Source organism: Gobius niger (genome assembly GCF_951799975.1).
Source record: "Gobius niger genome assembly, chromosome: 7".
NCBI lineage: Eukaryota > Metazoa > Chordata > Actinopteri > Gobiiformes > Gobiidae > Gobius > Gobius niger.
In genome coordinates this window covers 21534746-21678924 of record NC_136858.1, presented here as the reverse complement: position 1 = coordinate 21678924, position 144179 = coordinate 21534746, and the positions used below count along the sequence as shown (strand labels likewise).

The 144179-nt window shown below is 41.9% G+C and overlaps 1 protein-coding gene across 1 annotated transcript; it reads left to right on the top strand.

The window, feature by feature from the left end:
* Positions 1 to 75892: 75892 nt before the first annotated feature.
* Positions 75893 to 135613, top strand: meis1b (Meis homeobox 1 b). Its single transcript, XM_079559581.1, has 12 exons — positions 75893 to 76680; positions 77846 to 78066; positions 78791 to 78932; positions 79257 to 79307; positions 79609 to 79659; positions 80560 to 80703; positions 88611 to 88722; positions 107121 to 107266; positions 123125 to 123201; positions 133569 to 133627; positions 134879 to 134968; positions 135516 to 135613. Exons 1-12 carry the CDS (start codon positions 76669 to 76671, stop codon positions 135572 to 135574), a joined length of 1164 nt encoding a protein of 387 aa, XP_079415707.1. The 5' UTR covers positions 75893 to 76668; the 3' UTR covers positions 135575 to 135613.
* The last annotated feature ends 8566 nt before the right edge of the window (positions 135614 to 144179 follow it).

The window sequence follows — 144179 nt, the reverse complement described above, 5'->3', positions numbered from 1 at the left end:
TCCTTATAAGACAAAGATAAGATAAAAAATAGGGCAACTGTATGTTGAATACAGTAAATTGTATTATTTGAAGGGAAAGCAACAAAAACCTTTTGTGTCCTGGTTTTTCTATAATTTTTCCCCCATTCATTCATTATAAGTAGTGGTAATAAGCCTGTTTTATGTTCTTGTTTTTGGTTAAAGAATGGCATTTAAAGTAGGGCTGAAAGATATATCGTCATTGTATTGATATCGAGATATGAACTTTCAAAACATTAAAATGTAGAATTTTAACATACAAGTTTACCCAATAAATACATTAAAATACAAGCATTTTTTAATGACAGATATTTTCATCTTTCATCAAAAGTACCTCATAAATGTACAAACAAACATTTGCTTTTGCTGTGAGCGGCTCAGCTCTCCTAAGACATAACCTTACCTGGAGTAGGTACGTCTCCAGCTCGTCTCCATGGAGATGTGGATGACAGTCAGCAGAATTTGAGATTTAAGTGGCTTAGTTCTCATCTGCAACAATAGCATTTTCTGCGTTGAGCTGGTCACTGGGAGCATGTTTTGTACCGATGGCAAAAGTATAGTCCAAAATGTTACGCAGTGTGCCTTTAAAGGCGGGGGGAGTTACTCATCTTTGAGTAACTCCTGTTCCCAAAAAGCTTCTCCTGAATTCCAAGGAATCCAGGAAATGCTTTCACTACTCTCGATCCCTTGCTAAGCTTAATCTTCTTTTTTTCTCTTTATTGAAGCAGCTGCACAGCAAAGGGGAGCAGGAAGAGGGGGAGTGGCTAATTTTAGCTGGCTTGGAGGATCAGGAAGTAAAACTACTGGATAGTTTGTGTTAGATGTTTTTTTAATTTTTTTTTATCAATATTGTATTTTCTAACCCACAAAGTGTAAGATAGTGATAGAGATGCCTTTAACGTTATTTCCAAATAAAATGAAAAAGGGTAGTACCCTGTTTAAAGGCACACTGTAACATTGTGGATTGTTGCCAGCAATACAAAACACTTCCAATGACCAGCTAGACAGAGAAAATGCCATTTTTACAGTCAAGGAATAGATTTGAATGAAACCCTTACCTATTTAAATCTCATATTTGGCTGCGTTTGGTCAACATCTCCATGGAGACGAGCTGGAGACGTCCTGCACCCATTAGATTTACAGTCAGGTCTTAGAAGAGATGAGCCACTCACAACAAACAAATAAAGACACCTGTTTTTAATTTATTTAACAGATGCTTGTATTTTATTCTATATATTAGGTGAAATGTTATGCAGTGTGGCTTTAAGTACGTTTATAAATGCTGCAGATACTTTTCCAGAACAGCAGTGTAGTGGTTACTTCCATGTTTTTCTTCTTTTTTTTACTTTAAATATATAAATATCCACACACAATGTTATCTTGCTGCTTTTGAAGGAATACACTTGTTTTAGAAAAGTATTTTAATTTCCTGTATGGCGCTGCAACAGTGTTTAGACTTGTCAGTTCTATGACAAGTCTTAATGGGAGAATAAAACGCCTCCAGCAGTTTGAACATAGCAGTGTTTGTTTTCTGGGGAGTTGTGTGTGTGAACTTGCAGGTCTAAGGCACTGAGTGCGGAGATGCTTTGATGAAAGTAGGAAAGGTACGTTGGAGAAAGATTGTTCTGCCACAAAAGAGGCCAAGAGACGAACGGAGAGGAAGAGGACGTGTTGCTGGAATTTATCGGTTAAATATCTCTGGGACTTTCCTGTGTCGGTCTCCTCCGAGTGTTAACATCAAACTTGTCTAAGCTTTAAAGTTTTTAAGAGGCCGCGCAGGAACTGATATCAGAAAGTAGCGCTGACAGAAATGCCCTCGAACAAAACATCGCTCAACTCAGTCCCAGCAACACACTGTTTATTTTACTGTGTTTCTCTCTGAAGAATGAAGAAAACAAAAGACAAAACATAATTTACTGTGTGCATTTCTTTTCATGCAAGTAATATATTAGTATAGATTTGACAGATTTACCTGTACAAAGATTTACTTTCTATATTTGAGTGATTTTTTTTTTTTAAATAAATCAAAAAGGTGAGCAAACCAGAGTAAAACACTAAAACATACCAACTTTTGTTTGTCGACTGTAAGTCAGCTTTCACACTGATGAACTAAACTTTCTTTTATAATTTCCAGGATGAATAGTAATAATCTAAAAACAAAGTAAATATCTTAATCATTGACTAAATGCCATGTGTTTTTTGGCTGGAGGTGAATACATCTAAAATGGTTGACTGTTGGGTCAAATGTTGTGGGGAGGGTTGGGTCACACAGAAGACATTCATGTCCCAAGCATTTCATCCTTGACACCTGATGAGCATGTTTTTGTGGATCTTCTGTTTTGTTTGCATACCTACCCAGACAAGGAAGACCTTGTACTGAACTTCTCATGCCAGGTTCCCCTTTATCTGTTGGAGGTACAAACAGGTCTGCTCCATCAGTTATGTTTGCTGTAGATAGTAGATCTTAGTGGTTATTAAGTTCAGAAATAAGAGTGCAGTAATGACTAACACTATGGTTTACTGTTTTTGTTTAAAATAAATACTTTTTTTTTTCTATGTGAAGGACCTGTCATGGTTCATGTTTCAATAATCAAACTTTCACCAAATAAACAATACATATTCTATAAGATATCATCCCGTCATAGAGAAATGTTGGTGTCTTCCCTTTAGAATAGTGGCCCAACGATACACTTGGACCAGGGAGGGTTGGGTATTGGATATTAACGCCTCATGAGTAAGAGGTATTTGTTCAGGAGATTGTGCACACATCTTGGCAAAATATTGAAAGACTTGGCAGTAAAGCTAAGAAGTGTCTTACGTAACCCAACCCACCCCACTCTTATCTACCTGGAGCCAAGATTTACAGATTGTGATGGTCCCAAACCTGGATAAATGCTTTTTTTTTCCATTTCACTTAAACATGCGGCGGGTAATGCCAAATACTAATATAATTACTATATTACTTCATGATCATGATTTACTATTGTAGACCTGCATGGACAATTGAAAAGGGAACAAGCCATTTTACTTACTGACATGTATTAGATCCTATTTTGTGTGCTTCATCCTGAGCTGAGTCAGTAGTGACTGTTCAGCATTGATTATTTATTACATATACTGCATCAAATTGAACTCTGTTGATCTCTTGTTAAAATTTCAGTTGTGGTTGTTTTGTTGCACACTGAGGTCACCTGAACTCTTGACCGTGCATTTACACTCCCATTACCCTCTCCTTCATCCCATCTCCCGATCTACTAATATCTCACCATCTATGAGCCAGAACCTGTGGATAACACTAGGCTCGTGCTCATAATGGAATGAACAGGGCTGTGGACTTACTGCCGTTTGGCCGCAGGCACTAATCAATTTCCCCCAGTGAGGAGGGGGGCGCCGTGGAGCTCGCTGTTGGCTTGGTTTGTTGAGAGGAAGCCGAGCAGAGACCTTTTGGTTTGGGCTAATGTCAGGCGCCCCATCAGATAAACAGTGATTTGATCTGAGTGCTGCAGGGAATAGACAGCTCCCACTGTACTTTGAGGAATGTTTTCTGTGTGTGTCTGAAATATCCACTTGTGTCAGTGCATGAGATTGCTTGTACTTATCAATCCATTGTTTGGAATGAACATCTCTACAAGTTATGTACGGGAGCAAGGCCAAAGATCTCAATCTGGTTACATTATTTTCTTGAAACTTGATGAGAGACGTAGTCTAAATAAGTGGTAAATGAACTTTTATCCCAAGCCTTTTTGAAGACACGAAGAGTGACCTAATAGCCGAGAATAAATAACCAGTGTTTAAAAACAGAACATTGAGAAACTTTTTTGTCTTTGGCACTCACTTTTTCTGATTATAGCTATTACTCCATCCCTGTACAGTATATGATCCCGATCACTGTTGACATCATTTAATTGCTTCTTAGTTTGTCTGGCGCAGACTAATCATTTGTGCTTTGACTTCACAATGCGGAGGTTGTGGGTTAGATCCCATGCTACTGCCAATGAACTCCTCTGACCAAAGAATATACTTTTTTTTTTTGCCATATCATCAGATCGTCTGTCTTATAGGCCCGTAGATGCTTTTGGTCCCTGCCACCCACTAACTCAGAAAAACAAGAATTGCAATAAATAGTTGGCAATGATTTTTTTATATTCTTGATATGATGATGAGCTTTTCACCGTCTTACAATGTTCTTCCCTCATTAAAAAAAGTGTTGTGTTTTCCTTGATAGTTCAAAGCAACACACTGCAGACCGTTCTGATAGCACTGATGTACGAAAGTAGCTACATCCGCATTTCTGGGGGAAAAAATAGGAGTTTGTGATGACGGGGAGCGAGGGGAATGGGGTCTTTAGATCAATATAGCATTATCCAACCAACAGGATGTTAGACAGTGATCGATATGTGTTTGAAATGATCACCAAATCCTTGTAAAAAGCTCAATGTGCTTGCTTTAAGAGAATGTTCTAATTGCGTGTGGTCTTCAGTTGCTGTAGCATTTTCACTTGAGTTGAGTTTGGTTTGTGCTTTGATAACCTCCCTCCTGTGACTTCTCAAAGGAAAGGTTGATGAGAGGCTATATTAAGGCTGTTAAACACTTGAGGAGGGCCAGGGGCTTCTGGGAACATAAAGACAAGAACCGTTATTGGAAATGTAATTTTTGTTTGTCTGCAATTACCTACCTGCTCATTTGTTTTACTGATGCCGTTGTTAGAGGGAGATGCGAGATACTGGATTCTCCCAAGGATTGCTCTTCGGAGAGGCCCAGGTTTATTACAAATAGGAAAGCTTTCATTGCAGATTGGCCTGGCCCCGCAGTGACTTGTCTTGGGCTCACAAGGGGAAGCGTTATATAGGAGGGTTCACACACAAAGCGGACCCCCTATGAAATCTTCACACCAGTGGATTAAAGGAGACACATGATGAAAAAATCCATTTCGCGTAATGCTTTTCCATATATCTTGCAGAATTTTGCTGAAAATACAGAGAGGCGCACATAAATAGGCGACATTCACTAACTAAGTTTTAGACCAATAAAACATTTTCTAATTCTGACTTCTGAGGTACAGTAGACCATACAGTTATTACAATTTTTATGATGATTTCGTGTGCTACAGACATCACTCTTGCTCACATTGCCATAACATTTCTTCTCATTGTGATTGTGGCTGTTGTGTTTTGCATCTATACCTGCTGCAACTTACTTGATTTATTCAAATTCATTTTAATGATTAAGCACTCTTGTACAATTTTCTATTCATTTTTAACATTCTCATGCACATAACGCCCCTTTGTTCTCTATTTTCCAAACAGCTCAGCAGGCTGCGACTCATTAACTACTAACACCTAATTATTACCAAATATTTCTTTAAGAGCGTATGACCCCTGACCTCTGGCCTTATAAAGCGAAGGCCTGCAGAGATGTTCACACGGAACTGCCCGTTATCAGACAATGGTACAGGCTGCAGTGTAAGAACATTAGAGACGGGGTTCGCGGGGGAGTGGGTAATTTGATTGGAGCAAAATTAGGGACTCCTGCGCTGAGGCATTATGGGAGAGTTCCTGGTGGGTCATTTTAGCTGCACTTCCTCCATATTTCTCAGCTTGATTAAAAATTGATCGGCGACGGCAATGTGAATATATTATTGGGGCCATTATTCACCCCTGACAGATAATTGGATGGTACACACAACTCTATTTTCTTTCAGGGCAATGGCATCGCTGTGTGTCTGCAGCACGGGGGTGTGGGTGTTTGTGTGTGTACAGAAACCGAAGGGAAAAGATGGGGAGGGGGGGCCTTGGCAGATAGATGTTTAAGACTTATTTTATTGTATGTCAGTAAATCAGACGCTCCTCTCGTCTTCCCATTCATCCCTCCCTCTCATTCCCCCCTCCGCTGTCACTGCCAATGGCCCGACATGATGGATGTGTTATTGAAACATCATGCAAAGCGTATAATCATTTTTCTGGTAATCATTCATAACCTATTCTCATAAAAGTTTGGAATATTGCCATGAAATACAATGTTCGATAAAACCAACATGGATTTGGATTTGCCTTTGGTTTGCAGCTCCGTCTCAAATGCACTTATTACTGGAGATTGAATTTTTCTTTAAAAACCACTGATGCTGTGGAGAATGTGTGTATAAAAGCCAGCCTGATAGCAGTTTGCCGTAGCATCGCTGCGGGCATAGATAGATATTGGAATGGTGGCTAATGCTATTTGTTATTTGCCCAAGGCTTGGCTTGCTACCATTTTCACGCCTTCTTAATGTCTTAAAGTGCATGAAGAAAGAGATGGCTTGCACAACATGCTATGGGGCCGCGCACACAATAGTTATTCTGCAAATTCTGGGGGGATAACTTCAGGCACCATTTACTATTTTTAGGTGGTTACAAATGACTTTATTCAAGATATATTGAAGAAGTTTTCTCAAAATCCTGCTCAAACACTTTATCGTATGTATTAACCAAGATCATCTTGGGCTGGATTAGAATTCAATTTCTCTCTCAACTTTTTATTAATGTTTTTATTTGTATATATATTTTTTTTTAGCTGTTATGGTTGTCAGTATTTTTGAGTGTTGGAACTGGACAGGCCAAATTATCTAGCTTATTATAAATAGAAATGACATCAGCAGTACACTTTCTATTGTCCGCCTTTCTCGTCCTTTTTCTGCATCGTCTCATAACTCCTAGTGCATCAATCCGCAGCCTTCCTCCTCATTTCCCCCCTCCCTCTCCCTCTTTGGGGGCCAAAACACTGTTTCCCCCTCACAAAGAAGCCTTCTCCTGAGTAGAAATTACCGGCAGAGATTAATAACGACATTAGGCAGTAATGATGCTGTGCCGAATGAAATATTTATTAAAGATCCCTCTGCTAGCAATTAGCATGGCATGTAATCGTTCAACACAAGAAATCAAGATGATTGTGCTGCAGTCCCCCAGTCCCCTTATCACCCCCCTCCCCCAAATACATTTACTGCTGAAAACAACTCCCCTCACCAAATCTCCATCTTCCATTTGCATCCTCCTGACATCGTCTCGCCTCGACAACAGCAGCTTTGGGGAAATGTGCATGTTTTTGTGTGTGCGGGGGGGATGCAAAGTGTCCAATCTTAATTACAGGCATACCCCCTTGTCTTAAGCTGGGGGAGAATGCACTGCGCTGGCAATTACGCTGTCGCTGAACGGCTCAAGAGGAGGGAGTCCTGGACCGGAGGCACGTCAGAGAGACTACAGATTTCGTTCCAAGTTGCTGCCAAGTTTTTTCTGGGAGAGTTGAAAAGTATTATTCGATGCCTGTCTCGCAACTTGCTGTCCATTCACTTTCTGTGCCTAAAGGGGACAGGTTTTTGCAACTTGGGTAAAACTTCTTTCTACTTTAAGATATGAAAAACTTTATGAAATGCACAACTAGGTGTCATTAGTGGCCAATACATAAGACTGGCTGTCATGCTTTTAGCAACTTCTTCCAAGTTTACTTACAAGACGTAGAAACTTTTTACTGTATGCCATATTCCTCTGTTTCTTGTCTTGTTTTCGCGTAGTATTGAATGTGTGCTGAGCTGACTTACATTTACAAATTTTACTATTTTGATTCATATATAATCATAAATTGCAGTACGGCTGTCGCTAATGTGGGTTAAACATTCACCTTACTGTGTAGAGTATGGTGGATACACTAGGCGACGATTTCGCCCCCAACCACTTTGAAGGACAGAACACCCTTCACTTCGAGACGCGTTGTTTGTATCCACACAAGCATGACCTCATTTTAAATCTAGCCACCTGAGCGGGACGATCGAGTGAAGAGGCGTAAAGAGGAGAAGAAGGGTGGTGGTGGTGGTGGTGAGGGGGGAAGGTTGTTGTTACAGCGAGGGGCGCGGGGTCAGATAATCAGAAGCGTCCATTTATTGGCGACATCATCAAACCTCAAGGAGCTCATCAATGCGTCCAGCCAGGCGTGCATCTCCCTCTGTAATCAACCGCTGGTGTTTAGCCATGCCGATGCCATCCACAAAGTGACAGGAATGAGTGAAGGCAAAGACAACACGCGGAGGGGCCAAGGGTGCAGTGTCCACTCCTTTACAAAGGGATAGTGGGGATGGACCGATCAATTTGCAATATGGAGTGTGGCAGCCCTGGCAACAAAGGCAGGACATGAAAGCGAGCACATTAAGCACTGCTCTTGTATGAACTCGGATAATCAATAAACTTGAGGGGCAGAGGGGGAGATGAGTGAGCGCAGAGTGAAGTGCGATGATTGAGACGGGCATCAGAGAACAATGGATGTTTAAGATAACAAGCCCCGGCCGCTAATGACGGACTTCTTTGTTTGACAAACTTTGCCTCACTTCTTCACATAGTTAATTAGATAGTTATCTTTAGCCCTTTGATAGATAAGATGAGTTGTTAATTAATCTTTGAATCTAATTAACTGTTGTGCTATTTAAAGATCTGGACGTGTTATTGTACTTTTGCCTGTCAGAAGAGTTGGAGGATGTAGCTTCTGTGGCCTCAAACAGTTTAATAAGTTGTGTCACCTTAGTGCAGCGAAATTATTGTTGTTAATTAACCAGGCTAATTGACTGTGCTCCACATGTCGCCGCGGTCCATCCTGTATTATTTCAAATTTTACTTATACTATATACAGTCGTGCTCAAAGTTTTACATACCCTGGCAGAATGTTATCATTGGCTATCACAGAAATAAAGTGCACCATACCTACTGTGAAGATATGGTGCAAGGTGTGCACTGTGAAATATGGAGGTAGTTCGCTGATGCCACTGGCTCCAGCAGAATAAAGTGAAGGTCCCTTTAGTGGTCTCAGTCTTCTGACCTCAATATCATTGAACCACTGTGGGGAGATGCCAACAAAAGACTCCGAGCTGTCATTGATGTTAAAGGAGGCAATACACAGTCTTAAAAACTGGGGTATGTAAACTTTTGATAGGGTCATGTTAGTACTTTCAATTTTTATTATGATTAAAAAATAGCAAACTCAGTTGTCTCACCATAAAAGGCTTCACACACACACAAAAAATCTTTTTGTGTTATCTTTCATATTCTGTCAGGGTATGTAAACCTTTGAGTGTATATATATATATATATATTACCCCAACAGTATGCAGCCCTACTGCACCCTTCAACAAGCAGTTATTGTCCGTGTTTTCTTTTTCTTACACCTGGCCTCTTGAACACACGATGGTATGGCAGAAGTCTTTAGATGCCCTCAACAGACTTTTCCCAAAAGCTTCAACAGGGACAGACCGTTCCATCTACGCACATATCCCCCCTTGCACACAGGCACACCGTTTCTCCCCACTGGGACTGAGCACCTTCATTTGCATTACGATGGCAGGCAGATTAAGTACATTCCAGTGCACACCAAAGCCAGCCACTCAGGATGCCGCGCACTGACACACAGCTGTCTTTGGGCCAATAAGGCAGTCCTAATGAAAAACAGTAGTACCAATCCCATTAGTTGCCCTGGCGTCTGCTGTCCCCTCCTACTTGAGAGGACAAAAGAGCGCAACACGAAAAGGATCAAAATGCTGGACAGCGACAGAGAAGAGCTATAAGTTTGTGGTTTGTGTTGGAGAAGTGTGTGGGGTAACTCTGACTGGCAGTTACAGAGACTAAGCTCATTTTGATATCTCACCTCCAACTGAGAAAATGCCATTGACAAATAAAAGGATTTACCACTTTTGGATATCCTTTCCACATTTTCGAAAAGATGCACTTAAAGCAGTACTAAGTAACTCATGCCCCTAGAGGCCATAAGTGCCACTGCAGGTGTCGTAGCATGTTGCGTTATTTTACTCATTAATTGTCCGTGAGAGTAAATACGCTGACAGAAAATACAAAGGGAGAGAGGGTTATTGTATATCCAATTATACAATGGAGATCATTTTTTCACTCAAACTTGGCTGTTTAAGTGGCGCTATCCCGCGGTTAGCTATGCCCGTTAGCCTGTTAGCTTCTTCTTCGTGATTCCATTGCACCTCCGGGTCGGAGCAGGGAAAGCTGCAAGTGTGGTTTCCTGGCCAGAGACACCAGGGGGAGATGAAAGACCCCCCAATCATCCTATCAACACTTGTAATACCCCCAGAGGTACTACGAAAAATAATTTATTAGGGTAAACAAGTTACTTACTGCTTTAAAACAGTTGGGCCCATGGTGCCGACGGAGCATTAGCTTCAGCTTTTTTAGACTAAACGCTGCTAGCACAAGAATCACATTTACTGCAGGACATGCTAGGAGATCTAAACTACTGAATCAGCAGATTTTATAAATATATAACCCATATTTTGACATTTACAGTGGACATTTTATGACATTTTATGCAACCATCAAAAGTGCAATTTCGAATGGATTGTGATTAACAGCCTAGGTCGTGCCTAGCATATAATGGCCTATCCAAAATAATGTAGCTTTGATCAAGGCCTCCAGTTTACACTATGGAGGTCATATCAAGACAGGTGCTCAATAGCTAGTGCAAGCTAAGAAACTTAAGTGTGTTATTTTATGGGCTTGTTGCACCTAATTTAAATTTTGAAATGAATGCTGCGTTAGTAAATGTCTCAGCTGTTAATCCACTTTTGCACGTGCTACTCGTTTTGCAGGTGGGTAAACTCTTGGTTAATAATCCCCTATGTCTAGTATTCATTCACAGGAAGATTCCATTTTGGGTTGCCAATCACAACTATGCATGTTGGCAACCAGAAGTCACCTGAAACCGCGTCCTAACCACCCTGCAAATCTGCGTTCACCCAAACTTGCAACAGTTCTAGCCCACAACAACTCGGATGTTTTGGGATGCATATAGCATCATTAAATAAAAGGGAAATGACAAATAATCACTCTTCATGCATCCCTTTGTGCTGCCTTCCGCCTCAAAATGTTCCTCAGGGTCTATTTGGTTCTGAAAGCAATGCGGGGCCCATTAATAATAAAGGCCTCAGAAATGGTCTCCACATTAAAAACTTCTACATTTAGATTTAGATCCTCCCTCTCCGCCGTTTGTAGCCTCAGGTAAAGAGCCTTGGGTTTGAAAAATTAAACAGTCTGTAAAACCTTTCCTTCAAATTAAAAAGTCATTAACATGCCTATCTTAAATGCCGACCTCTCTCAAAATACTGTTTGGATGCTGCAGTCTTCCCAGTCGTCTTGGCTAATGTTAGCGAAGGTAAAGGCTGGATAAAATATGATGATCTCTCTTTTGCATTAGCACAATTAGACCGACTGGGCCTGAATAATGAAGCCCATAGAAGCTCGTAGTGGATGTTGAATATTTCATCTTTTATTCAGGCTTCTCTGAGTGCCTCTGTAGTGGATACACAGCGTACACAGCAGGGCTCTGTAATGCAGGTAGTTGGGAGGCTTTTAGGGTGGTAGTTAGGTAAAAGCTATAGGCCCTACCTAACCTCGTTCTAAACCTGAATAATGGATTTCTTACCTGCATCCATGTTTTTACCGGGATATGAAGCTTCTCTTCAACCCCAAGTGTTTCATCACATGCCAAGTTCCTTAGATCCAAGATTCACCATAGCAAATCTGCAAATCTGCCAATCTGCGCCACTTGCCTGTCCAAACGCCACCAAGCGCTCACTCACACATTACATTCATACATGGATGAAGTGTCTTGCCCAAGGACACAACTAACCCATAGCCGGGATTCCCAGCTATGGGTTAGTTTCGGGACGAGCCACTGTCGTCCCGAAACTAACCCTCTCGCAGAATTTGTTGAGCAGTTCATTAATTTCCCATGTTTTAAAGCAGAAAGTTCATTGAGGGAGCAAAACAGATTTCCCCCAATTCAACTAGAAAATAGAATTGGACATAAATAAAGGGAATTAAACAAGGTGATGTGTTTTGGGAAGAGACCAAATGAACAAGATGTGGTGCAGTGGGATAGCAGTAATTAGCACATGGTGGGTGCCCTGTAAAATTGAATTTAATGACAACACAGCAGTCTTAGTGAGTGAGAACTAATCCGGGACTCGAGAGCATTATGGTTAATGGGCCTGAAAGAAAATGATGGCCTTTCAAAAGCAAAACCAATTAACACGGAGTGGAGATGTCTAGTGCTGAGCTCTCCAAATCTCATAAGAACTTCTGCCCTCATATTATATAACTGGATTTCTGTTCATTTTGAATAATGGAGTAGGTAGGCAAGCATGACATAATATAGCTATCATAACTCAGAGTCCAACCAAAGGTAAATGAGAATGTTTCGCAGAGCAGTGGCACACCATAATGTTTTACTGCCATCGCTGCCGATGAGTGCTGCTTTACTGATGAAGGATTCAAATGTTTCCCCAAAAATCAGCACTTTCTAATGGGAAAACTACACGTTTATTTCTAGGAGTGAGGCATGAACATTTCTTAACCTTTATTGCCTATTCGAATGAGTGCTCCTTCATGTGATTCAGATCATATACAAGATACATACGCAGAGATATTGACTGCAGATTTTTGTTCCATAGCAATATAAATACATTCATCGTAATAGTAATAATAAACAGTAATGCCCATAAGTATAGCAAACCACCTTTAAATTTGAGCTTTCTCCTGAGTTTCTGAGTTTGTGTGGAAGAAATGAGACTTCTTGTGAGTTTGTGCGATATGGCGGCTCAACTCGGTCATATATCAACATAATTAAAGGGAGGTGTAATGACGCAAGGCCTCTGCAGCATGATTTCTGTCTGATCGCCATGCTGCTTCATTAAGACCACTCAAGCTAACGAGCTGTGCCTGTAATAAAGTCCTCCTCCCGGTCTGCTGCGGCGCTGAAGGAGTGAGACCCAGAGAGGCATGAGCCAAGTCCCACACAGAAGTCAAAACTGAAAAGCAAACTGCACTGTACACATTTTTTTTAAGAATGTAATCACACGTTGTTTACTTCAGTGGTAACGTTTCTCAGTCCTCTACACTCTCATCTCCCATTGACGATGAAATACTCCTGATGAGTGCATATACTGGGTTTGAACATTGCCAGAGTTGAGGCCTGTCTCGCATCCTCATGAAGACTGTTCGAGATTTTAGCTGCATGAAGCTGAAACACAGCCTCACCATGTTATTAGTCCTGACTCTGGGAACCACCAGGAGACCCCTCCCTGAAGTTCTCAGGGCCCGAGATGGTTCGTACGCCTGTATCATGTCAGAGAAAAGACTTGTACACAAGCAGAGCTGTTTTAAATTCTATTCTGTGTGCGGCAGCAAGCCAGTGCACCGGAGCACTGGACTAATATGGTCGTATTTCCTGGTTCTTGTCAGGATTCGAGCAGCAGCATTCTGGATGTACCGCAGCTGTTTAACAGTGAGCAGGCCGTTGCAGTCGTCTAACCTGCTGGAAACAAATGCATGAAAAAGTCTCTCTAATTCAGGTTTTGACACTATTTCTCTGATCTTTGCAATGTTTTTCAGATGGTAAAAAGCTGCTGATATTATTGCTGTGATGTGGTTGTTTAAAGCTGCCTTAAGCGATGTCTTTTTGAAATGTTTTCATCAGTAGGTGGAGTAGTGAACCCTGCTCTGCTCCCTCCCCTCACCTGTCTTTCCCCCATCGCCCACGCCCCTCACTCCCCTCCACACTGTTGCTTGGATACTTAATTCGCCTGAATTTTACATTGTCACATTTACTGCCCTGTTTTATTGTCTTAATGTTCGGTGCAGCCTTGTGAGGCAACTCCTGTTGTGATATTGGGCTATACAATGGTGGTGTGTTGGGAGGTGTGCTGTGAGGGTAGGGCATGGATCTATGTTCTACTGTTTGCGAGTGTGGCGCACATGGTAGCGCATCTAGTGGCGCTTATTGGTAATGCATCGGTGCCGGACCGGCAAAACGGGATCGCTTAAAGCAGTTTTAAGTTCGGGTCTGAGTCCATGATTACCCCTAGATTTCTAACCTGATTTTTTGGTTTTAGAGAGAGAGACTCAAGGTGACTGATGACACTTTCTCTGCTTGGTAAATGTCTTGAATGAATACAGTCTAAGATCAAATCAAGAATTCTTAACTAGATTGAACCGTTCAGATTGTTGAGAGAATACTGTGTCTTTCACCTCTTTACTTTTAGACAAGTGTGTGATTTGATGTTGAATCCAAAACATCTTGTATTCCCCAAGACACCACATCTTTTCACACCCTCCTAAGTCCGCACACACGGAGCATTGGAGCTCTAATTTCCTCCCGGGTTATCCGTGTGGTGGGCTGTGATTAGTCACACAATACAACATTAACCTGTAAATTAAAATTCCACTGTGCAATTTGATGGGTGATTTAATTCCAGTGTCTCCCTCCCCTTCGTCCACCCACCAAGCCTTCCTCCTGCCCATTTCTGCTCCTCCAGACACCTACCCCCACACCGGCTCGTCTCCGTCTTTCTCTCTGTTTGCCGTGGGCTAATCCCATTATGAATTCTTTATATAGCCTTTTCCCTTAATGATCAGCGGGGCCTGCTCCAATCCTGATTACTATTGTACACTTAGCACTACATAAAGCAGGGGATTAATATGCCCCGCTAGGATCGTTGCTATGGATCCACTCGTTGCCTTGCGAGAGATGTTGCCACCTCTTCAATTGGCCATAAATCGCACTCCCCAGTGGCTTCCCACGTTACAAGAATAGGGGTGAATCTTCTGTCTCGTGGTGTCTCTGCCTGGCCCTAGTCGAAAGTGATCTACTGTATAATTCATGACCAGGCATTTTTCTTCTTTCTTCTCCGCTGAAATGTTTTCTCTAGTTGTTAAGGACACTGTAGCAACCCTTCTCCCTTGTGCGCTGGACGTCCCGTGTGAAGGTGCAGTTTCATAGCATTACCTATGATGCATTCAAACTTTGTCGCTCAATGGACATGGACAAATTTTGCAGCCCCAAGTCCAAGCCATAATAATGTCTTGACCATTTTTTCACCATGGGATCAGAACGAATTGTTACAATGAAAATAAAGAAGATTTAATGTCAATGTCGCAAACTTCTGAAATAACTTTTTTCTTCTTTCGTTTTGACCTTGTCTTCAAAATGTCTGGCTGCAGTTGAATCCAAGTGTACTCATACTGTACATTAGGTTTTGAGTGATGTCCAAAGCAACAGCTGTGTGCCACCTTCTGCTTTTCTCTGTGCCACTGACACCAGGTCACATGATCAGATCAAATGCATTGACTTAATGAGGTGAAAGAGGAGGAATATAATTATAGGTTGAATTTGCACAAGAGATTTATACTATATTTTTTCATCTCTATTTTATGTGCAATGCAAGTTTAGTTAAACCTGTATGTGTGCTATACTTTTGGTATTCTAAGTATCTGAACAAATTTCCAGTATATACTGCATAACCTTTTTTTTTAACCCCTCACAGCCTTGCATATATGTCAAATCTTACCATGACCTTTTCCTCTGCTGCTTCTATTACACTCACAATAATGTCTTCCAGGTCCAGCACCTGCCCTGGCCCCGTGCCGCCTCCTCTCCAGTCGAGGAAGTGCGAGCCTGGCGTACTTTGGGCACTGACCCAGCCTTTCCGCGTCCAGGGCTGGAGCTCGGAGACAGAGGCCAACAGCTGGCCGTGTGCAGAAGGAGCCTGGAGGCTTCCACAGCAGATGAATCACCATGGATTAATATTTAACTGTGGACTCCTGCTCCCCTCCAGCATCCCTCTCCTCTTCATACCGCGGCTGCTCCACCTCTGTGCACCCCCCTCTGCCGTACTGTAGGTGAGCTCGCACACACGCACTCTGAAATTAAAACACTTTTTCAAGAGAAATACCAACTTGAATGCTAAATCATGTTAATTCGTTGATAACCAATTTAAAATGGAAAATGCAGTGTACATGTTAGAATTATTTTTCAATAGTGGGTCAAATACAGTCGACATTTTTAACCACAAAACAACAGTATTAGGCCCATTTGTCCACTCAAGTTCTGCAACAAATAAAAAGAAACATATTCTTTCTGTCTAATATCCAATATTAAGCTAAAACTCAATCCAAGTAAGTAAAATACTGTATTTATTTTCAATATTACAAGAGTTTAATTAATTTGTAAACTATATTAGAAAATAAAATACTATAGTTTATTATAATTTCAAAGAAGGGTTTTTTGCCAGTCAGCATAATTAAATGAAATTCAATTACGAGAATTTACAAAAATAAAATTGTGGTACGAAAAAATAAAACTAACTTTAAGTTAACTGCAGGCTCCGCCCTGCTCAAAGTGTGTTTACCGATTCTGACAGTTTGAGGGAACTGCATTTCTTTCCAAAAGTGAACGCACTTGAATAAATTAGCATAAAAAACCCACAAATAATTTATTGAATAATGGTGAGTTCAATTATGAGTAAAATAATTGTAATTATTATTTTTCCTGTAATCGAGCTGCCCGAGGTTAAGTTACTAAATCTGCACATGTGAATGGGACTTTCACTCTGAATTTCACAATGTAAAGTCTTCTAACCTTTGAAGAAAAAAATCAAACTTATGATTTATGCAGTGGTGTTGTAATAAAATAAACACCTTTCCCCTATCCCCTTGTCACTTGTCATAAGTGGAAATCTTTAAAAGCTTCAGTCCCACACAGCCACAGTTTTATCTGCAGATTTACGCCATTACTGTGTGAGTATTGATGAGTGTGTGATCCTCAGCAGACTCAGTTTCTGCAGGTGCTATAAAGACAGGTCATGGCTTCTGTAAAAAGCCTTAGTCCCTCTGCTGCTGTAAGCACAGTAGCATTATCCACGGCCTGTAATGTAATTCTCAGATGGGATCATGCCTGCATAGTCTGCTTGCTGGTTCAGATTTTGTGATTAAAGTAGCAGACTGCCTTTCCCAGCGTCTCTTGTTCTCTGTGCCATCATAACCTTCCATTCCCGTTTTCCATTCTTCAGTGCTCACATCTCTCTGGCTCCATGTATAAGAGCATATATGTTGGTAAAGATATACTGCTCCCCTGTGGTTCATTCTCATTCACATGCATGCTCAGTGAGCCTCCACCATTGGGCTGTGCATAAAACTCTGTCTTTATGGCCGAACATAAAAGAAACAAGAGGGAAAGAGAAGAGACAGTGGTCTGTGCTCCTGTAACTATGTTGCTTATTTCTGTAATATGTAGGTCTTGAAATGCATTTTAAAGATTAATTGCAGACAAACTTATTGTGTTTGTCTGGTGATTGAGTGAATCTCTCATACAATAGGTTTTTAGAATAAGAACTGACACATTGTTTGATCATATACACTAAACATGATCCTAAATAAGGTTAGATGACACACAAAACGCTGTAACAGCATACAGCAGGGGTAGGCAACGTCAGGCCCAAGGGACAGATCTTGCCCTCCAGGAAATGTCTTGTGGCTCCTGACAAAATTTTAAGAAACACGATTGTACACAATGAAGAGCTCAATACTTGCTCAAAATGTTGTCATTTTCTTTAAAAATGTTCAAGGGAGAGAAGAAAACAGACTCCTTTATTTGATTAATATGATGTATCGTAGCAATATTTTCAAAGAAATGCTTGAGTTTAGGCCAACACAGCGAGGCTTTACCAGAAAAAATCCTGCCTTCCCCCGGTGACACTTCCAAGCTGGGATAAATGAACTGGGTTCCATCAAGCACAGGCCCTGTTGGAAGATCTCTGCATACTAGAGAGGGAAAAGACTGCATTTCTGATTACATGTTAAACATAGAAGTAGCTAAGTAGCTAACAGTTAGCTAGTTTAAATAGAGAGAGTTACATAGTGAAGCTTTGATCTTTCATGTTGTGGACTGACCTTTGAGGAGCCCAGTCTTTTGTTCCTCTTGTAACGCCGGCCACAAAGACAATTCTGCTCAGACGAAAAAGGCCAATCCAATCGGTGCATGTTGCGATAGTGAATGAAATATATATTTTTTTTTCTGCTTTCTGCCCCCCACTTGTCCCCTTTATGACTTTGGACCACAGCGTTGCATCTCTGAATAAGTAACCAAACAACGGTCCAGTGGAATTGTGGGAATTCATGGGAATCGCCATGGGGACGGGGCTTCGTGAAGGACCACTTCCTGTCTGCCCGATTCAGGGACGCTCAGGGGTGCTGCAGCTTCCCTCCTGAGCCATCCCTCACCGGGCCCCAGCGGAAAATTTGTGTCTTTGTACGGGACAGAACTGAATGCTTTGAGAGGGGCCAGCAAACTTCACACTCCCCATTGTCTCCCACATTGCCTATCCAAATATGAATATGAATATGCATAAGCAACCTTCATTACACAGTCAAATCCCTCCCCCGCCTTCTTTTTCCATCATGTCCTTCCATTTCTTTTTCATTTTCAAGTGAGGCTTTCGGCATACCATAGGTTACTGTGTCACACCCCTAAAGATTATATGATAAAAATAATAATTACTTCTTCTTCTGTGTGATTGTGTGATTAGCAGATGATTATTCCTGGAAATTGAACATGTGAACTTCGGGGTGAGTCCCTGTGGGATCCGGAGAGACACTTACACTTACAGTAACTGCTGGGTTTTTCTTTAGGTCAATGTGATATTATTTCTACTGAACTCCTCTGTGTAGTTAAATAGTAGCAGACGAAATCCCACGCTGTCTGCCATGCCAAGACCCTGCTCTCTTGTCAGTGCAATCGCGAATACATTAATAGGACATGAACGCTCGTACCGGCTGTAAAACCTAACCGCTTCAAACGACTCTTCTTTAATATGCCTGACGTGATTTTGCTGAATAAGAACTGGAGTTAGTTCAATGTGCAGGCCTTTATATTTTGTGAGACCGTTTGTAATAACTGGTCTTTAAGCAAAAGGAATCTTTGAATGTTGAAAGCTACAGAATAATGAATGAAAGATATAATTTAGGAAAGCATTATATAACATTTAGAAATAGAAAAATAACTTTTAGTTATTTTTATTAAAATTCTTCACTATTAATTGAAGATTGTGGCTGAAAGAGAGCAATTGTGAGATAAGGCCAAGTGATCTAACAAGATTGCAAAATAAGTCACAATTAGCAAATCACAATGGCTGCAATTATGGAGGAAGTACAATTACCTTTACAAAAAAGTAAATGTTTGGTAACACATGTGGATTAGCAGTTCATATTTCAGTCTTCCCTCTAATTTTAATTCCCCTGACTCCAGATAAGTATCAAATTGTTTCTACTGCAATGTATATAAACATTAATTACAAAAGCAGAAAAACATATTCATACTTAATGCAGTCCCAATCAAAAGTTTGACTAGTTGAAAGATGGGCAAAAATTCCAAGTAGAACTTTAATATGCAACAAGAAGAAATGGGAGTGAGACAAAAAAAAGATGAATAAACATTTTATTGAAAACAACAATTAAACTGAAATAGGCCGTTTTGCAGCTGATCAAAAGTTTAGGACCACACCTAACAAAAACAAGCAAACAAAACCCCCTCAAAACAGAAACCAGTTTCAAACATGAACTCCGTAATGAGTAGCTTCACCGAAAGAGAGTGATGTTTTTCTCCTGGAAGAAGTGGGGCAACTATAGCGTTGTCCTGTTGAAAAACCCAGTGGTTCCCACACAGACGAGGCCTCAGTCATGAGGGATGCTCACTGCAACATCTGCACAGAGCCAGTGGCCGCTCGATGCCCCTGCACCACCTGAAGCTCCATTGTTCCGTTGAAGGAAAAAGCAGCCCAGATCATTATGGCGCCCCCTCTCTGTGGGGTGTAGAAAACATCTCAGGTGGATCAGCTTGTCATGCCAGTAACGTTGAAAACCATTACATCAGAGAAAACAACTTTCTTTCACCTTTCTAATGTCCCTGTGTTTGGTGCTCTCTTGCAAAGTCCAAATGGGCTGTTCTGTGGCGTTCAGACGAGTCTTTGAGGATGATTTTGAAGTCCTTCAGTAGGATGATTCTGATGGTTATTGTGCTGCAGTCGGCTCCAGTAACAGCCTTAATTTGAGTCCAGGATCGTCCAGTGTCTTGACGGACAGCCAAGCGGATCCTCCGGCTCACTGCTGGTGACATTTTTTGGGTCATCCACTCTTTTTGTTCCATAACCTTCTGGATCCCACCTCAGCAGTGATGGTGCACTACGAGGCCCTGCTTATGCAGCTCATCAACCAAACCACGTTCTAAATGAGAACGTTTTTTTTGCCTTTGCCATCAGGACATCATGAAAGTGTGAATACCTGACAGAAAATTATACAGTATTCACATTGATGCACAGATTTGACCTTTTAAAGACATGTGTTCCTAAACTAAGTTTAATTATTGTTTTCAATACAACGTTTACAATTTTTTTTTTTTGTCTCACTCACATTTCTTCTTGTTGCATATTGAAGTTCTACGTGGAACCTGCAAAATGTGACTTTCTTTTAACTGGTCTTAAACCTTTGATAGGAGCTGTTCATTTCCCTTTTTTCTGTCATTTCCATTCACTAAGACAACAGCCGTTGGGTGTGGCTTGACTTCCCTGTCTGACATTGTACATTTGGGCGTGACGTGATCATTACTAAAGCCCAGAGTCAAGGCCATTTATTCATTCGCCTTTGAGTGTGCCTCGTCTGTCTCTAGAAGAGCTGTCATGCGGAAGATGAATGGGTCCTTGCACTGTCCAATGAGGCGACCCAAGATAAACTACTAAAGACACACCTTTAGCCAGTGAGAAGACCATAATCTGTGCGGGCACTGATTGTGATGTACCTCTACTCGCATATAACTCCTTACAACTCATTTTTCTTTCATTTCTACTTTTTCGTGTCGGGGGATTACACAGGACATTCTCTCAAGTCCCACCTGACACAAAAGTAATCAGACGAGTGGCGAGTGGAGATCTGTGCAGCGCTCATTAAAATGCTCAAGGCTTAGACTCCAGATAATTCAGTGTGTCGGGAGGGCAGGCCCACACCCACGCACTTCTTGTACATGTAGATAATGTAGGTATGAAATGAGAAGTACACCTTGACAGTTTAATGAAATGTAATGCCCTATATTCCTGCACTGAGGTGTCAACTTATCATTACTCCCAATCACTGTGTGCTATTTTCTTAACTATTCAACGATGTTATAGTCTATCTGTGTTCAGTTTATTTTCTAATGAGAGGAAAGCGGTTAAGGGGTTAGCTCATTATTGGTTTAGATATACATTTTTGGGTGAAAGGTCTCACCTTCAATTGAAGTCAACATGGGAACGAAGGCTGAAGTATTAACTCAAATTACAAGTATCACAAGCATTTCAGAACATTGTAGATGTCTAAACTTTGTGATTGAAGGTTTTGAACCAAATAATACCCATAAAGACAGGATATTTTGTTGTTTAGAGCATGCACAGATTTGTTTAACCAGGTAATAATGTATTGTTGCTATGGTAATTCCTTGTCCTTGTGATGCCTCCTGGTCAGGCTATCTTTGTAAATGACAATTGACTTACCTGGTAGGTTAAAGGGATATTTCAGGATTTTTGACATAGAGCCTCATTTCCTAGATATCCAGAGTGTTGTTGACTTCTGGATATATATATATATATATATATATATATATATATATTGTAAAGATGTTACTGGATGTCCCGTGAAGGCAGGCGAGGAGGCATCAAAATAGTGCTCAAAAAATGATTTATTTACAAAAAAAACATGAAAAATAAAGTGAAACAAAAAGCCTAGGACTTAACTTAAAGAACAAAGGAGACAAACACAAAAAAACGGGTGCAGCCTCACGGCAAACTGCTCTCTCCTGGACAATCCACACCTACCAAGTTTAGTAGGAGTGCCCCACCTCACCCACCTGGAAGCAACCACTTCACAGGGAAGGGAGGTGGGCCAAGTGGTCTTTAAACATAACCAAAACAAAACAAAGATAAGCAATAAACAATCACAAATTATACAAACAATAATCAAATCATATTAAAGCAATATACTTGATTACCGGAACCTAAAAACCCATACACAACAAATGAAACATAACATCCCCCCTTTAAATCAATCCCAGTGCTGCAGCCCAGCTACCCCAGGTGTCACCACTAATCCCCAGCTGAGCTGACAGCACCAAACCAATCAGAACGATCAACTAAATTAGACCAAACAATACAAAAAGCAAAATAACAGACCACTCCCACATACAGTGAAAGGAGGGGTGAAAGCCCCCCTTTCACATATATATATATATATATATATATATATATTTATATATATATTGTTTAATTCATGCAGTCCTTATATTTGAAAAGCTTAGTGGTGCTAGACTAGTGCTAGGCTAGCGCATATCTATGGTAACTAGTAGCCTGCATTAAACCGTCTGACCCAAGCACAGTGCATCTGAGGCAAATCACTTACGTATAACACCAGACTCCTGATATAAATGTTTTGACTGAATAATTTTTGAAATATAACCATTTTGCATTTATAATAACTTACATTTGAGCAGCATCAGCTTCCTGGTTGTAAGCTACGCAGCGGCGGGGTGATCTGCTCGGTTACCGGATCTACAGTAGTTTGTTTACCTGCGGCCGGCATTACTACACATGGAATTCACAAAGGAGATTTCTACAAATCAGATATGGCAACGTTTGGAGGGCTACTTTGTAGGCTAAAAGTTACCATAGACATGTGCTAGCCTAGCACTAGCCTAGCACCACTAAACTCTGCACATATAAGGACTACATGAATTTAAAAAAATTATCTCTCTGGATAACCAGGAAATGAGGCCCCATGTCAAAAATCCTGAAATATCCCTTTAAAAGTAAATTAAAGTTCAGAAAGAATACTGTACTGCCTAAATAATTGCAGTCCCGACAATTCATGCAATTAACTACAATGCCCCCATACTTCTAAGACTACCTGTTTAGTCACTATTTCACACTATTTCCCTAATAACACAGTATAATTTGTTGCCTCATTTGTGTACATAAATATATCAGTCTCTCTGAATAAACCAACGGTGTGCAATCATTTATGTAAACAATCTATATTTTTCCCCAGAAGAAGCTCGGTAAATTATTCCTTTCAGTTCATTGGAATATTTAAAAGGAGCTCCCGGCAAGAGCAAGAGGCCATAACTAATTCTTATTTTGAAAAAGAGAAGCCAATTCCCCTCCAAACTTTGGCACGGGTCCGTGCTGTTGCACTATTTTCCATCAAGATTCCGACTTCTGACATGTCTTTCTTGTGGTTTCATTACCCCATCCTTATAATTTCCTCACCCTAAATTGGATTTGTCTTCTTGTTCCTACCAGTCCTTATACTTTTCCATGACCTTTCCAATTGCCAATCTTTCTCTTTTCACTCTTGTACTCTTCAACCACCCTTGCACCTCACGTCCATCCTCCATGAGGTACTGCAGTGGTCTGCTTCAGGCAGAAAAGTAGGCCAGGATTACTCTTGCCGACTTGTCCCCAGTGAAGCGTGTGTGTGTAGTATACTGTATGTGTGTGTGTGGGCACACAGGCTGGCCAGGCAGCAGTGAGGCTTGAGCTTGGCATATGGAGCGTTCGTTTTGGGCCAGCAGGTATTTTTCAGCGTCTGCTCTCCACTCCTTTGTTTAATATTTCTCCTCTTCTCCGCGATCTGGCTGCAGAGAAGGTTAGGGCTGCCAGTGCGGGCCAACAGTGTGTGCAAGGTGCTTAGATGGAGAGCATTTCTGTCAACATCATGTATGCTTATAAGGTCAAGGTGAAGAAATGTAGCACACTTTCAAAACATTAGTAAAAAGTTTGTTTCTTGTTGCCTTGTTTGAAATTTTTCATTTAAAAAACTACGAAATACGAGCAATCGCGATGTCATCATATCCGTTGGCCGTGGTAGGCATTTTACATTTTCATATTTGATAAAAATGTGAAAAAAATCCTATGATTGGCCATGTCCATAAACAGGGCATTGCTTCTCTAGCACTGTAAAAGATCTATCATTTTATAAAACCGAGTTAGAGACCTGTATGCATCAGCTGTTGCCTACCATTCACAAAAACATCCGGCGAAAATTGTGTAAGTAAACAATAACAGCGATCGCTCGTATTGTTTTTGTTTTTGCATAGGTTGTGTATTTGTTTTATTGATTAATCCAAGTGTAAGTACGTGTGGCAGTTATATAGCACTTTTCCACTTTATGCAGATGCATACCATGCACACGGGTCCCTGTGCATCTACAGTATTTGTGGTTTACGTTCACTCTTTGCATTTAAATATGTCCAGCAACAGCTAAGAGAAGAATCATGAGAATATGCATTTTGAAACATGTTTGTTCGAAGTCTAATCTGCAAGGTTAGCAGTATTGCTGAATGCATCCATTCTTATTATTCATTCTTCAATTCTTAATACCACATGTGGAAATACTGACCAAGGAAATAAACGTGTCTTTGACCTGTCCAGTGTTTTTCTGGCCCACTGTAAAACTGTTTTGCCTAAAATGATAACTTTTAGTTAGTGCAGGCATTGTTGGTCTCGTGTGGATATCTGAATGAAGTAGAAAACAGTGGTGCTTCCAGGTGAAAGTGTTTAGCGCGGGATAACGTAGCGGCGCAGGTGAAACTGTTTAAAGGTTGGTAATGTGACCTGTATTGGCCCCCTGCTCATACAGCTGTGCATAATTACAGTGCCCCTCCCTCTCTCACTGTCTGCTGATTGTTTCCCTATGTGTCCAAAGATTAACCAAGAAGAAGATTATGTTTTTCTGTATACTGCTCTGTAGTCCTCTCACTCTGGCAAACTCTGCTATTTGTTGTCTTTTTACCACTGTAATTGTCACTATTTTTAGAGCCAACTTGGCAATGTTTGTGAAATTAGTTCAACTTGTCTACCAGTTGCAGTACACGGCACATAGTGTTGTTCAAAACAGAGAAACCAAGGTTAAGAAGAGGCGGTTTTGTAGCTTTCCACAAGGTAATTGGCCATGATTTTACCCAGAGCCTGAGCTGCTCTAATGGGGGATAAGCTAGCCTTTGACGGGGGAAGGCAAGCGTAGCAGTTCCTAATCAGGAGGCCCATGCGCAAGTGGAGTGGAAAACACCTGTTCTTGTGGTACAGGTGTGCACTCCAGCACATGTCTGCAGTTCTGCTTCAGTCTCTTCCTCTCGCTCCTCATTTACAAGGATGTTTGTTTCATGCTTCAGTCTCATGAGTGGCTGACAGATAGCTTTTCTTTCAAAAGATTCAATTCTTTACTTTAATAAATGAGTCAAAAAGTATTCATTTTGTCTAATTATTTCAAAGCTAATGGCATCATACCACAATAAGGTGTATGGTATTGTCCCTGTACAGTCGGGCTACTGCTGTGCACCCATTTACAGATTTTGAGCTGTGCTCGGTCAGAACTACCCGGGGGAATGGAGTATTGTGCATGAAAACAGAAGCTAACTAATATCCCTATTTTCTGTATATTCTTATATTCTACAGCTAACATTTGTAAGCTAAAGGCATCCAGTAAAAAGTATCCCAAGAGTCTAAACAACTCCAACAAAATCTCTGAAAACCACATGGTGCATATAATCTTATCTTGCTGATGCAGTGTGTCATTTCAGAAAAGGTGATCACCTATCATGTCTGCACCACAGCGCCTCAGCTCTCTCTTCTTTTGTCTTCATCTGAACCAGCAGTATCTTGCTTTTCAGTGGGGGAAGCGGTGCATGGCTAATATGGTTATGCTGTTAGTGATGCATAAAGCTGCGTGTCTGGTTCTTGTCAAGACCTTGCCACCAAAGTCAATTTGACCGTGCCCTGGCAGAATGTCATATTTTTTAATCAGATCAACACGGAAATTACATCGGTGGATAGTATTGATACGAGAGGAAATAATTAAACATAGGGCTCCAGGAATAATTTCTCCCTGCGAGCTTTACTGTAAACCTCCTTTCCGTTCCTCCCGCTGGATAAGATAAAGAGGAAGCAATATGGAGATAAACAGGGAAGATTTCATTTCTGGGCCCTCTGTTCATCCTCCAGCCTTTCACCAGGTTGCCTCCACTTGCTGACTTTGCTTGGCCATTTGTAGCTCATCTACAAGTTCACAAAATATATCATTATTTCTGTGATGGTCAAATGGACCTGAGCAGGCTTCTATAATAATTCCTAGCAACAGGAACATTACCCTCATGAGACCATAAAGTTTGTTACAAAGTTTGCAACAACTGAGTGTATTTAGACTCTGAAATAAAAAATAAAAAAAAGGTTTACCAAGCTCTATGTTGAAATGTATACCTGCCGAGTTTATTTTAGACATCATTGTAAACATGTCTACTTTATTCTGTTTATCCTTTGTACACCTTTCTATGTGTGCCATTTGTTTTGACTACAACTAATCAAATGTTCGCCTACTCAGTGTCACTGTGTAAGTGTATAAGTGCACCAGTAAGACACAATATACCTTGATAAGGCTCTCAAGTAGGACACTCATTTGCTTCTCTCCTGAATGAGTAATCCTGCCGCTCTGTAATTATTCAAGTCCCATTTTGGGTCAATTATGGTCATTAGTGGATTTGTGTTCTAATTTTAAAGAAGTGCCTTGAGATTTAATGAATAAAAGGGGAAGAAAAAACACATGGGAAAGCGTCAGAATGAACAGATCATTTAGTTTGTAGGGTGTAAATTGAAGGAAACAGCTGAGGAGGGAGGAATTATTCTAATGATGTGACACATGCAGATGGGGCAAATTAGATTTACTTCAGGTTCTGAGCAGCACTTTGTGAAACTATTATGTTGTTATGTGGGGTGTTGGGCACAGTTAGTAATAAAGATGAAAGTAATATGAGCTATTCGAGTGAATGTGGCCTCGTTTTTATTTACGATGTAGACCCCAGAAACTTTGAACCAGGTGGTCACCAATGTTAAAGCAATACTAAGTAACTTGTTTACCTGAATAAATCCTTTTCGTTGTCCCTCTGGAGCTAATACAAGTGTTAATGGGATGACTAGAGGGTCTTTCCCCTCCCCCCTAGTGTCTCTGGCCAGAAATCCACAATTGCAACTTGACTGCCACCGGACCGGAGCCACCAATACACACTAATAGAATCACAAAGAAGAACGGACAAAGCTTACTGTGGGCTAGCGCCACTTTAAACAGTATTTACAGCCAAGTTTGAGTGAAAAAAAATATTTCCATTGTGTAATTGGATGTATAATATCCCCCTCTCCCTTTGTCTTTTCTCTCAGCGTAGTATTTACTCTCACAACGGACAATTAATAAGTTAAAAAATCGCAACTTGCTACGACACCTGCAGTTGCACTTATGGCCTCTAGGGGCATGAGTTACTTAGTACTGCTTTAAGATGCTTTACTTAAACTTATTCAAATGGAAACTCTTCTCATTATCTTGGTATGAATGCACTATTGAGAATCAGAGTGCATATAACACAGTAATTATCCCCGTTGCTGATTGCTTGTGGTTTAGCGTTGGCGTCTTTGGCCATCTTGCTTTGGAACAGAATCCTCACTGTCCCACAGAAAGTTAGTTCCTTGACTTGAATAGTGATTGTCCCCTACATCCACAAGCCAACATCACTTTGTTCACTGTAAGTAATTCTTCACATGCTCTCCAACTCTAATTCTAATATGAATATCATCTCTGTTTGATTTTGCTGTAATACGGAGCTCCGCAGGGACAGGATGACAAAGCTTTGTTTGGCTCAGGCTTGTCCCCCCTCAGTAGAGCATCCCAGCGTGAGGAAAAGCTTGTTAAAACCCTAATAGTAGCTATCAAAGGCTATTGATTATCTTTCCCGCCCTGTTTAGGTGACAAAGTGAGCATTAGTTTGGAGCCATACAGAGCTTCTTAAGACGGGGCTTCCTCCGGGGCGGCCCCTGTCCCATGGGCTGTCCACTCACATGCACATCGGCCCAACACACAGTAACACAGTCACACGTGCACTGGCCGTTTTTTTTTCAAAGCTAATGCTGCGCTATCCTTTCACCCTCCTGCCACTGGATAATCCATTTTACAAGCAGGGATCAAACAGCAGGCCCTGGAGTTGTGCGCTGCTGTGGCTACTGTACACACAAACACGGGGCAAAACAACAGTGTAGGCGACTGTATGTGATTTACAAGAGAATGTTCTTGTTTTGAAGAAACGTGTAACTTGGAATTCAAAAAAGAAACTAGTATACCTTTATAACCAGTTTTGCTGTTGGTTGCAAAGGTTAAAAAAAATAGACTAAATATGTCTTAAGAGGGACTAAATCAGATCTAAAACAATCATATTAAATCAACTTGTAAACCAGGTCTGAGCCAAGAAAAGACCATCATAGGCAGAGTCACAGTTGCATTCCCTAAAACCAAGACTTCAAAAACCAAGAAGCTCGTTTTGTTCCGAAACACTCCCCTTCCTCTTACTTATGCACAAATAAAGCACGGTAGGAAAAGCACAAAGGGAGTTATATGGGGAAGTTATACATAAGGCATTATAACAACCAAATTAATGGATGTCTTATAAAATATTAATGAGATTAACCCCCAGATTTAGGTTACATGGAAATTCAGGAACTCCAAAAGGGTGTGTTTGTGTCTCTTTCGCTTGGCTGATCAGCAGTGCACAGCCTACTCTGTACCTGTTTTGAGCACGCACTGGCACTGTAGACTTCTTCAAAATAAGAAATCCTTGCTTTTGTATTGTTGCTATATGGTTTCAGTTCATTTCCCAGGTTTAAGTGTTTTTTACTTGACATAAGAATAGATTGTATACGCTGCCTTAATGTTTGGCTTCTTACTGTATGTGTTTGCGTTAAGCGGGGCTCTATAAAGAACATGAATCACCAGAGTCACTGTAGCGTGCCGCAGCAGACGTATTTAGTGGCTTAGTAAGGGGATATTCAATTTATGCATGATGCAAACCACAGGCCTGTTGTGTGCGTATGGGTGTGTGAGCGCATGGCGAGTGTGGACTGAACCATGAAATGAAAACACCCTATAACCATTTCACTGCATCTCTCAATTAGGACATCATCTATGCAGAGGGGCGCATTCATGAGTGGCTTCTTCTGTATTTACAATTACACACCACAGGGCCGACAAATGGTACAGCGAGTGAGAAAGCGGCTGCCATACATTCGTTAGAAAAGATAGAGCAAAGATTCACAACAACTTGCTGAAACTTGTGATTGATGCACAATATGACAAACAACTGTAACTGCCCAGAGCAAGGGGGCGCTAATGCACCCTTTGTATCCCTCAATCTTAGATTACGTTTCTTGTTTGTATTTTGGGATGCAATGTGCAATACAAAATGCAAAGATGATTTTGCGCCCTGTTCTAGTAGACCGCATACAGTACAGGACAAAAGGGGGATCACATAGGGCATATTTCAGTATGTTAAAATATCAAAATGTTCCTTACATTTGCGGCCGCCCAAAATCGGCAAAGGTAACTTTTGATTCTTCCATGAGTATGTGGAGTTCTGGACGAATTTTCTCCCAAATTATTTTAAGTTTGTAAAACTAAAATCTTTACTGTCCATATAAAAATGAGATCAATCCTGTAGGATTTTCATTTTAATTAAACCAGAAAAAACGTTAATTACTGGGACTTAAACAACTGATACAATATTCATGAAAATCTGTACCAAATGTTATTAACAAACTTCTGCTATCTCGTAAAAAAAAATAAAAATGGAAATGGCCAAAAATGTGTCAACATTTTTCGGGGGAAAGAAAGAGATTAATATTACAATATGAAAACAATGTCTCTGCTTTAACGAGTACCATATCATATATATTTTTAGGAAAGTACATTCCTACCTCATGGTAGAAGTCCTGGGTCACTGGCAAACTCAAGGCTCAGGGTTCATAATGGTTGCAATTTCAAGACACTTGAAGGTGCCACGTTCATTGGTTCAAACTATTCTACACAAGTATAAAAATAATGGAAATGACCAGTCATCATACAGATGAGAAAGAGGGCAGGTTCTGTGTTCCAAAGATGAACGTGCTGTGGACTGAAAAATTAATATCAACCCAAGAACAAATGCAAAAGACCTAGTGAAAATGCTGAACCTGCAGAGTCATTATCCAGAGTGAAGAAAAGTACTGTACTGACTAAGAGGGTACTCTGCCAGGAAGGAAGAACACTATGTGGAAATATTGAAGCAACATCTCCTCAGCCATGAAGTTAAAGCTTGGGTGCAGATGGGTCAATTAAGCTTTTCGGGCGTCAAAAACACGCCTAAAGCCTGTAGTTAGATGCTTGTGCGTACCTGATATTGTAATAATACCAGGAGTAGTTCGAAATCCGTGCAGTAATATCTTCACTTTACTGTGCGGATGCCGAACTACTCCTGGTATTATTACGCCTTACATATATATATATAGTTTCCCCTTTTATCCGCTTAGAAAATCCACATTGTTTAATTTTGTGTATTATACTTTGTAGTGTAACACTTCACGTAACCATATTTAAAAAGGGGAAACGTGGAAGAGCTTGGTAGCTTCTATCTTGACCTGTTTTGGAGCTATAGTGGAGAGGGGTCTGCACTGTGTTTACGTGATTGAAGGCACGGGTGAAAGGTACTAAAGACCTCGTCAAAGCTAAGGTAAGAACATATCTCAGTATGTAAAAACGGTGGCCTATTCCTTTAAGGATAACACAGTCAATGTTTTGAAGTGGCCATCAAAAAGTCCTGATCTCAATCCAATTGAAAATGTATGGGCAGAGCTGAAAAGCCATGTGCACACAAGGTGGCTACAAATGTGGCTCAGTTACACCAGCTCTGTATGAAGGAATGGACCAAAACTCCTGCCAACTATTGTGAGAAGCTTGTGGAAGGAAATCCAACCCGTTTGACCCAAGTGATACAGTTTAAAAGTAAAAGCAAATTCTGGTTTCATGTCAGACAGTGAGGGGAAAAAAATGCATGTGTGTTTTTTATATAGTGTGTGTAAACATATGACACAATTATAAGAGCCTCTTCGCCATTCATGATGGTGCTCGGTCCTAATAACTCTCTAGAACATTGCAATTACAATATTATTGAGATATTTCCTAAAACCTCCATCCTTTTTCAGTGGTTCTTGGATTGGACATCTGCTGAAGAAAATTTGGTTTGCATGATCCGGCAAATCCGGCAATGTCCTAAGTCCTCAGAGCAGCAGGCTGAAAAATGTAATGATAGCTCCACTTTGGGGGAATCATTGTAAGTATTTTAATTGCTGTGGGTTCTCAGGGGCCTAATGCGTGGAAGTGGGGCCCATGTAGTGCTGAGTGATCATAAGATATCAGTTTACTGTGAATGGACGAAAATAGACTGCAAAAAAGGGTTTGGACAGAGTTTGGATGTCTTTCAGATTGTACTGTATTTCTGATGCGGTCATGCCAAACTGTTCACATGTCATCTCTGTGCAGTTCCCAAGCTCAAAGAAGCAATTCTTTAATGAATTTGTGGAATCTAAGGTAATTGTGCTCCCCTGATGAACAATAGAGGCTGTCTCGTAAACTTGTTATGAGTTTGTCATTGTACAGTGATTTTGTCTGGGGAAATTATTCCAACTTTGATCTCTTGAGGAGATAATTGTTCTGGTAAAAAATTATGTATCACAAGAGCTTTGGGGATCATTTTTACAAGTTAAATGCATGCCATTGATATGTGTAGTTGGTGCTACGTCTGCATTGGCGTGTCACACCATATTTCCCTTGATGCTAACAAACTAAAAACAAGAGTATTGCATTTAACTGTTGTTTAAGAAATGAATTATCAAATGACAAACGTCTCACTGGGAATTGACTGTAATTTAAATGTAATGTTCTGTTTTGATTTTTCTCGGACTGAATAATTTGCCTTTTTGTGTGGAGTTGGCATGTTCCCATGTCTGCGTTAAATGCTCTGGTTAGAACAACAAATTCAGCACTTTACATTGTCATTGTAAGTCATGCAGGTGTTGAAGCTGGCTGTGATTTAGGTTGATGGGCAGCTAATAAGGAAATCAATTAGGCTTTGACCCAGAAAGAGAATGATTATATTTCTCTTACATTCTTTTGACTCCTTTTTGTCTTGACCTAGACCCTGCTGTGTCTCTGATTGAAAAATTACTAAAGAAAACCCATAGAGGTTTCTCAGATTAACAAAATGTAGCATGTAGTCCTTAAAATGGTTTCTTAGTTTAGAGAAAAAACAATAATTGAATTTCATATTAAATTGTAGGGTTGGTCCAGTTGTGGTGACACACACGTCCTCTTGTATGAGCCTGACCTCTGGAGGTCAAACATAAAGGCCTTTCTTTTCAGCAGTATTCACTTAGCACCGAGACAGAGACAGCCATATCACCCATGTACCTTTGTCTGTCATATTCACTTTTATTGACTGACCCAGACAGAACAAGACCAGCTTTATGTGTGCAGACACACAAGACTCAGAGGTTTCTACAATGAATGATTAAAGACATGAGGAACATGAGAAAGGCTTGCTATTTTTTTGTGCTACGGTTCAATGAGCCAAAGAGATGGCAACTTCCTATTTAGTGGTGACTTAAGTTTTAAAAAAGTGCTCAAAAGATGTAATTTTCACATGTTAAATTTCAGAGGGATTGTGTTTGTCGTTTAAGATATGATGACAGAGTATTGGAAGTGACATCTCATAGGCAACAAATGTGTAAAAACCTGCGACAGTGAGTGATCTTTGTATAAGTGATAGATTAAATTGCATATCTCATAAACAACACTTCTGTCCCATAGAGCATGTTATCAAAGACACTTCAAATATATTATCACTTTTAAAGTGAATATTCCCTGGGACCCTGTAAGTAAACCTTCCAAATCCCCAGCTCTCATCCCTATTTTCCTCCCAAAAACCAGCATTAGAGGGATTGCTCTGCTATTGTTGCACCTCTTGGGAGCAAATCTATTTCAGCAGAAATGGAAATTGTCAGTGCCCACAAAGCTGCTAACATGCACTCAATGGAGGTGTCAATTCTCGAGGCCTCGCCTTTGTGGACTGTATAATTTAATTGGAGAGGCACGACGGTGTGTTCCCGGTCGGGGTATTCAAATGTTGTATTATGGCCTGTCCCAGCGCTGGCTCCTCTCCTGCTGCACAGAACCAGGATTAAGTTCCCCTTTTCCTTTTTGCTGCCTGGCTCCCTGTGCAGGTGGAGGGAGGACCTGTGCGTCTCTTGGCCCCTCAGAGGGCTCTTTGTTGGGGATGGGGATGCGGCTTAGTGGCCCCTAAAGTCTCAGAGCGGCTGTTATGCACAGGGCCAACCTTCACTGCCATTACCTGAGTCGTCCTGGGGCAGGCGCAGAATTAGTCAAAAGATAATGAAGCTGTCTTTGATTGTGGGATAGAGCGGAGGTGGGGGTTGGAGTCTCCTGTACAGAGGGCCTCCACAGGGCATGAGAAGCATGTCTTTGGAGGAGCGGCTGCTGTCAACGGATGCTCTGTTCCTCCGAGATCCTGGCAGAGTTAAAGGTTGAAAGATGCTCAAGGGCTGGAGAGGACACTGGCCAATACATTCTTGTGTACAGCTGGCGCACGCCTCAGGTTTCAAGGTGCCATTGGACACTCACACAAGCACATGAACACTTTTTATCGGTTTAAAAAAAAAAAAATGTAACATCAATATTTTTTAAAACAATGCGTTTATTTAGCAGCATCTCAATGTACTGCCGGTCCTAAACCTGGACAAATGGGCAGTGTGTCAGTCAAGCAACACCATCTGGCTAAATTATTACCAAATCAGTCTACCCTTCACTGTGTGCAAATCAGTTATCAAAACAATACACACATAATTAAATGATCCTTGTGCTGACTGAACATTCTCTAACCCAGTTTTGAGATTGCGATGTGATTAAATGGTCTTTGCAGTTGACAATACAAGAAATGTTTCTATATGCTTCTATAGCCGCATTTCTAACCCTTGACAAGGCATGTCTCTCTTGAACTTGGCGTGTGTCTGCTGGACTTCAGGGGAGCTGCCATTGCAAAACAAAATGGACAAAGCCTCCTGGCACAGCTCTTGCCTGTTTACCCCAGTTTACCCAGCCCACCCTCCACTCAGCACACTGCTGCCCACTGCTTTATGTCCGATACAACAAAAGAAGCCACACACATCTTTTTCGCTCTTCACACTCTAGGTACCATTTGCACACATGTAATTCTATATATTTAGCAACAAGGTCCAGGCAATTCACACCAATACCTTTTCCGAGTTATTGATCTTTATTTTCATAAGGGGGTCCAAAACGTAACCATTGAAATTATTGACATTCTAGAAAAAATATCTGCAGGTATGAGCGTAACATTTGTAGCTGATCCACAGCGTATTGAGCACCTTTGTACGGGTGCCTAAGCTCCAATGTAAAGAGTGTGGACAGGCTGTGTAAAGTGGCGCTTCTGTGTTCCTCTCTGTGTCAGTCACTCCTCAGTATAAGATGTGACACTGAGCCTGGGCATTTGTCACAACAGTCCTGCGTCACCCACATGCATACCTGTAAGTAACTCACTATGACACTTCTGTCATGGGCTGAGAGTGAAGACAGCTGCTACTTTTCTGCCTTCTTCGTCACAAGGGAATTGGTAAATATAAAAAAAAAGCGGGATGTAATGGGGTTTATTTTTCCTTTTGAGTCATTCCGAAAGCCTGTTTAAGCAACTTTCTATCTTAAAGGCCGTAACCAGCTGTTGACTTTACAGATTATGTTATGGTTATGTTTTTGCTTGGCTTTGTTAACCTGTCAGCCAAAGAAAGCTTAAAGTTATTGTCACCAAAAAGTATTACAAAAAGCAAGTGTTTTGAATAAAATTGTCTATCCACTATGTTGTGGGTGGATCTTAAAATTGTTTTTTCACTTTTCTTCCAAATCAGTACTTTATGAACACAATCCAATCATATTACCAATGATGACGGCAGGGGGAAGTATGTTGGACCAAAAACAGGGCCTCCAACATCCTAATAAGTATGACTTCTGGATCCCTCCCACAATTCCCTGGGCGCTCATTCCACCTCCACAAAAACCCACTGAGTTTAATGACTCCAAGGACTGTGAAACGGGCTCCAACTCTAATCAATGAGTCCCATCTATAGCGAGTGGGATCCAGCCGGTACAGTGACGCTGTTCAAAGACAGTTGTGCTTGGCAACCCCCTGTTCTCCATGGTGATGACTTTTTTCCCCTGTGTCTAAATTGGCAAGAAAGGGTCATTATGCAACATCCAATTCTAATAACTTTGGGAGAAAAAAAAAAAATCTGGCCACAAACTCAAGGCCTTTTTCTTTATTGAAAATACATTGATGAGGCAACTCAGCAAATGTATCCAGCTTTCTTTAACCCGTTTTAACTTCACCATTTGACAATCAGAGTCTGATCAGTTAATACAGCCGGAAATGTTATTTAGACGGACGACACTTTGAGATTCTTCCAAATCTGTAGCCTGGCAAGCCACACTTCACGCTTTTCTCAAAATTTACAAAAAACGTGCAGTCTGATACTCTGCGTTATGACTGACAGACGTATTAACCAATCACAGAAACTCATGGCCTGTCCAACATGGCGATATGCCATCTGCGAAAACATTCAATTTAACAAGAAATATCAAACTGAAGATTGCCATCTTTAGCCAAATCAAGAGGTGAACTGAATGATTTTAATTGCAGGTTAGATAAGATATTGTATAGGGTTTGTTCTGAATAAAACATGATTTCAGAATCTTCCACATTTGAGTGCCACGTTACAAATTTGCATCTATGATTGAAACAATATAAAACATAGCAGGTAATGATTGGCTGTGAGCAGATGCCCAGATGCTCCTGCTTTTGAACAGAAAGCAGGAGAAGCTGGCAGGTGACGGAATCTCTTCTCCAAGGCCAAAAAAGAGTGACTTGGCTTCACACATGATGGCAAAGTTGGCGATAACACACAACTAGATTTTGGCCGTGTTTGGCTTTGTGACTGGAGCAATTGTTAACACCTCTGCACTGTTGTGCACATTTGCCTGTTGGTACATATAAGCGATCGTGATGTCGTCACGTCCGGGGCTGTGGTAGGCAATTTAATGCATAATAGATAATAGTTCTAATAGTTAATAGGCTAATAGTTCTATGACATGCAAAAACAATGTTCACAAACCGGCCATTGCTTCCTTTTTTATGCTGTAACAGATCGGCAGTTTTATAAAACGGCATTAGAGGATGCATCAGCTGTTTACCATTCACCAAAACAGCTGGCAAAAATTGCAGGAAACAAAAACAGCAATCGCTCATTTGTCACAATCTTTTTTATGAATATCCATGTCTAGTGATTGATCAGACTCTGTTTATGAATGGACCCGGACGTCTTTCACGTTTGATTTTACAATTTGACAAAAATAATAAATTGGTATAAATGAAAATATTGGTGTAATGTTTATTTCTTTGTACCCGTGTAGTGAAATTTGTAATTGATTCTTCCGTCAGTGTCACTGGGGCAACCTCCATGCTAATGCTAGTAATGATTAACGCTAATGTATAACACTAATAATAATTTGAGGAAGAAAAAGAGTGATAGAATAGACTGCATGGGTCCGGTCTTGTGTTTCAAAACGCAAACTATAGCGAACCATTTTGCGCTTATTAGGAGCAGACTTTGTGATCTTGCCAGCCCAGACTTAGCGTATTTAAGTGGGAAGTACGTAGGGTGGAGACACTTTTTCCTCCAACCAGACTCCGCGTCCGGGAAGGGGAGGGAGAGGGAGTTTCGCTACAGCCGTCAACGGACCCATGGCTACAATCCAGTGTGGCGTGTTTACATGCATGTCCATGTGCCTTCATTGCACATGCACCGTCTCAACCAAATAAAAATGAATGAAATAAAAACATCAGCAGGTTGGTAGCTTATACTGTTTGTGAGTCCAAACTTGTAAGAGCTTTTTTCACACTTCCGCTCATTGATGAAATGTTTTCTCCTGCTCTTCTATTATTCAGTCCGTTTTCATTGGAGAAGTCTCAGTGGCACCCGGTGAGATTTGCATCCTGATTTATTTGTCATATATCCTTTATATCTCTAAATTCTTTATACCTCTCCAGTGGCCCCATGCATCTTTCATGCCTTCCTCAGCCATGTTTGCCAGCCTAGATCCAAACACATTTTACACGTCACACCGCAGCTGCAGCTCACTTACCCCACCTTGGCTGCGCTGGCTGGATGAAAGATTTATTGTCTAGTGTTGTTAATTTTTCCGCTTCACACCGACGGGTTTTGGGTTTTGGTGTCAGGAGTCACCACTAGAGTGAGTGCTTTCTTTTTGACTTGGCTGATCCTTCTCTCAGCTGGTTTGAACTTGGAAAATGGCAAATATCTTCCTGATCAAAACTAAATTGAGTGGCACAATTAGGTGGAATATACAAAAATCATGAAGAATGTCTGCGTCTAAAACGGAGGTAGCGTATTTTCTCCATGAAATTGCGAAGTTTAGACCCCTGCCAAGGCACTGGTTGGCAGGGGTCTGTCTTTAAAGATAAAACCATAGTGGTCTGTCTATAAAGCCTTGATTAAATAAGTAGAGTTTTAAAAAATTAATTGTGGAGATACCAACAATTCCTGAGCAGCTGAAGCGGCCCCTATAGTGGCATCATCTCCACTCCAGTGAGTTATGGCATGCAAATGCACGGAGCTCTATTCCCAGAGGGGCTTTAAAGCACCTGAACTTAAATTGGGTCTAAACTAATAATAATAAAAAAGCCCCACACCAGGTGCTCCCACATGCTAAAGCAGGAAAAATCTTGTGTGAAACTATGTATCTTATTGGAGCAATTCTTATCCCTCCCTGAAATGTTTGCACAGTGTTGTACTGCTCCAACCTTCCTGTGGATGGGAATACAGCGGGTGGAGGCAGATTGTGATGCTGGAACGCACCGTTGAGCCTGAGCATCTCCATCTGTTCGGGAGAAGTACAGATGAAAGGAGGACTGATGGAGGAACAGAGAGTAAAGGAGGCAGTGAGACGGAGCGCATTTTAGCTGTGTGAATTTCAAAATCTGCTCCCTGCGATCAGACTGGGAAAATAATTTTGTAGTGATAACAAGAGGCTTTTATATCACTTGTTTTATTTAATAGAAAATAGCTTTAATGTTTAGAAAAAGTAAAAGGTAAAACCTTTTGGAACAGACAGTCACCAATGCTATATAATGTGTAAGTGTATGGTACTTGCTTTGCCTTCTGTTGCAGACTTTAGCTGAGTTTAACCCTGGTATTAATCCAGGCCTGGTGCTGCAGCTCTCAGCGGTGTGTAAAGAACTGTCTAAAGCTTTGTGACAGCGTGCTAACATAACTCCACTGAGGTGTCTCCGCCACATCCTCCCTTTGCTCGCCGTCTAATTCACACTTACACGGGTACGCAGCACAGAGACTGAACAGTAAAACATTGTGAAAACATCCTGAGATGACAATGGCGGAGGGTCCAGGCAAAAGGGAGAGTACACGGATCAGTTATCCATGTCCAGACAGCTTGGCAGATTTTTCTTCATCAGGTTGGAGGCAAGGCAGCCGTCTGTCACGAAAGACTGTTCGGAGAGGGACATGTTGTTCAGGCTGGGATGGTTTAGAGGCGCGCTGAAGCAGCTTGACTGGAAAACCGTGTTCGGCTATTTTTAATTCATGGGATACCACCTGGCTAATGGTGTTTTTGAATATAGTGACTTTCTGCAAGCTCAGAGCTGAGCATGTTTCAAATAATCAGGCCAAATGCAATGACATTATTCACGCAGCCTGCATTAGAAGGCTCCGATTATCATATGGGAGATAAGTCATTATCATGCATTCAGTGACTGATATTATCTATTTATAGAAACAGGCACCCTAAATCATGTGGTTCTTTTGGTTTTTGGTAAAGGAGAAAAATATACAAAAAATATAATCAGGAGAAGCCTTTGGTTGCATTCGAGGACTGCGCTGCAAATGATTGTCTTTAATTTTGCTGATCGAGTTAAACGGCTGAAACACTGACATGACGAGTGTGTTCACATTGCCCTGGCTAATGCTGTCCATGATATACACAGGCTGTTTATCTCGTACCACTTTGTTTTGATATACTGTCAGTTCCTACAAATCTGAAAGGATTGACCAAAAGCCAGATTGATAATTGCGTAGAAGTCAGGGTTATGAAAGGATCTCATTTATTAAATCTTACAACAGTTACTTTAGTAATTTACATGTGTATATAATCAATTTCCTTTATCTGTGTGTGCTGGACATGGAAACAGCATGTGATCAATAGACCATAATAAAAAGCATTTATCTGTGCACCAATCTTCCCCGGAAGAGCAGAGGGAGACACAGATGTTGTAAAAGGGACTTTGTGAACCATATGGAGTCTGTAATCTCATCATGTCTTCAGTGCCCTTAAACATATTGTCCATGTCTGAATCCTCCCTCTGTTGACCATAACAATACTGTGATGTCAACATTACTGGAAATGTTAACATAGTAATGATGAACTTACAGTAACCAGCAGGCCACTGATGCTATCCAGCAGAGATTTCCTTAAGTACTGGCGGCCTTAGCACTGAGACCATAAAGGCACATAGACCCACCTCACATGATTACATGAAATATTGATAAGGAGGGGTCTCCTCTCCATCAGCTTTATGAACCAATAAATGGACATAGCCAGTATTGGACAAAATACTGAGGCAAGACTGTGAAGCTATGAAAAAAGGCAACTCACAAACATATCTTTAACATTTAGCTATAAGTGTGCACAGATGGGCCTAGTGTTTAAAGCAGCAGCCCGTATGCTGGACTCACTTTTCTCCACCCCCTTTCTTCCTGTCCAAACAAGACTCAGGTCCAAACGAAAGAGACATTTAGCCAACTTGAAAGCATATATTTGTTTTGACCCAACTTTTATTGCTATAGATCACATGGATATCACATAATGGTGTCTTATCTAAGATTTTGGTCTTGATTTATTCTAGAGAGGGTGTAAAATCAGAGTAATGAAAGATAAAGTTATCTGTTAAAGAGATATGAAGTCTGACAAAGTGATTACCATGGCTGTTAGATATAGTTCTTCAAAAGTACAAGCCGAAAAGGCATTGGTGTCACCAACAAAAGTCAGTTCAACAAGTGTAGGGCTGGGTACCGTTAAACCATACCTGTATGGTATCGGAAAAAAGGTACTACTGGTGTCAAACAAATTAAAGTATTGAAAGCATGCACCAAACAAAATATTGTATCTTCAAAGCGGTGGTTCTCAACTGGTATGGCGTCGGGATCCACAATCACCACAATGAGAAGCCGCGACCCAAATACGACTCAGACTTGTTAAATATGAAGTTAAATATTGTCTTTTCCTCAGAGAAAAATGTGTTGAATAAGCATTAAATAAGCCAAAAAAAGCTGAAGTTATGATCAAAACAACCCAATAGCTGTAATTTTAACAGACTCATGTAGTGATTCTATACTTTTTCTGTACATAATAAAAGACATGTTCTCTTCTGCACACAGTATTGATACAGTGTTTAAAACAGGGATGTGTCTCTTGAACAGTGACAACAAAGAACAGCTTTAGCAGCCTGACTCATTACATACACACATGTTAGAGTGACAGAGCCGGGGTTTTAACAAGCCTTAAGTTGTTGTGGGGAATAACTGTAAGCATTCTTCCATCAGCTGAGCACACTTGTCTGACTGAGCTGCACACATTAATGCATAAAGTACAGCCTCACACTTAACTTTGAATACTTTGATGCTGGTATTTACCAACAAAAACTCACGCACCATGTCAAGTAAGAGGATTATGCTGTCAAATGCCATAACTTTGGGATGGATTTGTTTCGCGCATAAAAGTGACTTGCTGTTTGTTGTGCAGCCAGTGTTTGATTTGCATTTATTTAGATCAAATAAAAAAATCTGGAGAGCAGTGCTTCTCAACTGGTGGGTCGTCACCGTTTTCAGTGGATCGGGTTGTTTTTTCTTTAAATCTTAATTTCAGCTTCAGAGGAAAAGACAATATTTTACAAGTTTAAGTCGTATTTGGGTCGCGGCTTGTCGTCACAGGGTGATTGTGGGTCATGACGCCAAGCCAGTTGAGAACCACTGCTGTAGACTATCTTTGATTCTAATAATATTATATTCTGCCTGTACATTTGCCTTTGTACAGAGGTCTTTTATTTTGCAAAAGTTAGCATTGAGATGTAAACTAGAGTCTAAAGTTCAGATTCCAAATTCACAGGTGGGCAGATGTTTTCACCTTCAGTGGAAGAAGCTGTCCTCGGTGGAGAGGGGAACTGTTCCAGGAAGGCTATGCGCTCTGATCCATTATTCAACAACAGGCGCAATTAGCCGCTGTCAAGCTATTTTTACACGCTCCGATAAAATACATTCAGTGTACAAAGGAGGCGCAACATCTTCGCATACCTCTGCCTCGGTCCCCTGTCTTATTTATTTATTTATCTGGCACAGTAATGCGCCCGAATGGTATTGATGTAGCTTTTATCCCTTCACTTATTCATCAGGGCTTTAAGGAGAGTTTGTTTAGAGCTGTTTAGAAAGGCATCTTTGTCAAAGAGATACAGCTGAGATGTTAAGTTGACTCCTCTCTGAATCTATAAAATGACAAGTGGGCTATATTTCAATGTGTAAATGCATAAGTGTGGCACTTAAAGTCGGCCTGAACTCAGAGACCCGGAGAAGCGTTTTGCATTAGCATTACAATGTCATTATTGACCACAATAAGCGAAGGTAGACATTTACAGACTCACAGTATAGCAGCTCTGAGATGGCCATTTCACAAAGTGTTCAATAACACCTGATGAGAATGGAAGAGAATGGAAAGGGCTCTTGAACAAAACTTTAAAAGTCGTGTCAGTTTCTTTTTACAGTATCTTACATCTCAAACTTTGTCACGGCTGAAAGCCCTGGTGTTTTTTTTCACCTCCTATATCTTATCCAGGCATCCATTATCTTAATCGTCCCTCAATTTCAGAGATAGCTGCAGATTTTGAATCTTTGCTATCTATAATCTTCGTTGTCTGTTATCTTTAATTGCTGATTGCGATACCCTGACTGTTTGAAGTAGACATGTATTGCTAAAGATGTAGGCTTTAGGAAAATATTAGGCTTTATGAAACAAATCCTGGTCGCCTGTCTGACACCGTTTACAGTATAGTACAGCAGCACTGAGATGAACTGCACCACACAAGCAATTATCTCAGTGTTATGATTTTGAATGTTATTGAAATATATATAATTTTTGCATTAGACATAAGATGAATGCCTTTTGATTTCATGGGGCCGGTGCTATGTTCAGTAGTGAACAGGACTAAAGCCTGAGTTCTTGTCCAGCAAATGCATGCGTTTCAAGATGAATAGATAACGCCTGAACTGTGCAATTTTGAAGATCATAAGCTGCTCTCTCTCTGCATAAAACCAAACATGTAACATGATTAGAGCTTGTTAACATGAGCAGCTCTGTAACAAGGCTGTTAGCGCTGCAGCCTGTTGCTTTGACCTTGATGCAGGTGCTACCTTTGCTACACTTGAGGTAATTAGCTGCTCAAATACATATGTAGAGGGGCATATAGTGCTGTTCATTAGGCTCGCACTTATCCAGCCTTTAACCAAATCCAGTTGATCTTTACGAGACCTCCTCCCCTTTCATTCTCTCGCTCCTCTCTTATCTCCAGCGGTGTTGCCCGGACCCCTCATCCTTCTCCCCAGTGCCCCCCAGCAGTGAGCGGGGCGGGTTCGGGGTTGGATGGTCAGGATGGCTGATCAAAGCCAAAGGAATCCCTAGGGAGGGCATTTAGAGAGCATGGGGAATTTAAACAGGGGGCTATGGTAGGATCAGGAGCGGAGGTGAGAGGCGAAGGGGTCATTGTGAACCCTTCTAACCAACGGTAAGGGCTGGCCCAACTTAAATCCAGCTAATGAGCCCGTGGAACTGACCTGAACTGCTTTCAACTGTAAAGACTATGTGATTTGCATGGTGATGGCATGTTCTCCTAAAAACAGTTGATATTTCAAAAAGAGCAATATTAGGAATCTCAGTATTTGTTGAAGCAATGTGGGGAGTAGTGAAGATGATATACGCCTCAGGTACAACAAAGTGGTCTCTACAGGCTGACAGGAAGCTGTAGTGTGGCCTCATGTCTCTTTGAAAGTGCAGAGGAGTGTGTTGGGCCTGTGTCCGTGTGTGTTCTGTCACGTCGCCGACATGACAGGCGCGAATGCTGATTCAGAGTGGCGGCCTGAGCGTCTGAGAGCGCCAGGGAGCCGACCGGGAGCAAATGATATTCATTGGTCTTAAACGCTCGGCTTGGCTGGACGGCCTTGTTGCAACCGCCAGTGTCATGTTACATTATGGCCGGAAGATGACAGGGGACAACAGTGATCCAGAGAGGAGAGGAGGAAGGGGAAACGCAGCCGGGGAGACGAGCTGTGATGTCTTGAAGCGATCAGCAAAGACCCGGTGTAAGTGTCGTTGTTGTTCTTTTTTTTTTTTCTTTTCAGATTGCTGCAGCAGCTTCCATTAATAATTGGCATGTCTGATTCAACTCAAAACCTCTGCTGTGTTTAGACTTGTCTGAAAGCATACATACAGTATATACCACTTCTTCTTCGCCTTGGAATATTCCTCTTATACGCATATACAACAAGAAACCACGATAATCTACTTCAAAGAATCATTTGCTTTCTTACACGTGTGTCAAAGCTTACAAACATCTAAACATCCTTTTTTTCCCGGTAGATTATAAAGTCAATCGTTTCAACTTTTTGTCTTTCATCATTCTGTTTCTTTCAATTAACAATTATTGTTATTTATGTATACTTAGTACCAAGTGTGTCAATAACAGTGGAGGGCATTTTAATAATCAGGCTCTAGTGTGATGACATTTAGGAGACTGTTACACCCTAAGTGCAGAGGGGGGGCTGTACATCCGCTCAGCCACATTCTTAACACACATATCATGTCCTATGGACTGAGCACCATGTGGAAACATTTAGGTTTATTCTATCATTAGATCTTATTGCCTCTGTTGTACAGTATGACAAGTGTCTTGCCTCTGCATTGTTCCATGGTTGGAAGTTATAGTTTGAAGTTTCTGATATAAATCTTCCGCTTAAAACAAAACAACTGGATGAACGTTTAAGTTTGAAGTGCACATTTAAAGAATAAGACTTATTTAACTGACTGGATGACTGAGAGTCTACATTGTTATAAGTGTCTGATACCTTTTATGTCTCTGTCTCAGCCAGCATAGCACACTTACAGATGTGATTTTGAGGTCACTGACATAAATCTATCATGGACAGTGGTCAGAGGTGTCACTGATGGAGCTTCACGGATGAGAGGTGAAACGTCCTACTCTGACTCTGCAGAGTACAGATGATGACTTAAGACCCTTTGTTTATGGTGGACTAGTCCTGTACGAAAAAAAAAAGTGATTTGACACAATTTTTTTCTTAATGCATATAAACGAGATATCAACAATATAAGAAAAAGAAAATATAGCCTTGGCCACAAAAGATAGACAAAATAACAGACTGAAATCACAACAACAGGTTAGAAAAATGCTATAGGATTCTCCCCTTTTATATGCAATGAGGACAATGAGCGCGCCATGTACTGCACTGCCTTTCTCTGTATTTTTGACAAGGCTATTAAAAAAAGCATTGATGCCAGAAAACGGAAATCTTAATTAAACTAAAGGAATGACGGGCGTCTGAAACAAAGGTGTGTTTATGTGTTTGTTTCTCTGAATAATAGATGTTTGATTGTCTGCAGCTGTGTGGCTTCATGAACACTACTCTGTCAGAGCCACCATTGTCAGTCTATAGTCTGTACCGTCATCATTGTTCACTTTGACAAAGCGCCATTATTCCCTGTCACCTTGTGCTGCTGGTCAGATAATAACGATGTTATCACAGGAAGAAACAGACACAGAGAGTCAAAGAGATGTCAAATGCGGTACAGAAATATCATTATGAAGCTGTGTGGTGCTACTGTGGATGAGCAGACTTAATGGATGTGCCGTCACATTCGGTGGCAGCGCAACTCATCTCTGCGCTGTTTGTGCCACTGCCAATGTTGACGGACTCACTTTCAGACAGTCTTGGCTCCGGACCCCACCAGAGCTTTAGCTACAGTCTATTGGAGAGACTTAGACTCTTTGGCTTTCACCTGTGTACTTTTAGATTTAAGCTCATTTAGAAAACATCTCCCGCATCCTATGTCACTTATGTTTCAAAATATAGAACATTTTAAAAATAAATCCCCTAGCTTTTCTTAATAAAACTGCCCTTTAACTGGTGGAAAAGAAGTAGTAGTTACTTGCGACTGCCATTGTCCCTTAAAACTGAGTGTGTGAAAAAACAAACTGTGTGTCATGATTCCTTCGTTGCATCCCTAACAACAACAAATAACAAAACAAACCTGTCATTCTGTCTGGTGGGAGCAGGGATCCAACCTTTTGGCTATTGAGAAAACAACCCCCTTGCATCGCATGCTTTCGTGGCCCTTATCTTTAGTTCACTTTGGATTTTTCTTTACCCCTGAATCTGTTGTGAGGTTGTGGGCTCCATGTTTTTAGCCTGAGCATCTCCCCGTGCTGCAGCTGTGCCAACATCTGCGCCCGTCTGCCCCATTCCCTCCAATAACTCTCCATCCCTCTGATGGCTATGAATAAAGTAAAGAACAATCTGGAGACTTGTTGTACAACCTGCCTTTGGGACTCTTCTCATCTATTATACGTGACCAAGGATGACCCTTCATCTACATATTTAAAATTTACCAATTTAAGAAGGGTGGAACTTACTTTTTCTGTGGAGCTGTTTAATTGGGTTCAAAAGGATAGGATTAAAGTAATTAATATAGCCTTGTTATGTTGTTATTTGCTATAGGTTAAAAACACTGTTAAATATAACCATTTAACACAACATTTAAACAAAAGCTAAACTAGGCCTCAGGTGAGAGGGCTATCCATCTTTTTACCAACATTGGTGCCCTGTATATAAACTGTATGTCAGACAATCTTTACAGTGTTACTCAGATCACTGAATGCTGGCACTAAAGGGTATAGCATCATTCAGCTGGGGTTTATAATCAATAGACATTTTGAATGGAAAACTGCTATGGAGTCATTTATAGATTTATGTTTGTAAATTGCAGAAAAAACCCTACATGATACAGCACCTGGATGGGTTATACGCAGAGAAAATCCCCTCTAGCGCCGTCTTGGCACTGCACATGTTGGCATGTAGGCAGGCCCATGTTAATATGGTGTGAGACTGCTAATGGCTTTATGATTGGATAATTAGAGGAAGGTGGGTAATTAGAAGAGTATGTGCACTTGGCCTCCACATTGGAGAGAGCCTGAACAGGAAAATGCCATGCTGGATGTTGAGAGGTGTTTATGTGTGGTAGCAGCTAAGTGTGTGTTTTTGGATGTCAGTCCCGTCGGCTAATGGCATAAATCCATGCTGTGCCAGTTTAAGATCCCAGACTTTAACACAGGGCATGTGAGTCCAATGCAGTGCAGAGGTGCCTGCTATGGCCCCTGTATTACACTCACAGTATTTTGAGCCTCTTCTGCTTTGGTATAATCCAGCGGTGAAAAATGACTCATAAAGCCAACGACTCCTCCATCCAGCTCGGCATCATTACCGTGGGGTTATAGCCTCAGGCAGCACACAAACCTCTTCTTCAAACTGTACACTCTATCCATAATTTAGGTATATTTCTTCAATCATTTAAGCAAATAGTTGGGGAAATAATGGAATTACCTAATTTTACTCACATAAAGCCCCAGCAGGACAGTTATTTAATAAAACCATGAGCCGCTCTAAAGTTGTTCCCTTCACATAAACTCAAGAGCAGCACATACAGGGTACAGTATACCTTAGATCTAAATTTACAATATGCATATGTAGATTGTTAAATGTAGACTGCATTCTTTGTTGAATATACACATTTGAACAAACCAATTTCTTCTATTGCTGACACAGAAATATGATCAATTAATATTTAGTGTTTAAAGACGTGCGTGATCTGCAGGCCACTATGCTCCTCTTCTCTCTATGCTCATGTTTAAAAGGTACATAAGGCTAAATGTAGCTCTGGCCCTCGGTTGATACCCGATCAGAAAAAAGGCTGAATTAACATTAGTTGCTTACTTACCATACTGGCTGAGTAGTAAATCATTTACTCCCTTTGGAGTGGCTTAGGTTCATGAAACTTTTATCACGGGAAAAGAATCAGAATTCCCGGATGGCATGGGGGTGTCTCATGCATAAATAAAGGCTGCAGCATGCGTTAGCGCTCTAACTGCTCAGGGCTGGGGCTGGGAGCACAGTATCATACAGTCTGTCATATAGAAACCTGGAGTTCTGTCTTTAGAACATGGCCTTAGAGCAGAGGGACTGCAGAGAAGGAGAAATATACAACTATAGCAAACTTCAGGGATTACATACTGTCCACTGTCCTTAGGTTTTCTTTGACAGCAGCACTGTAGGGTCAGCGCATTTGTATGTTGTCCATTCAGCACTTTTTCACACTGAACAACTCTTACAACTCTTGCTTTCTGAAACAATTATCCTTTTTGTACATTTTGAGAGGACATGCATGTATTCCATCTTTTGCAGTCTTTTATGTCTATCCATCAGCTTGGATAGACACATGGATTTCATAGTAATGTGAGGCTTATGGTTAATGTAACAAAGGAGGTGGTCAAATGAAAATACCAAATAGGGCTTTGGTTTCAGCTTGTCTTTACAGATCTATGGCGTGAGTTAACACTATGCTAACAGTCCTGTGTGTGTCAGTGTGGATATAGGAGGACTGAGGATCTAGGGACAGGGTCACTGGAGGAATGGAGAGGTGTGTGGGAGGAGAGAGAGCAGAGGAGATCACAGTCGGGTGGAGAGACGTGAGAACTAATTTGACACATTTGCCCAGAATTCCTGTAGCGTCTGCCACTATCAACACATTTAGCCTCTTTGTCTTGTTATCGAGGGAGATGAGGCCTCAGAGGTCTGGGATGGCTTTAGCGATCAAAGAGCCTGCTTTACTGAGAGAGGCAGCCATCCAAATGCAGGGTATACCGGTCCGTTCAGAGGAGAGGACAGATAGGGCTAAAGCAAAGTGCGACTGACAGTCATTTTCCTGTTGCTGGTGGGGGGTAACACAGGAGTACATCACATTTCAACATATTGGAAGCATATGTGATTTTACATTGTATTGACCTGTGAGAGTTTTCTATACACCTTTGCTTTCTTAACATGCTTTACTGACTGATTTTTGTTTTTTTTAGGTTAGAAGTTTGATCTGTTGACATCAGAACAAAGCAAGTGTTTAGTCATGATTGTTTTCATTCATTTCTTTTTGTTCCCGGCAACTTAGTTATGGTAACCCCCCACCTTTATGCGTACAGTCACACACATGTTGTCTTCAGTAGAACCTCAGGACAGAGGACTCAAAGGAATCCAATATCTTATTTACAACTTCGATGTTTTGTATTTGAATAATAGTATTTCATATAAATGATTACAGCTACACTGGTAGGTCTTTGTGCTCTCTTCTTCTCATCCTTCCTTTAGCCACCTTTGTCTCCTCTAATGAGATATTCACAGGAAGTGTTAATTACTAAACACCAGGCCCACTTGCTTCCAGTGCTGACCTCATTCTGATTTAACTTAATAACAATTTGCTTTGAAAAGTGGGTTATGTGAAAATTAGGTTGTTCTGGTGTTGAGACAAAGAACATGTTCATTGTTCAGGTATTGTGCACTTAGACAGAGTCGTCTCTATTAATGAGAGGTTAATCATGTCACATTTCTGTAAGTCATGTGATGGATGTTTATTTAAGAATCTCAGATTTTTCCTTCTTTATTAATATTGTGCATCATCCTAGTAAAAAAAAGATGGGCAGCTTCAGTGTTTTGTTGTCTTTGTACAGCTCTATAACCACTTGTATCTGAATGAATCCGGGCCTGTGTGCGCTGTAATGCCGGAGACCTTGTGTGTTGGTGCACTTGATGAATGACAGTAATTGTTGGAGCCACTCTGTGTCTGTTCCTTTGTGCCCCTGCCAGCTGGCATCTGGTGCCCGCCGACAATAATATGCTGCCCCCGCAGCACCTTCAACACAATCCCTGCCTTTACACACGCTGCTGCAGTCACGTGACCACCCAGCTGTGTCCACATGTTTCTATACCATGTAAAGAGCACTTTTGGCAGTGATACAAAATTCACTTGCACAGGGAGTTGGAACGATTTGCTTGTAAAGTTGCAATAATTTTGTTTTCATTTTGCTTGACTTTCTGTTAAATGCTTTTTTTTTTTTTTTTTGCATTGTTTGCATCCAGTCCTGTTACGAGCTCAATGTTTGGAAAAAAAAAGTAATAAGATTAAATTTTTTCGGGAAACAGTGTTTGTGATATGAATGTTAGGGATCAAACCAAACCAAACCAAACCAAACCAAACCAAACCAAAGCAGCTTTTTGTGCAACTTTTTATCAAACCATTTCTGGACTTGATTTTGTATAATTTCTTTTTTGTTTTCTTTTTCCCCCCGTTTTTAAATATATATCTTAAACCAATTAGGTGCTCCAAAAAGCGGCATCGCCTTATTATAATATGAACATTTTTAGCATTAACAGATTGTTTTACATTTCTGGTTAATTGTTTTTTGTAAATTAGTATACCAACATATCCTTATGCCTCATCATTTTAAGATAACAAATAAATGACTGACTTTGTTTCTCACATAGTAACAATTAATGAGTAATTATCACTTTTTCTAATCATGATGCCTAATGATAATTCAGCGTATATAATATAATGTTCTTCAGTTAAAACCCGTTAGATCATGCTTGGCACACTTCTGCTCATTGAACTTCTTTACTGCATTCATGGCATTTTTGCTTTTACATGTATTTCAACTTCATATGTCCCTCCTCCCACTCGGTTAACCTCCAGCGCAGCGTTTTCCAAATGATCTCATCAGATTAGGGCCAGATTGCTACCTATTACAGCCCCTCTACTTATTTAGTAATTTAGCTAGGAGGAAAATTGCTGCCGCTTGATGGCTAATTTCAGAGGTGACATTTTGCCACATCGGTTGGCGGTTCTCAGGGCTGTGTTGTTGGACAGACAGGGGGTCCGGTTGTACCAGGGCCATTAGGACTAAATGATCCCCTCGGACTTGATTTACTGACAGCAGTCTTCACTTTGTAACCGTGAGGGACACACTGAGAGGTGAAGTTCTCAATGATACAGCTGTGATAATACCAAAAGAGGACACTTTTTTGAGGTTTACAGTGTACATGGGTTAAACAAGATCAGACCAATAAAAAACGTCAAATACCAATTTATAAATGATTTAACTATTGGCTTCATTTGAGATTTATACACACCAGAAATCTTAATAAATGGTGTTACTCAATCTTAGACTAAATTCTGCTGAAAAAAAGGGTTATTTCTAAGTTCCAGATACTTCTGCTTTTGAACAGAAAGTATGAGTGGAGCAGTGGACAGTGATTCTGAGTTGTTCCGTGGCCTCTGTTCCAAATGGGATCTGAAATGCTGATATGAAAGTGCATCCATAATCCCTGGCGAGTTATGAGCTAACAATGATTATGGCTCTGCGTCTACAGGAAATCCTTTTTAGGCTGTAAAATCTAAAGCCATGACATTATAAATATGCAGCCCATTAAAACAGCCGGCTGGGCTGACAGAGCCAAAAATAACCGTGACACACGGTCCGGGGCAGAAATATGGATTATCGTCTACTGCAATACAATTCTCTTTATATCTTTCATTATGTGAAAAAGTCCCTCTGCACTCATTTATAATGGATGGGAAAACCTTATGCTCAGTGGGCTGTATTCTATCCCAGTGAAGGCCTTATGGCAGTCCGTAGATGGAGCATTATCTGTGTTGTTATTTATTTTTGTGCAATACTGTGTATGATCTTAGTGAGTGTTTTCTTTAGGCAACCCCTAAATATGAATGCCAAAATGATGTGCCAATCACTGACAGAGAAAGACAATGTAACATTAAAGAAAAGCATGGCTCTTATCAATGAGGTATAAATCTTATATCGTAAAATAGTAACGTGTGGAAAGGCATTAAAATAAATGTATTTATAAATACATTTATCACCTTATATGACACAGTATCATCACTCCTTTTGGCCATATTAGTGCGTCTGCAGCATCATCCCAGAGGCCAAACTGCCTGATCAGGAGCATAATGATGACCAATTTGAGGACCCCTCAGGACCCCAGCTGTGTCTGGGGCCAGGTGGATTGGCCCTTGATGAGGTAAACCAAACCTATTTACTTATGCTCTTTTTCTTTCTGTTTGTAGCCGCCGCTCTCAACACAAACACATATGCATAATGGAGAAATAATGGAATCTTCCAATAATTGGTTTGGGCCAGCGAGAGGATGGAGAGTGTGCGTTTTCTAAATGACATGCCCCTGTGGCCTTAACACGATTAGAATTTAAACTATGGGCTCTTCTCGGAGGGTCCAGATGAAATATTGAGATGCCGTGGCTTTTGCTCTTTCTCAGATCCCTGCGACATTCCCTCACAGCGACACTTGTCTGCCAATCAAAGTGACTGACAGCTAACACTGCAAGAACAGAAAGAGGGTTCGCGGGGCCAGTTTGTTTTAGTCACTGCAGTGGCAACAGGCTTGAGTGACACTTTGACACTCGTGAACACAGTGCGGGCTGAATAGGTAAATTGCAGCAGTAAAGAAAAGGCGAAAAGGCGGTTGGCCCTAGAAATGTAGGTCAAAGACACATCCTAAAACATACGATATGTTGTTTCAGCAATACAGAGTTTAATTTTGTTGTCCAAGTATCAGCTGTATGATCACAGTAAGGTGTATATTCACTTAATGACCTTTTATGGCAGGTTGGATCTTTTCAAGTGACTTCTTTGCCTAAATGATACTTACTTACTTGTATTGTGAAACCCTCTGGAAATGACTTGTTTAGATTATTTTTAAGGCATGTTCACACACACACAGTAATGTTTTATTTTTTATTTATTTTTTATACAGTCATACTGCGCAAGATTCAATATGAATAGACTAATACATTGATGGACCCGGATTGTTCACATAATGCATAAATGCTTGTCCATTTATGGGTGTAGTTTAATTTTTTGTAATAATTTTGTGTTATTTGTTTTCCCCCCAATGGACAGGTTTTGAAAATGAACACAGTTTCATTGCTGTATCCATAAGTAAGTCATAAATATACAACGTCCTTGCATTGTTGGCTTAGCTTTAGGTTTCACATCAGAAATTTTGAGATTGGATGTACACTACAGTAAATGAAAGTAAAGGGGTGCGCGGGCTCATGTTGGGGGTAAATGTATTTCTCTCATGCTGTATGGACCAGGGAATGCTGTTTGGCACTGAAGCAAAGGCTCATGATTATTTGAATATTTTCACCCTCATGAATAATACAGAATATTGCTTGCTTTCTGAGGCTATGTGCGAATGACTGTGATAGTGTATTGGCTGTTTGCATGCACACGCACTACCACCCGCAGACGGCATCACGGCCACTCTGCACAATATTTTATCCACAATGTATTTTTTTTTCTTCATATTTAATTATAGACTATAAATTTCAGCCTATTTCCGGTTGATATGGTGAGGTGAGGAGGTGGCCAGTGCGCGTCCCTGGGGTTCACAGCTGCCACTGAGCATATGTTTATTTATGTGATCTCTGGCCCACCAACGATACAGGCTTTTCTATGTTCCCTCCAGACCCAGACCAGTGCCAGGAGAGCAAACACGCTGGCGTGTGTGGCGAGACCGGGACAGTGCCTAAAACAGGGCACCAACACACATTTTTTAGATGGAATTTTTCTTCTTTTCTTAATGTTGCACATTTCGAATTGAATGATTGGAAGTGAAAAATACTCAAGCACAATTTATTCTGCTATTTTAATGGTACAGTGCTGACAGACACTTTAATAATACAAGTGTTGATGGGACGATCTCCCCCTGGTGTCTCTGGCCAGAAAACCACAATTGCAACTTCGCTGCCTCCGGGTCGGAGTCACCAATACACACTAATGGAATCATGAAGAAGAAGCAGGGTAACGGGCAAAACTAACTGTGGACTAGCGGCACTTAAACAGTATTTACAGCCAAGTTTGAGTGAAAATGATCTCCATTGTGTAATTGGATGAACAATATCCCTCTCTCCTTTTGTCTTTTCTGTCAGTGTTGTACTTACTGTCACAGACAATTAATGTGTAAAAAAACGCAACATGCTATGACACCTGCAGTGGCGCTTATGGCCTTTAGGGGCATGAGTTTCTTAGTACTGCTTTAACTGATGAAAATTGCAATGAAAAACTGACAAAAATGCAATGGAAAAAAAAGTAAAGTGATGGCAACAACGAGGAAAAAGGCCTGTAGACTCCAGTCGAGAATCTTTTGGATTTGTGTAAAGCTGAACTGGAGCAAATGTTTGTTTATTTTTGTAGGGATCAGTGCATGTTAATGAACAAGCCACACCGGATTGTAGCCTTAGGCTAATTTCCATCCGTCGTCCCCCATGCGCACTCTCGAACACACTCGCATTCATCCTGGCCTATTGTACATGTTTTTAGTAGTAGGGGAATCTGGAGTACGCAGAGACAGGGAGAGCATGCAAACTCCACACAGAAAGGCCCCGTCCTTGTTGGGCATCAAACCCGGACCTTCTAGCTGTGAAGCACAAGCGCTAACCACTGTGCTACCGTGCCGCTCGGTTAAGGCGGGGGGTAAGAGGTTAAGGGATTTTTAACCTGAAGTAAAACTTCAGTTAGTTTCTTTGGCATGATTTCAATCGGTTCTGAGCAGTAGAATGAAAAATGGACTGAGATATTCTCATCATCAACGTAGCTTCATGTATAAATGGTCATTGGTCACATTTATGTAGCGCTTATCTCCCCCTTAGACACATTGGCTGTATATGCAGACACCAGAGGCCAGGAAGGTTAAATGCCCTGCCCAAGGACACAACCGCATCACTGTCGGGAGCTGGGATTGACTCACCGACCTTTGGATCAGTGGGTGTACGCGCTACCACCTGTGCTTTTGCCACATTGGTCAGTCGGGAAAACTACACACAGCAGCAGTTTCAGAGTTCTTGAGCACTTATCATCTACTCACGCTTGACGTGTTCAAATGTATCTAGTTTATTAACGCTCAGGTAGAAGAATAAAAAGGAGAGTTTAAGCACCATTTTATACCTTTTAAAGAGTACCAACCTTTACATTCATAATTACCAGCTGTATCAATTAAACTGGAAACAGAAGTTGGACCATAATGTCAAACCTAAAAAGATACAGTAACTTTTGACTATATAACCGCAGAACTGCTTTCCCTACAGAAGTAATGCGATCATGTCCGTTTTGTTTGGGGGTTGTAGTAAGTGACTCAGTAGAGCCCGAATAATCCCTGTGTCCAAGACGGTCCCGCTGGGGCCCAGTCAGAGAGGTAACAGAATCTGTGTGTTTGGAGCTACCCCTGCAGCCTCGGAGATTAGCACTAGTGTCACATTCTTCTGGGTCTGCCCAGGCGGGACCTCAAAGTCACTGCTAACAAGGATATTCATTTCACACAGTCACTATATAGAACATGTACCATAACAAATGTTTATGTTGGCATTAGGGTCTCATGTTAAAGGCCCCGGCTGAAGGTAATGGATAAAGGCATGGTTCATTAATCTGGATCCGAAACTGTTTTTCTGCTGTAGTATTTTTTACACTCATCAGCGTAAAATAAGATAAGTGGTGTTAGCTCAGTAATGATTTCTAAATAAGTTTCTTTTTGTACTGTTAAATCTAAAGGTCCTCAGTATTATTCTTTAAAGAAATTCTAAAAAAGCAAATGAGCTAATGGAACAAAGCGTTTTAAGGTATGTTTTTCTTGAGGAAACCACATTCGTATGGAACCAGACTTGACATGAGAGCTGTTTTGTGCTGCCAATTACCAATGCAATTCTTTTTTTTTTTTGTCTCATTTTCCTTGGATTGATGCTCCTTCCAAGAGACACAGATCTGCAGTAGCATGACTTTCTTTAGTCTAATATGGCTCTGTGTGAAAGCAGACTCGGCCGAAGGCGTTTTGAAAATATGTCAAGCTAAAGACTTACAGCGTGACGTTGTAAGTGTCACTTTGTGGTGATCTGCTCTTCCATATTGTAGATACCACTTGTTTGGGGACACCCATACATATATCACACATGAAAAAAACGAATAAAGAATAAGCCCACTATGCAAGTCTGCCAGCCGCAGTGCTTGAATGCTGACAGAGAGAGAGTTGTGGCTCTAAGTGAAAAGCCAGCCTGCTGCAGTTTGGCAAACCCTGGACCCTGAGTGTGTGTGGAGTCCTGAGTGCTGGAGAGGCTTCAGAGGAAACTCAAAAGGCCACTGCAGAGTCTGGCTAACTAAACCGAGCTCGGACTGTGGCTCGCGGATGGTGCATGGGAAAACTCCTTCAACATGTGCATGCTCAAGTACACACACGCACAGATCAGGAGTCTGCCGCTCAGCTCATTAAAGCAATCCTGCAGACGGCACTAAAGAATTTAAATGAGGAAGTCCGTCTTTTCAAGCTCTCCTGTGTACAGGTACAGTACGCCCACTGTGACACCAATGCACTCAAACTGTATTTGCTATTGGATGCTTTGGTGTTACACGTGGCCTGAGTTGACAACTGCAACAGTATGCCTTGTGTTAGAGAACTTGAGCGAAATTGTAGATGCGTAAAGCCAATTTAAAGCCCAGGCCAGCGCTTCACCAGCCCACATTCTGTGGATAACATGGTGTTTAGAGCAGCTCTGCAGCTTTACTTGACATAACAAGGCAATGGGCAGAGAGGTAGCTCTGTAACAGAAGAGGATTTGTGGCTTGTGAAAGCGTGGGACCTGTCTATTCAATGTTGAAAATATTTACTTTTAGCACAGCGGATAGTGGTTGAACCTGATGCACCTATGGCACAACACTGTTCTGTCCTCAGTGTCGTGCGTTTGATTCCTGGCTTTGATGATTTGCCTAATGCCTCTACACTATATTCACCCTGTGCTGTTTTGTTCATTAAAGCATACAAGCAAAATAATAAAAACACAAACAACATAAAACAATCCCACACAAAACGTTTACCAAGTTGGACAACATGTTATTTTTGATCTTTTATATCATAGTCTTTTTGTACTGCAAAAAAATTTGGCACCAATAAGATGTAGATTTTATAGAAATTCACCAAACTCGATATAAAACCTCATCTCTCTTCCTCTGTAACCTGTACAGCGTCCTTTTCCCTCAATTTGATTTTGGAGCTTTCTAATTGCTGTCTATTTTGCGACTCATCCCCAGTGCTTTTCTGTAAAGACTTCTTGGTGCGTATGTATGAGCTTTTTTTGTCTGGGATTTACCTCCTCAATCCCACAAATCAACAGAGGATGGATGCCCATTGTGCCTAATCAAAGCACTTCCTCCTGAGCTAATCCTACCATTTGAGCAGGAAGAAAAGCCAGGGTAAAGAGGCCAATGTTCAGGATCAAACCTATGAAGGCCATATAATATGCACCAACCTGTATTCCTGCTAACTATCTCCAAATGTTTTTTTTTTTTCTGTTATGTCTCTGTCTATTTCACTGCTCATTAATCTCCTCTTGCTCGAATGACATTGTGAAAATCTGTGCTGGTTTGTTGACTGCATGATGATTGAATTGTTGCTTTGAGAAAGATGCTTCCTTGTATGTTGACAGGAGCCTCATGTTCACAAAGGCCCTTTTGCAATTGGTCTGTCAAGATTTGGTTGCAATTGTTGAATTTGATATGTCTCATTTGGGCCAATGATGGAGGTATGAGCCAAGTGATCCGCTCTATACTCTCAGGGTTTGACAGGCAGCAGATGAAAGCGAGTGCTTGATGTAAAATATTGTAAGATCTCGAACCTGTTTGATTGGCAAAAATGGTGTCTTGACATCTGACAGAGCTGTTGAACGTCTGTCATTGTCAAGGCACCATTGTAATTTTACTATTATGAAGCACTGATGAGAGAGTACAATTTGATTCTGGGATACATGCCACTGTTAAGGACTACAGCAGTGAGAAGACTTTATTAAAGCATTGCCTGTCTAAAGCACTAATAGTTCATAGTTCCAAGCAATGTGTTTAAGTTTTTGTCAAAGATGCTTGAGGTGGGATTTTCTCCCGTTCTGTAGAGGGAGGAAGTTGCATTTGAACTGTTGGTTGCAGCACCGACTTGTGTTTGATCTTACAATCATTTACACACATCCATCTTCAGTGCATGATGTTATATGTGTGTTTTTCTTCAGATTATGAAGTAAGAATGTGCATGATGAAGGTGCCAGGACCGAAACATTGATTTCATCCAAATAAACTATTATTGCAAGGTTGGCAGTGTGCAGGAATTATATTTATTGGTGTACACAGGGATTTTAACCAAACATTGATCACAATACCTTTATTAATTACAGTCTTTGAACATGACTTACAGTATGTACTTGCACTTGTATCATCATGTGCTGTACCTTCCAAAACACTTGGCCAGGGATGAGGTCACCTATTAAAGTTCAGCGCGCGAGGCAGAATCTGACCCTTTTCTTCTTTTCCTCTGATTCCACTCTGTTCTAATGAGCCCCTGGGGACGCCCCCTTTCCCTTAATCCACTCATCTGTTGTGACTTCCTTCACTTGAAAGCGGTCACCTCTGAGCGCTGGTGAAGGCCATGTCCTGTCTGCTTGACTCAGCGACATCCAGGGCAGACGAATGCTGCAGTGTGTGAAATATTATAAAGGCAATACTCAAGTGTTGTATAGTATATAGTTAGGGCTCACTTTACCCAAAATAGGACTTCAGCTTTCCCCAAACCACTGCAGCTGTCTGTGAGACTAAACTAAACAACCACTTTAAGATCCAACACTGGCAACACAAACACCTGTTAGTGCTAGACAAAGCAACATTAAAGTGGGATAGAATGGCTAAATACGACTTCAATATCACAAGGAAGGCCTTTTTTGTCATAAATCATCTCAACATTTTTCCTTTTGCCTTGAGCCTCACCACATTTGTCGCCACAGAGCTGTTGATTAGTCAAAGCAAAAATCTCTGCTTGTGACTTTGAACGCTAATGAACGTTCTACTCTTTTAGCCAAACAGCCACAGTTAATGTGATTTATGTGAGTTCATGTGAGTAATAGCTCCAACAAGGAGTGGACGTTCTGCGGTCTTGGCCCATCGGCCCTGGGTTTCTATAGCCTGTCCGTCCATGGGAGTGGATCTCTCCTTCTGTGGTTCTCCCCGAGGTTTCTTTTTCTCCCCCTGGGTTTTTGAGTTTTTCCTCGCCGTGCTGGAGAGTCTGAAGACAGGGGACCCCCATGTGACTCATCACCACCTGCTGCTGATGCTTACATTATGTTTAGCTGAATAGCTGCTACAACCTCCATGTTGGTTCTATGGACAAATTAAAAGGGTGGAATGTGGAAGAGCTGGTATAAAATTTAAGCCTGATAAAATAAACATAGAGCTGTAGCGTTATTTGAGATGAAATTGACTCTGTGCATAACTTCAAATTCTAACCATGCCGCCCAAGAATTGACTTCCTGATTCGAGCCAGCACGCCAAAATAAAAGCACACAGTTCGTCTCATTGATTAGTTCAGCGGGTACTTGCAACATTACAAGAAAATAAATTAAATGCACACATTTCAAGTGTTTTGTCTGTTAATAGTTATGCAGAAAGAAAGTTGAAGTAATGAACTGCTGAACTAATGAATAAGATGGTGCTTTTATTTTAACGTGTTGGATCGAAAACAGGAAGTCCCTTCTCGGGCAGCGTTGTTAAAATTTGAAGTTATGCACAGAGTCAATTGTGGCATCATTTAATTTCAAAGAGCAGTTCACAATGCTACTAAAATTGAGCCATTTTGATAATTCATTTTATGCTAAGGCAAAACTTTTAACTAAATTATTAGATCATTCTGCAAATGAAACTCAAACCCAATGCCTCGTGCTAAAGGATTTCCCCATTGTTGCCTGCTCTGTTGTTTTGCTCTTTCATTCACTTGGGTAAAATTGAACACAAATGAGACCTGTTCATACCGCTCCTGTTAAAGATCTGATTCTATGATAATGCCTGATTGAAAAAAACAACTTTGTGTTTCAGAACTGCTTCCCGGTCGATGCAGTGAGCGCAGGTTGTTGGCTTTGGACACATGTGTGGCCCAGACCGTAGTGATGTGATGGATGATGTGAGTAATTCTCATTAACTGGGAACTGGCTCATTAACATTTATGACTTTTCAGAGTGGTACGTGTGACTACCTGGCGCGGCGCTGGTCAGGAGCAGCTTGTGTGCGAAAGGCTTCTATTCCACGATTACGCTATGCCCTTTATAAATGCCTTGTGAAACAGAACACATGACCACTTCATTTTCCAAGCATGCGAGCTCTTTTCATAAATTCTTTTTCATCCCAATTTGCATCTGGCTCGGGATTAGCAGTCTCCTCGGTACACTCTGGTCTGCGGTTCTCAGGGCCTCGCGACTCTCCCGATCCGGCCTTGGTGTCAGACCTAGATCAAATGTTAGGCTTTAAAGGCTAAAGTTTTGATGTGGATGAGCAACTGCTTAAGAAAGACTTTAATCTGCAATGCTGTAATGTATTTAATTTCACACCCTCTGATGGTGTTGCCCCTGCTTAGGATTACCCCAGGGGAGAGGGGGGCAGATCTGGGGCCACAAGGACACAAGCGGTGAGGAGGTCTGCACTTGTACCATTTGTCAGAAAGAGTCAGAAAGAAAGAAATATTCAAGGTTAACTGCATTCAGCAATGACAAAGGTGATAAGCACAGCATAACTATGACACTGTTTAAATCTATCTGTTAAAGTATTTATTTCATTAAGATTATCATGCAACTCAAATTACTGGTAGATTTCTCGCCTCACAGCAATGATGTGGGTTCGATTCTTGGACCAGGTGGGGCCTTTCTAGGTGGATTTTGTTTTCCCTGTGTCTGTCTAGGTTTCCTCTGGGTGCTCTACTTTCCTAACCTCGGGCTGTTAGCTGACTTGACGTGAGATCTGAGTTTTCACTCTCGCGATAAATCCATCTTAAAGGTTCGTCCTCGTCCTGAACAATTTAAACCACAGCCTTTCCAGATTTATAATACTGCGCTAATGATAGTTGCACTTTAAGATTAATCTGGCTTTTGCCAACCACTGCTGTACAAACGTGCAGCGCAGTAAGGTCCACCTTTGGGGTCAGAAGTCAGGATTCCTGGGTACAAGAATTCAGAATTTCAGTGGGACTTTCCTGGTTAAATAAAGGTCAAATAAAATAAAATAAAGTGGCCACCACAAACCATGCTTGTATGTCTTCCACAAGAATACAACAGCAGTGTTTAATTGCATACTGAGAAAAAAATTATAACATTTTACTATTTACTGAGCTAATGCTACTGACGTTGCCATTATGTTGTTGTTGTTGTAATTTTTTGGTATTTGTGCTACATTTCTTTCATATTTAACAGTCTTATATTTGTAAGCAAACAAACAAACCTATATCTAAATCACTGGTCATATTACTGTGCCCTAAGAAAACCAGGATTATGCACAAAAAACGAGGTCAAGGCAAAGATGCAGAAGGAACCAAAAAGGCATAACCAAATACTGAGCTGCTTCAGTGAGGGAGAGAAGAATGCCACTTTACAATTTGGGATGCTTGTATTCAAATGGGGGAGCGGGGCTTTGGAGCTGAAGAATGCCGCTATATGTGCATTGTCACAGCCCCTCCCCTGGTGTGGATAAGGGGTAAAGACACCCTGGCAAATCCCATTGTCGAGCTTGGGAGCTTCATAAAAGTTAAGGAGCGATGGATATAGTCTTCTTGGCCCCCTTATGAGATGAGGATCTATCCGGCCTGATTTTTCGGAAGCCCTAGACGCATACGCAGGGATATTGGCTGCAGTAATTCCTCGGGACGGGAGCACACACAGGCTCTATTATATCACTCCCTAATATCCAATTTACTGGCTCAGGCCCTCCGCCAGTGCAGCCCCCGTGAACTTAAAATGCACAAATGCCAGCGTGAGATGGAATTAGGGCCAAGTTCTCTTTTCTTGTGTTGGCCCAAAGTTTGATGCTTACAGAAATATGACACTATTTTTTTCTTTCTCTTCTGTACTGCTCTCTGCATTAAACAGACAGACAAGAATTGAGAGAAATGAATTCACTGCAAAATGTTTAGGATAACAACGCGACATCATGCATTGCCAAATAATAGATTTAGTTGACCACTGTAGGGGAAGAAAGAGGCTGCGGGTTTGAATCTTGGGCCAGCTAACACTCAATCTCTCTCTCATTTGCTATGTGGAACAGTGACTCAAAATTGCCCCTATGTGAGTGAATGGCTGTCAGCTCTGGCCACTATTCTACCCCATTCAAGGCCTGTATCGTTGTTTGGATAAACTCCAACCACTTCTAATACGGTTAATCTGAAGACGACGGAACTGAAACCTATTGTGACCCACAAGGGTTCCTACCCACTCATATTTAACATAAGAACAACATTTTAGGCTTTGGCTCGAAGGCTGAGCTTTAATCTTTAAATAACAAGAGATTTGATCATTTAGTGAAAAACACAGCAGGGTAGAAAAGACTATCATGCTCAGTTGCGTTGGGATTTGGGCTGAAAAAGTAAAAGTTTAAAATTGTATACATGCTTAAGAGGCGTGATATTCCCCTCTGCTGATCTCCTTATCCTCTCCTTAGCCCCCTAACTATACACACACACACAGCCACTTTGCTCTGCTATTGCTGGCTGAATCTTCCCTGAACCCTGCCAGCCTCTCTTGCAGTGGATGTATTTACTCATAACAAGGGCTTAGACCAATAAGAATATATGGTGATTTATACTGTGCCCAGCCGAGGGTTATGTGGCCCGATGCTTTAAGTATTTTACACTTTGCTAAACTCTCTGACACAAAATCCCCCATTTGTTCACTGAGTTGTCGTAACCTTTTCTCAAGATAACACACGGAAACAAACAAACTGGAGGAGCCGGGTTGTTCATGCTACCTTTTCATCTGGCCCTTGACCCACTTATTCCATAAGTCTTCGTACCAAAATGCAATCTCCTATTGCAATACATAAGATTTGAGGCTATTTTCATAACGTTATAAAGTTTGGACATACTGCTAGAGTCAAGTCAGCCATCTTTTAACTTTTGTAGTTTACCTAAATTGTTGTTTTTATGTAAAAAGAAAAGACAATAAACTACGGCTGTGGAATATTATAACAAAATGTATCTATGTTTTACTCTTAAAGCAGTTCTAAGTAACTTGTTTACCTTAATAAATCCTTTTCGTAGTCCCTCTGGGGTAAAGCAAGTGTTGATGGGATGATTGATTGTCTTTGGCCAGAAAACCATGCTTGCAATTTTCAATGTTCTGACCCGGAGACCCAATACACATTAATGGAATCACAAAGAAGAAGTTAACAGGCTAACTGTTGGCTAGTGCCACTTTAGCAGTATTTATAGCCACGTTTGAGTGAAAAAAAATATCTCCATTGGGTAATTCTTTCCCTTTCCCTTTTCTGTCAGCGTAGTATTTACTCTCATGGACAATTAATGAGTAAAAAACGCAACATGCTACGACACCTGCAGTGGCACTTATGGCCTCTAGGGGCATGAGTTACTTAGTTCTGCTTTAAATATTGGGATAATGATTGCAATATTTTTTTTTGAAACCATTTCAACAATGTACATTAAGTTTCGAAACATTTTAAGATTTTTTACATTTGTTTGTTGTTTTGTTGTTTGCTGTTCGCAGAAAATATGTCAGTCTTCGTCAGTTGGAAGACCCAGTAAGGTTTGCTTTAATGTTTGTTCAGTGTCCTTTTAATGTTTTAATGTTAGTGATTTTGTAATATATTGTGGCTTCTTGCGATATGGACATAGTTTCTCCTAATACTGCAATAACAACAACACTATGAATTGTCAGAAAAACTACATCACCTAATGACAGGAAACAGCTGATAAAAATCCCTACTTGATCACAACAATAGCAATGCTTGATATATTTAAGGCATATTAAAGGAATAGGCCACCGTTTTTACATATTAAAATATGTTCTTACCTCACTTTAGTCGAGTTAATATATCCCCGTCTGGTCTTTGTCCGCGCGCTCTGTCACGCAAACGGAGCACATACGCAGCCTCTCCCAGTTGTCACATAGCTCCGAAAAAGCTCACGATAGAAGCTACCAAGCTCTTCCACGTGTTCCCTATTTAAATAAAGTTACGTGAAGTGTTTTCATGCGAAGTATATTTACACAGAAATGTAACATGTCGATTTTATAAGCAAATAAAAAGGGGGACTATATTGTGAGGCGTAATGATACGAGGAGCAAAGCGTCCGCGTAGTAACTCCTAAAGACTTCCCCCGCTCACTTCCGTCAATAACCTTTAGGAGTTACTGCGCAGACGTTTTACTCCTCGTATCATTACGCCTCACAATATAGTCCCCCTTTTTATTTGCTTATAAAATCGACATGTTACATTTCTGTGTAAATATACTTCGCATGAAAACACTTCACGTAACTTTATTTAAATAGGGAACACGTGGAAGAGCTTGGTAGCTTCTATCGTGAGCTTTTTCGGAGCTATGTGACAACTGGGAGAGGCTGCGTATGTGCTCCGTTTGCGTGACAGAGCGCGCGGACAAAGACCAGACGGGGATATATTAACTCGACTAAAGTGAGGTAAGAACATATTTTAATATGTAAAAACGGTGGCCTATTCCTTTAAGGCTTCTGTTGATGAATCTGATCAAGACTCTTTGTCGACTTTCATCCATCATAACCATATTATTTGAATCATTCAGTCACACAGTTTAATCTGTACTTCAGCGGGCCATTCTTTAAGACAAGCTGGACCCTTGTGGCAAGAGGTTAATTTTGTCACTATCACTTTATATTTAATTACTGACTGGAAACCTCACACAACCTCTCGAGCCGCCCATTCATCTCCATCCAAACCTGCCCCGCTCTTAATTTCCCCAGGTCATTTTGGCCCCACTCTCCAAATGGCATCGCATTAGAAACTCTGGTGTTATCCATCTAGTTTCCCCAAAAGGTCAAGCCGAGTGTGCCCAAGTCATAAAAATCTCCTCTCTCATTATTCGAGCATTTCTCCGCGCGGTGGCAGGTGTGCATCGCGGGGGGAAATGGCATGATGTATCGGAGGTGGTCAATAGTCGATCTATAATGACTATGTTGTTGGGCTTTCACTTTAGAATAATTTATATCCGGGCTGATCAATAACTAATCTTGGGCGTAGTCAGCGCAGAAATAAAGAGGAGAATGATGGCGGCAGGAGGAGAGGAGCTGTGGGGGAAATGATGCCCTGAACTGCCATTATACACACACAGGCATCCACCCTCATATACGAGAGAAATCACATTGTCAGAGCTGGTTCTAAAACTCTTTATACACTTTTGGTCTTGTGTTTGCGAATGTGCTATGAACCAGCACCAAAGGGAAAGCGGTGTTTGTCGCTGTACAGAAGGATATGTCTAATGTGAAAGTTCAAGTTGTATTGTATTGTATTTTGTTTTTTACATTAAGTCTAAACCTTTTTGAAGAGGGAGCGATAAAGCAAGATTCATTTTTAAAAGCTCCAGTAAATGTGTCTAGTTTGATATACAGACACATCCTGTTTGTTGGTTGTCGCGAGCTCTATAAACTATTGTGTCTTTTATATATTTTTAAAGTCACTTTTATGATTTCCTGTATGTTTCATTAAATAAGAACTAAGTAGCTTGTTTATCTTAGTAAATCCTTTTCGTAGTTCTTCTGGGGGTTGGAGGCGCAACACACACTAATAGAATCACGAAGAAGAAGCTAACAGGCTAACGGGCAAAGCTAACTGCGAGCTAGCACCACTTTAGCAATATTTACAGACAAGTTTGAGTGAAAGAAATTATCTCCATTGTGTGATTGGGTTGTGGCACAATGCACAATATCCCTCTCTCCCTTTGTCTTTTCTGTCAGCGTAGTATTTATTCTCACGGACAATCAATGAGTAAAAAAATAAAATAAACGCAACATGCTACGACACCTGCAGTGGCGCTAATGGCCTCTAGGGGCATGAGTTACTTAGTTCTGCTTTAACCTGTCGAACGTCGCCGCTGGTGAGTAGCTTTTGTAGCCTCTGCTTCTCCAGGGCAGACGATTACACACACATACATTCATACAGAGGCAGAGCATTTTTTTTTTATGTATATGATTCAACGAAACATAACTATATTCCACCTTGTTATATCTTCATACAGAAGATTGTGTCAACTGTACAGGACCGTAACATTAGTATGGTTATTTAAGATGCGGCTCTGGCTTGCTGATTAACAAAATGCCTGTGTCATTTTTGTCATGGTTGCACCTGTGTGAGTGTGTGCGTGCTGGCCCCTGGAGCCGAGGTCTGAACCCCGTGCCCTCAGATTAGCCCCTGCTTGATAGGATTAGGCTCTAATGACTAGGACTTGGAAGACAAAGGGAGTTTCTGCAAAGAAGCTTAGATATGGAAGAATTAGCAGCAACCTTCCCTGCTCTTCCTCTCTGTCCTTTTTTTTGTCCTTTTTTTTTTTTTTTTTACTTTGCTTCTTTCTTCTTTTTTTTACTCTCCCTTTCCCTCTTTTTGTCCCTTCTCCGTGACCTTTCAACTTCACTTTTGTAATACTTGAAAGTGTCCCTTTCATTGTCGTTTTCCAAATGGCTAATGCTCTTGCTGGAAATCAGTCAGTCAAACGCACCATACATACAGAAGGGATGGCGTTTTCACGAGTGCAGATATGATTGGTTTGTTAGTAAGATAACGGTAGTATATCTTACTAAGATAACGGTAGTATATATTTGGTATATGGAACAATGTGCCAGTGCAGAAATCCAGCAACAACTCCAATATTTTAATAGAGTCTTCTGAAGGATGTTGAGACATAATTTACCTCTGCACTCTTTCCACTTTGTCTTGGCTGCAAGTGTTAAGCACCAATCTTCAAATTCCCTTTTACAATCCCGCCCGTTTTAAAAATCAATGTACAGTCCTCCAATCAGTGTGAATCCATGTAGTTGTTTGATTGTAATATCGACTAAAGAAAATACCACATCTTGTGTCAGCGTGGCACAGTGCGAACACATTTATCCGTTTTATATGTGCACTGTACTGCCCTTATTAGCCTGTGTGCTAAATGGTCTGCTGCTCTCATGGCCGGGCTCCAGGTTTCTAATTGCCCCCGGCTCAGATGCTCCAACACAACAACAGCAAAAGGAGGGATTTAGGAGATTTTCTGCTAGCTTATGTAAGAAGAGAAGAGTTCGGGCTGCGTGCACGTTTATGCACCCAACAAAGATAAAACCATGAAACCATTAGGAGAGTATTGCTCAATAAGCCTTGGTATTTTAATTTGGAGCAGAGCCCTGCGTTTGGGTGCATGTGTGTTCGAATTGTAGAATAAGGAGGAATCCCTAAACAAAAGCGGTGAGGAGGGGTGGGCGCAGCGGTCGGTTAGAGAAGTCATGTTTGGTGGTGTGAGTGCACGGAGCCCCAGCTGTGGGCTAATCCACTCGACTTTTATAAACCTGACTGGGCAGAGGACTGGCATTAGCCCCATGCAGTCACTGTGAGGCTTTCTACTGTGAAGACTGATCCCGATATTAGGCTGTCTATCCAGGATTGTTTATTTTCTTGTCAAAGTTTTTGTTTCAAAATATGAAAACATTTGTTTGGATTAGAATTGTCTTGAATAGTCATTAAGGCGATAATCAGGGGACTTTTTGTGTCAATATCAAACATAGATTTACATGCGTCATAACAAAAATGCATGCGTCATCACAGGCTGAGAGCAGATTACACTCTCACATTGATCAATTTGAAGGTGGGAAGTGGTAAAAGTACCCAAAATAAATTTGCTTCACTAACCTGTTAGAAATCTCAGATTCTACTGACTTTAAAGTGATAGTCTGGAAGTCTAAATATATTACAAATGTTATCAAATGTGCAAAATCAACCTCCTGATCTTGCATTTTGACGTATAGTAATAATATACTGTATATACATTGTTTTTTGTAAAGTCCTCTGTCCCTCAGCAACTAATCAGAGTCCAGTATCCTCCCGCGTCGACCAATGAGACGAGCTTTTCCTGTGAACCAACCTGTCAGGTCCAATCAGAAGGAGGGGGAGGAGCTTTATCATCTACTTTTCATAATTCTGTCCCTGCGCTCCTCATTTTACAAACTAAGAACCTTCTGGTTAAAGAGGGGAGGAATTTCATTGTTTACTTTCAAATTTCACTCCATCTCTCCTCACTTTACAAACTTACAGACTATCACTTTAATCAACATCTCCATGGAGACAAGCTGGAGACGTACCCTCTCCTGGTAAAGATAGTCATGTTATACAAAGGGACATGTTTGTTTGTGCATTTATGAGGTATTTTTTCTATTAATTTTACCCAATACATTTTATTTATTGGGTAATATTGTGCGTGGTGTGGCTTGGACTTTGACAATGACAGTTTTCGTCATTTGCATATCTCGAACTAAGATACACTTTCCTCGAACATTTAGAAATACAATCATCCCAATATTCCCCCTTCATTTTCCATTTTGACAAAAAACTAATCTAGAAACTTCTACATGCAACATATAAAAACAACCCCCCCAAAAAATCCAAACAATAAGTGATGAGTTGAGCAGCATTACCAGATGAATCAAACTTTATTTCCAGTCGGCCACTTCAAAAAGCCGTGGACAGATCTGTGCTCCAGAAATCCTCAAAGCTATATCATCAGCAGTTACAGCATAATAATAGTGACATCATGCAGTTTCCCCCAACTATCCTGAGTTATGTTGCCTTCCATTTGCCCTAAAATGCTTACATACGTCCGCTCAGAAAACACACACACACTCGCGCACACACACACACACCAGTCTTTTATCTCAGGCTCGGCTCTAGATGAAGACCATATGTAGCTTGGTGTGCAATTATAGTGTGGTGAATTGGTAGAACAACAAGTCGGTGTTTCAGTGGAGCAGTAAATGCAGGTAAAGGGCTGTATTAAGCTGGATCAGGTTTCACTGGTGTTGTCCGTGGCAGGGGAGCCCTGTCTGAAGTCACATGCAGGACGTCTGGTGAGGGACAAGTGGACGTTGCCATATCAGGACAGACATCTACCTACCCGGCTGAGAGTGGTGTTTTGGTATCCGTGCCCTTACTTTGCATTTTACATGTCTGTGGCTTTGGCAATCGGACCTGATGTGTAATAGACTTTGACGTGTGACTAGCAGGGGTCAGGGTTCAAGCCCCTTTAACGTTTATATGAAGTCATGTGATGTTTTTCCATTTGGTAATGAGTCTAAACTGCTGCTAAACGGCGTTGAGATGACAGTTTATGAATCTCCCTGTGGACAATATTGTTATCGATACAGGCATAGGTTGGAAAGTCTTCACCAGTAATTGCAGCCTTTTTTTAACCTATTGTTGCATTTCTGAGGTTGCCTTTTTGTATATTCAACCAAATGTTCAAGAATGGAGCACTATTCAGAAAGGTTTGAGCGCCTGAGTGATCCTAGAAGTCGTCACAGGCTTCGTGCCTATAGGATCCATGGCAAACAGGTCCTATAGGTGACAGGCCAGACAAAGAGCGGTTCAGAAGCCCCTGATGAAAGACCAGCCCTTGTTGGATTGGCAGCGCTTGGTGTTGACCCTGAAGAAGCATCGTGCGACCATCCTTTACACACTGACTCACAACCTGCAAGAAGAGCAAGAAGCAAGAAGGGTCTAATTCAGTGTGAGCAGTTTGGACTGTGGCCACAACAAAAAAATCACAAGTGCTATATTCATGAAGTGAAAGTAAATGTAAATGTAAATGTAGGCAAGAGAAGTTTGTTTTAGAGCATTTATTGTAATCCAAATTGCTTTAAGAAGGTTGTGTTAAATTCAACTAAAATCGATAAAACATGTTTACATTTCTGAGGAAAATATGAAAGAAAGAGCCAGTGAAAGTAACTTTGCCTCAGCGTGTTACTTTATCGCATTTTATCACTGTACTGCAAAGATTTTCAAGATTTTTTTTTCACTTTAAAACCAAGGGCGTTTGAGAATGGTGTGAGTGCTGAATGATTAAGCTGAGCAGGTGTGGCACCGTGTGTGATAAACAGACAGGAGCGGAACAAAGGCGCGCGGAGATGGAAGTGTCAAACAGCAGCACGCGCCCATGTCGTCTGTTGTTGTCTTTTGATGGTTATGACACTTGTGATAATTAACCAAAGCTAAGTGGAATTACGTTTGCAGCAAATCACTTCATTCTTTGACAGTTTGCTTGTTAGAAAAACTTTCACAGAAGGAACAGAAAAACAGGCGAGTATGGAATTGTTTTAGAAGTTTTCTTTATATATAGTTTTTTTATATACAGTAGAGAAAAGGACTGTAAACAAATTTTCCTTTTTATTTTTATTATTTAAGAAGGAAGAAGAATATTCTAATGGGACTACAGTAAGTATCTGACTATACCCTTGTGGACTTTAGTCACTTAATCAGAAAGACTGACTGTATTTGTGAACAGTACTAGTAGGGGTTCCCTTTTTGACACAAGCGGTTCAAAAAGGTCAACACAGGTAACTTTTGTTTTCTGTGTATATCATTATTTACAGCAGTAGTTCTCAACTGGTGGGTCAGGACCAATGGGTGAGGAAGGCACTTCTCTTTGGTCCTCATGGCGGAGAGCTGACATTGCTATAATACCACCCCCTGGTGGCCAGGGGCGACTCCAAAAGACACCTTGGAAACAGGATTCTTATGTATCTTTGGACCTTGTTTGCACTGCTTAAAAGCCTGGCTCAAAAAAATAAAATAAAAATCGCTATGACCCATGTGACAATGCTGGGCTATGTATCATATTTTTAACCAGACTAGTTTTTGTATATCAGAAATAAAAGTAGTACCATAAGTCTATGATTGACAGGCTCTGGAGCTCTGTGGAGGCTCGTAGCCGGTTCCTTTTTGCCGTTTTAAGGAACCGGCTCCGTAGGAGGAGATTGAGCAGCCATGTTAATTTCACAGACCACTCGGGATCATTACTATGAATGGAGCTGAATGGGACCCTCCGATCTCTATTATTTAGATCTATGGTCAGAACCTAAACGTGGGCCACAGAACCATTTTCAGTGGGTCTTTGCCAAATAGAGTGTTGACAAAACGTCAGTCAGCATCATTTTTTGTGCTAGAATGAACAAACCTCTGTGATTAAATACAGTGATGATAAATATATATAACTGCAAATGGTGACAGTTTTAAATATAAGTTTAAATGAATCCTCTCATTTGGGTTGTGGCTTGTCACATCATGTTGAGGTGGTCGTGAAGCAGCCCCCATTTCAGAACTATTTATTTACCATGTGTACAATGTTCAAAGTTTTGTAATTTGGAATACGAGACCATCTTTGAGGTCAACCTACGGCTTAAACCAGCTTGAAAAATGTTTTATTTTCACAATACAAAATAAACTAGCCCCTTTTTATACCCGCCGTCTCTATGGCTTTTGTTTTATCTCGTTCATCTTCATATTCTCTTCAGACCGACACTGTGGTGGTTTCTCTGTGTGTTACAGTCCCATGTGTTTACTGCAGCCTCAGATAGACATCAACCACAAACCAAACACTGGTTCTGCTCAGGTCCTGTGAATGCAGTGTTTCCGTGTGAGATATTTGGAAAACAGCCATTTAGCGGGAGACTTGGTTTTACACTGGAAAATTAAAGGGTCCAGAAAGTGTGTGGGTAACGCTGAGGAAAAATGCAGACTTTCGGTGAAATATGTGACAAACAACATTAATACCTTAAAGGAAAAGCTCATTTGTCTGTACGAAAGGGAATGGGCATATTTGGGGTTTATAATAAAGGTAATGACTTATGGTCAAGATCATAATGAATTATTTAGTAAGTGAGTCAATTGTGAAGTTAACGGTCAGCAACTGTTTCACCCGAGATGATTTTGAAAAATATACATATACATTTTATGTTCCAACAAAATAATACTTTTTTTTATCCTAGTGTAAAAGACAATACAAACACATTAATTTAGCGCGCTTTATTAACAATTCCCATAGCTTGACTGTGTTTTCTTTTGGCCCACAGGCTTTCAGTGTCGCGACAGTTCAGAGTGAAAGGGGGTGAACATCAATTGCAGTTTTTGTTAAAAGAAAGAAAACTGAAAGTATATCTGTGTGTGTTTTATATTTAATGATAATAAGGTGTTTAAATGACTTATTTTATTGTGGTCTCTTATATACACTTACACCCATATGCCTTCTCCATAGCGCGTTTCTCAAGGGTTTGCTACTTTATTACCACAAGTCTTTCCTCCAACCAAGGCTTCACACCCGTCCTGGAAAAGATGAGTCTTCACACCTTATAGTCTCCTCCAGCAGTCTCCTTCCCTCTCTCTCTCACTCCGCACTGTTTTGATCCACCCATATCTGGACTCCACTCCTCATTCCCTCCATTTTCTCACTTTTTTTTTTATCCCACTACCACCACCACCTCCTCCTCCTCCTTTCTCTGAGGTGCTGATCAATTCACAGCCTCCCAGTGAGGTGTCAGAGAGCCCCCAGTACCCTCCACGAGACGCACGTTTTCCCCAAGATTTCACCTCAGCTTTTTGGGAAGATTATTGACCATACTTTTTCCTCTTTTCTCCTTTTGATATCCTGTCTTTGGTGTCTACGATACCATTAGCGCACGTGAAATAAGGCGATCAGACCGGGCTAAAAATGCCGGTTGGAAGGATTGGGTGTGCTGGTCCGTTCTCACAGAGAAAAGTGAAGCTGCTGACCCCATGGCTTTGTACCAAAATGTGAAAATTGACTCAAGAAAGGCCGAGCACAGCTATTATTACAAAGTGTCTCTGTGCGATTCTTTCTATATGTTTAGCAATCTATATATAGGTGTCTTTTCACACATATAGCTGTGTATGGAAGCAGCTGTTTACCGCATATGTATATCCATAGGTGTGATACAATGCCCATGTATGGCTGCACTTTCAGGTTCTCTCATTTTTTTTTTCTTCGTCAATCCACATGTTGACGATTAAAGTGACACCTGCCTTTGGAGTGTTTGGAGACGGGGGTGGTGATAAGAGCGCGCGGCTGTGGGAGGCAGTCGCCGTTTTACATGCAAGTTCTCTCGACTCTGTAAATGCATGCAAGTTACGATTGGTTCAAGAAATATTAAAATAATCCTAAGTCTGTTCTACTATTCAATGATACGTTTGAGATTTGAGTAAATGTGTTGATGTAGTAGATGAAGATGTAGTAATTGTCAGTTTAATTATTTTCCGTGATAATATGCAGTAGTATGCATTTGAACAGACTTAATTTATCATTAAAATCAAAACAAAAACAGACAAATCATTCCTTATACCTAAATAATAATTGCGGTAGTAACAACATTAAGGATATAGGAAAAGGGTTTGTTGTCTCAGTATAAAGATATTCCTGGCGTTGCTGTTTATCACTATGTTTATGCTTTATAATTAATGCATTGTTAATATTTTTAAATGATAGAAAATATGCTATTTACCAATGTGTTAGCACAAATGTGTAGTCATTGCTATATTATTACTGTTTGAGCTAAAGTTTTGTAGCAGTTCAGCCGTCAATAAAAGTGATACAAACAAAGCTTGTTGCCGATGCTTTATTTTTTACATTTGTTTTCACACATAACAATTTGATCAAACATTTATGTCAAATGCATCATACGACAAATTAGCCTAAAAATTTGTCATGAAATCAAACATTGGTTTGTTGAGTCGCTCTTTGATTTAAATCCTCTGTGTCACATGTAATTCCTGTTTTCACCGGGAGGAGGCGCGCATGGCCAAGCGGTAACAGGCTTGAGAGGCACGGGGAGCTCCGTGCTGATATTTGGGCCACACTGGACGGGGAAAAGGGAGAGAAGGCGGAACGGCATTAATTAACAACATTTACCTTATAATTAATTAACACTCTTCAATTACCACTTCTCCGAATTTAGGTGATACTTTTTCCATTTTTTATCTAATTAAGAAAAAGAAGGGTGGGGAAAAAAAGCAAAAATCTCTGCAACTGATTTACACAGAGCCGCGTGAACACAATCCTAATGTTAAGTGTTAAATGGCTCTCTGGTCGCTTTAAAGCAAAAATACACATTTCTATAGGCCTACTAAAACAGAGATTTGTATTTCCCCTTCAGCCTATATTAGTTCCTATCATAAACTCATGCCTTGATAGGGCAAGCCGTGAAAACCCTCTGCTCGGAGCTTGTAAGTCAGTGACAGAAAACAGAGCGAAGGGCCGTGTTGCAGATCCCAACACGTTTAGGCGCAAAGAGCTGCAGGGGCTGCGTAAAAGTTTGACCTCCGTTTGACTCCTTGCGCTGCCAGTTGCTCCTCGTTCCTTTTCAAACAGTCACAGACAGAGCAACGCTTCACATAGCTGACCTATGACACCGCAGTGGCTTTTTACGCATTTAAACTATATATATATATTTAAAATCTTAATTATGTTCTACAGGGCAAGCGTTGCAGTGATGTGGACATTTTTGTTTCTGTTCTTTACGCGGCACTTTTCTTGATTGCTTTGTGTGCTGTCAAATTACATCCATCCGTCTCCATGTTAATACCTGCTGATTTGATTGAAACGACTCGAAGCGTTAACATCATGGCAAAGCGGATTACGCACAAAATGAGCCATTGGGTGTCTTTTAGGGAGCCAAAAAACACTGACCCTGGTCCTGCGTATAAGACGAGAAGGAAGAGTCGACGGGGGGTTCACTTTATGGCGTGTAATTGCAGTGGCTTAATTACTTTATAACGCTGTTGTGATTGTTTTACAGTTGGTCGTTTAGACTTTCTTCTTAATACCTCCAAATTGTGTGATGCAGTAATTGCGTTAAATATCAGTTTATTGAAATGTCATAAAGTGTAAAAAAAAAAAAAAAAAAAACAGTAACTATCTCAGTAAGTTCTTGTTGCTTTGCAGAGCCACGGATAAAGCAAACATATATTTAAAATGATACTCACCAAATGCCTCTGTGCGTAAAAAGTCCGGTGAGCTTCAGGGCGAGACTGGTCCTTGGTCTGCAGTGTTCTGGAGTATAGACTAGTACAGCAATGCTCTTTAAAAAGCACAGGACCCTGCGTCAAAACGCGCAAAGCCACATTATCGTGTTGTGACACTGTCTGTGGCACCGAGGCACATGATCGATGAGTGGACTGGGCTGCTTAGGCGCCCCAGATAAAAGACAGGCTGTCAGTGTGCACTAACACCTTCTGAGCGCAAATAGAAAACAATTTTAAAGCAGGGTGCGGTGATGGGGAAATGTATTTAAAGTGAAGAAATTAAAACAAATGATTAAACAAGTGCACGAACTATGTTTATGCAGTCTGAAATCTTTTTTTGCGCACAACTCATCGCCTATTTCATTCTTCAATTCAGTTTCATGTGCCAGTGTGCCAAAGCCTTAATAAAATTGTATATCATGTCAGTTCTTACATTTTGAAATAGTATCTAAAAGCAGGTCCTATACGTATTAGTCTTTTCAAGCATTCTAACTTTGAACAGATGCAGGACACAACTTTATCCTCAAACTTTTTACAGTGCTTTAAGGACCAACTAATCCTCATTCAAATCCACAGTATGTCTGAGAATTACGCCTGGATATGATCACATCATATATAACAAATATACACGTTCATTTAGCCCATTTGATATCATTTTCTTCTAAAATATTTGTATGACATGCATTATTTAAAAAGTAAAATTACTACTTAAGTTATAGTTATACCCAACAATTTTATCCGTGTGTGTGTGTGTCCTCGTGCGCGCTTTGAGCAAGGGTGTTTCATCTCAACAGTGTCTCTCGCTCTGCGCCTCTCCACTATAGTGTGGCCTGTGAGCGATCAATCAGCCTCCGATCGATCATAAAAGATCCAATAGCGGGCTTCCATCCCTGAGCCGGCCTGCCATTGGCCAACCGAGCCAGACTGGAGCAACCCATTCCGCGCTGCTGTGGGGGAGAGGTACACACAACAAGTGAACTGCAGCACACACGAGGCAGCGTGGACACTTCACATTATTCAGACTTATAGATTTCAATATTCTAAGCCATTTCCTTTACCTATACTGGACTTTTACGCACGGGTCCCATTTGGAGGAACGGCTTCTCCATGGTTATCTGAGGGAAGCTTTTCAAAACTATAACAATGTAATAGCAATGCAATTAAACAGCATGTGTGTAACACGTGAAAACTTGACACCACAAATGTTTGCATAGCTCATACATAGCTCTTAATCAATAACTTTTTCATTTAATCTGCAATATAGACCTGTATTATTACATGTGTGTATTATTGTATTACCTTGGACATGTGTGTTCCCTGTTCCTTTTTTTAGTTATTATTTAATAAAGAACACCCAAACTACAATTTCCTTTGACTGTCTCATCTATAACACCTATATGCCCTAAAATGCACACTTTCTATTAGCTTTGACCACTTAATGCATCTGATTATGTCCACAATATGTAGCCTATAGTTGTCTGGCATAGGAATTTTGATTTCCTGTTACCACTGGAAATGCATATAGCTCTGCAAATAAGGTAATCGATACCAACTGTTGATCAATCAAAGGCTGATTTATTGAGTTTGGCGCACTTTGACGTCACCTCTTGTTATTTCAGCCAATGTCAAACTGTCCCCTTTGCAAATCTGCGCTTGCACAATTGCCAAGTCCTCCTTCCAGAATATGTTAAGTCTTTTCGTGCTACATGGGATGTTCTGAGCCGCTCCGGACGATGTTCGGGCTTGCTTTCTCCGCTGGGATCCTCTGGGTTCTCCCTCACCCCCCTCCTCTCCGCGCGACTTACTGCGGCCCGGTGCGTTGTGTAAGACGCGACCTGTTATGGCCACCACTACTTCCGGGTTTCAGCAGTCTGGTCCAGATCTCCGCTCCTCCTCAGCAGCTCCTGCACACACACATCCATTGTACACAATTGACTGGAGCGGCTCACGCGGACAGACATACATATACACACGCGCGCACGTACGGAGATAGACGCGCGCAGCAGCAGCGGCAGCAGTAGTGGCAGCAGCAGCATCGATCGTGGCTCCTTTAAGAAAAGCCTAAGCCAGAATTATCACCCCACCTCCTCTTGATCTTCTCTAGACGCTTTTGCATAAGAAAATCAAGCGAAGAGACGAGAGTGATCAAAGAAACGAAAGGAGAGCCGTTTCATTTTTTAACTGTGACTGAGCCCTCGCGCTGAGGTGGTGGCGATCCCGTGGAGACGCGCGTCGGACCATCATTCATCTGGTACTTTTTTTTTTTTTTGACAAGCCCATCACATTTCTTCTTTCGTCTTATTGTGTGACAGCACAAAGTGGCAGAAAGACATGAGACTGACCGCTTTGGTTTGATTTGAGCTTTGGTTTACCCGGAGCAAAGGAAGCCACCGCGCTGCTGCTCCAAAAAGGAGAAGCCGAGGACCTATCACTCCAGCCGCGGCTAAACTTCCACAGAGTACCGCCGAGACGGAGCGGGGGCTGGTTCCGCCGCTGAGAAGAGGAGTTCTCGTGTGACACATCTTTTTCTCTTTTGAGTTGGATTTTCTTACTTCGTTTCCACCCTGGCCTCAGAGGGGATTTATCTCAAGTGAAAGGACCGACCAGGGAGCGAGGAGGGTCATGGCGCAACGGGTACGTAGTGCAATCCCCTCGCTCTTTCTGCGCGTCTTTTTTTTTTTGGGCAAAAAAGTTTCTCCCGAGTCCAGGCGCTCGCGGTAACGTGTCACACGCTGGAGCTCAGTGCGGACCCTCTCCCTGTTTGCCGAGCACAGCCATCCAGAGAGAGAGTTTTCATGTTTCTTTTATTTTTACGCAGAGCCCACAAAGGGACACCGAGAGCGTGATCATATCTCACATCGCCTATGTTTTTTAGATTAGTTTTGACAGACCAGTTACTGAGGCGAGCGGGGGAGGGAGAAGGGGAATGTAGATGGCCACATTTTTAAAAAGATCGAGACACGGTCATTAGTTATCAATTGTCATATTAGATGACTTGGAAGGAGATGTTGTAGTCGTTTTCGACACAGCCATAAACACAGGGAGTTCTCATTGAGCAAGTTTCGTGTCCACAGAGTTGCACCACAATGGAATACTTCTATACCTCCAGAGTAATATCTCCCATAAATTATTGGGGTTGGACAATAATGTAACTTACTAAACCATATCTAATCCTGTAAATAGATTCTTCATTTATTATAATTACATAAATTTTTACCCATAAGAATAATGATATAGATATTTAATACAGAATAACATTAAACAACTGCTTTTAACTTGCGTGTCTTACGTGATAATCACAGTGCTTCATCTGTAATAACACAGTTATTAGGCTTCAAATAAAAGGCGACATTTATTTAATTTCGTGCAAACTGCAGCTCACAAAGCCTTATTAACAAGGGTCGTAATAAATCATATTAAGTTGCCCTCACCTAAACAAACACACTCAATAATTATTGATACTTTATATTATTCATACGGTGAAAGTTTTCAGAGCGTAGTTTACTTTTGTACAGATTTCTTATATGCTGCATGGCAAGTTATTCAGAGGCAGATAAGCAAAAAGCCTTGGGGTAAATGTAGGCTATTTTCTCTTTTTGGGTACGTTTACAATTTTGAAAGAGAATGAACCCAAGCCCACGTCCCAAGCGCAAACGCAACTATTTCATTCAAAACATTTACTCCTAAATGTAAGTAGAAAAGTCTAATGTAACTTTTGCCGCTTCAGATTGATCACACAGGCTAACAGGGTTGAGTGAATCTGAAGTGACTGGGCCCGCGTTTGTTTTGTTCCGTGCAGTACGAAGACTTGCCCCATTACGGGATGGACGGTGTGGGCATCCCGACCACCATGTACGGAGACCCGCACGGCGCGCGCTCCATGCAGGCGGTGCACCTGAACCACGGGCCGCAGCTGCACGCTCACCAGTATCCACACACGGGACACACAAACACCATGCCCCCTAGCATGGGCTCCTCCGTAAACGACGCGCTCAAGAGAGATAAAGACGCTATATACGGGTGAGTAGTGCGGCTGTATAGCAGGACACTGGGGGACACGAGGGGTGGAAGGGAGAAGAATGGAGCAAAACGGGGAGAAGGCTTTTGTTTTGTTTCCCCTGCAGCCCTTTGTCCATTAAGTCAGAGCAAAGTTTGACACGTTTCTTCTGAAGCAAACAACTGAACAAATACCCGAGGTGTCACTGGGAATAAAGCTATAGGCTGCTCGAAGACGGTTTGAATTTCACAACATAACTTTTGACTTTTCCACACAAAAAAGTCAAAAGTTATGCTGCTGCTTTTTTCCAGATTAAACAAACCATCTCTTTTTTTTGTCCCATAAAGAAGTAAATGTGTTTGGATTTTGAGATGAAAATATTTTGTGAAACATGAAGCAAATAATTTACGAGATAATATTAGTTTTAGCAGTTGTGTTTTACATATGTGGGGTAAATGTTGCCCCATCTAATTGACAGCCTAATAATTGATAGGAATCCCCATGTACACGCGTGTGATCCTCCTCAGCAGAAGAGCCTCTGAACAGTGGAGGCGCGCTAGATTTAATCACGAGTGCGCACTTTTTGCAATGCTGTCCCGGCGCTGGTGCAGCGGTTGCTCCCCGGTCCCCACGGACTCCTCGTGGAGGAAAGGCACGGATGGCTCAGTGTAGCCCGCAGTGTGTTGACCCCTGTTCCGCCGTGACATTTAACAATGTGTGTGTGTCTCTGTGTGTGCTCCCGTATAGGCACCCTCTGTTCCCTTTGCTTGCACTGATTTTTGAGAAATGTGAATTAGCGACGTGCACCCCAAGAGAGCCCGGCGTGGCGGGAGGAGACGTGTGCTCGTCCGAATCCTTCAATGAAGACATAGCAGTGTTTGCAAAACAGGTCAGCACAAGTTGCACTGTTTAATCCGCGCCTTGGCCAATGAACTGCGTGCACCCTGAACATATTCCAGCCTACAACGTCATGTCAGATGGACGTTTAGGAAAATTATCTATTTGAAGAAAAAAACAAAACATAAACTCACACACACTCACACACCCACACACACACACACACACACACAACACTTTGTCGAACGTTTCCCTGTATAATCTGACCTGTTAAAAGTCTATTTATGCACAACATGCGATGCCCCTATTTAATCATTTGTCAACCACTTTCAACTTCTATTGATAACAAAAGTTTTTCTTTTTTTTGCTTCTCCAGATCCGGGCAGAAAAGCCTTTATTTTCTTCAAATCCAGAGTTGGATAACCTGGTAAGCACTTGATAATATTGTGGTAGCCTATTCTTTCAGCGTGTTGGGCGCATGTCCGTGTCTGTGCAGAGGTTGTGAAGTTCTGTGTGACGGCGGTCGCCTCTCACTGTCTCTGAGCTTTAATCATGGCATGCACAAATATCGTGTTGTATTTAACTGTACAGAATGCATGTTAATTGTTGTTTTAATGCACTGACATACCAAACATCTCTTGAAATTGAAGTTTGGAAAAAATAGTTCCCGTCAGGGCAAAGACATTTTTAGGGGTGGTCTGATTTTAATTTTGATTTTAATTTTTCAGATGATACAAGCCATCCAAGTTTTACGATTTCATCTGCTGGAGTTGGAAAAGGTAATAGTCTCGGGGTCTTTCTGGCGGCGCTGCCACTTCAGACCTATGGGCACATTTGCATAAATGTATTTTTGCAAGTCGGTTATAATTAGCGTCAAAATCAATCACGAGGTCGTTTCTCTTCCCCGTTTTTAATCACGACGCAAGCTGTTACAACTGGAACGGATATCTCTGTGGCCAGATCGCACTGCGTGTTTAATGAAGTTTTATTCTGGCAGCGATGACACGCGGTCTTAAACGTATGAGCAAACTTTACTGTATTTTTGAAGTGATTTTTGCGGAGGGCAAAAGGCCTCAGGCGGCCATCTGTGGAGAGTAGTGACGTGGGCGTAAAACTGATTTGTGTCACGTCTCATAGAGGACACTGGCAACTTTATATCAAAATCAAACGTGACCAAAGTATATGAAAATAACGATGTCTAATGTTATGCTAAAGGCGGAGGGATACGAGTGCCCGGCAAGGCAGTAATAATGTCATAATAAAACGGTTTACGTTAAATGTCAGTGTCGCTGTGATGTCATTTTGGTCACTATACCCCGGGCAGGCACCAGTGATGAATTTAACACGCGTGTTGAGTGCGTTGTAGCCCCTGATCTCTTGTCACTGCCAATTTTCAGAGATATCTCAATCTTTGGAAAGTGCTCAAAAGTAGATTTGTTTGCGCGTTGCTCAAAAGTGAAAGTTACCAAAGCGGACAAACAAGTTGGCTAATATAAAATAACAATATAGGCTAGAGTGCAACTACAACTACAACATTTTAATGATTCGGAGTTGCCATCTTTCTACACGTGGACAACCCACTTTTAACGGCAACGAATGTTACTGCGTGAGGGGCGCTGTGGAAGTTTTGCGCACAGTTCTACATCGATGTTGCTTTTGACAGTGTTTTCCACCCCCAGGTGCACGAGCTGTGTGATAATTTCTGCCACCGGTATATCAGCTGTTTGAAAGGAAAGATGCCCATTGACTTGGTTATAGACGACAGAGAGGGCGGCTCCAAATCAGACAGCGAGGAAATCACGAGATCGGTGGCCCTTGATCAGGTATGTGCTGCCTACGCGGGCTTTTCAGATATTCAGGGTCACTCCTTCCCTGCGCTGTTATTTGCATATGATTAGAGTCCTTTCTATCCATCTGAATGTAAAATATTCGGAATAATGTTGCTATTATTGGCCCATTAAGACTTGATCCTAGATCCGACCTGAGGAGATTAGCTTCAGAAGCGACGGCATCAACTTGACCTGTTCCGTGTCGATTTTAATTTAGACCCTCCCGAGGTCTTTTCTGAATTATGACACGCTTTATATTTTATTCTATTGTATTGTTGAAACAGGGGCATGCTGGGAAGAAAGAGTCGCTAGGTGCTTCTCGTCGAGTTCATGGTTCATTACGCGTCTTGTCAGTATTTTCTCTTAGACATGAGTGCACATTGCTTATCGAGACACCCTCCCCTGTTTCTTCCCATTTTGCTCCCAGCACACAGCCTCAGCACAAATAAAGCGCTTGATTTTTTTGTGTGCAATTGAGGGCATTAAAGGTAGATTAGGGAGTGTTTCCTTTTGTTCCGATATCACAGATAAGCGCAGCCTTCATTATGTGCTCCACTGGCTGGTGGTACTCTGGGGACATTGTACTGTGTGAGCACAGGCATGACCCTAATGGTCCATCCTCTGCCGTTAAATAATGATAACAGCCGATGTGATTAGATTTATGCAAATCTGAATTTTAGCCCTTAAACGTTTGCGGAAGACTCTCATTTGCTTCAAGTATATAAGATCAAAAGTATAAAAATTAAGAATCCGAATTAAAGGGATTAGTTGGATAGTACACGTAAAAAGTAATGAAGCGATCAGGCTAAATAATTTAAGTTTGTGGAAGTCCATATGGTTGAGTGGTTGGTGTGAGTGTAGCTGAGAGTGTAGTGAAGGGGTTTCGTGAGTTGATCTGGAGAGTGAACAGGACTGAGGCCCAAGAGGGAAGAAGACTCCTTCATAAAACTACAGGATCAGCGTTGCCTTTACTCTGCAACATACTTAGAAACAAGAGATCAGAAGTCATCCATTGAGTAAATAAACAACACAGTCACTTTTTATTGTGTCCTTTGAAAAACTCCTACTCATTCAGATTAAAGCTGTCAAGTATTTCACACGTCAAAGAACCTCGTGTTATACGTATATGCAATATAGAAATAGAGTGAATGAAAACCCAGGGGTGTTTAGGTTTAAGAAGAAAATGATGTTGTGCTTCGGGCATTGAAGGTCTTTAATTGGCTGACAGAGACCTATTTTAATAAAATTGTAGTCTACATCAAACCAGTGCAGGGCAAACAGAGAGTTCTGCTGTTTACGTTGTGTCAGTGTTATTAATAGTTGATAGTTGAGGGGAACTTTTTGATGGATGTGTGCTATTGAGAGCAAGGATAACATGTGGAGTGTCCACAGCAGCAGCCTGTGTGTAAATGGGCATATCCAAACAGGCAGAGGGCAGGCTGCATGCTTCTGCTGAATACTTATATTGTCAATCTAATGGCACTGCTCTTCACGTCTTACTTATGATTGAATTTATATTTGGATTTATGTGCTATTCTTGTGATGCTGTGTCTGCATTTGTGGGTTGGTAAAATCCTTTAACAAATTTGCGTTGTGTGTGCATTATCTTTTTCCATATGTATTTTTAATATATGCCCTCGGGCATAAAGTTGAAGTGGACTGGAAAGAAATGCTGAGAATTTGCACAAAAGAACAATGTTAACAAGACAGAGAAAGCCAGCTCATTTATTCATAAACCAATTTATTCCAGTGAGGCGACTGTGGCAGAGGAGAAAAAATGTCAAGAGAAAAAACACTTTGAATTGATTAAACTGAACAATCCAACAGACTGACTTCTGCAGCATTATGCACTCTGCGTCATAACAGTAATATTCTGAATCTTCTTTACATGTCTTTTGGATCTGCCCCTTGTTTAGTCAGCCCGCCTGTGCAGGCAGCTATAGAGGGACGCAGGGCCGTTTGAAAAGAAAGCAGAGCTGAGAGGTGAAAAAGTCACCCAGGCTCTGCTCTAGCTTGTGAATGCAGCCCAGCCAGTTTGGGCTTACCCTCTCTAGAGTGTGCTGGTTTGAGTGAAACTCATGTCAGGCTGTGCAATGCAAAAGCTGCATGCTTGTATTTAGACGTGCATGTGCACACTCATGTTCCCATGCACAGCACAGGGTGAATATGTGTGTTCAGTCCGGTCTGATAAATGCAGCACCCCCCTCAGGTGCTATGTGAGTGGAGTGACTGGTTAGCACCAGTTGGACTCTTTTTTTTTAACCCTTTCCCTACTGCTCCCGGGAGAACAACACTGGCTACATTTTAGCCCAAAGAAGTTTTTAATGACTCCTTTGTTAACAGCTAATGTGTAAGCTTTTGAAGTTTGCAATAAGACTCGTGCATACTTTTATTCATAAATTTCTGTTTTGTTCATGTTCTTCTGTGCTGATTGCCTGTTTGTGTGGAATGTGTTCGGCCTCAGTCCCAGACTTGAGCAACATGAAGCGCAGAGCATTTCCATGCGGCTGTACGTCATTTGCACAGTTGTCTTTAATTGCACAGAGAGCTTTGGGAGGGGCCAGGCAATTTGCTAATAAACTCTGAGGGCTCTGTCTCTGCGCTGCAGAGCAGAACGCAACTAATAGTCCTGCATGAGGACTCTACGGTCTCCACAGCTCCACTGTTTGAGTGAGCTGTGTAATTCTCACATGTATTCTGTTCCATCCCCTCTTTTGCATCAAACAACCAATGGGTCATTTAACAAAAATATTTACCCAAAAATATTTGTCAATTGAATTCCGTTCAAGCAACAACTTGTCACTTGTGAACTGTTGTCCAAACTCTAAACAAAGCATGTTACTGTTGTAGTCGGTGTCCTGATAACATGATCCGAGTATGCTTTCTGTAGCCGAGCTGGAGCAGGTCAGCATTAGTTTAGACGAGTGCAGCGCTCACACCGTGACACCTGCCTCTCTCTGAACTCACTGGAAACAGACACTGTCAGGGTCAGACACTATTTTCCTAATCAGAGTGCCACTATCTCTCATCTCTCCACCTCTCACTCCGCAGTGGATTGAGTTACAGCTATCGCATAAGGCACACACTTTCTTTACTTTTCCCTCTCTCCTACAGTGGCATTCCAACAGATCTAATACAAACTTCTGAATCTCGTTGGTGATTGTGGGTAATAGCGTCTTTTGTAGTTGAATAGAGACGAGCTTTGACCCCCACTCGCCCCCCTCCCTTTCTCCTCTCCCTCGAGCTCCCTCTCTTTCCATTGGAGACTGAATGCGGAGCGGCTGTTAAGGATTCAACAAGCGATACAAAGAGGCGACCACGTGACTTGTGTGTTTCTTAGCTTCTTCATTATTGTGACGGAATAGCAAGTAGGGGTGATTCTGGTTTAGCAAATCAAGACCAGACGGACATCAAAGAATTACTTACATTTGAACCTGCGATGTATGCAGCTTTGGCACCCTCGGGATTGCAGTGCTAAAGCACGCATGGTGCTATTGGAGGATCTCATTTAAAAAAAAAAGTTTTGTTCGTTAAGACTCGCGGCCCTGTGTCTCCCTCTGGACTGCCGCGGCTTCTTTGGCTAAGTCAACAATAACCTGGCTTAACATGTGTGTACTTAGCTAATGGAAAGTTCCTCTCCCCCTTTAACCCCCTGCAAGCTCCTGACAATAGGCCTCATCACAAACAGGCCATCTCCAAGGGATTTGTCCAGAACATCCCATCACAAGAGGCTATAGGCTAATGCATAAACCGCAGCGAAAAGAACGCAGATCATTGAGAAATCACGGGCACATTTTCATTCACGCTTTGTTTAGTGACCGGTGGAGAGCACTAGAGTTAATGTATTTGTTTGGATATGAGCTCACGCTGAGTAAACAAGGATTTTGAAGTGGAGAGAGAGGGAGAGAGAGGGGGAAAAGACAGTCAAGGATTTCGGTTTGTGACTTTTCTGCGAGTGTCTTGTTAAATGGACTCCGAAAGTGCCAGTAATTATCTCGAGCATGTTATTATCTCTTCACGTCTCTATGAGGTTAGCCCACTAGTTTTAAGAGTACCTGACGGCTATTCATCGTAGCATACTTTACCGCACTCGAGAGACCCAATCCCGGTTTAGTTCTCGGCCCCTTCAGCAATTATAAGGTTATTTCTTCTTTTCTTTGTCAAAGTGAAGAGTTAGGGAGGAAGGGGAGAGAGTGACGGGGGCTTTTTGCAGTCGCGATTAACCCCCCCCCCCCCCCCCCCCCCACACACTCCTCCCCGCGCGCCTGCCCCCTTGCACGGTGCATACCATTATCACCCCTTCTTTTCATTTGGGGAGCGCTAATATGGCAGCCTGGGGAGGAGAGGTGCCGGAGAGAGTGCACACAGAAAAAAAGAGGCAAAGATGTCGTTTGGGCAAGCACTGGCCCGGCTGGTTATCGCACAAGCGGATCCTGCTCTATCTAGTCACCGTGGAAGGAAAAAGCAAACACAAATTCACAAAGAGCTAACCTTTTTGAAGTAGCTTTCACTGTTAGAGCGGAGTGGAGGGAAGTGTGAGGAGATATTGCGGCGGCCGCGCACTGCATTCTCCAAGAACGGCAAAGGTCAGAAAGTGTGTTATACAGAAATCAGTCGCAGCAAAGCCTTATGGGGAATTGAGTTGGTCCTGCTGGCTTCTTATGTGCACCATCTTTACATAGAGTGCTTTGCAAAAGTTTTAGGCCTGTAGTAGATTTTCGTCAATTATTTTTGGTGTATCTCCCTGTCATTATTTATTCATTTTTTGTTTTTTGAGATTCCGTGCAATATAAGGTTGAAGAATTTTACCAAAGGAACAATTATTTCTATCATTGTGGAAACAGCCTCTCAACTGGTCAATACATTAAGTAACTATAATGTCACAAAAGTACAGTTAAGTGTGTGCCACAGCTGTCAACAGCAAAAGCACAACAACACAAGCCATTTTTATTGACTATTACAAATGAATCGGCAAGGCGACGTTTCCTGCATGAGTGCTTGTATGATATGGGGGACCTGGCGCAGTGAGACCCCATACAACCCCTCCCACTTACATCTTAGGCACAGCACAATGAGAATGCACTGGATTGGAATGCCTCACCGATCATAGCGGAATCAGAATTTCCAGCAAGGAAAATCTTTTCATGGCGAATTAGGGCTAGTGGAGGAGAGAAAATGCTAATGAAAAAAAAAAAAAAGGTATGTACGACGCTTGAGCAGCCTGAGAGCTCGGCGCGGCACACTTAAGAAGTTTAGCTAAAGCAGAACACAATGTGGAAAATGGAATTTACTAAACAATTAGGCATTGAATTAATCTACAGTCCCGCAGCAGACACACACACACACACACACACACACACACACACACACACACACACACACACACGCACACGCACACACACATAGTCAGCAGCAGACAGGAGGGAGCAAATCCACGGCGGCTCATTACGGGGCAGAGAATAAATGAAGTGAACCCTCTCTTTCCCTCTCTGCCAGGTTCTGTTTATGCGTCTATTCAGCCTGCGTGCATTTTACATATGCCATAACTCAAAAGTGGGCCTCCCTTGTCGCTGTCGCCGTGCTGTTGCGTCCTGCGTAGATGTTATTTCTGTGCGTTCTGCGGTCAAGGTGTGGTCTGCATTAGACACAGGGAAAAATGCTGTAGGTTGTGTTTGCGGAAGGTCGAGCGCGGTGCGAAACTCTCACAGGTTTTTCTGTAAGAGAGGGGCAATGAAGTCATTTTTATTTTCACCCAGAATTAACACTTTCTTAACTGTGGGGGTCTTTCCCAGATATGGACCTAATCCTAGCCAGACAGGTTAGATTGAGAGACACATCAAAACTAGTGAAAGTAGCCAGAATGTTCTTTTGAGGCTCTTTTTTATGGTAATTACAAATACAAGTACTATACACACCTGATAATTTATTACATAAAGTTGTGTCTTTGGTTCCAAAATGAAAACACATCGATGACCCCTTCACACATGCACATACGCACACACACACACACACGCAAAATGTCTTAACAGAAAAACAATCTGTCCTTGTCAAAGAACTTGAACATTTTTTTTTTACGTCTTACTCGGGCGTTCGCACAATACTGAACACCCACTATTGTGAGTGTGGAACTGCGTCGTGCACCATGTATAGGCTGCGCTGGAATGCCAGGTTGTGTGCTCCCATCCATGTGCGTATTAATTGCATGTTAGATCAGCGGCAGGCTTGTTTGGTCCAAAGGCAGCCTGTGATTATAAATAAACTCCCCCTCCCCATGGAGATGCCACCAGGCCCTGTCTGAGCTCCGCCCCCTTTCCCATGGGGCCTCAGCGTTCACCTCCCAGCAGGCACAGCACTCTTTTGTTCAATTACAGCTAATGCGAGAGTTTCCCCCTCAACACTTTATAATTATATTTTTTAAAAGTGGGATTTGTCACAGATATAAAACAAATAGAAATATCCCCCCCATGTAGTAAGTCTGGGCTCGCAGGCATTTTTAAATTCTCACTGTGCAACATTCCCAAGGGTGCTGAGATATACTTTCAGCTCGGGATAAACTTGTTTTGCTCATTTAGTGGAACCGGGACATCGGAAAAGAAATGGCCAAGCAAGTGTTAACCGTTTGTGCACAGGGCATGTGGTCTGTATTACCTCATTGTATGTCTGGACCCTTTCAGTCATGCACCATGTTTCATTTTTCACTATCCCACAGGCTGCATAATCACGGCATAAAGAAGGTCTTTAAGAAATGTATGCAGAATCATCGCAATATAGAATAACCATTCACTTATTTGAAAAAGAATTCTAATGGCCATGTAAGAAGCAGGTGATCATTTCATCAATAGATCTTATGGTGATTTCCACTAAAACGACTCTTGCATGATGTTTTTAGTCACACAAATTTATGACACACTCTTGCTGAATGGCTTCATTTGTCGTCTTTTTGTAGTATTCATATATTATCGATGACTCTAAACATAGACCAAACCCCTTTATTTTTGCTGCTTAAAGTGTGATGCAGATCCCGCCACAGCCTTTGGTATTCGCTTCATTTGGTTTGAGCAGAGACGGGTTCCTCCACACACAGATGTCACTGCAGACTGTTTGTTTGTTGGCCCAATGTCTCTCTATGTAATAGCTATAGCTGCTCAAGGTAAAGCATTTATTCTTACTTGTCCCATCTTTGTATGTAGTTATGCAGATATCATTGGACACTAGATTATTTAATTATCTATTTCTTTATCTATTTCCCCTCAAATAGTAAGTGTTTAAATATTTATTTGTTCCTGTGTCTAGTCAGTGTATGACATTTCACACATTTTCCTTTTTTGTCTTTTTGAAAACATTTGTGTTGTTCTCCATGTTATATATATTTTTGTAAATACGATTTCTGAGTCATGCTCTTGCTTTTGCGCGGTTGAGTCGTTTTTTTTCTTTCATTTTTATTTGGCACAAGTCTGTGTAAGTCTTTATAATCCTTTTGGACAGCAACAAAGTAGTACTGTACAAAGATGACATCAGTCTCCGGTCCTACGTTAACTTGTAACTGTTTTGTATTTTCATCTGCTAGCACTTTGAGCCAAATGGAGGTAGCCGCGGATTGCATGCCTCAGAAAGCTGGGAACTCGGACAACATGTTCACTGGCTTATTCATCCTGGCCTTTTTCTCAGTTATGATCCATTCTATAAAACTGTTGCTCTCTCACACACACTGTCAGCCAAAATCATGCAGTGATGGTGGAGTGTGGACATAGTTTATGTTTGTGTATATGAAAAAAAAAGAGCCTGTTTTATTGTTCCAAGATCAGAATAAAACACGGATGCAAATATTTACAAACAGACTCAATTTGCCGTGTAAATGATGTCATCTGAACCTGCTAACCCTCCCCGTCGCTCCATTGCAGACGTCTTGGAACAGAGATCATGATGACACGGCATCCACGCGCTCCGGGGGCACGCCAGGCCCCTCCAGTGGGGGACACACATCTCACAGCGGAGACAACAGTAGTGAACAAGGTAAGAAAGCAATTTTGGATACTCAAAGGCAAGCGCGGTGCGGTCTATGGTTTTACACCTTTCAGACATTATCCATTCCCTGGCCCAAGCTCATCCGCCGTTAAATTTGGGCTTGATTACAATAGAATCAATAACCCTGTGACGTGAGTATGTAAGTAATCACTTACAGCACAGTTCAGTGTTGGTTGAAAATTGTAAGACAAGAAATTGTAATGTCAGGCAGCTTAACAGGTTTTTCCTTAACATAGGTCAAGACAATAGCCTTTTTATTTTTTTATTTCAAAAAGTAAATAGATAGAATGGATGGCAGCAGAAGCCAAATGAGTGAGCATTGTTTTTATTTTGACACTCTCATGAAAATGTTGCCAGTGCATACCCTCTATAGTTGAACATCACAGTGAACTGGCCTTTACCATGTGCTGTCAGTCTTTAACCTCACTGCTCGGGCACGCACCGAGTCTGTGTATGTGTGTGTGTGTGTGTGTGTGTGTTCGGGCGGTTGGTTGTTGGTGGTGCAACAAACTGTAGGCAAAAAAGCAAGTTCATATATTATTGAAGGGGATGTCAAGGCGAGCAGTTTGCAGGGGTGCCTCTGCCTGGGAGCGCCTTCCACTTGAATGACTGGTCGTTTATAACGCTAGTCTGTTCGTCTTTGTCCCAAGAATGCTGTCTTCTTTGTTGTTGTTGTTGTTGTCTTCCTTTAGCGTAAGACTGAGGGAACCTAAATCTGATTCAATATTTTTGGGATGAGGCAGAGTACAAAGCGCCATATTGTGAGCGTACCTCTGATGGCTAATGGTCCAGGGGCAGCCGGGCGCCGTCTGATTGGTCGGCCTAATGAGCGTGCTCTACGCAGAGTTTTGGCTCCGGCTCCTGTGACCTTTGACCAATATTGACTGAACTGACACTTCATTTTTCACATATTTCCAATTATAGGTCCACCTCTTTCCTCTCTGTTTGCGATCATCTCCGCTCCGAGCCTTTTCACTGTTTGTTTTCGGAGATAGTAGACAGTTTACAGTTTACAGGCTGTCTGTGCTACAAGGTAATGACTCATGTCCTCTTGTGTTGCATCGAGGTTTGGTGGTAAACTTTATTTTAATGCTGGCCACACATCATGCTGTTTGAGCATTCTTTTATATAATCTTTTTGCTAGGGCAGAATAGTAATAGAAAAGTTCCATACAAGCACATACAGTATATATTTAAAGGCTATGCGATGTTCTTAATTATCATTTTCTATCAATTCTATAATCAAATTCCCTTACTGCAAAATTTAAATATATCACTCTGTATGCACTAAATAGAGTTAATCAAACAAATTGACTGGCATTACAAAACTGTGCTTGTATATATAGCCTCAGTGAAGACAGTGACAGCGGCACACAGCGGGGTACCACTTGGACTGCTCTCAGCTGTGCATGGGCTAAGAGCTATCACTGCCACGTCATTCGGGCTCGGCTAAATTGTGTGTCAGTCTCCCTGTAATCCCAATAAGCTGGTTATTTATCTGTTTGCCACTTTGCTCTTTTTTTTTTTTTTTTTTTTTCCGTCAGCTTCCCTCTTTCCCTCGTTTCCTTCCCTTTCATCTTTCCTGCTTCCTACCTCTCCTCTCCCCTTGTCCCTGGTCTGCCACCTACTCTCCCCATCGCGCTCTTTCATCCTCTGCTCCTCTGTCATGCTTCCCACTCGCTCCAAAACACTGCCTTTGTTTATCCTTTACTTTCTTTGTTTTGTCTCAGTTCCATGTTTTGTGCACACTTTGTTTTTGATTCATTCTAACTTGCTCACAATGTTGCCATCTGGTAGTGTATCCTTTTGCCCCAGTTGTTAACATTTTCGGTTACTCAATATTTAGCCAAACACTTCTATTATATGATGAACAAAAAACGAGTGGAAACCTAATTTTGTGTGCGAGCAAACATATTCAACTGTTTTCGGTGAAGGCAGCCAGTGCGCTATTCGTGCCAGTCCCATGTCTGGATAAGCCACTTTGCCATCCATGTTTACCATAGTGCTACATTGTCAGCGACACCCAGACTAAAGCTAGTGACTTCTCACATGTGGTAACAATCTTCATATGGCATCTTCTTCATAATGGGTGCTTTCGCCTCCACCACAATGATATTTTCAAACTCTAAATTTCATTGGCGGTATTTCAAAATGGAGGGAGGATTACATTTGCTTCACACATGTCATTAAAACTGTTCCTGGGTGTCTCTGTCTCTTCCCCCATAAGAGCAGACACATGAAAACATTTTATATTCTTCGTTCCTGTTCTTGTGCTTCTCTCGGAGATTTCTGTAAACAAGTTTTGACCCCGTGCTTCATTAGTTCTGCTATTAGTTTATGCTTTGCTAGTTTTTTGCTGCTAACCAACAGGGCTTTTTTGTTGTATCCATAGAAGCCCTCTGGAGAAGCGAGCCTGTTGAGTCTTTGGATCAGGCTTTTTAACAGTAATACTCAGAGGGCAGAGGAAAAGCTAACAGATCATATATGTGTGCAATGGTGGGGGTCCCCTTACGGCCATGACCGGGCCCTTCTCTCTTTCCCCAAGTATAAAGTAGTGCTGTTTTGCTGTGTGAATTTGTAAGGTCTCCCGGTGGCTACTCTGAAGGCCTGGCGTGCGAAGGGAACAGGATGGGGCAGCTGCAGTGTAGAGCGGAGCAGGGGAGAGTGCAGAGTCTTGACTGGGGTTTTTTGAAGCTACAGGGCTTCCCTCTCCGCGCGTCAGAAACATCCAGGGAGTGAGGCGATGACTGGCGATATTAGATATGTATCACCAATTACCCAGACCATTTGTACAGTGAGCCCGGCCAAGGCAAACAGCTCCCTGTTAGGCTATATGTTACTGTCTGCATACATTTCTACTGTCTGGGAACGGGGCTGAGATTTGGAGGCGTCTGGCTTGTGTTTTTTCTTGTGTTTTTTTTTTTTCTCTTGGTGAAAAAAAAAAAGAGGATTAGTCTAGCTTTCCCAAAAGGTTTAAGCTCGCCATGCCTATATATAGCATGAGTTGTTGCTTGAAGTGTTCTATACTATGTTCAAAATAACATCACGTTCTTTCCATTTTCCAAAACGATTCCTCCTATAATTATGTTTGTTGTTTAGTTACTCCAGCTTTTGTTCAGGAAAAAAATAATAATAATAATATTGCACTTCTTCCATTGCCTGTCACACACACTGTAGTCCATTGCTTGTCATCCACCATTGATTGTGCTGTAATATTGTCAACTATTTTGTCTGTGTTGTGACCTGTGTGCCCCCGAATGAGGTCGAGACTCGGAAGGAAAAAAAACAAACAAACTTACAGATTGCTGTTTTCTAATTGGTCAGCTTCAGGCTCGGGGTGGGCGGGGTGGCAAACAGGGTCACCAAGCAATCGGCAGCCAGTCCATTCGCACAACCACGAGGTGTCACGTGGCCTCTTCAAAGTCACCCATTAATTGGTCCCATTGTCCAGCAGACCGGAAGAGTGGACGGCTGAGTGTGGCTTCGTGTTTGCTTCTATTTTGCCTACTCTCGCCCAACATAGTGTGTTGTTAAAAAAAAAAAGCCCTGGTTATATGTCATAATAAGGGTTTGACTCCACTATGAAACTTAACACATATAGATGTATTTATTGCTGCTAACTGCACACCGGTCTGAAACATTTGAGCGGTTATTCGTGGTTGTCTAGACGTTGGCGAGACATTATCAAGGAGGATCCCAGGTCCAGTAATTGTCTTATGGGTGTCCAGCGCTGCCCTAATCTGTTTAAATGCAAGACTCTGTGGCTAGATAAAAGCTATGAGGCTGTCTTGATTAGCCTGCTGCCTGCCTGTATTACTGGAGGTGCGTGTGTGTGCGTGTGTGTGTGTGTCTGTGCGTGTGTGTGTGCAAGTACAGTAGCTGGCAGACACGTTTCTCTGCCTTTGATTCCTCCGAGTGTGGAAGACATGGAAGAGTAGAAAGATTCAAAGAGGCGAGCTGTAAAATGAGCAGCAGAACAAGAAGGTTGAGGTAGAAACTCTGTGTGAATGCTGTAAAAGCATTTTGATACTGATCACAGTGAAGCGCGCAGGAACATCATCTGTCTATGAAAAAAAAAAAAAAGGTGCACTTATTCCTTATTCCTATGTGATTCTATGCTCAATCCTGTTTTAGGCGATGCCAAGTTGTTGCTGTATTGTTTCAAAGGGGAAATAGCTAAGAATTTTGTATGTCTCTGCACAAAGCATACATTTAATCCTCTCTATAACCTCTTTACCAAGCGCATATTCTCCAGTTCAGCTTTACCCAAATCCAAAAGCTTCTTGACTGGAGAGTTTTCAGTCTACAGGCCAGTGTGACATTGAAAGCTAAGGCCGACAAAACTTTTATCGCGTTGATGTCATTTTTTTTGTCGCTTTTCCATTGCTTGTTTCCTTGCTTTTTTTTTGCTTTTCCATCGTCACTTTTTTGTTAACCTTTTGTCGCCTGTTTATTGTGTTATTGTTGCTTTTCCGGGGCATTTTTGTCACTCATCTGTTGCCTTTTTTGTCCCTTTTTGTTGCATATTCATTCCTTCTATCGTTGCTATTTCTACACTTTTTTCAAGAAGCTTTTAGATTCGGGTAAAGCCAAACTGGACAAAATAAGCTTGGGTCAGGCGGGGGTTAAGAGGTTAAGATATGTTCATATTGTGGAAAGGTGAATGTATTTTTCTATGTCTAATGGAGAAAGTTATTAAACAAAATTGTATCACTGTGTTGGGATTCTTTACAATCAAATATACATTACACTGTACATATCTTTACTCTGTTTGCTTAACAAATAGCTCTGAACAGCTGACTGCCTCATGCCAGTAGCACTTTACTAGTTTGACTACATCTCAAACAGTGTTATCTGCCTGGGAAAGGACATGTCACCTTCCCTAACATCCAATCACGAAGCGTCTTTATGATGTCGTCCAACACTCTCACACATGTGAAATGACGAAGTGACTAAACCATATTCTGGGATTGCCTTTTATTGCCTCATAGGTGGTAACCAAACACAGCCCAGCCTGGGTTTGCCCGCGCCTAAAAAGAGGAAATTGTATCATGTTCCCAGACCGAGGGGTGAGTTTGCTTTTAGGATTAGGGCCGGTATCACCCTATCACTTGGGTCAGCTGGAAGAAAGGGTCCGCCACGGAGGTAAACACAGGGACTTCCACCTCTCCAGATCTGCCAGGTTCACATGTGAAACTAGGTCTTGTTTTGCCAATCACTTTTTTATTGGCTTCACTGAACATCGTGTGTGAGGAGTTGGCAGCTATGGTGATGTGATAAGGCCAGGGTTCAACTCGAGTATTGATGGACAGTTTAAGTTGGCAACTGGTTATTTATTTGTCTTTTAATAACCCTTGACTCTGTGTGTAAAAGATTAATAAAAATCCAGCAATTGTGCCTGTTCTGTACTGACCTCAGCATCATGAGTACTGGCTCTAACAATATGCTGAAGGTCTCGTCCTGTTTTCACCCCCTTTTACCCTTTGCTGTCCTATCCAAAATAAACCTACAGGCCAAAACATGTAGAGATGGTAATAGAATATGCAAAACATGATTTACATAAAGAGTACAAATGTAAGTGTACTGGGACTACTATTAAAAGTGACTCAACTACCCATAACCTTTTTATACAGCGATACTGTATGATGCATTCATTCATGCTAAATTAAATGTAATAATTATTCTTAAGAGATGTTTTGTAAATTTAAATTCATAACTAAACTGTTCATTTGAATAAAGGCAGTTCGACTTCATTTGTTCCAGTAAGGAGCACAAGGAAGAGGGAGATGTATCTTTAGCTGCTATGTTATAATTGTGGCACTCTAATGATGTAGACACATTCTCACTGTCTGTTTACAGGAAGCGCGCTTCTTTAATTTGCGACTTGCGTGAATGCCAAATGCCTATATCTAATTACTGCTGTTTGCAAAGAGATACTATTTACACACACTTTTTGCCTTGTAAAGATTGACTGATTCACAGTGGAGAGAATCAAACGTGTAAACTAGACATTCATTTTTTGTCATCATTTTCAAGTGAATATGCAATATTTAAAGATTTGTATTGTCGCTTTTTAGTCAAAACAAAAACTTGGCAGCTGAGGGCTCGCAAGGTTTATTTTTGTTGCATAATTTGTTTCTTGTGTAATAACAGACTTGGAAAAAGAAGATGGCACTTTTCTCAAATTGCTTGTCTCTTTTTGGATATACATGCTTTGATCATCAAAACTTTGGGTAAAGGACGGCGACTTTCACTTTTAGTCATCCATGTGGCTGACTTTTTCCAGCGGTACAAAAACGTGCCCATATGTCTGCTGATGAGTTACAATAACGCAGAATAGGATGTATTGAAAAAGGGACCAATGAAGAGTTGACAGGAGTGTCATTAAAAGTACTGCTGCCACTACACGCATTTCTACCACTATTTCCACTGCCACTCGTAAACACCCATACTAAGCTAAATCCCAGAGGTTAAAGCAAAAACCTTTAAAGAATGTTAAGTTATCAAAAGGTGCTTATTGAGGTGAAAAAGACATAGGAAGTCACAATTTGGAATTTAGACAAAAGCTGTGGAAACAATGAAAGCGGGAGAATAGTGCATTGAGCAGTGCATATAGACAGAGGGCATTAGCACTTTGTTTAGAATGCCATTGTTTAGTTCTGAGCACTCTCTCTCTCACACACACACACACACAGGCACACACACAGGGAGAACACCAACATTTATTTAAGCTTTTGATAAAGAGATTAGCCCCATCTTCCTTTACTCTTCAGGCTAGAAGCCGGGGAGGGGGTCCCTGTTTAGGAAATCCTGGCTTTCCTGACTTATAATCTTACAGAAAACCACGATCATAGGCATTTAGGATATTTGTTTAGTCAGTGTGGATGGGCAATAAATGTTACACCAATTTTTAACAAATGGCCCGTTAGATCTTGGCGCTGTGAAAGAACTGGTTAGCGTGATTTGATATGAGTATTATTAGCCCTATCATAGTGGTTGGACCTGAGCTGAAAGCTACAAACAGCAAAGTGCTAATTTTAGCCTCCAAAGAGGATAAGGATAAATAGCTTGCTGCCAGTTTGCCATATGGTCTCTTGCCGATTATATTGTGTCAGGAATATTTTACCCCCACCCGATGACACACAAACACACATCTGTTGTTTCAGCATGAACCAAGCCGCCGGTTTACACACAGTTACCATCATTTGAAACCCATTATGCAAAATGCGTTACTCTGGTGTATTGCTCTGAAGTGCAAAACAAAAATCAATTAATATGTGAAATTATACTGTAAAATGTGAAATTTCAGGTCACATTATTATTTTTATTGATACAAGATTTATTGCAATAATCAGGATTATGGCCTATGAAGTAATTAATACCTACTTCGACTGCACTCATGCCATGGGGCTACTCTCACTCTTTCTTACACTAAACTGTTACTTTCTTAAACTTTTTCCCCCTCACACAAAATCCAGTCATCTGTACCATAACTAGAAAGGTAATGGTAGTTTTTAGCAGACAAGAAATAGATTCATGCTTTTCTAAGAACAGAAAGAAATGTCAAGTTGAAAGCGTAATTTCCAGACAGGAAATTGTTGTTGCGGCGATGGCGGCCTCATCCAGTGGTCCTTTTTATCCACTATAGCTTCCAGCTGCAAGGTAACATTTGGCCTCTGCTGTAATCTCCTGGTTTCTATTCCCAGTTGTAAGTGAGCCCCATGGAGGAATATAAAAAGTGCGTCCCCCTCTCTCTCTCTCCCTCACATGCATACGGTATGTTCACATGTAAATGCACTCTCGATTATTTTCCCTCTCTCTTCCTCACGCTCTCTACCTCAAATTGAAATAATTCAATTTATGGACACAGTTCCAGACCTCCCCGGCTAAGACCATTATGCATGGAGCCCCCCCTTCCTCCGAACAAAAGAAGTGCAGAATTTACCAGCCTGCGCTCCCAACAACACCCACACAAAGCCAATTTCATGCCAGGGAAACACCAGCACCGACCGCCATTTTTGTTTTTTTTGTCAAACCCTGCGCCTATAAGTTTATATATCATCACCAAATATGGGTCAATGTGGCTCAGCGCTTCTTGGAATCTGCATCATTTGATAAGCAATGAGGGTGGGCTTAAATTGCATTGGTTTAAATATCAAAAGATTCATGTTTTTCCGTATATGGCAATATTTTTGTACAGTGGTAAGTGAAGTTTCCTTCGTGGCAGATTCCCTTTTTCCCTCTTATGTTCCAGTCGTCACGTTCAAAGTGAGCAAAGGTTTTACATAAAATAGTCAAGATTTTGTGGCTCAATTAACAAGCATTTACTCCACAGCTATAGGCATAACCAGGCACGCTTGTTTTATTGTTCAAAAAGCAGTTAGTTAGAAAGTTCTCAGTGGATTCTCCCTCTTTGTTTCTGGCCAGAGCTTGACCTGTGGCTGACCTAGGCCAAGCATGCTCCTGTCCATTCCCCCCTCTTTCGACATGGATACCTGCTCTAGGGATCCTGAACGGGGAGATAAAGCCCTCTGCCAAGTGTTTATTAAAAGAAGGCTGGAGGGGTCGCGCTGATAACAAGTATCTGTAGGTAAACAGGAGAGCGGCGGAGGGCTGGGTCTTTTCTCTGTGTGTTGTGATGAAACCACGGCATGCCACTTGTGCTCCACACACAAACTCACATTAGGATGAAATCTGATAGTCCCTGTTCGCTCTGAGCCAGTGAAACTCAAAGGGATGTGCAGGGGACCAGAGGGGGTGAGATCTTCGCTGCGATAACCTTTGGAGTAAAGACACTAATGGCAGTGTCAAACCCACACACTTATGCCTTTTGTTGCCCCTGTCCCAACCTCTTTTTTTTTTTACTTGTTGTGGTGATCAGATTTCATTCAGTTTAGCTATTAAAGATAAACAAAATAAGCACTTTCAAAATCGCGATCCGAGACACTTACGGAGAACATGCAGAGCCAAAACGAGTCAGGTTATTCGTTTTTTTTCGACCATGGAGATTCTCCTTAGTGGCACAGAGGTCATACTTTTACAGGAAGTCACCCCTAGAGAGGCGCAGGAAGTACCTCAGCGGGACCGTGTGCTGGAGCGTCCATGGGGGACATATCACCCTTGTCCACATGGGGCCCGTGCAGCACAGGAAGTAGGCCCGCTGTAAAACCCACTCATTTCCCTTTCCTCTCTTAGTCCTGTCCCCTAACGCCTAATCTGGGGAGGCTGATAGGACTACAAATCCCCCCCAAAACACCACATCCTGTGCCTATCACGGACGCAATGACAAGAAGCAGGAAGTCCAAACGAAAGCACAATCGACAATGGTCCGCGCTTGTTAGCGAGACCGTACCGATGTAGTGTTTTTGTCACTGAGCCTCATCAGAATCAAGAGTTGAGCCATGTAATGTAATGTAATCTCCTATTTTTTGCATTGTGAACTTTTCTGCCTAATGATCAGAATATCACCAGTATTGATTGACGTTTTAATATGTGAGATTGTCGTCCAAATCAAATTGAGAGACGGCTCACGTGTTTTTTTTTATTGTTGATTAAAAAAAAGGTAGGATGTGCTTAGCCTCTTCACCCCCAAGCACATTTTCTCCATTTTGGCTTTACCCACATTTAAAAGCTACTTGAACAAAAGTGCCATAATAGCAACAAAAACAAGGATGAAAACCCAACAAAACAGCGACAAAAAGGCACCGGAAAAGCAATAAAAACATAGCAAAAAGGTGACAAAAACACCACCAAAAAGCGTTTCAAAAAGCAACAAAAACATTTAAAAAAAGAGATGAAAACTTGAAAAAAAAAAAAGCTTCAAAAATGTGACAAGAAAAGGCGACAACGCTTTCAAATGAGGCGTTTCTCTGGCCTTTAGGCTGTAAACTCCAGTCAAGAAGCTTTTAGATTCGGGTAAAGCCGAACTATGGAAAATGCGCTCGGTTAGGACAGGTGATAAGAGGTTAAAGGCCGTAATGCCAAACAATGAAAAAAGAAGACACTAAATGAAAAATGTTAGCTGAGGTCCAAACTCATTGCTAACTTTCCTAACTGTATCTGTATCTGTATCTGTATCTGTATCTTCACAGGGACGAGTTTATAGGCACATTTCACAACTTGTTGGGTCACTTCTCACATGTCACTTTCACAGAAATGCAAGAAAACTAGCCAGCGAGTTCATGACATTGATGCAAAGGCTTTATAATTAGATGCATAGTGTTTTTCCCCACAAATGTCTGTGTTTACAATATCTACTAAAGGAGGATAAACAAATTCCATTCCACTTTTCTTTTTTTCTTCTTCATGTAGGAGCAAGTATTTTTGTCACGGATGTCAAAACCTTATGTTATCCCAAAAACCCTGGGTGTAAGCTAATGCGCTATTATTAGCCTGTTCCACCGCAGGGTTAGCATGCCTGTATTATCTAACTACAGGCCGCAGTTTGGCTGGCGCTGATATATTACCATGAGTGGGAAAATCCTTCTGTATTATGCATGTTTATCTGCGCTCATGTCACTCAAACTCTGCACACTGTAAAATAATACAACGTTTTGGCACCTACGCTATAAATACAGGAGTGGAGCTGGAAAAGGGTTAGGTTGGTAAAATTATACATGTTTAGCTAATTTTAGGTCATTAAAGGGGTTGGTTTACAACACAAGCGGGGTATTTATAATTATATGGGAATATTGTGTTTCACTATGTTTAGCCCTAATCCCTTAATCTTAATCTGAAATTACTTTGATGATTCAGAGCGCCCTCATGTCGTATATTTGGACTACTGTACTGTGAGTCTATGAAGCTATGATATTCTAATTTGCAATTAAAGATGTAGGGCTGCCCATGTGTAGTTCAAGGGTCATTACTTTCATCTCATTATGCGTTATTTCTCTTTATACCTATTTCACAAATTTAACCATGCCTTCTCTATCATTGAAAGCCCTTAGTGTTGTCCCGTGTTTAGACTGAAGGACTTTGGATCGCCCTTCAGTGCGTCAGCTGACTTTTGGAGAGACCGCGGTGCCATTGTGCTGTTAAGTGCTCTTAGCTTTTGTTATGGTCCTTGTCCTGGCTGCCTCCCCTTCCCCCTATCCGTACTACTACATTTTCCTGCTCGCTCTCTTCCTCCCCGCGCGCTGTACACTTCAGCTTCGGCCATTCAAAGGTGTCAAAAGCCACTGAGGCAACTAAACAATCACGAGGGTGAGAGTTGAAAGTGGGAAAGGATCAGGCTGCTTCCAGTGGAGAGTCCGTCTTTGCATAATGCTTGTTCTGTACCCATGCAGTGATCAATGTGACCAGTAGCAGGAGTTGAACAACAGAAATGTGTTACTGTTACTACAATAAACTTAAGCTAAATCAGTTGAGGATTTAGACTTGAGATGTTTCGATTCAACGGCCACCCCAAATGAAGGATACTACCTATTCCTTGTTAGAAGTTTAGACAAATACTAAACTAAATACATAATACTAAACCTCTTACCAAAATCCTTTCATTACAATCATACAGAATTCAGAATCTGTGTCTCTGTAAAGTGCTCCCATTTGAACCCACTCTGGCCTTCTCTCATCGGCTAAAAAAAGGAAAATGACAACACAAAGGCAGCAGAGGAAAAATCAATAGTTACACAGTAAAAGTGCTCAACATGAAAGGGTGATTTGGCCGCTCCACACTTTCATTCTGGGTTATACCGTCTCCTCCACCTTTTGTTTTACTCTTGACTGGTCTGGAAGTGGGAATGAAAGGCTGCGCCCGTGTGTTGTTGTGTGTGCGAGGTTTTAATGTCGTGTGGGTGCCCTGGGCTCCGGGCAGTTTCCAGCGTGTCAGCCAGCCCGTGGTGATGACCCTGCACCGGGGAAAATGGCACACGGAGAGCACTCACATTTACACTGACATTTTTGCCATCACCTATGGCTATGTCAACAGGCCTGAACCCCCCCTCACTCCTCGCAGCTAGCTACGCTTTCTGCGGTAGCCACTCAAATTCACATGGAGAAGAATGCACTCACAGACATCGGCGTTCAACAGCACAATAGGTTGAAATTTTATATATGCTCTAATGTTTAGAATTCAAAGTTTGTAAAGTAAATTTTGTTTTCAACAATGTATTAGCTTTTGTTCCATAGTAGTTTTCTTTGGCCCAGGTTTGACCAATCGACAGCTGCACATTTGACTTGTATGAAAATATTTAAAATGGTTGCAATCCTAAAAGCCACATACCGTATTTTCCGAACTATAAGTCATTCCGGAGTATAAGTCGCACCAGCCTTGGCAACTACCTGGGCATGGAGGCGTGACTGCACCGTTTACAAGCCTCTCCCGGCAGCACGTTGTTCAAGCTCTCATTTGCGAACTTGTGCCTTTAGCTGTGGCCATCTAGCTTTTGTCCCGCGATTAGCTTTTTTTTATTTTCATCATTGCGGTAAGAGTAACCTCCGCTCTTTGCTAGTCCCTCACAAGTTTCTTGCTCACTCCAAACTTTCTTTCTGCTCCTCGATTACCGTTTTTTAAATCTTCAGTGGTACAGAAGTAGCAGATACTGGTACACAAGCCTATAGCGCCCTCTAGCGACTGTCAGTGTGAAAATAACAAACATGTGAAATTATATATTTTGATATATAAGTCGCACCTGTGTATAAGTCGCACCCCAGCTAAACTATGAAAAAAGTGCGACTTATAGTCCGGAAAATATGGTACATCTTTACACTGTGACTCAAAATCACAAATTTGCATGGTCTTAAGAAATCTTATTTTAGATGTAACTGTCGGAAATGACTCACCTCTTACTATGTTCACCTTTGGCTTTGTCAGTGGTGCTTACAGAACTGTCATCATTTACAAAGGCGCAGGTTGTTATTGCACGTCGCTTCCTAGTTCAGCTATAATTATGTCAATGAGATCGTCTTTAATTAAGACACTTACCTTCCTTTTATTGTTCACATGGCAGCCTGTGTGTAATGACACCTTTCTTTTGTGCGTTTAATCAAATTGTGTCAAATTGCGTGTCAAGCTTTCAGTGATAGCTGATGAGTTGATTCTAAGTTGGAAAATAATTGTGCATATTATTCCAGGAAGAGGAGTCAAGACTTGCCACATTGTTTTGTTGACACATCATTGAAAAATGCTACCAGTGATATAAAGAATATTGTGCACAGTAAGCATCTTGTGTCTGAAGTCGCTTTCAACGTCTTGGAAAAATAGGTCTAAAAGTGTGCCTCAACTTGGGAATTCCAGCAATATTTGGGCGGTAGGAGGGGCTTACAAAGGTAACCCCCACTGCCGCTTGGCCCTTGTAGCCCCCTTTCTAGTCTCCAGCTTATGAATGGCCTGAATACAATAAGTGGCATTTTTTTCCTCCTCTCTGCTTCCCTCCTCCCTACTTTCCTCCCTCTTCCTAGCCTTCCGTTGCCCCTCTGAGGATTGCTGGGAATGTAATGTATGTGTGTTTGCATGTGTGTGCTAAAGCGGGCAAAAAGGCAGGGAAAAAAAGGGAAGAAATGGTTAAAGAGTTGGAGAGGACCGTGTCTAAATTTCACGACTAAATGTGTGTATCCCATGTGGAACCGTCTATGAGGCCCCCTCAAGCCCTGGACCTCGCTTGGTGCCGTCGGGCCAGGGTCATGCGAGCTTTTCTGGGGTGTGAAACTCGAGGAGTGGCCCATGAGAGATCAGCTGCAGGTCACTCGCACACTCCATGACACTCTCACAGAACAAATAGCCCATATGCTGTAACTGCATCGTCATAAACTGCAGTTCTGCTCCCTCTCTCCTCCACGGACTATAAAATCTGACAAAAACATCTCCCAAAACCTGCTAAGCCATCTGTGGATCATCCCCCGAATGGAATATTGCTAAACCAGAGCTAATATTCATAACCTTTATTTCCGTGAAATTATTAGAAAGCTAAATGTCATAATTTTCTCTGTGCTAGAAGCGACGTGTCTGACGAGATTGCCTTTCTCAGATGACTGACTTGTGAAGCGCTGGCTGTTAATTTGCCAGGCAGCAGAAAAATGGCTGACACCTCGGATTGGCACGTGTGCCCTGCTCCAAAGGGGGCAGGTAGTACCATCTCAATGTCTTATACTGCTTCATAATCAGATCATAACAGATTAGCCCAGATCCTGCTTGATAATGTCAGGGTACGCCTTGAGACAAAGATGAAGAGGGCTGATAAAGTTGGATACCAAGAGATGATAGTTGAACCACACAAAGCAGGACTTCGAAATGATTTTGGTCATTCAAACCAGTGAATATGTTTGTGTTTGTCAGACAAAGTGAAAAAAAACTCTAGATACACAGTGAAGAATGACAGTGCTTTAGTGCTAAATTGACAATGCTCTGCAAATATCCTCCATGCCAGGGCTGCAGCTGACATAGAGAGCGAAGTAATGAAGTAGGAGAGAAGGAAAGGCAGGAATGAAACATGAAGTGCTGGGGAGGCTTATAGAAAAGCTACTGAAGCCGAATGAGCACTCAAGTCAGTGTGTCTTTAGCTAACACTAACGAAGCTAGTTAAAATGAGCACCAACCCAGTTTATATGTCATTATCTGTTTGCTGGCATATTGTGTTTGTGAGAGTGTGTATTTGTGTATACAGCGTGTGAGGGGACTGATAAAATATTCCTTCCCTTGGTTGGCCCCGGGGCATTTCAACTGCCCCTGGCTCCTTCCAGTCACTGGCCTGCTCCCTAATTGCCACACAGTCTCTCTCTCCCACACACACACATTTGGGGCTTCTGTGGCTGAAAACACACATCCATAAAGAAAAGCCATAGATGCGTACATACAGACCAATGCACACATATGCATGCATGCGTTCACCGCTCATGAACATACACCCCCACCGCCCCACATTGATTCTCATCCACCCCAGCACACCCCCCTCAGCCCCTCCTCTGTGTAGTTTCAAAGACGTCCGATCAGTGGGCCGGGCCCAGAGTTGTGCCTGTGGCTTTACCTCATGGCTAGAGTGGAGTTTATACTAGCAAGTCTTTTCCCCTGCACTGGATGTATGCGGTCCACAGTTAGAGGCTGCTGATGCTCGTAATGAGCCTGGCAGCCTGTGTATGCAGAGGGATGACTGACTGCTCCACTGGCTTTTTCAGCTGCCCTTCTTCTGACTGACAACAATGGCTTATACGGGTTGATAGAGTTTGCTTAAATCAGACTCGATGCAGTCACATTGGGCAACATGTCAGTAACGTCTTGTGCAAGCCTGACGCCCAGTAAAATCCCTTTCTGCAGGCTGCCTGGATAAGAAATAAAAGTGATAACACACTAATATATTTTATAGAGAAGTTTTTGAAATTTATCCTGCTGAAATCCTTGTTTTTTTCCAGCCATTATAATCCTCTTCAAACTTCGAAGCGTTTGCGAGATGTCCACTAGAGTCTTCTCATTTCTCCTAATGCTTTCTCCTTTCTCCTGAAGCTGAGCTAACACTGCTGACATTTCCACAACATGGCTGCCAGACACAGCTTCAACACCTTTCCTGCGTTACTGCTCCCTGCTCCCTCGGTCTTCTCCTCTTCCTCCTGCTGCTTCTATTTTGACTGTAAGGTTAAAGGAAAGCAGAAAAATTAGGCCCAGGCGTTACAGAGGCGTCTGATATCGAGTTACACCAAAAGTGGAAATACATGATGACTAATCCCAAATACTTCTCCCCTGCTTTAAATTCAGACAATACTTCAAATCTAAAGTAAAAGCCCTTGTTGCAGCTGATCAACGAGAGAAAACAAATCTCAACAGAATCTACAAAGTTACATATACACATAGAACAGTGGGACTACCACCATAGACATACTTCTCACTTTACTTTCCAACCTTTGAAAATATAAGCTTAACTCAGGTCACAGGGGACACAGGGGAGCAGCATCCCCCAAATAGGTGCGTTTGCATCATCAAGCAAACTGTTTAATACCGCATTCTGTGCTATCTCTGCTCCACTTTACCCCACACAACACAACAATGCCCTTAACCATTTCTCACCTCTCGCTTTTCTTGCCTTTGCTTGCACAAATCCACTCCCCCACTCTCTCGCCCACAGTATGGTACCATGGCCAGTTCGCCTCCATCTCCTAACTCCTCTAACTTGCACGGGACAAGCCCCACGGTTTGTTATTGTAGGCTTTGCTGAACATGAGCCGGTCTTTACAACGGATTGAAAGCATTTGCTTCCAATGAAAATCTGGTCTTAGATTACAGGGCCCAGGCTCAGCTCCTCTCTCTCTCTCCTCTTTTCCAGCAGTCGGAGAGACACATAGAGGAAGAGAGAGGAGGGGGGCACTTTTGGCCTGAAACAGTAGGCAGTATAGAGGCAGTTGTTAAGTCTGGGGTGCATTTGTCCTGGGCTAATGATGTAACTTAGACTTGAAATTGGAGTGTGCTTCTAAACACAGAGGGCTCATGGGAGTTTGATGGGTGGGGTGAGTGGGGTTTCTCTCCCGTTTTGGCTTTAGTCTTGATCCTGTATGTACACTAATAATATCATTCTTATTTATTTACAAGATTTGCCAATATAGACTTTGACCTCTATTTAAAGATAGTGAACTCCATTCATATTAAATATTCTTTACATATCCTTATCTTTTTAATGGATTTCTCAAGCAAATTATTACACTTTATATGCCCTTGTTTGGACAACTTTTCCTTTGATTTCAGATTTTAAAATTCTTTAGTTGAATTGCCAGTGTTGACACTTTATCCAAACATATCCCATACTTCCACATTATGTCAGTCTACTTGGACACTTCTTTTGGTCAGTCCAAATGCGTCACAAATATTCAGTGACTAGTATTGTGTTGGTGTGGCTGTGTCCCCTCCCCCACTCTCTGAAGCATCACCTCTGCTGCTACCAGCGCATCATTAAAACGGCTTCAATATTTGTGCATATGTATCTTGTGCTGCCAGAACAGTTGGACTGATGAAGAGGGGATGAGAACGCGCTCCAGCCCAGTGTTGTTTCGTATGGATCATTGCGAGCCTCTCTCTCCTAATGGTGTATATAATTCAGGTGCCCTCAAGGCATGCTTTCAGGAATTCTTTTGCCTGAGGTAATGGGGAGCAAAGGCCCGGTTTTAGGCTCTTGATTATTCCATTGATGTGGCGGGCTGGAAAAAAGTCATCTCCAACCGGATTAGCGCCAACATCCCCATTAATTATCAATGAATCGGGGCTTAGGGTTTAGCTAGGTGCTGGGTGTCGCCCTGTGTAAGTTAGTGGAGCACGGGTTTGCTTGAATGTAGTTATCTCCGAGTGGCACAGTGAATTGACATAAAAGCTTTAGAAGTGCTTTGTGTGTAATCAATAAATAAGCATCCAATTCTGCACACTGCTGCAGCGGTTTTTATTTTTGCTTCTTCCCGTTTTCTTCTTACCCACTTTACCAGGACAAAAGTCACTTATCAGCTGCTTAAATTTGTGCCTGCGTTGGCATCATGTGTTTACCTTGCCTCACACTTGCTTTATTATTCTCGAGTAGAATCCTGTTTTTGAATAGGGATAATAGCAATTAGACTTTACGCATACTCGGATGGATAGAAGCCTAATTCATGAGTTGTATAGAATAACCTACAGCAAGTGTGTGTGCTTCACTAGTACTTTGTGTAGGTGGAGCCCACTGAATGCAAAGAAGGGGCCCTTGGAGTGTCTTACTCTCACCGTCCCTGCATGCTAAAATACCTTAAGCTGTCTCAGTGTTTCCCTAAGGTGAGGTTAACTGGCCTTAATAGAGCCTTATCGAAGCCCTACAGGTTGCTGTAAGCAGCCATGATGCCATTGTTATGAAAAGCAGCCAGCTTTGTTATTGCTGTTTGTGCCGCTCGCTTCCTTTTTTCCACCTATTTTGCTTTTTGCTTTTATTTTCTGCCCCCCTCCTCGCCGTCGCAACCTGGCCTTTTGTAGTGTCGTGTTCGTCTTTCCACCTCAGGTAAAATGGCAGAATGCGGTGGGGTGACGCTTCAATAACTATTTTCCCCTCAGGATAATAAAGACTAAATCTCTCTGTCATTTTCAATTCTGCGACGGCTTGGATGGGAGAGTGGGGAAATGCGACCTTACAAGTCCTTTGTGCTCCCCTTCTCACACTCAGAAAGACGTCGGTGCTTGGTGTATTTTCATGTGGCAGAGAGAGAGCAAAATGAAAGGCAGGGTTATTTATAAATGTATTAAAAATGAATGCATTTATGAGGTGCTGTTTTTCCAGCCATTCTCAGCGTGCCATTGTTGTGTCTCTATACCCTTAGTCTGTGCATACAAAGCCCTCTAGAATTCCCTGAAAATCATATTTATTTCCTTTGAAGGAAGAGGCATTGCAAATTTGGGAAGAAAACAAAGAGCGTCTCTAATTTGCTCTATCTCTTCCTGTGTTTGTCATGTGACAGGTGACGGTCTGGACAATAGTGTAGCTTCACCGAGCACAGGAGACGACGATGACCCGGATAAGGAAAAGAAGCGCAACAAGAAGAGAGGCATCTTCCCCAAAGTGGCCACCAACATCATGAGAGCATGGCTTTTCCAGCATCTAACAGTGAGTAGAATAGAGCAAGAGCACAACTTTCAGTAGCTCACTGCCGCCACAGGCACTCCAGCTTTCTCTCTCACACTCTTTAGATACCAATACACGCTCATCGACACCATGAGAATCCACTCCTTTCTTCAGAGTCTATCCCAGTGCTAGAATGGGGAGCACTTCAAAGACAAGGTCTGCGTAATCTGCCGGCGATCTCTGCTGAAACTGAATAAGGTTGAAGCTTAGGCGAGACGCCCCTGGCCATAGCTGCTGCAGATACATAGATGAACCTTATTAGAAACAAATCTGTCGCCATTGAACACATGTCTACTATTTGACAAAGGCCTGTGGTATTTGTATATATTTTTTTCCTCCATTATAGCTGGCAATATGGTTTCAAGTGCCAGCTGCTAACCTCCCAACCTGGGTATAAGATGAGGAAACGCTGTAGAAGCTCAAGTTGCTGGCATGACGATGTTTGGATGCATTGCCGTTTTGCTCATACTTTCTACTCCTCCTCCGGTGTGCGTGGTTGGGCGTGGGTAAGAATGAGCCGCTCATCAGACTGCTTTGAAGTCATGACGTTGAATGTCACTCTTACTCTTACTTAAAATGGTTAAAAGACGGACTTGGAACTGTAGACAGTACCATATTTTCCGGACTACAAGTGGCCCTTTTTTTCATACAGTAGTTTGGCTGAGGGTGCGACTTATACTCAGGTGCGTCTTATATATGAAAATATATATTTTCACATATTTGCTATTTTCACACTGACAGCCGCTAGAGGGCGCTCTAGGTTTGTGTACCAGTATCTGCTGCTGTTGTACCACTGAAGATTTAAAAAACAGTAATCTAGCAGCAGAAAGAGAGTTCAGAGTGAGCGAGAAATGGAGGCTACTCTTACTGCGATAAAGAAAACAAAAAAGCTAATCGCGGGCTAAAAGCTATAGATGCCAGGAACAAGGAACAAGTTCGCAAATGAGAGCTTGAACAACGTGCTGACGGGAGAGGCTTGTAAATGCCTCCATGCCCAGGTAGTTGCAAATTGTGCGACTTATACTCTGGAGCGACTTATAGCCCGGAAAACACGGTTCTCTAAAAATGTCTTACTATTTACAGTTCATCAACAGAATAAATTCGGTTTAATGTTTAGTGCCTCTTTGATGTGCTTAGAGCTTGAGTTACAGTTTAGGTTCAAGCACTGTTTCTTGAATGGCCCAATATTGATGCGCCTCTTTCTGTTCATTGCCTGATGGGACTTTCTGCACAGCATATCCAGTTTATTAAATATTGGCTACATCTTACATCATTGTAGTTTTGACTTGTTTCACTTATAATCAACTCAGAAAGCAGACCACAATTTAGAATACACTCAGATGCACTGCTAGAAATAACATCACATAGTGGAAATGTTTACCGGATCCAAATTACACTGTTTGCAATCTAACCTATACTCCCCCATGCTCCATCACAAAATGTGGAAAACATAATACAGTGTGGCTGCGTCTGAATTTCACCAACGCTCACGCAAGATGCAGCGAAAAGTAATTTGGTTGTTGGATTGTGAATATTGCATGAACTTTTTTATAAATTTATTGCTAGTCCCTTCTTTGATGTTGACGCATGGTAAGGTCTGGGAGAATCGTTCCACTGTTTACTGGCCAAATGGAAGTTTCCTGCATTTCGAGTAGGAGTGTGTGTATTTGCAAAGAACCAAAAGACATTCTTGCACTTTATTTTTTTTTTTCTTTTTTCATCTGACCCTATCCCCCAACCGCTAGCTCCTCATTGTCCGCTCACCTCCCCTCCATCTCCCTGACCTCAACCTGTATACCTCGGAAACCTTGAGGGCCGCAGAGGAAAAGGTGTTTGAAACATGCACACTTCCTCCCCAAAAGCCAAATGTCATATAACACCAGGGCTCCAGCTTATGGGAGGCTTGTTCGCTCTCAGATCTCCAACAGTGGGAAGGATATAAGTGAGTGTCAAGGGAGGGAGGGAGAAGAAAAAAGAGGAGAGGAGAAGGCCAAGGAGGTGAGGAGGTGGATAAGGAAGATCTGTGGAACCTGTCCATTCTCTCAGGCACAGGAGAAAGGCTTAAGTACAAGCTGTGGCCACTGGCGTCTATTGTTTGGGACAAAAAAATGTGGTCGTTTACAATGAGGAGGAAAAAAGTCTCTGCAGGCTCTCAGTCATCCGAGAATTTTGCGTCATTTTAGAGAATTTCTAATGTCATTCACTGGCTATAAGAGCGAGAAGAAGCCTCCCGAACTCACCCCTGGCGTCATCGTCTGGCCTCCTTTGTCTATAACTGGCAGAGTCTGGCCTCTCAGAGATAGACCAATTATGCACATCTGACACCACACCACTCTGAAATTAGCCAGGACTAAACTTGCAAGGAACCCATTTGCACAAGAACAAAGATTAGTAAAGTGAGAAGAATACATTATGGAGTTGGGTGTTTTTTGGTATCCGCCTTCATACTTAGTGCCACTGGGGAGATGTCTTTTGGGGAGAGAGGGAGGAGGGGTGGAGCAGTTCGGCACAGGAGTGTACAGAGTAGGTGGCATTAATGTTATCTTTTTTGAGGTTAGAATCATAAAGAATGCAGCGCTTGTGTTCGGATAGAGGTGACAAGGAGCAGCTCGTAACAACAGTGGCTGTGATTTGGAGAATGGTGACGGCATATTGGCACATCACAGCTGTGCCACACCCAGTGATTTCATACTATGTTATGGATGCTGTTGGGACATGTTAACTGGGAGGATCATCGGGCTGTGCTGACCTGGACTTACCACAAAACATTTGCTTGTCATTGAAAGGCTAAACTTGGTGCAGCCTCACATGCAGTTGTTAGCCAAGATAGGGCTCCGACTTTGGCAACTGAAATCCTGGCCATGAATGAATGAACATTTTCCATCTAAGTTTTTGTTCAAATTACCTTAGTCATGATTGATCGAGGCGCATTAGTGAGAGTTTGGCAAATCGGTTAATTTCCCGTAATTATTGAACGATGTCGAGTTGCATGGAGTAATTCCTTTTAAGCCCGTTACAAATCTAGCTTGTCATCTTGCCTCATCTTGAGATTTACCCATATTTACTTTATTCCAAGGCTTTTATTGTGTGTTCTGGTTCCCCAGCTTCGCAACAATGGTATTTTCTCTCTAATTTAACAAGAAATGAGTAGTAAATGAAAGCCCAAGACTCCAATCCCCCTGTGCTCCCTGTGCTGTTCTCTCCACTCCCCTATGAAAAGGCAATTTGTGAAATTATGTGATAGAGTAATTAGATGGAATTCTCTCCCGCCTTCTCCTCATACACACACACACACACACACACACACACACACACACACACACACACACACACACACACACACACACACACACACACACACACACACACACACACACACACACACACACACACACACACACACACACTCGGATTGTTCCATATATGAAAATAAAGGAGGGACCAATATGGCACTTGGTTAGCATTGCTGTATTAGTCTAGCCTGGCTCACACACACACACACACACACACACACAGCATTATCGCGCTGGCTCTCCTCCTCCCCTTATTTGTACACAGCTTCGCCGTAACGAGGGGCTAACCGTGATTGCAGCTCATAAAAGGAGCCAACCCGCAAAACCCCTCTTGACGAGCCCTCATTTGTGCTTTCCCTTTTAAAAAAACGTGTAAAAAGCAACTCGAGAGTATGAAAAAATCCAACTGCAAGGCATAATCCCCAGTTAATACAATTAGAGTCTAATTTAACTGCTCTCAGACGCAGATGTAGCGGAGCTGGGGGTTCGTTCGCTCTCCCCCCGGATTTTTCTTCTTTTTTTTTTTCTTTTTTTCTTCACATTGCAGCGTGCAGCAGGAGTTTTTGAGCAGAAACAGGTGTGAAAAGTGATATAATTCATTTCTGCGCTGGCAAAGAAGGCTAGCGAGCAAAAAAAAGCAACCTCGTGGTGCCTGTTCAAAGTATGCAAAGTGTGTATTGAAAACTGCATGAACACATTTCTTGAATGGGAAATGGGGGTGTAAGAGTAGAGACTGTATCATGGCCATATTAAGTGAGTTGTATTTCGAAGTTCTGTGTTTATGTTTTCAATTTTGGAGGGAAAAAATTGCAGAAAATTGTGAGATCAAAGTTCAGCATTGCCTCAGATGCTATTACTCTTGTGCTGTTTATTGCTGCTGCCTCCGCATGTCAGCACCCCGGTCAGCTAAGGCATCCCCAGTCCAAGGCGGAAACTCCCATCTGGATTCACTGTGACCTCAGCTCTCCCAATCACAGAGTTCAAAAGCAACATAAATCTGTCTTCTTATTAAGGCCAATTTAAAAGGTCATGCAATGTTTTTTGAAGAGGACAGTCAGAGCAAAGTGGACGCATGACAAAGTGCTGTACGGGTATAAGCTTTGTCCTGTGATTGTCGTTTGACGTGTTTGTCTTGGGCAAATTGAGTTTCATGAAAAATTATTTCGATCTGACTATCTAAGTCAGTGGGACGCCTCAGTAATTGCTTCATAAAAGGGGAAGGAGACTATCAGCTGACTTTTGTGTATGCCCTGTCATGATATTTTCCCCATAATCTGCAACAAAGAATAGATGCCCGTCTTGATACAGTACAGTAATATAGCGCTCTGTGACCTGATGTCTCCGATTAGGTCTTAATTCAATCTAAGTGGCAGTCAGAAGCCGAGGCGCCACTGCATTAGGCATTTCAAAGAGGGCCTAAGAGAGGACAGACAGACGGACAGATCTGCCAAAGGCCTAGCGTGACACTGACGGGGTGCAGGCAAACAAGAGAACAAGTTATAGTTTTATTCCCACTGTTTTTACTCACTTTCACATAGTTTATCTGTGGCCGTGGAACTTGCTGTAGGCAGTGAGTGTGTGTGTGTGTGTGTGTGCGCTGAGCGGGATGAAGACCCCTCTTTGTGTCAAAGTGGGCAGTATGTGTGAACACTGTAGTTTGCATTTCTCTAAACTACTCTGACTAGTGCAAAATAATACATTTCTGAGGTTTGGGCACATCAGACAGAAAAGAACAACAGTGCACTAGTTCACAGTGTTTTAACATTTAGGGTCTTTAGGAAACAGTTAAAAAAAGTACACAGTCTTATAGGTCAGTTGGCAAGTACATGAAAGCCAAACCTTCTTCACTTATTCGCTATAGGCAAATCTATGGTGCATAAATTGGACATCACGTACTGGAAGCTGCACTACTTACATCAAAATTCATAAATGGTAACACAGGCCCTTATAGGCTTTATGTTCAATATTTTAAACATAATTGCATTAGTATTTTTGACCAAAACAATCAATCAGAAATTAATAGTTAGTGGAATCATTTTCTTGCATTCCGCTGCAGACAAACTTTTTTTTTTCAAGAATGAACTGAAGTGGTGTCTTATTTTTCTCGAGCGTTGCACATGTCGCAGAATTGACCGGAGTCAGTCAGAGATGAGGCAGCTGAGTCAACCTGCGAACTCCCACAACACGGAGTGCAGCCCCAGCCCCCACATTAACCCACACCTTGTAATGAAAACATCATCAATTATCCCTCCTGACAGGCCCCTGGGACCCACGGCAGACAGATCTGTTTGGGGGGCTTCTCTTTGTCCGATCACCCCGTAGACACATGGTATTGGCCCTTTTCCACACACTATGTAACTCGCTTCACTGTTCCTCTCTTCGCTGTTGTTCTGTGTATTCAAGCTTGATAACCTATCCCTCCCCATGTACAGATAGCGGGGAATGGATAGATTGTGTGACCCTTCCATCTGGTCAACTTGTCGGGGGGCACGGGGTGTATCTGAATGCGTGTGTGTCTTTTGTGTTGCTTTTAGCGGATGGTTGTGTGCGCTTGTGTGTGAGGAAGGGGGGAGTTCGGGGGGGGGGGTATAATAGTATGGCCGGGGCAGAGGGAAGTCATCAGTCCCGACACAGGCTCCTGAAAGGCCATCTGTTTTTTGACTGATGGACAGGATGATGGATGGATGGGCAAATGAATAGGGGGCATACAGTAAACGCTTTGGGGAGGAATTTGAAAAGATACATATGTTAAGGCGTATGTTAAGACATTTATATTCTGTAGCTTTGTTCTGGTAGATATGGGGTTTTGTGGCTCAACTAAGCATTTATAGATGGGTATTCATCTTAGAGTGGTCTGCAGATGTCCTTGTTGGAGTTTTCTGAGCTTACCAAATGGATGTTTTATACATAAAAAAAAATCATGGTGAAAATAAATGTAGCTGTGTTAAGGTGCGTCTTGCATTTTTAAACAATCTGAAGCTTAAAGGTGCACTATGCAACTTTTTAGGTGAAAAAAACCATCTCAATATTTGCATGCATTTGCCCTTTTAATGACTCGGTGGCGTTATGGGTGCAGCATGGCACCTTTGCTTTCCCTCACAGTGGCCTCTATGACACTCCAGGATCAATTGTTTTTAGGGGTTTGTACCAGAAATGGAGCAGAAACCCCAAAACAATTGATTCTGGAGCATCATAAAGGCCACTGTGAGAGAAAGCAAAGGTCCCATGCTGCACCCATAACGCCGCTGAGTCACTAAAAGGTCAAATACAGACAAATATCAGGCCTTTTTTTCCACATATAAAGTTACATAGTGCACCTTTAACTGAATTCATGTGTTTGCCATTGTAAGCGGCAAAACAAATAAACAAGCATAACAATCCATGTAACTAGCGACTCAAAAGTTAGTACACCTAAGGAAAACAAAATAAATAACTCTTAAATGCTTAAAGATTGTGGATTACTTTGGCCGAAAATGCTGAAAAGTTGAACACACACGCACATTCCTCCCTTTATTCAATGTCTATTTTGAGTCTACATTATCATTTTAAAAGTCATTATTGACTGCTGAAGATAGCAGTGAGGATATGAATGTTGCTCTGGCCTCATTCAAAGAGCCGCTGTGTTTCTTTAAGAATGTGAGAACTTTACAGACTCTCAAGGTCGGTCAGTAGCAGTGAAGATCACTGGACACAAGGGACTTAACATACTCCCCTCACCATAAAATACATACAGTCGGTCTGCTCTGTTGATTTACTTTCGCCTTTCTCGGGACTGCATTTGTTTAGTGGAAGTGATAAAAAAAACACACATAATAATGCTATTGTTCCATACTTTCATTTTTCATGTGCTTGCCCATCCCCTGTCTGTAAATTAATCGCTGAGTGTGTGGCTTCATTGTTGTTGAGTGTATTATGGTGATTGATGACTCCATGCCAATGCTGTTCTTTCACACTAGTTGTATTTTTCATTAACAGTCGCTCGCTATAAGTCAGCCTGACTGTCTGTGTCAAAACACAGAGGCCCTGATTGCAAGCAGCTTGATTTAACAGTATTCTGCAAATGCAATACTCGGGCTTGCCCTACACGCAGACACTCGCTTTGAAGCCATGTATAGAGCAGTACATGTCTATACTGTGGTGACGTCAGGATCATTGTTGGGGTGTGGAGTTCCCCACCATGACTGCGGTATTTATTGGAGAGTGAGTGGCAAGTTGACGTTCGGAAGAGTCTGGGAAAAATATTGTCATAAGTCTGTGGTTAGCTTAAGGAATGCTTGTAATAGAAAGATTATTATTGCCAGCAGTTGGGGGATTGTATTTTTAATATAAGCAATGACTTTTTGTTTTAGCATTGAGACATTCAGCACTGTCAGCTGCAACACAGTACTGTCACTGTTATGTTTGAACATTATTTGTTGTGGCGGTTTTTAGGGCGCCTTGTGTGTGTGACTTTTTACCCCTGAACTTTCCAATCTTTGAGTTTTGGTCTTTGCTAAACAGAGTCAGGGACAAATTATCGTTGTCTCTCTGCACAGTACAGCACGTTTTCCACTCTTTTCATCCTTTGCAGTTATATTAGTCTGTTGTCTCTTTTGTAAGCATTGTGTGCCTTTCTGTCTCTGTCCTTGCGCGTGCTCCGCTGCTCCGTGGCTGCGGTTTCTCTGTCGTGGTAATCAGTTTGTTCGTTGGCTGAACTAATTTATCAATTCAGTTCCTCCCACTTGTATTTCCGTCCATGCGTGAACCGTGCGTCTCTCTCTCTCTCCCTGTCTTTCCCTCCGCTTGTACTGTATATCTTTCACCCAGACAAAACACTTCCCCCCTGAAAAACCATAAGGGCTCCCCATCTTTTATGCATGCCTTCTGCTTCTCTGACTTCTCGCCCATTCCGGGTTTTTTTTTCTATGTTTCACTCTTACTCCATTTTTCCATAATGTACATCTGTGTTAGCTTACATTTTATTGGCCTTGAACTGCACTATCCTAGTGCTATTGGTGCCATTTCAAAGAGAGCGCTATTATTTATAGATAAGCTCGTGTGTATGTAGCCATAACGCTCGGCTAATGGTCTAATTGAGGTGTGCTCCGGTGCTGAGGCAGGTGGCACTGCAGATCATAAGCAGGTACTGTGCCATCTGACCCTGCCGAGAGGGACAGTCAAGTGGGTTTGCTAACATGGCAACGCTGAATGTGCATGTGCGCGTCTCTCTGGTGTTTGTGTGTTAGTGTGGCGGCCATTGGAGTGAGAGAAATCATCGCTAGTGAACCAGGTGGTGAATGCAGACAGGCAATAACTCACGGCGAAGGACTCAAACAGAGCTAACGGCTGAAACAGCACAAGGACACGGCGATTGGACTTTTGGCTTTCATAGCGTTGGTCATTATTGCTGTTCTATTTTATATGAGTTTTGGTCATTTTCTCGCTCCGTGTGGCACCTCTTAAGCACAGCCCATGTAGCGCTCGCATTAGCAGTGGGGGAAGTGAGCAGGCATGAGGGTGCTGCTCACTTGTTTGTTACGACACATTAAGTCATTGATTTGTTAAAGCATGCACCGATGGAGATGGACCTTTCTTAATGTTGCAAGAACTAAGAGGTAGATTGAAAAAAAAAAAAAAAAAGGTAAGTGTTAAATATAAAGCTGAAGCAAAAAAGAATTGATACAAAAAAAGACTACTTATGATCTACTTAATCTGTTGTTATAAAAGAATAGACTGAAGACTGAGGACAAATAGAGCAACATCATTCAAAAATCATGTCCTTATTTCCGTTTTTACTGGTCCCTCTGAAGAGCATAAGGGAGCAATTGTGAAATACCTTTACCTAGTTTCAGCATCCTCCTAACCCAGGTTCTTTCACCCCCAGGGGCCAGCGGTGAGTTTCTAATTAAAACGTCGGGGGCAAAAGGGTAATTATGATAATAACATAATAATATTGCTAGGGTTATTAGAATGTTCTGTGGTCCACAAATTGTTTCCTTTGAGAGATCACATTTCAGTGGCATTACGTAAAGTCAAATTTCCTTGAAAGTCAAGTGAAATGAAATGAGTTTCTTTCTGGCTCCGATGCAATCTGAGAATATGATTCCCTCCTGAATATCTCTGTGTGAGAAATCCTCTTAGGCTCTCACCGCTGTGACATCTGTAGGGCTCCAATAACCAGTTACAAGCCCCATTTAGTCTCAAGCAATCATGTGGTTAGTGCCCAATTGTTCTATAATTGTTTTTATTTGGCTGCCTCCAAATCTCCCATAATAGTACTTTGTTTTTGCTACAGTCCTGTGTATTGTAGTCCTGTTTAACAATTTGTTTTTTAGATGAGAGATCAGTGCACGAACACTAGCTTAGAGCGCTGTAGCTTGGAGCTAGCACACTGGCACGGCGAGGGTGTCCTGCTGCGTTGCCTCAGTTTGCTGTGGTACCTGACTGGGATGAGGCTTTATGGATCCTCCTACTACCCATTTACACACCCCCTTCATTGCAGGCAGCCCTGAGGCAGCCCACCTCCAGCTGTGGCTGCCGTTCATTGCGCTGCTTGGTGCAAGCACCGATTGCTTTGGAGTGCTTCCCCTCGTTCAAATAGGCGGTAATTACGGGCTTAAAGAGGTTTAGTGGTCCAGCAAACTACATAATCACCCCCTGAATTAGCCCCAGCTCATCAGCCTCAGTCCAACGAGCAGCGTTCACCAGTAGCACTAGCTAGCATACGCACCCCCTTTCCTTTATTGCACAGAGGCAAGCACAGCAGCAGGTGTTGTGCAACATCCGGCTCCTTAATAAATTTAGCCTCCTCCGCCGCAATAGGGAGGACTAATGAAGCACGCCCAGGCTCTTAGGAAGGCACTGTGGACGAGCCCCATGTTCAACATATAGAACCACATAAATGTCATCAGTTTGATCAACAGACCACGCCCGGGTTAACACAACAGCACTTTGTTCAAATATAAAGCCAGGTTTTTTTCCTTTAGGTTCTTTAAGCTCTAAAATACACATATGTAAAAGACCCACCCAAGTACTGTTCACACCACATAAATACAGCAACTGCCATAGCTCCTCTGTCTACAACATGCTGAGTCAAATACAGCTCTAAACAACCAAATACTAGTAGTACAGGTTCTAAACTGTACAGTAGCAAAAGTAACTAAGACATTGTATTATTATATTATAAAAATAGAGATACAGTATATACATTAACTATGCAATTCCCTGAATTATATTGTATCCAGTTGAGATAGAGATTTCTCATGATGAAAACAGGGTATCTGGTATCTTTGTGTACGTCGTGGTAAAATGTCTGGTGAATAATTCATGCTACAAGTGTGGAGTTCGTTTTTCTATATCCCCATTGCCATGTAAGACATTGTATTGTGCTTCAGAGCATGACGACAGGGGGCGTCTTCTTTGCGTAAACTTTGCATACGGCATATTTACATCTCACTTGTGTGCCGTGTTCATTTCGAGTCTCTTATGCCATCTGTTTTTTGCCCTGTTTTGTGTTTTGTGTCATAGCAGACCAGAATCAGAGGAAATTAGGTTAGCGGTGCTTTTTTCTGTTGTTTGCTCCACTCTCACTCCCTTTTTCTTGTGTCTTTAATCCCCCCTTTCTCCCAGAGCCAGCTTTGTTGCCGGGTCCCTGCTCCCTAATGAAGTCAAAGGGATGTCAGTCAATGCCACCTACACAGAAAGGAATTCAGAAAGGCATACTTCTTACTGTGCTGCATTGAGGATGTAACTTCCACTCAATGAGCAAGAAATTTGGAAATAAATTGGGGAACTTACCGCAAAAAAACGGTTTGAAAGGCTTGTTTTAAAGTCTGCATATGCTCAGGGTTCTGGGCATTTGTTGTTAGCATAACAATGTGCTCGCCTCCCCAAATATTTAAGGTAATCTCATCCACTTCTGGCAAGGGCAAATCTGCACTTCCAGTAAACCGTGTGTACATGAGTGTGTGGCTGTGCACGTGTGTGTTGTCGGGTTTGGTATGACATCCCGATGCCCTTCTAGCCAAAAATGCCCTGGATTAGCCACTATAGGCATTCCTGATGGGCAGCTCGCTTCCACAGAGAGTTGACCTGGGAACAGTCGAGGGAGCAGGACAAATAAGCCACTTTTACTAAAACTACCATCTCAACAGCCACTATCATCTTGGCTGTTATTAGTTTAACTGTTGAAGTTCACAGGATTCACCAAACATATTTGGTTAACTTTAAGGCATATGAGTGGCATGGATTGCATACTAAAGAAGAGACATGATTTGTTTTGCTTTTCTGCTTGGACATCCCCCTGAAAGTGCTTTGATGTTGCTCATATAAGAAGTGTTCGGAGGTCTTGGTTCCGCTGGTAAATGAACTAAAACACCATTGACCTCGGATGCCTTATTGGATCACTTAGTAGCCCATATACTCACAGCGCAGCCTGGGTTTGATCTTTTGCAAAGTGAAATTTGTATTTCTGTATATTTACGGTACAACATAGCAACTTAAATGTATCCATCCCTCCAGCTTGTAAATTCTGTCCTCCTTTTCCAGCACTGGCTGAAATACTGTATATGGCTTTCTTCCCTTTTATTCTTGTCCAACCATCTTGATTCACGCTCTCTGTTTTATGAAGCTAATGTAGCATGTCAAGGCTTTTTAATGGGATGAGGACAGACCCTGGACGTGTGGCTTTATATAGCAGTACATGCAATGATAACACCGCGTCACTAATGGCAGAATAGGCATAGTCCGACGCCAAGATTATAGTTATTATTTCTCATCACTTAGTTTCACATGTCTTACTCAAATAGTGGTCCCTTGGGTGAAATGTGGGACGGGGAGTGTAAAGAGGGGTCTCTCAGAATATTTGTGCTGTTATCTGTGTTAAACCCCAGGGGCGGCACATTTCCCTTTTCCCCTGTCTCCTCCTCTGCCGCTCCCTCCATCCAGACCGCTCTTGTTCTGCTCTGACAGGGGGATGTTGCTGATGTCAGTATTCTAAAGAAGAAAACACACCGGGAACCAGAAGTGTGTCCATACACAGACAAATGTCAGCCTTATTTAAGCTTGATGATGATTACATAATCATGGTCAGAGAAGTACCTCATAATGAATGAATAAATGATGAGGCTCTTTGAAACATATTGGACTGGGTCAATGTGTTTTGAATCATGAGGCTTGGAAATACAATAAAAACAAAATAAAACTAATCTAGATTAAAAAAAATAAATAAATACATATGCTAGTTAACGTTAATTTGAAAATGTGTGTGTTAGCTTTTAGCAAGAACCAATAGCATCTCGCTCACATGGGTTTTGTGTCAATTATGCCATGCTAACACAACACGCTAAGGCAGTTATTTCGCTGTGAACCTTTTTTTTTTTGGCTTTGTGGTAAAGCCCTTCAGCAAGGGTTTGGGCTTGGTCTTGCTTGTGAGTGCATCTGAGGTCAGTTTGTGTTGGCCTTTAAATGTCATTACTACAATTAAATCTACACTGTCCAAGGTGTACTCTTTTCTTATCATTGAAACTATAGGATAAGCTACAAAAACGCTTCAATATGACCTTGGACAACGCAGCATTTCGTGACGTTATGAATCTTGCTGTCGACTCCTTGCACTCTTTGGCCTTTTCTTCATATCCTGTCTATGAATAAGACACATGACCCATATGTTCCCATGCCCAACAGATACAACGTTACTATATAAGACAGTCAGAGCGTCTGACACATGCACGCTCGCACACAGATAAGAGATGAGAGAAGGGCCCTCCTCCTGGCACACACATGCTCACAGTCTAGCCCAGCGTTACATGCCGGCTGGAAATTCTCATGAAAGGAGTAGTATATTTGGAGAAGACGTATCATTAAGATAGGCGGAGGGATGGAGGAAGGGAGGGAAGGATGTGCAGAAACTTTCCATCTGCTCTTTTAAAGAACATGTTATTTTTTTGCACCAAAAGACTCGCTAGATTGAAACAAACTTTTCAGGACGAAAAAATTGAGCAACCTCTAATCGCAGAAAGCACGTTAGGAGGACGATAAAAAAAAAAATCAACACATAGGACATTCTGCACTGTCCATTTCTACTCACTTACCACAACGGCACGAGTTTGAATGCGCTTTTTGACAATTTCCTCCATGGTGATCTTTTTTCCTGCTTGGGTCTGGCAAATAAAAAACACCCTCTTCTTCCGATTTCCTCTGTCTATAATAAACTAAATCAGTTCAGTTCTGTCCCATTAGCTTTTTTGTCTAAAAAGATGTAAAAATACAAAGCAAAAAGCGAAACATTATCGATCAATATTAAAGAAATACACAACAGGAGCCGCAGAGTAAACATAGAAACATTTTTTAAACTTGTAAGAGAAATATTATATTCTGATAGAAATCTTTACTTCAAATGTCACCTAGAATTAAACAAGTGTTTTATTATTTTGCGATGTAGCCTCATCCCAATAAGCTCCATGTGGTCTCACACTGTTTTCCCCTGTGTCATAAGCTTGTCCAGTGGCTGTACCCGTTGAAGTATTGCCGTCTTTGTTGGTGTGCGTGTCTGTCTGCATATGACTACTTGTCTATCTCCCTCTCGGTGTTTGCTGGGAAGCCGGGGCAGGCCACGGCTCAGAGACAGGGTGTATTTGTGCTCGCCTGTGGCCCCTGGCGTGGCCGCAGCTCCCCCCTCCGCATCACGAGGCAGACACTCTTCGCTTTCATAGATCCGCAACACGTAGAATGGACACATTGATCTTTTTCATGTTCAATCGGCTTTGTTTGTCGTCCATGAAAAGCATGTTGTTCATATGGTTAGCTTGAGCGCCTATATGTAAAATCAGATGACACACGCAAGTTGCCTTGAGAGTCAGACTTTCGGAAACGGACGTAAATAAATCGCTTACATGCAGACAAACGGCGCCTGCACATCATTGTCCGTGGAAAGACGTATGAGCGGCGTGAATGAAGTTCCCACATAGGCAACACAGTCAACACTTGTAGCAAAGGAGCAGACATGACTGTAGCTGGAGGCGACAGTGCTGTTATTAGTTAGCACATGAAATTAGCCTCCCTGTCTTCTTCATCCCCACAACGAATCACATGGACAAGGGAAAGCCAGGAGAAAAATCCCTTCCTTTAACACGGCTCTTCTTACTGTCTCGTCGCTTAATTCCCATCAGTCTAATTTATTATGCGATGGAATAACAGGCGCCGTGCTGATTTTGCATGCCTTGTTGACCATTACATTTCTTAGACACTTTGCAGATTATGGCATATGAGATAGTGACACGGATTTGGGGCAGATACTGTGCTTTTGACATGCTCATCTTTTACATTGCAGTATAATTACAACATTTTAGTGTAGACTCTTCCTTCCTCCTCTTCTTTTAAACTCTGCCGATTGTCAGTAGTTAACAGCACAGTGAACTGTAACATATATAACATTCTGCTACATTTCAATCATGCAATTTATTCACTTGAGTAATTTAAGGATGCACTATGCAACTTTTTATGTGGAAAAAAAAAAAGTTGATATTAGTGCCTATTTGTCCTTGTAGTGACCCGTTGGCTGTATGAGTGGTCCGCATGGCCCCTTTACTTTCAATCACAGTGGTCTCTAGGACTCTCCAGGATCAATTGTTTGCAAGGTTTTCACTGCTGACGGATCCTCTCACCAGAAAACACACAAAACAATTGATCCCGGAGCGTTGTAGAGGCCACCGTGATGGAAAGTAAAGGAACCGTGCTCACCACTGTCACTACAAGGTCAAATACGCGCAAATATCAACTTTGTTTTTGTCGCATAAAAAGTTGCATTATGCAGCTTTAAACAGGTGTGCATGACAACAGTCAAAATCAAAATGAATACAATGCACACTCTGCATTTTTTGTTCTTCTTTGAATAAATCCACAAATCAATCTTTTATTCACTCTCTCCTCTGCATCTGTCATAACCATGTCATAGCATAGCCCTATCACCTGACCTGTTATACCTCTCAGCTTTCATAGATATCGGAATGAGAACCTCAGCATCTTCAGCTACTCTGCCTATTTGTCATGTGCTTACTGTCTCTGTCCAAACAATACAGCAACTCTCCATCTCTTGTGAAAGAACGGTTTGAAGAATGAGCAACAAATGAAGGCTATTAATTATGATAGAAATAGATGTAATGAGCGGCACTAAAGGCAGATGATTTAGTATTCTCTTGTCTGTATTCCGTTGGGTCACTGTTACCGATCCCTGCTGTCTGATTATGCAGCCGACTGCGAAGGGTGGGGGCACTGACGTGAATATATTTGTGTAAGAGCCTGCCTAATTACCAAGCGCTGGTTCTCCACTTCACTTAACTTTCTAATTGGCTTGCCTTTTTGCCTGCCATTAATTACAAGATTTCATATTCCATTAATGATCTAAGAGGAGAGAGAGCCAAGTTATTGCTTGGAGACGCACTGTACATTCACACCTTTACGCCAGAATGGTTTTATACGTTGCGTTTCTAGTTTATTCTGAGCTTGATTAAGCAATTAGTGGTCAGTCTTTTTGTAAAAATTAACCCTGTCCTTTTGTCTTTTATTGCAGCATCCCTACCCATCAGAAGAACAGAAGAAGCAACTGGCACAAGACACGGGCCTTACTATCCTACAAGTGAACAACTGGTAAGCAGTCAACACCAAGTCAATATGAGGGTTTTGTCCCCCCGGGCGATCCGATTCCTAATGATGGAAATTAATGTTTCTACTCCTCCCCTATGCACACATACACAAGTATTTGGTAATGCCTTCTCTCCCAGATCAATCCATTTTAAGAGATTTGGCCTCCAGTAATTTTCCAAAACCAGCCGCCCAAACAGGAGCGCCCGTTCTGATTAAGAGTCAATTTGAAAACACCCAATAAAATCGAGTTGTATACTGGAAAAGTGTTCGCTTTGAGACTAATTACGAAGTTTCATGTACATATTTTGTCATTTCTTATGGACCAAGTTTTCCCTATTTAAGGCAAAATAAATGAGTACAACTGTAGTAGTCCACAGTTAAAAGGATTTCTCACAAAACTGTAAAGGAAATCCCAAGGCCTTTTAAGTTTTTCATGTCAACAACAAGCCATGTGATCCGCAGTGTAATTATCATATTAATGTAAACCATAATGCTCTGAGGATTTCTAATTGTCCTTGTTAGCAGCGACTTCTCTGTAAAGAGAAGTTCACAGTGTGATTGATAACATGCTTTAGCTGCTTTAGCAAATGAGTGCTCTGTAATCGCAGCCCGGGCTGGTAATTGGCTACTAGCGAGACTGACTGAGGCCATAAATGCAGTCACTAACTAGTGGTTTTAACCTTAGGTAGCACCGTTAAAGGTAAAGCAAGGCCCTTATGTCCTTGTGTGGCTTGGCTTATCAGCGAGATGGCTATCAGCGCATACTTAGTGTTATTAGCCGTGTCCAATTAAAGAGGCTGGAAACATGGAGCTTGCGAGGCAGTGGACGTTTGATCTGAGAGGCCCTGTATAATAAACACTAATAGCCTAAAAAGTCTCTGATATAGGTTGTTGCTGAAGAAACAGACATGCAAAAGTTAGAAATTCGAAATACTGCAATGGTTCTATTTAACACAGTATGCAATGTTATAAAAATGAACACAATTTTATGCCTTTTTTCCTGGTGTTGCTCTGAAGAATAGACTGATATATGGAGCAAATTTAGAAAACTTAAACTAAATCTTCCACTCGCAGCTTTCTAACCTTAATCCACTATTTCGAGCCCTTGCACGCAGCATGTTGAGTTATGGCAAATGATTCTAGAATAAAAAAAGAATACACTGCGAACAAACATCCACATAGGCCACGGAAAAAGGTTATCTAATCCATGCAGACAAGATGAAGCCATGACTGTGCATTTGTGTGTGCGTGCAAGTCTGACGGTCACATGCACTGCAGCCTGGTCACTCAAGGCTGACTGCATGCTCTCATATTGTTCGTTATGTTTAGTGAAAAGGGGGGGGGGGCATCCTAACACTGCCTTAAGGTGTGCACGCAAGACCCAAACAGACACGGCGCCAAATCGTAGGAGGTTAATCTTGGTTTTGGTGTAAGATGTTCACTTGTGTACGTGACACAGGGGAACCCGGGGGTGGCTAATCTAAGGGGTATTAGCCGTTAAACCCTACTGCATGCTGGGATTCCGCTACCCCCTCAAGATTCCGAGCGGTGCATCCTACATGTCCACGGGCAGAATTTCCGTGCATGGTTTTGTGAGCAGTGCATTACGACATGGGCGACTGAGACAGTAAACAATAAAGGCACAAATAAAGCGAAAGGGTTGAATGTGAAGAGTTAATATTAGGGGGAAAGAGACCGGGGTTATGTTAGGGGAAGTGCCATTTCACAGCCTGTTGTTGCGCTGTTTGGAAAGACTGGCATCTCCATAGCAACACCCACTGATGTTACCTCCTGACCCACTAGTTTGTTGGAAGTCGATTTTATGTATGTGTCTTTCTTTGCTATCTTAGTATATAGACTATAGAGCATATGCGTAGATAAAGCATGCAAGTCTCCAATAAGGTTTACAGCTGTGAAATCGCATCAAAGGCTCTGGAGAAGCATGAAGCTCTTACTGGAGGTGCATTTCATGCTTTAATGCACACAATCGAATGACCAGATATGAACTCTTGGGCAGCCATGTTTGTAGTCCATCTACACTGGCATTAGATTGTAGATGTTTTGACAACTTTATCTTCTGGGTTTTCATACAACCGTCCAGAATCCCAACTGTGTAACAGGGAGGATATTTTGAATGAGTGGCATTGGTAAAAATGAAGAAATATCTCAGGTGGGAGAGTGTTAGACTAAAGGTCCCTGGTGCATTCCCGGGTTTCGGCACATCTGTCATAATCTGGCAGAGGTACTCAAAAAGCTCTCCCGTCTTTGAAAGTATAATGAGGGGTTCAAGCCCACTTGGTTAAGGAAATAGTTGTTCCATTTATTGTGCAGGATAACCTAGTGGATACAGCACAGGATTAAATGAGAAACTGAAGGTGCAGGGTTCAAGTCCCAGTTAAATGTTTCTGTGGTTCTGTGGTTAGCACTCTGGACTCGGAACCCAGTGATCTGAGTTCAAATCTCGGTGGGACCTCGGGCAGCACTTACATTTCTCTGAAAAATGCCTCAAAGTCCATGGTCAAACTGGTGTAGTTTCAATCTGAACAGGTGTGCCCAATAACATGGCAGACAAGATGATCTGCTTCTGATACAATCGCCTCCCAATAGAACATAATACACCATTCATGCTTGCTGCTTTATTCTAATATAGTCCTATCCACGCCGTTCTTTCTTGCCATGACGCACACCCTGGATATGTTAACACTCATGTCCACGTGTATTATTGATGAGAGCGCACGAGGAAGGGCTCAGCAGATTAAATAAAAATGCTAAAGGCCGACAAGGGGTGCAGATCACTCATAAATTATTGGCAGGAATACTCTGCACCAGGGAATCTCAATTTGAATGAAAAAAGGGTATGAGTGAGTGAGAGAGAGGGGAGAGAAAACGAACATAATGCTGATCTCTGTATAGCACATCACAGAGAAACACACACCCACACCCAAGTGCAAACAGGACACACGGAAGCCCACAGAGGACAAAAAGGTTAACCCTTTACGGATAAGCACAAGGAACCATTGTTTCAAAAAATATATATGTCAAAAAAACAACTTTTTATGAGCATGTATTTGACCTTTTAGTAAGCCAGTGCTTACCATGGCGCCTTTACTTTCCCGTGCAAGTCCCAAGCCCAAATAAACAAATAGGGTCAGAAAAGGCAACTTGTTGTTTACCCTTATGACCTCCGCATGACCTTTTCACGCTATCCAACCATACTTTAGTTGTAGATTCCCTTCCCTCTTCTGCCCTTGCTTTGCCTGCTACAGTCAGTATCTGGCCGCTAAGTTCTCCTAACGCTCTGCTGATGTAAAAATCGATGCGCGGGTCATCAGGTTTCCCTTGTTGGCGACCCCTCCCCTTCCTGCTCGCAATTTAATAATGCCCCTTTAAAGGCAGTGTTTAAGCCCCGGCAAGCGATTGTTTTGTCAATACGGCCTCCTTTTACGAATGTCTTAAAAGCATAGAGCGGGAGAGAGTGAGGTGCTGCGAGAGGCAGAGGAGGCTACTTAGGAAAATGCAGTAAGGCATGTACAGTATGTGTGCTGGTTATCGGGTTACAAAAAGGGGTTAAGGGAGAAGGGAGTGGACGATGGAGACAAATAGAGCAAAATGAGCAAATAGAGCCATGTGGAATTGCATGCAAGGAAAGTTTGGCTCTGCAGACCTTCCACCTGTATAAATGCATCTTATCGGGCAGTCAAATACAGTAGAGGCAATCAGTGCATGAGTTGGTTTGATCAATTGGGAATTCCATGTACAAGCAAAGCAAAAAAAACTAACAAAAAAAGAAAGTTCCCCAAAGTTGAAGTTATTTAATTGTGGTTAGATTCAGTATTCAAATGACTATATCTTGTTCTGAGTCACTCTATGGTGTTCTATGGAGGCCTATAGACTGTTTATTTTGGATTTCAGGTAGTAACTGATGAGTTATATGGTGGAGTATGTTGACTCACGGGGAGAGAGATGCTGGGACATGTACACCTAAGTCTTCTTGTTCTGTGGAATTAATGAGCCCAGTTTAGACCATGCCCTGGAGCTGACTGAGGATCCATACTCTGGTGTTTGTTTAATCCTGAGTGACATTACCAGCTAATGCGGCGCACTCTCTTGCACAAAACTCAGCCTCACCCAAATATTTCAACATGAGGCAGAAAATGTGTAATGTGCCTTTTAAAACATTTTAGTTTGTGTTGTTACCAACAGCTTTTTTTCTTACAGGAATTTCCAGCTTGTGCAGACACGATTCAGTCTTATTATGTCAACAGTAGTGTGTGTAGGCTTGTGTGCATGCTGATCCTCATATACAGTATGTGCCCAAAGACAGTCTATGAAGTCTATGAAGCTAACAACATCCCCCTCCTCCCTGGTTCTCTTACATCACAGTGCAGTGCCCCGGGCCAAACCTGCATTTCTCCCCATTCACTCCTTCTGTCCCTTCTATATACTCGCCTTATTTCTCCCCACATCAGCCCTCATCTCTGCTTTTCAACCTCCTTTTATGGGGGAGTCCAAAACATGAAAGTGCACCAGAACATGAATACCAAATAGCTTTGTGTTGGGATTGTGCCTGCCTGCTGTCAAACACATGGAAATACAATAGCAAGATGGTGAATCGTCCCAAGTGTGATGAAATGGTTTTGCTAGTTAGCCAATGTTCCTCTAAGGCCCAAAATAATGGGAATATAAAAGAAAGACAACACGACGCACATTATTATTAAGTAGAGGCTTAACTATTTTCGGAATTATTTATATTATTTATGGCATTTTAATGCCTTCCCTGCACAATTTACCCAGGCTTGTGCTGAGAACTGAGAACTGAGAGAAGAGGAAAACTTTTCCTTGTAAAATAATGATTTAGATTAGCGCATCCTGTATGCATGAGAGTTGTATTAAAACAAATTATCTAGTTATCTAATTGAATGAGAGTAACTCAATAGAAATTCCCCTGATATGAGTCACACATAGCTAACAATCAAAACATCTTCCAGGTTCTATGCATAGCCCATACAGTACGTTTCATGTGCTGACTCCGCTGTACATGATAGCGCTTGTCCTATTCTCCGGGCAGTGATAGGACACCACATGGGGTTGTGCGCTGCCGGCCGGTTGGGGGGGGGGGGGGGGGTTGGGGGAGTGACATGGACGCAGGCAGGATATGACACGGGCGGTGCGGGCAGATTTAGGTCAACCACCGATCTGTTTGCAGCCGAGCCCACTGTCGAGCCCTGTCAGCAATGTTGGCACTGCATGTGGTCATCTGCCTGTGTGTGGCGCGCGCATGTTTATACTTTTCCCGCGGTCGATTGTGTGTGTTTGCTTGGCACATGAGCACAAAAACTTGTGTTCTTTCCCCCCCAAAAAAAACCCATATATTTACTGTGAGACGCTCTTGTAAATGAAAAGCCCGGGCTAGATGAGCGCTGACAGAGACGCCGCAGATGCCAAAGATGCACATATATTTTCGATCCAAAGCCCCAATGGCCGGGAGGAGGACAGCAAGACCGGTCCAGTGTTTGTTTGTTGTGTGCGGCGGCGGCCAAAGCGGGGCCGCCATGTTGTTTCTGGGTGAAGCCAGACTCAACGCCTTTCTCTCTGACTGGCTCTGATGGACGACTGTCTCTGTTAAACATTTAGTGAATGCATTGTACACCGACTAGGACTGGCTGTTTTGTTTTGTTTATATTAAGAATCTAATTTTAGTGTCTGCAGCATAGTTGGAACCTCTTGGATCTCCCAAACGTCCGTCAAGAACGCGTTGAATTGTTTGGCTTTTATGTGTAAGCGTGTATACTGTATGTTTGCATGTAGAGTCTTACAGCCCGCCACACTTAATTCACACGTAGCGTATATGGGCTGTGTTTTATCCCACAGAGATTTAGAGGGACATGTAGAGGCTGTTTGATATTTCTGAGAGCCTCCGGGGGAAACTGTGTGAATGGGGGTTAAAAGGGAACAGGCAGGATGTGTGCGCTGGATTAGATGGACTGCACTGCGCCACTTGCATTTCTTGTTATTTTCACCGCGGAAACATTTTTTATTTGTCCAATTGTTCATGTTTGTAGATGTAAACCGCAGTATTGTGTCGGTTTTGGTTAACTATCAATTACAGATTTTTTTTGGGTAAGATTGATGATCACCTTCAAGTTCAACAATCCTTGGAATATTTTGATACGGCAGCAACAGACAGTTAATACATATGTGTACGTTTGTGGTAGATTTACATTTACATTAACTGTGAAGTATTGATGCAGTAGCCACACAATGACAACTTGATGATAGGTGCACGTTTACCCACCAGTGCCTGTCTGTCTCATAATGCCTTTAACTCCCATTGATTGGCAGCTTTAAGGGAGCGTGTGGTTAGACAGTTGTTTTAGGCGCCTCTTATTTGAATACGTATATAAACCTCTATTATGTAGTGATGAAATGTAAATGTCACTGTGGATGATACTTTGGTGGTGGATAATGCAAAGTTTGCTTCACGAGCCGAACGTCATTGAGTCAAATCCAACATGTCAGCTCTCTGTCCTGCAGGAGTTTGCCATCAGAGCAAAGATTTTCCCCCAAAAAGTTGCACCAGTAAAACCTTTTGAAAACATTTCCCACAATCACAACTTCAGTGGTGGCGACTGATGAATCTGTGGCATTCTTAAAGTGGACAAGTCGCCAGTCCAATTGCCATTGCAATACTTCAGAATATCACAAGTAGCCCTACACTATGCAAATCCTTCTACTACAATCATCATCAGTGAGTAGCTTTCCATCTTTGGTTATTTGGACACTTCACGCTTGCACCTGAAATTCTGTCTCTTTTAGCGCCTCTGTCACATTGCGTCTCTGTGCGCTTGTGTGCTCCAGTGTGACTCATATTAGTAATATAATATTGGCTGTGTGTTTATGTGCCTGCGCCACGGAAATTGAGACTCGCATGAATTTAAATCAACGAGCTCACGGAGTAACCTTTTGTATATCCAATCTGCATCTTTCCACTGCTCGTTATTAAATTATCCCCTAATTGGTCACGCAACAAAGGCAGCTGATGAAAAAGACAATTTCTTGCTTTTAATTGGGCATTTCACGTGTGCTTGGTGTACACCTGTGTGCGCCTCTCTCCGCTCTAGGGCTGTTCGCGCTGGTGTTTGTGTGAGTGTGTGTGTACGTCTTGGGTGTAATGAGAATGGGACATTAGCAAGGGCTTGGCAGACTGCGTCGCAATCAGTTCCACTCTTTCTAGTGAAGGAGGAGGAGGAGAAGAGGAGCTATGGGCGATTACTCCAGACATTTCACCAAGATACGTAGACCAAAACAAAGGATGGACTTAAACTCTCTGTTGCACAATGTGCCTGTTTTGACTCTCCTTCACATTCATGGTGTATGTGCAACTTGTTTCAATCAATTCACAATTCACTTCCAATGATAGCTACCCATGTGAAGCAATGTTCGAACTGTTTTCAAGAGCTTTCATCCACTGTGTGCCCGACTCGTGTGCCAATGATGCTGGAATTCTCTTCAGCTATTGGCAGCAGAACATTTTTACAAATTTACAACTAAAACATTGATAATAAAAGAACATAAAAAGAATGTATGCTCTTTTTCAGCTCTTATTTCTGGAGTCTCATGCCAAAATAGCCCGTCTATTGTCGTGTGGAACCGGGCTGAATAGTGCAGCTCATTGTGTTGTGATGAGAGGCAGGGGAATGAACAGGCTATAAACACTGGCCCTATAGCACCCAGGGGTCGCCCAAAGGTGAAGCCCTACTCCCTCTAATAGAGCAGCGCTCCGCGCCCTCGCTCTCCGCCTGTGCCGTACTGCTGTATTTTCCCCTCTGCTTCTTCTTCTTCTTCTTCTTCTTCTTCTTCTTCTTCTTCTTCTTCTTCTTCTTCTTCTTCTTCTTCTTCTTCTTCTTCTTCTTCTTCTTCTTCTTCCATTCCCTCTTAGGTTATTAACGGTCACAGCAAGAGTGTCTGGTTCACAGACCAGAGCCCCTTGGTCTGTCCGGCTCGCCATCGCCCCATCCCTGGCTGCTATTATGAGAGGCATTTTATCCTTTGTTCTAGACCCCATGGTGCATCTGGCCTCCGATATGGGGACAACGTGCACAGGAAGCTGGTACAGGCAAAGGGGTTGGGAGTTCTGTATGTCCACTGCCCTGTGTAATCATATAGAACAAATGAAAGGTTGTCATCAACATTCTGGGCTTCGTGAAAATACGACTGAAAAATCTGTAGAGCTTGGGATTGTGTCATCAAAACCTCAAGGATTTCTGGCACAGTGCATTCTAATAAACCAATGTTTATTATTAACATACTGTACATAGTGTCTGAAAGCTTTTAAGGAGTTATTTTAGACTCTTTTTTCAACTTTTGAAATGTTGTTTGATGTTTGTCTCATAGCCTATGTTGGACAATGCTAGTTCCCCCATACAAAGATGTCTGTGGTTTATAACATTCAATCCTGAACCCTACTGTTTTATATCTTTAAAAGCATTAGTTACCTTAAACCAGTTTCTCTTGGTTTGGAAAATGATTAAAACCCAATGCTGTATGCCATAGTTTGTTTAAAAGTAGAAGCACTTACAAGAGGTTCGAGTTTTGTTTGCCGTTTGCTCGGAGCTAGCTTACCACTTTTGTCATTTTGAAAACATCATCTTAAGGTCCAAATGCGAGGCCATAAAAGGTAGGCAGTGGAGAACAGGCGGGTCAAAGATCACGACTGTGCTGCCGTTGACGTCATTCCTCTATCTGAAACTGTAGTAAGACGTGCTCAGTGTCGGGGCTAAGAATCAAGACGCGCAGGAATGCAGAGACCCCTGTAACCTCCATCCCATCAGTCCTCCTTCTCCGTATCTCTCCTGTAAGTCCAGCAAAACTGTGGGGGAGTGGGGGAGGACAGCACAGGGCCAGTGGGGTGGGGGTGGGGGGGTAGTGAGCGGCTGTAGTGGTGATAAAACTCCAGACGTGCTCTCATTTGATGGTGCACTGCCATGTCACTGCATTCCTACGTTGCTCTTTCTCTCTACATAATTTATAGAGCAAAAATATGAGCGAGACATTATAACTAAGGACACTGTTATAAATTTACATGTTGCTATGACTAAGGAGCGAGTTATTAATATTGGTGTGGATTCAAATATCGTTTGTATCCTGCAGTGTTTTAAGGAATACACCATTTTAGCAAAGAATACAACATAGCATAGTTAGATATGCCTTTCCCGATATATCTTTCATTAGACTTGATTTTGTTGATCTCGGCCGTGCATTTTCACCTCTCCCCTTTTAAAACCCCTTTTCTATGGCCCTTAAATGCTCTATTTTTAGTTGAGCGGTCCCACTATTGTCTCCCTTCGAATTCGCCTAATGCTCCCCGCTTTTTCGGGGATGAAATGGAAGTGTCCGGTGAGGGAAACAGCAGGAACACATAAATCAAGTCAGAAGCCCCAAGAGGCCTCTCTCCTTGGGGTCATTACAGGTCAAAGGGTCATTTTACAAGGGGTTAGGGGGCTGAGCAGGGCCGGGGCGCGGGGCGAGTGAGAGGGGGGAAAAGAAGACTGTGTGAATGAGCGCGAAGGAGACGGGAGAATGCAACGGCGCACACAGGATTTTAATATGAGTGAGTGTTTGTGTGAGCGCGCGCGTTAAATGGTCTAACTGTGGCTTTTTACAAGGGGGTCACGGGGTAAAGGGGTTGGTCCGAGGGTATGTATGTAGCGGCAGGGCTCCTGTGAAAACACACACAAGTATAGACTAAAATAAACCACTGCTGTCACACATGCTCCACTCACCTGTCCTATCTTGAGTTTGAGCGTAACCTATGACAACAACAGAAAAGTTAGGCCGCCACACATTTTTAAGTTGCCTGTGCTTTTGTTTTAGTCTAGCAAAATACCGTATGTGTAAATATGTTCTTGCGACATGGATATTGCGTCACCTAATATGGCAATAACAATAATTTGGCGATAATGTGTGCAGCAAACCCATTATTTTTGCAACATATTTGCCCTGAAAAGCGAGCAAATGGCTCCACGTACGAACAGAAAAATCCTGTCTCGCTCCGCAAATACCCTATCATTCAGACCGGGCTCTGCAAGTTTGCACAAGTCCGGCTCCTGTGCAATTTGAAAGACAATAGTTATTAAGGTTGTAAAGATCTGACTTTCTCTGTAGCTCTTTAGAAGCTTTAAGAGGCTCAGGGTTTCTAAGCTAAAAAATTCTTTCGACATATTATATCCTTGACTCCGGGGTTGGCAGGGTTTTTTGTTTTGGTCTCTAAAGCCAACATTTACTCCAAGATGTTATTTGTGTCAGCATGTTTTCTTGGTGAAATACACTGAACGTTTTTCTTCTTTCTTCTTCTTTTGTGTCTCTTTTAGGTTCATCAATGCCAGAAGGAGAATAGTCCAGCCTATGATTGACCAGTCGAACCGTGCAGGCAAGTCTCTTATCATTTCCACTGCAGGTCATTCAGGTTGGGGATTGTCAAAGCAGTCAACAAGCCCGTGTGAAGGGTGGACACTTGCTTGCTTGTCATTTCAATTTGATCTAGTAACTACGACGCTTGCTGGAGGAAAATGAATCATGTGCACTGTGTAAGTTAGCGTCTCACCTTACTTTTGTGTGGATGTAGTTTTCCCAAACCAAAACTAGCCTTTGCCTCTTGCTAAAAAAATCCCCAAGCCTTGGAGCCTGGCTTAGACCAAAACATAAGGCACGCTTCTTTTTTTGGATGACCGTTGTTTGGCTTCTTGGCTCCAGACCTGTTTTTACCCCGGCCCCTCCCACTCGCCCCATTTGTGCCTGTTTGAGAGAGCGAGAGAGAGGCGAGTCCCCCCGGTGCACGGCTTGGTTTTGGACTGCTGTAAACTTTATTACCTGTAATAGGGGTCAGAGGTCAGGGTGGCATTAGGGGCGCAGTAAAGTTCAAAGGCATTCAGTGGGGCCAACTTTTTTTCTTTTTTTTTTGCTTTTGCTTGACTGACCCGCATTGCACAGCCCCAATCGGAGCTAAGTGGATTTCTATGAGAGCAGAACAATGGGCGCAGGCAAAAAACCAAGGAGCCCTCTCGGGTTTCACTTATCGTCGCTGCTCAGTTAAAAGCAGGATTTATTAGATTAAGCGCCCTCTGAGCCCAGTTATGAAGAACGACTTATAGAAGGCAGCAGATTACTGGAAAACTTGTTTTAAGGGGCTTTTTGCGCAACATTCGATCTGGAAAAAAAAAAGTATCTCACATACAGTAAATTGTGCAGATATGGTGGACTTTTCAATGTTGCCGTAAGAAGGGATGCATACTAAACCTTCTCACACAATACTTTTAACAGTGCACATCCTTTTATATTTGATCGGTCAGACTCCCATCAATCCAAAAATGTTCAAAAAGTGACTAAATTCTCACATCTTTTTACTCTTGAGGAATTATTAGTGGGTGATTCTAGTTTGGTTCTCGCAACACCTAAGTAAAACTGTCCGTGAGTACATTTATCTGGCTTCTACCCACCTCTGCCCTTCACTTTGACCCTCAAAGACAAGGGCCCTTCCATGTGCGTGCACCGACCAACAGATGATCCTGCTTCGGCCACTGAGCCTTAATTAAAAGCACTAATTGACCACTCGGTTCCCCTCCCGTCCCCAAACCCTCTCCGTCCCTCCCCTCCTGTCCTCATCTCCTCCCTCTATCCACAGTAAGTCAAGGAGCTCCCTACAATCCAGATGGCCAGCCAATGGGGGGCTTCGTCATGGACGGCCAACAGCACATGGGAATCAGACCACCTGGTAAGGCTTTCTCTCTGCGCCCCCTTAAAACTTCACTTTGCCACTCCTGCCTTCCCTTGTCCTTTTTTCCTGTTTTAATTATCCCCGTCATTGTTTCAACCCTTAAGCCATAGCATTGCCCAGTCTCCTATAGGCCAGACATAGCTCTAGCAGGTGTGTTCAGTCACATTACACAAGCTTCTTCACCCACTTCGCTTCAGTCTTGGTCGCGCTCTCTCACGCAATCAGGTCTAATCCGTAAGTTTGTCCCCTCTAAGCTTCTCTCCACCTCCTCTTCCATCCCCATGTTTTTTAAGGATTCTCTAGTCCTATCTAACCCCTGCGCTCAAAGTCAGCAGGTTTGGAGAACTTGCCAAGGCGACTTAACCCCCACCTCACCCACTACAGTGCAACCACGCCTAATTCTGCAAGCTCTTAAAGCGCTCTGTTCCCCTGCTATGCTGTCTGTCAAGTCCCTCTGGTATCCAGCCCAGCGCACTTTCCCTTGTACTCTGTTGTGTCATTGCCTATGCAAAGTTTAACATTTGGAAATCTTTTTGTCGCGTAGGTCCAATGGGTGGAATGGGGATGAATATGGGAATGGAAGGTCAGTGGCACTACATGTAGCCCTATCCAAGTGCCAAGCATCGCAACACAAAGGGGGATGTAAGTACACTGCCCATACGTATTCTGATTCAGACGGGTTCGCCAGCAACACATTTATATATTTTTTGTAAATCTTTTTCTTACTCTTGTTCTTCCCCTCTTGATAACACCCCGAATGCTATTTTGTGATCGTAGCTCATTTTTTCCATGTTGGTGTCTCCCACTCTGGGCCGGTGATAAGAGCCTTTGATCACAGCTCTGTACTGAGTGTACGGAGCGGCTTCACATATCCACAAGATACAGGAATAAACAGTCTTCTTACATCAGGGAGGACAGGACAGAGGGGGAGGCTTTTGGAGGATAAGAACGCAAGAAAGAAGTCTCATGTAGCTCAATAGGGAAAGTATGAAAGCCGTGTCAAGAGTAGGGATTGTACAGGAAAAAAACGGAAGAGATACAAGTCTGATTTGTCGTACTTGAGCCCGGTTGTTCTTGTTGTTGATACATGAACAAATGAATAAGCTAGAAGTTGGTTAGGGCTCATTCCCCTGCTCTCTCATTCTTTATGATTTAGCTTATTCTGTTAAAATGTCTGTCTTGTTATGCAAAAACACCTTTTCTCGGCGTAATCTGGCTGCCTCTCTGTGTCTCTCACCTCCTCGCACTCTCTCTCCACCTCTCTCTCCTGCTCTCTCGCCCCAGGGCCAAATAGACTCCCACATAATTCTTGATGTATACCGGCGTGCTGTTGTCACACCGCAGACTGTGTGTAAAAGGGCTGAGGGTCCTTTAATTTGAGAAAACCATTGTATTTTTTATGTTGCTCTGCTTCCACCTATGAGCACCGGTCCTGGCCATATTCTTGATATATAAAATGTAAACACTGTGTGTGTGAGTGTGCACGTGCATGTAGTGTATGTGCACAGTAATAGGATTACTCTTGGCATAGGGAAGGGACATAAACTCGAGCAAAATGGAGGAGCTAGCCAGCAGGATATGGAGCTTAGCTGGGCCTAATTGACTAGATCCAAATTAAATATGCCATCAGCAGAGGTGTGACCAATGGATTTGACTTATTCAGTTTACAAAAATAGAGACCATTAACCCTCCACAGAAAGTGCGTTCGTGTCTGTACGTGCCATGTTGAAAATGTGCCACCCTTGTTTCAGCCCCAAATGTCCAGAACCAAAACAAAGAGCAGAATCTCTGGTGCAATGGAATCCCTCAGATTTGAAATGCAGAGAGACATGCTAATAAAGTGCGGTGCGTGTGTAGAGGACAGCTTGTGTATGTCTGTGTTTGTGTGTAAACACAAGGACTGTTTGGTCGTGTCCAAGCAGCCTCTCTCCACCAGCTGCTAGCCTTCCCAGCAGACCTCGCTTTAAACAGCTTCAATTTGCCTGCTGAATCTCGTAATTGGGCCACCAGAGGAATCCTTCGCGAGACGGAGGAGCACATAGAAAATGAGCCGACAGCAGTGAAAAAAGACTGGGTAAAGAGGGAGGGGCCAGAGGAGGAGGAGAGCGGAGTAAACGGCACAGAAGCGAATGAAAGAGGAAGGAATGAGGAACGGGCACAGCAAAGAGACTCACTGAAAACTACTCACAGCCAACCTACAGCTGACGAGCTGCAATGTCAAATATGGCACTTTCCCTAATTCGAGGTATTCTTTCATGACCAATTAAATTAATAGGTTATTACCGGAGGCTGTTATCCTATTTGATTAAGAGATCACAGGTTCATCTTCTTTTATAAGCCATTTTCATTATGAGGCTGGTGGTTTTGCTACTGCAGGGCTCAGTGGAGCCGTTATTGTGTTCGAGAGCTCTTCCCTGATACAGAAGGTGTGCCTAGCAGTCACACTGTAACATTAGTTAAAACTAAAGCCAATTAGTCCTGGTCCTGCTTAGTGAAGAGTGTAATGCTTTCCACCCAATGATAATTACAGAGCTTATATCCCCTTGTGAAACAATACACCTGTCAGCACAGATGAAGCCCGGTCAGTCAAGCAGAAGTGAGCCGAGCCTTTGAAAGCAACTAGAATGACTCCGCTCTGACCCTTAGCCCTTCTTCCTTCCTCCTGCTTTCCTGCTCCTGCTAAATAAACCAATGGTGGCCCTCTCAAACTGTAATTCTCAATTTCGTGACAATAGTTATCACATGCTGAACATAATAACAGCACTAAGTATATGGAATTCTTTTCTCTGTGCGATGCTTTTCCAAAATGTCGGGCAGAACGCTTGAGTGCACTTTGTTGTAACCCCTTTGCTGCCAGTCTCTGCTGGAGACCCTTTGTTCCAGGATTCATTGCTCCAATCATTAAGCACAAATTTGTTAACCTTTTTCTGTGGGGTCATGGTCCCTCCCCTCTGCCTCCCCTCATGCAGCCATCATCACCTCCAGCCTCAACTTTTCTTTCTTGGGCCTGAACTTTTACTGTTTCCTGAACGCTAATGTTAGATTTAATTTGAATGCTGTATGTCTTCACGGTACCCGAGTGAGCTGATCCTAATGCAATTCTCTTTGGAGACTAGATGTTATTGATTGGCTTATTAGGTAAAGCCTTATTAACATGCTTGCTCTTTCAAGGGTTGCAGGGTGCTTATTATGACCCTAGTCATCTCATTATTTAAGAACTAATTTGCCACATGTTTAAGTTGCTGATCATTAAAAAAATGGTTCCTGTTGCTTGTGCAAATGGTGCAAATAGTGACCGAGGTGAACGATGTTGATCTTACATCAGGCAAATGACAGCGTTTGCTCATCTCCCATACATCTCCTTGCTGAGTTTTTGTTGAGTGTGCTCCATGATGGCCCTATTGCTCTACGGTGCATACGTGGATTAGCCTGAGGCTTTTTGCAGGTGACGGGTGGCTGTGAGTCTCTCCTATTTAGTTTCGGAAAACAATGGCAGTGGTTCCACAGCGTTGACTCTCCACCTTCAGGGATGGATGGCATGCTATTGTTGGGTCTACAGAGAGGAATGTAGTCAAAGAGACAGGCTCAGATGGATTTGAATGCTTTGTTTTTTGTGGTTGTGTGTGTGTGACAGATGTTCAAGGGGTTATGATGGATATGTGCCAAAAATGATCTTAATAGAGAAAATACACTGATACACACTATCAATCTGTGACTGGATAACATGGAACGTAATAATGCAACCACTTTATTATGGTTACACTAAACAAAGTGTACACTTTATCTGTAATAATATTTTTTATTTATGTTTTTTTCCCCCTCGCAACCTTTTAAAGCACGGTGTTTCCAACAGAACATAAAAGTTACTACTCGCCGAGTCCAGGAAAAGTCAGATGCTCATAACTGTGCTCCTGTGTCCCCACAGAAATAAACCAGGGGATCACCTGTTTCCCAGAGGCCTACTGAGTTTGGAGCAGGACTTCTATCTTCAGGACAACACCAGCCAAAAACAACTCCCTCTACCACATGCCAGGACCTCTGTACATGGCTGAATCCCCTCACTGCTTCGTTACTGCCTTCAGCTCCTGCTACTTTGAGCTCAGAGTCTTGGGTCTGGTTTGTTCAGTGGGCACCAGTCACTGCCCCCTTCAGCGAATGCGATGATGATGATACAGAAAAAGAGACACACATCGTCAGTTGCCTGTTTTTATCTATTTTGGAGGACTGTGACCCAAATGAAATCTTCATGGCTTCATGGTGAATTAAAAAAAAAACTTGATTATTTTTTTTCCTTTTGGCACGTTGGGAATGGACCAAGGAGAAGCCAATGTCTGTAACTGACAGAGACACAGCGGTGGTGCCCTTTAAAACAATTGAAATACGGAGGTGAAAGAATTAAATTTTTAAAAAATATAACTATATCAACCCTTTGTTTTGGGAAGAGAGCGGAAACGAAAATATACTGTATACTGTTGTAAAATTACGCTGGACTCTCATGGACTGGGAATTTAAGTATTGTAAATTCTATTGTATTGTTCTGCATATTATGTTGTTTCTAATAGATTTTTTAAAAAAGGATGTGAACTTTTTCTCTTTTTTTTCTGGTTCATTTTAACACCGTATGTGTGTTGTACATGTACGTGTGGGGGATCTTTGCCCCCATTCTGACTCCAGTGGATCACGGTGCATAAAAACAGAAAAGTGAATAAATCAGAAGATGCCATCCTTTCCCTATTGATTACTATTCAACATTTCTTAATACAATACCCAAATTGGATAGTGCTAGTCAAAAGCAAGGGTTTATACAAAAAATGTGTGTTCACCTTTTATATTCTGCTATTGGGAAAGACTGAAGAAAGCATCAGTAGCAGTCATTTCAAGCACTTTCAGAGAGGTTCAATTCCTTTGGTTACACTCAGCACTGGACAAACAGCTTAAAGCTCGCACTGTTGGCCCATAACATAAGATGTTAGACACTTCTATCTTTCCTGTTCCACACAGACTTCTGTTGATTGGAGAAAAAAAAAAAAAATCATTCAGCTTTGCATGATAAATTTAGATGGTAAAGTTAGACTTGATCTTTCAATTCAGACACAGCCCAAAAGGCAAATGAAATCTAAACATCACAGAGCAACAACTTTATATTCAACATGTGGCAACCCTGGTCTGCAGGCAAGAGAATGTAACACAAGAGGCGGATGACGAGGAGCTCTGTGTGTGTGTGCGCGTGTGTGTGTGTATGTGTGTGCGAAACAGTGAGAGGTGTTTGTGTGTGTTATAAATGCATCCATTGCTTCAGACATGTATAACACACATTTTAAAGGTTCCTTTCAAGAAAAAACGTGTTTCTTGCTTTTACTTTGGGTATATATTGTACATTTGTTTTGTAAATAAATACTTTTTGTTCAAATCGCAGAAAAATCTCACATTGATATAAAGCTGCGTAGCTCGTTTGCCAAGAGAGTGAGTTTATGTACGTATCTTCGGAGGCCCATATATTCTCAAAAGGGGGCACGCACTTAACAGAAGTGGGTAGCAAAACCTTTACTCAAGTGTAACATTGCTTTAAATTAATTTTACTCAAGTGGAAGGAAAAAAGTAATGACCATTAAAGTAATAGTAAAAGAAAAACTTGGAAAAATTACTGCTTGAGGACTGAGTAACTGTGTAAAAGTGTTTTAGTGTTAAGACAAAATAAAATAATTAAAAAACAAAGAATTCTCAAGACACGTTTAAAATAATTGGTTTGATTCAATATGTCACGTGAAGCTATACTCACAGATTTACTCACTAGGGGGAAAAGAGTTCTGTTACTTCAAAATAGTGACTATGATAGACGTAAAAAGTAGAGTTTGATCAAACTTTTCCATAAAGGTACAGTCACTTCAAAATGTACACGTAGCCTACTTGAGTAAATGTACCTGAGCTACTACCCGCTTCTGAACCATGGCGGTGGAGATTACGCAGCAATGCAACACATAGGCAGTAGGAGACGTTGGAGACCACAGGGGAATCAATCATTTCATTTGAAAATGTTTTCTTATTTAAATATATAATTCAATGACTGCAAATATGCATAAAGGCTTAAAATGACTTCTTGTTGCTCCGGTGTAAGCCCACTTCACAAGAGGAGACGCGACGACGAGGGAAGATCCCCAGTTTGTCAATTATGATTCGAAAAGAAAAGTCTTGGGTCCCAAAGTTAGCGAATAAGAGCGAGTCTTATTCACAGCAATACTACCTTCTCCCCGATATCGCGTTCTTTCGCAGCCAAACTAGCGCTATTTGCACTGAAGTAATAAAAAAAAAAGATACTTTGAAAAGCCGGGCGACGTTTTAATTGCGTTGTCTCCCTCTCCGCCGTTGCTGCGTGGAAAATCCAACGCTGTATAATGTTGAATTCCTGAGCCAGTGGCCATTGGGAGCTGTGGAGACGAGAGCGCGGCAGAGGAAAAGCACATGCTTGACTGCCCTCTTTAGGGAGGTCTGGTAACTGTCCGGGGGAAGAGGGGCGCTTTGGAGATGGCGCACGTAGGAATCAGCCCCCACATGCTTTTACGCACGAAAATAAATCAGTCGGTTAAATCAGTAGAAAGCTGCGACGAGATGTGCGAACCTTTGATTGCAATTGGGGGCTAAACTAAGGACATTAAAATAGATAGCACATCAAAAATACACCATTATTTTGAAGCTAATTTATGTGAGATACTTTACGCAGTTCACTCACACGCGCCTTAGGAAGTTTATTTTATTTTTTTATTTTTTAATTGTTATGATTATTATTTAATTAAAAAGTCAATAAAATCATAAATACATTTTAAATAATAGGCTATGGGCTAATCTGATTTATTATTATTATAATTATTATAATTATTATAATAAAAATGGCACTAAAAGCTGACCAGAGACGTGATTTATAAAACATAAAAATCAGCCTTTTAAAGCACGTGTTCATGTGTGTGCTTATAAAATACTGTAATTCCCCACCTGTTGATTGGCGATTACATTTGGCAAGAGACGTCACGATAACAATAACACCTCGAAGCGTTTGAAGTCGAATTACGCTTGACCTATATATCCCACGCGCTGAAATCCCCAATGCTGTGCGCACTGTGGAGAACCAGTCGTTTAATAAACGTTATGAATGTAACATTTCAACAGGCCGACGCTGATATCCTAAAATGGAGAGTGCAGCAGTAATCAGCTCGGTTTGCGAAGCACCGTGACCGCGCTGTGAACTGTCAGAGTAATGAATGGTGCAGAGATGTGTTCCAGAGCAGTGGAGGTGCCCTGACAGGCCTAGTCTTCCTCCCACAACAACACACCGCTCACAACGCACAGGCCTATATTTATGCTCGTGGTTCCAACAGGTAAAACTACCAGGCCTCGTGGCTTTTTCTGCTCTACAAGCCGCAACAAATCCAGCTCCCTGTGATCGGATAATAGCCCTGTTATTATTATTCCACTCATTGTTATTAGTTGTTGAGCGAACAATTCCTGGTCTGCATCTAATACATTTCCGCAGGAGGAGAATTTTCACATTATTTTCCGTGATAATGTGCCATTCAGACGTAGGCCTGAACCAGACTTGCGCAATGATACCCTGCCCAATTAATTTGAGTTTTTCTCGCAGTAGATTTTTGTTTTTTTTAGAAAATGGTGTTGGAAATCTTTAAATGGACACTTGAAATGTTACGTTGTCAAAATGTCCCGAGCACAACAGCAAACAATCAATGTCGTTTCCAAACACGGAATCATTCCACAGGAAATACAAATATGACCTACTTGACATATCGATATTTGAACTACTTTATTAGGCTGCATCAATATTTAAACCAGACAAAGTAAAAAAAAAAAAATAGGAGTAAAACCTGAAGAGGGTCGCACAGCAGCTGGCTCTGAAACAAAAGCTGCACAAGAGCGAGGGAAAAGACACACACACAAAAAAGTGTTTGACTGTTGTGAGAAGCTGGGGCCATTTTGGATGTCATCTGTCTCCTTGGCGACGGGGCCCCGGCCCTCAGAAGCCCCTTGGGCAGCGGGGATTGTTTGAGAGGAGCCGCGCTATTTTGTGCAGCGTCATTTATCACTGTCACCACATAATGATTCCCCTCGCAGCTCCTTATTGATGTTTGTAATTGCATTATCTCATAAGGGCGGATGATCAATGGGGCCTGGAAGAGCATCTCGGGGTCACGGTATGCGAAATCGCTGTTTGTCCGTTTAATGCAAGCAGCCTCTCATTATGTGCGCAATGTGCGTTTTCTGCGAGTTTCAGAGAGCCGAGCCAGGAGAGGAAAGACTGATTTATTTGTTTAACCTCTACAGTGACTTAAATAAATACAGCGAGAAAAGAAGAAGAAAATAATGCGCTTCATAAAAATGTGAAAAAAGTGTTGCAATAGGCCAGCTGTTTGTATTAATATGATTTGTTAATTAGACGAAATGGAGCAGACAAATCTAAACAACAAAGTTAGTCATTCAGTGTTTTTATTATTAGGCTACTTTTTTTTTTCTTCCAATTGTGCGCCTGCTCGCGGTTGGGCCTTCAAAAAGTTGTTTGAAATGGATCTGCAAAGGGGCGAGCTGATGGTGTTTTCGGACCCGTGTGTTTGTGGCAGATGAAGTCATGAGATCCAGTTTCAGAGCCTGCGAGTGAAGCCGTGGCCCCGACGTCAAACAAAACGCAGTACGCCCCTTTTTTTTTCGGAAGACCTTATGGAGCAATTACTTCAAATGCTCCCTGTCTCCCCAAACACACGATTTCCTACTGCCCAAATCCGTCAGCAAACTTTTAAAGGCTGGACATTTGCTTCAACATTCTTACACTATTGCTAGGCTATAATTATAACTAACTGGTTATTCATATATTTTCTGTCTCTCTGTCTTTCCTTTTCAAATTTTGGCTACAATAACTCCCCTACTAATATATTCTTCACATATTTAAATAGTAAAGCATGAGTGGAATAAGAATGAAAAAAATCCTCTAACGCGATGAGGAGAGAGACTTCTCCGTGACGCACAATTAGGCGCACAGTCTCCGTCGTGGCGCACATCACGGCATATCCAAACACCAATTGACACAGCAGACACTGCGAGTTAGGCAGGACTTGGAAAAAACAACTCTTTTTAGTTTTTTTGTTGGTCTTTTCCCGCCGCGCTGTAGACAGGTTTGGAGAGGCACTGGCAAGAAGGTGGCGGAGGCGGA

What these genes read in the sequence shown, in the direction of transcription:
- meis1b (XM_079559581.1), top strand. An exon ending in GATAAAGACGCTATATACGG is followed by an intron (nt 78,067 to 78,790) that starts GTGAGTAGTGCG and finishes GCTCCCGTATAG; the next exon opens with GCACCCTCTGTTCCCTTTGC. An exon ending in ATCCAGAGTTGGATAACCTG is followed by an intron (nt 79,308 to 79,608) that starts GTAAGCACTTGA and finishes TTAATTTTTCAG; the next exon opens with ATGATACAAGCCATCCAAGT.